Source organism: Oryzias latipes, chromosome 20, assembly GCF_002234675.1.
Source record: "Oryzias latipes chromosome 20, ASM223467v1".
Taxonomy (NCBI): domain Eukaryota; kingdom Metazoa; phylum Chordata; class Actinopteri; order Beloniformes; family Adrianichthyidae; genus Oryzias; species Oryzias latipes.
This window is the reverse complement of record NC_019878.2, coordinates 13,906,887-14,028,782: the sequence shown is the minus strand read 5'-3', so window position 1 is coordinate 14,028,782 and position 121,896 is coordinate 13,906,887. Positions and strand designations below refer to the sequence as shown.

The 121,896-nt window shown below is 38.3% G+C and overlaps 2 protein-coding genes and 1 long non-coding RNA gene across 3 annotated transcripts; 2 read left to right on the top strand and 1 right to left on the bottom strand.

Moving 5' to 3' along the window:
* Window positions 1-7,097: 7,097 nt before the first annotated feature.
* On the bottom strand, window positions 7,098-40,737 carry LOC105356674 (trichohyalin-like). The gene is made up of 9 exons (XM_023950398.1): window positions 40,548-40,737; window positions 40,212-40,442; window positions 38,668-38,736; window positions 38,434-38,510; window positions 38,084-38,225; window positions 35,496-35,733; window positions 30,462-30,546; window positions 10,918-11,020; window positions 7,098-7,893 (listed from the first exon to the last, which is right to left on the bottom strand). Exons 1-9 carry the CDS (start codon window positions 40,719-40,721, stop codon window positions 7,657-7,659), a joined length of 1,356 nt encoding a protein of 451 aa, XP_023806166.1. The 5' UTR covers window positions 40,722-40,737; the 3' UTR covers window positions 7,098-7,656.
* Window positions 40,738-43,037: 2,300 nt separating this feature from the next.
* LOC111946687 lies at window positions 43,038-45,215 on the top strand. Its single transcript, XR_002872424.1, has 5 exons — window positions 43,038-43,121; window positions 43,282-43,425; window positions 43,516-43,689; window positions 43,804-43,925; window positions 44,389-45,215. It is a non-coding gene; the product is annotated as an uncharacterized LOC111946687 (long non-coding RNA).
* A 59,166-nt stretch (window positions 45,216-104,381) lies between these two features.
* On the top strand, window positions 104,382-112,113 carry pex2 (peroxisomal biogenesis factor 2). Its single transcript, XM_004081224.3, has 2 exons — window positions 104,382-104,493; window positions 110,556-112,113. The coding sequence occupies exons 1-2, from the start codon at window positions 104,490-104,492 to the stop codon at window positions 111,512-111,514; spliced, it is 963 nt and encodes a 320-aa protein (XP_004081272.1). The 5' UTR covers window positions 104,382-104,489; the 3' UTR covers window positions 111,515-112,113.
* The last annotated feature ends 9,783 nt before the right edge of the window (window positions 112,114-121,896 follow it).

The window sequence follows — 121,896 nt, the reverse complement described above, 5'->3', positions numbered from 1 at the left end:
GCTACCGCACTTTCCATCCTCGTTTTCCGTGTAACATTGACTGCCATTTTTCCCCCTCCTCTTCTGACTTCGTTATCCACTAATATGGTTCTTCTCATTCTCTGAGCTCAGTGCCATTTATTTTGTTGAGACACAGTTGACTCGTCAAGCAAGAACAGATATTAATAAGAGTACAATTTCTAATCAAAATCTGATCAACAGACCCATGAATTTAGTTCTGCCATGCTGTCACGGTACAATGCCATTTCTCCCTTGGTGAGAAAACAAAAACTAGAAGAAAAAAAAGGGTATGTATTCATAGGGTCATATTGAGGATTTTGGTTTTTCTTTTTATATTGATGTCTCATCGACTTAAATACTTTTTTAAGTTTAGTATTTATTGATTGCATCTTTTTAAGGTTTTATAAATTTCTCCTTTCAAGAATGCATTTGCAACGAAAATAAGCGGTCTTATCATGTGCTTATTTTGAAGAATCATTTCATAAATTCTGAAGCTTGGCGTGATATAACTTAAAAAAACATGAGAAATGAATAGTTTTATGAAAATACTAAGACTCCCGCTAACCAAGGGCAACCTATGGTCTAACACTTCTGATGTGGCTAACATGTAGCTTGTTTCAAACCAGTTCTAGAGTTACTGTGAATACAGTTAAGTTAGTCAGTCTGATTGACTAACAGGTTTATCTCTGACTCCTTTGTCTCCCTTATGCTACAGTCACAAATACAACTGCCACAGTGCGATGGGGGAGCATCAGCAGAATCTTCAGGATTAGCTGTCACCGCCTGATTTTTTTTGGAAGTTGTTGATGTGGTCATGAATGTAGACGGAGGCCATCAGACGTCAGGCAGGGATAACGCCATTATGGCCTATACTTATTATTAAAGCTTTCTACCTTCCTCGAAGGCACAAAGCGCTTTACAGTCACAAACCAATTCACATATACATTCACAGACTGATGGCGGCTCCGCAACCAAACACTAGCGCCAACCTTCCTCCAGAGGCAATGAGGGGTTCAGTATCTTGCCCAAAGACACTTCGACACATGGGTGGGAATCAAACCTGCAATATTTCCTATCAGAGGTCTACTGCCCCACCGCTGCACCATGGCCACCCAGTCAGATCGCCGGCAGGTGGCAGCTCTGATTGGACTATGTGTGAATGTCTCCAGGACAGCGGCAGTCAGCCGCCCCGTAGCCCGGGGGTATTTAAATGTGTCATACATTATAATTTTTAGACAACATGCCTGCCAAGAAACCAATCAATGGCAAAGCCCCAGTACCCAAAACGTAGGTCTAAGCAGTCCAACCACAGCAGGACCTACCTGGATCCTCAGTTTGACGTAATCACTGTGCCCATCTCAACAAAATAGAGTACTGTGAATTTCCAATGGTTCCAATAGAACCCAGACTGATGAATTTAGTACTTGTAAACCCTGTTTACTTACTTTGTAGTGTCTATGTTGTTTTAAACACTAGGAGCCTCAGATAGATAGATAAATTGAGTGATAATCACTTGTAACCCTGCGATTGATGAAACGTCTTTCTGACAGACAAACTTGAAATCAGAGTCCATCTTCTGCTACGCAGAGCACATTCAGACTCTTCAGAAACCCAGACGACTCCAACAACCGGAGGAATCCAAAAACAAAACAAATTGCCTATATTCATTAAAGCAGCTGTTATGTGCGTCTGAGAGTCGACTCAGATACCTGTCAGTGCGCGTTTGTGTCATGGCGGCGCGCAACACAAAGCTTGCTTATGTGTGTGTGGCTGTCAGGTGAGATTGCAGCATTTGCACTATGATGTGTCACACCTGATTACAGATACACGTTTTCTCTTTCTCTCCCTCATGTGCTCCGCAAACGGGGGGGTGGGGGGGGTGCGTGTGCGTGACAGGCAGACGTCAGGTGGGGTTTTGGCGGCTGATGACAGCGCCACGACCTCCGATGACGCCCTCCATTTTGTCACTGGCGAATCACGCAGATTACCCCCAGCGCCATCTTCTTACTCTGTATGCTAATGAAACAGAAAGCGGGAGTAATGAGAAAAGAGTGACAGATGAAAAGGAGGAGGAGTTGAAGGGAAGGGTGTACAGTATGAAAGGATACATGGGAGATGCAGAGATTGAGCCAAAGGCTTTGAACGCTTGCAGCAGTAAGGAAAATTTGAAACAAACATGGTGTTTGTCTGTGAATGCACACAGTGGGAGGGGCTCTTTTGATAGAAAATGTAAGGAGCAAGGTAGTGGTAGGCCTACTGAGCCTGAGGAATATTATGAGTGCAATGAATTCAAGATGTGAGATGGAATAGGGGATGCAGGTCATAAAGACAGCCGTATTTCATGCAGGGACACCGACTGGTCAGTGATGCTCATTGTTTGAGGCATGTGGGTTTTTACTGTTATAGTGACTGTGTGTGAAGGGATTTTGTGCTAAGGCTGTGGGTGCCAAGCTACATTTACACCACCCTTGGCAACTCGCTTTTAAGTGACCACTTTCAATAAAAATTCTATGTAATTGCAAATACATACGTTTTTCAGGATACCGCAAACAAAACTCTACGTTCATGTGTCTCGTTTTTGGGCTCTACGTACAAAACATGTATCCACTGAATGCACTTTCAAAGTTAAACTAGTTTTTTTTTTTTTTTATTTAATTCACAGAGATGAAAATTGACCGTTTGAAATTTGATCATGGAAGAGAAATGAATATTTGCGGTTTGAGTTGTATGATGCCAAGTCGTACATCTATCAGAATAGAGCTGTGAGAAAAATAACCTGGAGCAAGATTTGTGAGACTTACAGAGATTCAACATTTCACACCAAGCCTCTTCCAACTGTAGGTGGCAGACATGCGCTACTCAGCAGTAGCAAAAGGAAAAGAAGTCGAATCCCATCCCTGCTTGTCCAGTGTGAACACCGTATGCTAAACACACATTCAGGAATGCGCCTCACATGCCTGGTGTGGACGTAGCATCAAACCCAATCCAGCCTGCTCCAACCCTTGTGCTATCGTAGGCACTTTACCTTTGGGATTTGGGTCATCCAGACCCACTAGACAGTGCACTGAACCTTTTTTCTTCAATGATTTGTGAACCTCACTGGTGTTCATGGATTACATGAAATCTTTTCACCTTTATCCACCTTTGTCATGGGAGGGAGAACACGTCAATGTAAGGTGGGGTCATCTAAGATAGCCAAAGGGTTATTACAGAGGTGGTGAGAGATGTCATTAGCTAAAAAGTCATTATTTCTATAACACAGAGCATGATGACTCTTTTCGATGTCTTTCTCTGCTTTTCTCTCTCTCTAACCTACTGTTTTCCACAATATTCACACCTCCCTTTACTTATTTTTTTGTATATTTATACCCCCTGATTCCTCCTCTGTTCTACCATTCAAAGGATTTCCTTTATTTGGAGCAGCTGTCCCTTTCAAGGTTGAGGAAAATGGCGGTGTGCCTGCGTGAGTGTGCGTGAAAAAGGAGTGATATTCATTCAAGGTCCCGGAGAAGGAGGTGATGGTGACTCACCTTCGGCCCTCAAACCACACACACACCTTGCGCTCCTTCTTTTCGTTTTCTGCCTTTGATGTACGTTTGAGTCCATGGCTAATCAGGTAGCATCAGGCCTAGTCCTCATTTCCCCTTCACACCGGCCCCATTAGTGAGCTAGCTTTCTGGAGTGGGCCGATAAGGACAATATGCTCTCCTCTGGCACTCTCTCTTTCATATATACCCTAAATCTCACACTACTCTCTCATTCTTTCCTTTCTCCCATCATTCCCTCGCCAGCATCTCCCCATTTCTCCATCTATCATTTTGCCTGTCACAGACTTCTCTCACCTTTAACTTTCCTCTCATCCCATCACCTCTTCCTAAATGTCCCATTACTCCTCCTCCTTCTCTTACTTTCTCTCCTGCTTTTCTGATGAAACCGCTCTCTACTCTCTAAATCACACGCTAAACCTTCGTCTCTTCAGTCCTTTGTCAGTCTCCCTCCACATCCATCTGCTTGCCTTCTCATTCCCAAACGTATTTCCCAATCCCCCATCAACATTCTTTCAGTCTCTTCCCTCATGTATCCCTCTTTCGCTGCCTCTTTTCCTCTTTCCCTGTAGTCCTCAGCCCTTTTGCTTCTTCAAATTGCCTCATAATCTTGTGCTCCCACATGGTTTCCCACTGTCTTAAACAGGACCCGTTTCTATTCGTTTTGTGTTAACGCAGTCTGTAACTCTGGGGAAAAACTTTTTTGGGGAGAAACTGAACATATGATTAACTCGTTCTTATGAGATGAAAATACAGAGAAAAGTGGTCCATCGTAAGCATTCGACAAATCAAATTTTAAAAACCCACAGTCAGAAATAAACACATATGATCAGGAGTTGCGTCTATGTCTAAATAGAAATCATATTAAGTCTTTAATTATTAAAAACAAAAATGGCACTGAAAAATGTTCTATTGAGCAATATTTACCAGGCACTTACTTATGAGCTGAGCAAAATGTGTTTTTCTTGTATTTCAATTCATTTCAAAGTATTTAGAATCCTGTCTGCTTGATGATAGAAAATTACTTTTGAGTTTCATAAGTGAAAATGAATATGAATCATCCTGACCAATGTGCATCCATCCAAAATACAGATCATTCTGTGCATGAACAAAACATCTTAACAGGACATATTGGAGGCAACATTTAAAGTGTGTTACTATTCTTATGAAAATACATCTGCATTGATTCCACTTTGAAACAACAGACCCACTCCGAGGAAATCTTGTTTTTTGTGTTTTAACATGTTCTTGTGATATTTCTCTTATAATAGAGGAAAACTATAAAGAACATTTGGCTTAAATTGCATTTACAAGTATTTCTTTATTCAAATCATTCTGAATCAAGAACAGACAATAAATGCAAGATCTTGTTTTGAATCCAAATGTATAAAAATGCTATTCTCAGCAAAATTTTATGGAATTATGGGTCAAAAATCTGACTAAACAGACTGAAAAATGGCTGCAACAGGTATTTCATAGTAATGTCTTCTGCCCTACAGTCATTTCTATCATTTATAAAATTGTTTTGAGAGAATGTTAAAGTAAAGTGTGAATTTCACAGTAGGTTTACTCAAAATACAACTGTTCCTTATATAGTAAACCTGACTGACTGAATCACTTAAGTGTTAGCTCATGGGAATACTGACAACTGCCATGAACATTTTTCTATTAAAAAAAATGTAACTCATGAACTCCTTAAATTAGGAATATGTTCCCATCTGAAGCATAGGGCTGAAACAATTGTTTATGAATGTTACTGTAATAAATTAATTTTCTGCATACAAAATTGAATGTCCATTTGTCAACAGCGTTTGAAATGAACTGAGACTTTCTGTATAATTACACAGACAGATCCACAAAGTCGCTCAAATCTGAGTTGGTCATATACCAAATCGCTTGAACATAAGCACCCCAATTATTTATGAAATGAAATAAAACAAAATAATTCCTCGTAAAGGCAGTAATGAGTGCTGTGATGATCAACAACTTTTTGTCCATGTCTTTCTTTGCATCTTGTGGTGAGGGACCCACACTGCTCACAAACAGCCCATTGCTAATTTGGGAATAAAAAAAATACTGACTTGCAATATTCCACTGGTTTACCACAGATTTCCAAAGGACCACACATTTCGGAGCAGAGTACCACACACGCTCATTTGATGAAATTAGGTTAGGAAGGAGAATGTTCTTTGCTTTCTTTCTGTCAGAGAGGAGCTCAGGGTGTGGAAATTAGGGGCCTGCATGTGCTTCTGTGTGTGTGCGTGTGTGTGGGTGTGTGTGTGTGTGTAAATGTGTATGTTTGTGTGTGCGGGGGGGAGGCTGACTAATCCCCTTGCAGAGCTGAAACGAGTTAAAAACACATCAAAGGGAAGCTTAACCTCTGTGAAACCTCACCGGGTTTTCAAGAACAACAAATGATCATTCCCCTCATTGTTTCCAGGGGGACTCTTTTCACCAGTGCGCTGCTGACTTTTCCCTCAGTGCTGAGAGTTTTCAAAAAAGCCTGTGGTTTCATTTTTAATGACTGTGCCATTTGTGCAAATGTGTGTGTTTGCTGAGGAATATAGATGCATGGAAGTGTGAGTAGATGCACGCGTGTTTGCACATGAAAAAAAGGGTATTTTTGAATGTGACATGGCAAATGAGGAAAACCAAGCTAACAAGAATGTGCAGCTTTGCTCTAAATCATTAAAATGTGCTACATCCTGACTGGCTGTGCAACAGCTGTGTACCTACAAAACCAATGAAGGATAAAAACGGGGTTTGGAAGATAAGTGGAGGTAAAAATAACAGGAGAAAAAAGTAAGATAAAGAGATCGATTGTGGTCTGAGACCCAGTTTTCCCATTTACACAGCATGACAGCAATATTTCTTTTCTCAGTTTAGATCCTTGCAAGCTTCTTTCTTGTGTGATTTATGCCACTGTTCCTTATATAGTAAATCTGGGATATTATTATATTAAAAGAGACACATTCATTTTTAGAATAGAATACTTTTTGTTTTCAAAATCTAATTGTTCTTTATTACAGCTGTTAAAGTATTGAAAAGACTTACAGCGCTGGGGTTGGTGGACAAGCAAGCAACTCTAGCCATATATATATATATAAAAAACGCCCCTCTCACCCTCCGCGGGTGGTTTGTCCTCCAAGCTCGGGTCCTCTACCAGAGGCCTGGGAGCTTTAGGGTCCTGCGCAGTATCTTAGCTGTTCCTAGCACTGCGCTTTTCTGGACTGAGAGGTCTGAGGTCTTTCCAGGTATCTGTTGTAGCCACTCCACAGGCACCACTGTCACCTTCACTTTCCAGGCTTTCTCCAGTTCTTCTCTGAGTCCCTGGTATTATATATATATATATATATATATATATATACATCATTCATCTAACAGGAACAATTCATCTACACTGCTGGACACATTTGCTCCTTAAGAAAATTTGCATTCAGTCACTAGTCATGTGAAGGTCATTTCCAGCATGCATTGCTTTTGGATGTCACACGTTGTGACTGAACGCGTCATCGCCCTGTTGAATTTGCATGACGTCACATGAGATGGAACAACTGGTAAACAAAACAATAAACAACCAGACTTTGGTTGATTTATTTTGCTTAAACACTCAAAGGTTTTCTAACATTTAAATGAGGATTTTTTTTATACGTTTGTGACATTAAAGACTGCTCCTTATGTCATTCTTTTTGACATTATTTTGGTATTGAAGCCACTTCAACCAGCTGGCAGAGCATTTTGTATGAAATCTATACATTTTTCTTGGAATAAATGTCTTGATAAATGTTGGATATTCTAGGATGCACCCCCCCTCCCCAGGCAAAAACAAACATAGACAAAACAGAACCATGGGACTTGAGTTTGACCTGCAGGACATCAACATAATTCTGAGTGTGTTCCCTAGTGACGAGCTGAGAGTTGAAAAGTCATGACCGGTCAAAGTCTTCACGGGCTTCATTTGGCCAGCTGCCTGCTCGTCCTCCGTGACCACACACCTTCTAAAGAGGAGGACACGGCACACTTCTTAGTCAGACTACTCCAGAGCGCTTCACCTAAAGCCTCACCTGATTTGTGTCCGCCACGTCCACTTAGCTTGATTTGAGTTTGAATCTCATCTGCGTCTCCTGCCTGCTGGCTTGCTGTTCAGAAGATGAGGAAGGCCAAGGGTGGAGGAAAAGGAGGCGGAGATAAGAGGAAATTGGGTACTGAGGGAGACTGGGAGGTGGATGGACGAGCAGTGCTGGGAGGCGGGTGGAAGTGAAAGCTCTTGTTCCACTTGTCTGCGCATGGACCTCTCCTCCTCTAGCTGCCTACGCAAATGCTTATTTTCCCTGCAGAGGATGTTTAACTAAAGACGGAAAGAAGGGGGAAAAAAGTCAGGGAGACATATGCACATCGGGAAACATAAGGAAATGTATATTTAAAAGTTTGATACTAGGAAAATTTCAAATAGAGCAAAAAGTGTTTAGGAAGAGTTGTAAAAATCTTTAAGCACCTCAGTTCCTTTTTTGTATTCACCATGTGCAAGTTCATTCAAAGTAGCATAAATGAAGAAAGTGAACAGTTATCATTTTCACCAAACAGCCAACTCTATTATGCACCCAATGCACTTTTCACAGTCACTACCATGTATGTGAAAACAGAAAAGGCAATTGGGAAATTGTGAGAGGATTTCTGGAGTGTATTGTGTTCACAGCTTGAAATGGTTGCATGTTCATGCCATGGAGGAAATTTCTACATAAAAACAACCAATTTGAACGATCATTAGAGGTCGATTTGATACAAAATCATCCGTGACACAAAACAAATCACGCATCGTCACAACATGATTGGGCTCCCTGAAACACAATTACAGAGTAGTTAAATTGAGGGTGTTTGGGTTTTTTTCTAACAAGGACGATTGGGTAAAAGCAGAAAAGAGTATAAGTTCAGAGGCAGTTATAAGCATAAAAGAGAATTTGGTGATTATATTTTTTTCAAAAAAGGTGCTTCTCAGAAGATAGTAATAGGTGGATAAAAGAGTATTTTATGTTTAAAATGATGTATATTTAGCTATTGGAAGATAAAGACAAGAATAAGAAAGAGGGCGGAAAGTCAAAGAGACAAGCTGGGTAGTGACAGCTGCACTCAGTCACATCTGTTTTGAGTATGTGTGTGTGAGCGGCTACAGAATAATTCCACATTGACATGTCTGGCCATATGTGTCTGTATAACTGCGTGTGCATGTGGAGAGAAAGTAGGAGGGAGAAAAGTATAAACGGAGATGAGACAGACACATTTCCAGATGCTTCCGCTAACATTACCCATCCAGACACCATACATGCACTCAGACGCACACATGAAAACACACAATAAATCAAAGCAAATGTAATACATCTGATGACTAAAAATAGTCAAGGTTTTAAAGACCCACTCCATCGAAAATCGTGTTTTTGGTGTTTTTAACATGTTCTTGTGGCATTTTTCTCATGTTGGAGGACACATACAAAAGAAATTAAGATTAAAATTGAATTCCTGAATATTTCTACATTCAAAACATTTTGAATCAGAAGCAGATGAAAAAAAATGCCATTTGCAGCAACACTGAAAACGACAGTATTTTTTTTTTTTTTCATTTTTGACTAAAAACTGCATAACGATAATTAAAAGACCACTGGAAATGCTTTTAAAGTAGATCAAAAGATGATTGGGGTGGAACTTTAATTCTTAATGATCCAAAAACAAACCTTCTCAGTATGTCCCAACTGTTGCAAGTTGCTGAAGGAGTACTTACAGTCTACACCAAGCAAACATCTTACAGTGTGTTAATTTTACGTTACGCCAACAGCAATAGAACTTCTAGATGAAAAACACAGACTCTGACATTTATAATTAACTGCATATTCCAGGGGACCTGTTTAATTTTCCTCGTCTTTGGTGGCTCTTGATACTTTTCTAATTGCAAGAGAGGGGGGTGAAATTAAAAATCACAGCTTGTCTCCTCAGCCTTCACATACAACATGTGAGCTGCTGTGCATACTTTGTTTGAAAGGAAAGGATTTGGAGGATGTGTGAAAGGGACGGTCGTCAGTGTTTCAACCAAAAGGACATTAGAAAAGCTCCTTTTCTGTGCAGATGATTGAAATTAGCCAGAAACAGAGACAGCAAAGGAAATTTAAGCAAGAGTATTTCTTTACATGCAGAGAAGATAAGCTGCAGGAGGTGCTTTTGAAACATTTGAAATTCTTGCACAACTTCTAATGAAAGCCTTTTTTTCCCCTTTTCATTTCATTGAATTTTGCGTCACACATCAAAAGTTTGTCTGAAATTATTTTGGCAGGTGGGTGGAAATCATGCATGATGCATTCGTAGGAGAGACTAGCAGCTCGTGTGTGATGGGTAAATAAGACTGAGACAAAGAGACACTGATCTGATTTATCACACGCTGCCTTGCACCTTAATACTCCTCATTCAGGGATATTTGCGTATGCATCTGTGAAGGCCTGCATGTGTTGCACGCAGGAGAAACACCAGTGGACAGCGGTGACAAGTCTTTTCCCTTCTAGCCTGCTTGTGTGTGAGCAGATTGTTGGATCGATGTGTGTAATGATTCACACTGGAGATTAAGAAGTGCTTTTACACACCTGACCTGTTAAAGAAGACCCCTCTCTTTCTCCCTGCCAGACGCTTCCTCTGTTTTTGCGCTCCTCTGTCTCAAACCTACAACTAATGTCAACATTAAAACTTCAACGAGCACCATCTTTCCTCGCGGCCCGTCAATCACCGGGCCACTCCACAAACTAACAAAAGTGGGGTGAGCCATTCCCCAGGCCCCGGAGGCCTTTTGGAGAACTGAGGGGGCTGAGGAGTACTTTTGATTTGTCTCTCCTTTGGTGATTTGTTGACTCTTGTGAAGTTCAACACAGTAAAAAATGTCAGCATTTCCAGAGAAAATTCCTCTGTGTTTTTTCCCCCACATTGTTTTATCACAGCGGGCCATTTCCCTATGCTGTCATGGAGACATCAGCGCGGCTGTATTGATATACATCTTTCTCTGAGTTTCATGAAAGTGAAATCATTTACCAGTGGAAAGAAACGTCACCGCTTCTTCCCGATACGATTTGTCCCCCCTCCTCCTCCTCCCCCCCGCCTCATCCGGCTGCAGTTTTCACTTTTATCGTAGGAAGAGGAAATGGATGTCTGTGTGTGCTTCTGTGTAAGTGTGCTTGTGTGTTTGAAGTTGGACGCATGAAAGCTTCCTCTTCTGTGTGAGCTCAACAGCAGGTGGGCCGGTGTGTGGGTTTGGGTTTGTATCTGTCGGGTAGAAGGACTGTCAGACTGTGTGTGTGTGTGTGTACGTGCGTGTTTTATGTATGTGCGTGCATGTTCTTACTTGTTGATTTAGCATACTGATGGCCTCCAGGTTGCTTTGCAGTCTGGAATGCATGTCCTTGGTTTTGTTGAGGCTTTGAATGACAATACTCCTCTTTTCAGTGCTGTAAGACAAATGCAAGCATACACACAAACACTCATATCTAAGGAAGTATACAAAAAAAAAAAATGCAAATTTTTTTTAAGACATCAATGTCTAAAACCAGAGTTGGGGGAAAAAGCTGAAAAACTTCACTTTCAAAAAGCTGCAGACTGAGACTATTTAATGTCTAGTTTAGCTTAAGAGAAAATGGTAAGTTTACAATTGCATTTACCTATTTTTAACAGTAAATTTGAGATATTGTCTCAGTCAAATGCCCTAGGAAATCAAGAGCATAAAAAGATGGCATGCATCATCTTCATTTTAACCATCTTCATTATAACTTATTACTAAACTCAAAGATGGGTGAGCAAATGGGTTCCAGAAATCATTAAATCATATAAGAAAGTGCATCTAAAACAAGAAAAAAACATGCAAGCGTAGACAGGGAACATTAAGAGTACAAGAAGCCATTTAAGATTTTAACTGTTTATTAAAACTGTTTTGGGAAATGACAAACAAATGTTAGGGTCTCGTATCTTCAGACCCAGGGCTGACTAAGGAATGACTATTAAATTAACGACGGTGGATAATGGTGCTCTGTGCGAGCCGAAGAGCTCACTGCCCCCGCTTTACGCTCTTTCTTTCATGCCCCAATGAACCTGTCCAGTTAGCATTCTGAAAAAACCTTCTAAATACTTTATTGAAGACTTCTTAGCCCATTAAAGTACCACTGTACCTTCCCTATGTTAATTTTCTTGTAAAAGAGCAAGCTGGGATTTTCTATCAGAGCAGGGGTTTGGAAGACAGTCCCGTTTTGCTTCACTTGAGAAGATGCCTGCGCTCATTGAAACGCTAATAAATGGCATTATGGTTTCTGAAGATATGGTGGGGGAGCTAAGACACGCATGGGCGTAAACTTTTGGCCTTATTAGCCACAACTTAAAAAATTTATAAAGAAAAAAAACACTGGGGAGATGCTATGTGAACTGACACTTTGTTGTAAAAAGTTTACAAAATTGGCTAAAAACTATATAAATTATAAAATTTCAAAGCTGAAAAAAAAACAAAGTTTAAACTTTGGCCTCTTGTTTTAACTTCATAAAAACAAATCTAAAATTGTGACATGGCTTCTTAACTTATTGGTAATAGAATATAATCAGTGTGACAGTATATACGACTTCAATCCTACACAATTTTTTTCAATCTATCATTTGTTAAAATATAACTTGATTCTTGTAAGATATATTGTCTGCCTTGTTCTGGGTTGTACTAAAAAACAACAAATATCTCTATGGATTAACAAAGTATAATTAAATTGAGTATTTTTACTCATTCCACAAGTTTTGTCTTGTCAAATTTTGACTTTTTTCTTATATAATTATCTGTTTTTTTATTTTTTATGGTGGTCCTAATACTCTGTCATAGAATTCAACAGAAGAAAAAGAAACTAAAAGTATTACAATTCCAAACATATACCAACTGACAGCCTGCGGTCTGAATGACTGTCAAAGCAACTAATTTAGCTGTGCATAGGCAAGCACTTTTTTAAAGAAGCCTCATTTCCTGAAAATTACATTTACAAACTGGAGATAACTGCAAATGACCCTTGCAAATATTTTAATTTCACACCATAATGATGATACAAAGAACATTAATGAGAGAAATGCTGAAGTTTCCTTTGATCTCTTAAACTGTAAGTGGCCTTTATAAGCCGACTGCCGTGAGTTTCCTCCCCTACCGTAAAGAAACCAACAGCGCAGGCCCAAATTTGAAGCACAAGCCGCCTCTGAAAAAATCCAAACCGCTGTTTCTCCAGGATGATTTAAGCTCTTTTCTAGATGGTAATGTGGTCTTCAGCAGATCATGAATCATCACCACTGCTGAGACAACTGTGTGAGATTTATGAACTCGATGTGCGGGAGCAGCGAAGTACTGGGTGCTTGGCGTGATGCCTGTGTAAACATATGTTCCCCTGTTTACACGCAAACACGGATGAGTGCAATTAGCAGCCTAACCCAATCAGTGTGTATAATTACAGTCATTAGTGTCAAAGCCAAGCGGCCATGCTCTCTAAATCAGGCAATAAACTACAGGCTTTTCCCTTTTTGCTCCAGTCTCACTCATCTTTCTTATTTACTGCTCTCATTTAGCTGTAAATTTTATGCAAGACTTGCGTCTCCTCCTCTCACACAGTCTCCCTCTCTCTGTCACTTTAGTTCTGTGGTTTTGTACAAATCCTCTGCTGTGATCAGTGGCTGCTCTTAATTGAAAGCACATCGTTAGTGGTGCAACTGATAAAGCCTGATGTTTTATGAGCGCTTCCCCAGACGGATTATGTCATTGAGCAAGTGTTGCCAAAAGCAAACAACAAACTCTTTCAGTATTCCAGTTTTTTCTTTGATACATTTTTATAGAAATAGTCTATATTAAAGGTAAAATGTAAGCATTTTTCTATAAAGTGGAAAAGGTTGTTTAGTTATAGTACCTCATTCAGTTTTTTCTTCTATCATTACTGTATTTCTCATATAGACATTGTAATACTAATAATGATTAGTAGTTCTTAAAATTCTTAGCCAATATTTTAACAGGTTTCCTTCTATTTTTTCAAGAGAAAAATCTCTAAATTTATATATTAATCTTTTATTTATTTATTTGGAAAGTTAAAAATAAACAAGCACATACCCTTTAATAAAAAAAATGACATATTGAGCTTCTAAGCCATTCACACTCATATCCAAACCACAGAGGAGTTTCACTGATGATAATCTGACAAGTACAGATTGACAGGAAGATGAAACATCTGTTCTGCGGAAAACCCATTTACTGCCACATCTTCCTAGTCACATATCTACGGACATTTTTTTTAACCACTGTTTTCTGAGTTTACAAATATAATAAATAATAAACATTTTTTCAAAATGTAGATCAAGATGAGAAAGTAAAATGATCAAGTTGTGTCACCACACATTCATACAAACCTTTAAAATAAAAGAACTGTCATGTTTTTGATGTGTTTGAAAAAATTGAATCAATTCTTAAAAAAAAAAAACTATTTCCTCATGCTGCACAGGTGTAAAACAAATATTTTGGCAATTGCATATTCAATTTGTAATTTATCCTTTCTATATTGATTGCTATTTTAGATTTTGCAACATCCAAGGAGCACTTTAAATAGTGATTTATTTCTTAAATTTGTTGAATTCGATTTTTTGATTCTGTGCTAAACAAATTGGTTTAGACCATAAGATTTCAAACACTTTTTCCAGACTTTTTTGCAGGTGAAAAAAAAAAAAACACTTAATAAGAAGAAATGTGTAAGTAAAAACAAAAAAAAAAAGAAGAAATCTCTTTAGGACAGCCACAGATGAAATCAAAATTTACAGACAGCTGTCAGCTGCTAAGATATCCCCTTTGCCACTAGTAATGAAATTTACACACAGAATGTAAATGCCTGCCATGCAAATATTATACTCTGTTTCCTTATGGATGATTGAATTTAATATATATGGCTTTTTGGGTCTGTGTGTGTGTGGAAGTGATGTATAATAATGAAATGAATTAAGAATCTCCACAATAAAGAGAAAAGAGGAAACAGAGAGAATGATAGGGAGACACTAAAGAAGATGCTTTCATTCCCTGTTTTTATCTTGTTCTATGTTATTATATTCGCTCAATCAAAACCGCTCTTATGCGTACAGCTACTGTATATGAACTGCCTCTCTGCCTCTGCCCCACTCTCTTGCTCAATTGCAATTATGAGCGAAAGACAAAGAAAAACGATTCATCTTCCTGTCGCGGCCCCTTAATGATATCATTAAAATGACTGACAGCTTTAAAAAGCTTTGGGAACCTCACCCAGTCAAAACAAATCTGATCCGTTTTGGAAACAGAGTCTGGTGGTTCGTTAGGGGAGGGAGGGAGGGAAGGGAGGGAAGGAGTCGGTGGGGGATGCAACATAAGAAGGTGTATGTGTGTAAAATAGGGCGAGGTGTTTAATGAAGGGGGGGTCCGCACTGATGGTACACGGAGTCCTTCTGAAGCCAGTTGCCCGCACAAGCAGCCTTTCCCCCTGCAGTCACACCCTCCTTTCTCACTTCCATCCGATACCCAATCCCATCTGTGCCACATTCATTTTCGTGGCCTTAATGAACATAATAAATATATCTCCCCTCTATTGATGAATGCTATTTGACAGCTATGGGGGTGGCAAGCAGGAGAGGATAGGCAGTTGATTGGAGTGTAATCACCGTTAAAGGCACAGCATGAATAACGTATTCAGATTGAGAGAGACACAAAACACACACACACACACACACTTGTGCACAAGAATGCACAGGTGGCCTAGGCCCATAGGGTGTTTCATTCACAAGTTGGTTCTCCTGCTGTTTTTATCATCATGAGCTTTGTTCAGATTAGATTGCGTGTAAAGCAGTGAAACATGTCAGGGGACGCCTTTGTAGGATATGAATGGCAAACTTTGATCAACTGATGAGTTCACACTAATGCGCACACCTATATCTCTCTTGGTCCCTAATAATCCCTACCACACACTTACACAAGCTTGGATCTGGACCTGGGCAACACTATAAAGCAAAATTGCAACCTCAAAGTCCCCACATCAATCATCCTTTGATCCACTGTAAATGGATTTTTAATTATGATGACGCCGTTTTTAGGCCAGGACATAGTTTCTCCAAAGCGGCAGGAGTTCGTCACATGTTTGCCTGAGTTGTGAACATGACCACTGGCGCCTTGTTTCCCATCATTCCTTTGTTTACACTCTCTCCTGCTAGCTTACAGCCCCTCACAATCCCAAACATCCCAAAAAAAATGGCGAGACCTATCGGAGGTATCCAGCCATACAACTTTGAGCCAGATTCCAGCTTGGACGAGGAAAACCAAGACGTATACTGATCTAGTTGTCTGTCAGTGAATGCATTAGAATTGAGCCAAGCGGGGAGCTTGTGGCCTGCGTCACTGCTACAGGTTTCTTCCAACGGCATTTTTAATCTGTTCCTGATTATTTTTAATATAGAAATACTCATAAATGCAGTTTTAATCTTAATTTCCTTTATATATGTCCTGTATCATGAAAAAAATGCCACAAGAACATGTTAAAAACACTAAAAACCGGATTTTCCTTGGAGTATGTCTTTAAACATACTTTTTCTCTTTTCCGATCGTACTTTTCCACTCTGAACTTCTTCACCTTGAAGCGTTCCGCATCTCCCTCTTTCTGATCCACCAGTCTTTTCACTTCCGCCTTAAACGTGTCATTAGCCTCCTGAAGACGGCTGACAAAAGGAGGAAGATGCAGACGCACACTTCAAGAGAGAAATATACATAGAGAGGCAAACACCTATTACCATCAAGAGCCTCTTGTTAACACGGCAGACAAAATATTCTGCCACACAGCTGCGCTGGTGCACGTCTTTCCTGAACAGCCTTTTACTAGCAGTTCACACATTGTCTGCAAACAATCAGAGCGTACAGCAATAAAGTTCTTTAACTACAATTTTGGTTATTTATTCTAGAGAGCTTTAACTGTTTAGCCACTACCGTAAATTTTTGCCGGTGTTATAATTTCCCAATATATCAGACAGATATCCCATTATTCACAGTTTTTAGTGTTTTGGGCTGTTTGGGCATTGAGATTTTCATCTGAATTGCTGAAAGTAAAAAAATAAAAATAAAAAAACGGTTACGTCTTAACACAATTTTGAAATCTATAGCATATTTTTTCTGGATTTCAACAGCTTGTTTTTCAAGAAAAATTATTTAAGAGAAAGTTAAAAAAATAATAATCTACATTTAGAAAATTGTCCAACCACTTTCAGCTATTGACTATGACCCCTGATGGATAATATAGTAAAACTGAATATTTTAAAAGCCGTAATCATAACCTGTTTTTTTTTTCTTTTTAATTAATGAGATTGGATTTACCACCTTGATTGTGACCACCATGACCCCAGCCCTAACCATAGCACAATTTTCTTTTTCAACCTTGGAATTAGCTAAGATTTCTGAATAATAATAAAAAGAAAAGAAATAGCTAAAACTGGCAACATACTTTGGATCTTGTGAAATACTTAGAAGAAAAACAGCTTAAACAGAAGATCAAGTCAAAAACATGTTCCTACATGTTCAGACATCCAAATGTTGACATTTGGCTCACCCTCATGCCAAAGTTTTGCGCTGTGCGACTGCATTTCCTTGAGTTTTAATTTAGTGTCCCTTAAACCGCACAAGACAGTCATGCAATGTCCATAAAGGAAAAATATTTTTTATGACTACTTAGAAGTAAAAAAATAACTGTTAATACTTTGGTGTTCCTAAGTTTACACATTTTCCTCAGTTTAATGGCAAGATTTGGACTACCCCAAATGTAATAAAAGACTTTATTTAAACAGATCTTTTCAGATGCGAGTTATGCACGTTTTATATTGAGGGCAAATGTAGCATAATTGGAGATAAAGAAAACTAAAACATTAGATATAAGTGGAGCTGTAGTCACTGGGAAGAAAAGAAAATCAGGAAATAAATGTCACAATCGAGATACAATAGAAACATTATGAGAAATTGGGGAAATGAAGAATAATGGGGGATGAAAGACATGACATTTGCAGACACAGGTATAAATAGCAAAGTGAGCTTTTAGCAGGAGAGAAGGGAAGACGCAGAGAAGGGGGGAGTGCTGCAATAGACGAGGATAAGATTGGAGAAAAGGAAAAATGGGTGTGAAAACCGCGGCCGGATGGCCTTGGCCAAACTGCTGACTTTTTCATTTTGCTTATCAGTCAGGACCTTTCCAAGCCTAAACTCCGGGGACCCTGGCATATTACCCTTATCGCCATAGAAACACCTTGATATACCATCCCATCTTCCCACAAAGATTTGGACAAACATGGGAAAAGTTTCCAACATGCAGGCCATAATTTTGGTCCATAAAATGCCAAATGATTAACCTGAAATGTCAAAATATCAACTGCTGCTGTGAGATGAATATATATGGCTGTGGAAATCTGGAAAACACAGCATGGTTTAATCATAAAAAGAGATATGAGTAACAGGATTATGCTACATGTGATCAGTATTTTCAGAAAAAAATAAGGCTTTACTTTGGTATTAAGTCATTTTTGCAGCTTTTTTAGCATTTGTTTTTTTACCTTATGCACATTGGGAGTTTGATGGCGCAGCTTATTATCATTTTATTAGTCTAAGTGCCTAACAAACACCTGAAATCCCTACAGAACTGAAAAAAGGGGCATTACAGTTGGGGAGCAGATGTTAAACCAAAAAAGAAGGGGCTGAAATAATTTCCTCATGTAAGGTGGAACCTGGGACTGTGGACAAAATATAAACGCAACATCCAGAATGCAGCATTGATGTGTTGGACTGAGGTGTGGCTGCAAGACCATTTGTTTCCGTTTTCTGTCCAGTTTTCAGCCTACATGGGTGGACAAAATGTAACATGTGGTGTCAAAAAGGAGAAGGGATGACTGTGTTTGAGAACATCAGATAATGACATGTAACTGTGAAAGAATAAATCTGTAGATCAGCATCCGGGATGAGTATCTAACAGAAGCAGAATGTTCAAATGAAACAACAGAGTGTGCTCAGTCAGAGGCTCCTTCAGCTGCACCACAGCACAGAAGATCATTTCAACCTGCAACAAATACAAAGACGTAACTTTTAAAAAACAGATCTAAACACATAAAAATTTCAAATTTGATTAAGTATTTCAGAAGTGTAAGCAACTTTTTTTTCTGAAGACAAATAATTCTTGGTTAGACAATTTTTCTTACCCATTTGGCATTATGGATTTTTTTTTTTGCTTATTTATTTATTTTTTCATATTTTAAGAAATTTTTACTTATTTTTAGGGTAGCTGTTTTTACAGACCAACTATTGTCAAGATTTTACTGTATTTAAAAAAAAGAAATATTATTATGACACCTTATATTACATTGTAACTAAGAAAGAACCCTATCTTACATGAAGTGGTGCAATAACATCACATTAAAATGATTTGATTTTAAAGAACAAACTAATTTAGAGCACCAATGCTTATCATATTTGTCAGCAGGGATATAAATATTTGAATTCTGTTTGTCATTTCTTTTCTTTTTGTCACATGCGCTGACATGTCTTATTCAAATAGTTATATGGAGATTTCAGTGTCAGGAACATCGCTACACAAACACAGCAACTCACACCTTTCAGAAGCTCAAACAGCAAAAACCTAACGAGAGAAAAAAAAAAGACACTAATAAGACATGCACAACCACAGGCATGAGCACATGCACACACTGCCAGAATCTGTGGCATGCTGTAATGACAGTAATTACCTGTGGTCTCACATTAACATCTCCCTCCTGACTGTCTGACTGGCTCGGCTGGTGTAGGGGTGTAAATCGCGGCGCAAGTTTGATGTTGTGATTAGGACTAAATTACACATCATCACCCTGTTTCCACTAGTGTCAGGAGAAGCAGCGAAAGGGTGTGTGACGAAGAGGGGGCGAGTATGAGAGACAGACAGAAGGACATTTAGAGAAAAAGGGAACAGGACAAGGAGGCTCAACTGCAGGAGGGGGGGAGGAAGAGGAGAGAGCTAGCATACCTGCTTAACATTTAGATTGGTTTTGTTGCACAAATATTTTAGTAGATGATGGGGGGCTAAAAGGGGCAACAAAATGCATTTATAACCACATTTGGGGGTACTACTGGTCCTTTCAGCTTTATGCAACTGAAAAATGAGTCGACTACTGCAATGCTGCAGAAGGATTTGGAATCTTTACAGCTTCTGAACCAGCATTTATCATTTAGATTTATTTTATCAACGTACGGCTGATCTGTCCAGTCCACAACCCACACGTGTCACCATGAACCAATACAAGGTGGACTTTCAAAACTCATTTACTACTTTTTACATATTTTTTTAAATAAAAAAACTAATAATCATTACAATGTTTAAAGACCCACTCCAAAAAAAACTGTGGTTTTCTTATTTTTTTTTATTTCTGTCGCAAGAAAAAGTGTAAACAAAGGGATCATGGGAACTGTAGGGAGAATTACCTGCAAACAACTAAAAATTTCTGATGATCTACTGACGCTCTGCAAGAACTATGCCCAAGAAAAAGACGTTTTTTTGGGCTAAGAACGGCATATTGATTACTAAAACACACTGGGATTGCTTTGAAAACAGATCAAAAGATGAATGGAGTGAGACTTTAAGCAAAAATGTAAAAAAGAAAACAAAAGGTTTTATCTTTCTGTTTCCCAATGAGCTGTATATATGTACACAACGTATTCGGACTATATGTCGCTCCGAGTACAAGTCGCAGCTGCCAAAAATATGTTATATAAGTTGCGTTAAAGTATAAGTTACACTTTGGGGGAAAAAAATGCTGGAACAAGAACGGATATTTAATCGTGATAGGCAAATTATAATAACAAAATGGATAACAATAATAGACTGAACATCTGCAAGCTTCACTACTGTTACATTTTGATGCTTATTGAACACAACATAAAAAAAAATGTATTCAGATAACAATATCACAAAGAACACACTAACAAGTCAACTAAACTGTTTATATCACTTCAAATCACTGAATTCATTGAATTTCTTTATCCTCCTTTCGATTTGGAACACTTTCGCCAAGCCTTGCATAAGACTGAGCGCTGCTTCTTCTTCTTTTCCATTGCTGTCAGTCGCCAGTACTGATACACACACCTACAGTGCCTTTTAGCAGTTGTAGCTATATTTTTTAAGTCACATATAAGTCGCACCTGAGTATAAGTCGCACTCCTAGCCAAACTATGCAAAAATATGACCTACATTCAAAAAAGTACGGTGGATGTAAAAATAATAAAACAGTTTGCTAGTATAACATGCTATGAAAAAAGGTATTATTTTACCAAAATTGAGAAAATGGACAATAGCCATGTTACAAAAAACTAAACGTGGGACGTTTGTGATATAAAAGTGGGGAATAAAATCTGTATAAAGTCATGTAGTGATTCTGCTTGTTGTGTCTCCCCATCATCAAAGCACTAAAGCTGAATTCAAGACACTACTCTGTTCCACTCAGCTCATCAGAGCACATCCTCTGATCAAATTAATGAACACATTTATTGTTAAACACATTTTTATAAAACTTTCATTCATTCTGTCTAATTAAAAGACCCAACAGGCCTGAAATAACTTAAATATGCATACTTATCAGTCACAAGGTCTGAATTAAAGATCTTTTTGTGCACGGGGATGTGCGCTGCGTGTGTGCATGATTGAAAAAAATGTATGCGGCTTTCGAAGCAGGCCTTCTCACTCTATGGTTAATGGTGGTAATCATGGCGTGACCCAACATTAAGACAGCGTGCGTGTGTTTGTGTGTGTCCTCACTCTCCCTAATGGTGACGATGATGACATGTTCTCCATTAGACTAGTCAGTGGGCCACAGCAGATCTAGCATATTAATGATGCTGATGATGGCTTCTTTAATTACCTTCGTCTGCTGCAGCATAGCCTGACTCCTTTACTCGATTCCTTTCATCACGCTCTTTCCTACGCATGCTGCTGGGTTGTTTATCAGTGGCTCCCATTACTAAAATCCCCTATCTGGCATCTGGTGTGCATGAACACAGACACATTATCAGCCTTGCTTTTTTGACCAGTTATATGCTTGGTGAAGTCCCTCATCCACTTAAAATTGTATCTGCACAGATGTGAGGTGTACACAGTACTGTTACATCTACCTTTAACTTTTTAATTTTTGCATATCATTTAAAAAATGTTAGTTTTAATGTTAGTTTCATGGAGCCTAACACTGACAACTAGTATTAAATTACAGTTAAATGACATTACTGGGCTGTAGTATTAGGTGCATCTGAAACCTGATTTCTTTGAGAAATCTGGTTACAAGAGGAATCGCTATACCTGTTTAACCCTTGTACTATCTTAGATGACCCCACCCTTACATTGACGTGTTCTTCCTACCATGACAAAGGTGGATAAAGGTGGAAAGATTTCATGTAATCCATGGACACCAGTGAAGATCACAAACCATTGAAGAAAAAAGGTTCAGAGCACTGTCTAGTGGGTCGAGATGACCCAACTCCCAATGTTAAAGTGCCTAGGATAGCACAAGGGTTACAAAACATCCACTACCTGACAGGCACATCATTCAACATTTTAACTTATGTTGATCTATTATAAAAACGTTTTCAGTGGTCTTTTAATCATGATTATGCCTTTTTTAGTCAAAAAAATAACAGCAAAAAAGGGTTGTTTTTAGGACATAGTTTCTGCAGAGCAGCAGTAGAAATTCATCTCAGAGTGATGTGTGGGACAACAGACACAGAGTAAGCCCGCTCCTACTTCCCATCATTTATCTGTTTATATGTTCTCTCCCTAATTTACACCCCCTCACATCCTCAACCTAACATTACCGGTGTAACAAAAATGGGGAGCAACATCGGAGGTATCCAGCCGTACAGTTTCGGACCAGATGCCGGCTCAGACAAGGACAACAAAGACGCACATGAATCTTTTTATCTGAAAGTGGATGCATCTGAGTGGAGCGGAGAAGGAAGCTTGTGGCTTGCCAATAACATGTTTAAAAAAACAAAAATTTTATTTAATCGGAGTGGGTTTTTAATGCAAATTTGCTCGTCGATTAAATTCCTCTAATTCTAACATTAAGATGGGCATCCAGCACTGGATAAAGTGTGGCGACAAATACTGTTGCATACAACTACCTTAGCCTGGCGTATATATGTTTATGTTTTTTGGTCATGAAAAAATGGTTGTAACAATATTTTTGTCAGAAATATATATATTTATATTGATTTAAAAAAAGTATTTGTTTTTATTTTAAGTGCTGTGAGGATCTTGCTCTTCATAATGTTGTGATTCTGCAAGAGTTAGCACAAACACTTCAGATCACAAACAGGTATCTACCAAACAGATTTCTCTTTATGTGCACATTTATTTACCTTTAAATGTTGCAAATGAAAAAATATTTAAACTTGAAAGGATTTTTAAGTATTTTTTTCTATATGATTGACTTACAAAAACTAAGGATACTTTCTGTCAACCATTATAAAGATTCAATTCATAATATGACAAGAAGGTCCCATTTACTTCTGCATGTCCTGGATCTACAGCAGAAGCAAAGTGTGTTTGAAAGAGAATATAAGCAAGAGATAGAAGGAAAATCCAGTACACAGGCAACACAAGGAAACACGCTTTGTTTGGCCTCCTGGCTGTCCATTCCATCTCTCAAATGAATTAAAGAACTGTAGCTTAATGAGCCATGCGGGATGGTGATGCCGCACACAAGCACGCGTCGAACAAATTCAAAGTCCATTCCATGGTTTAACAGCCAGACAATTGAAGCACTTCTCTTTATTCATCTAAACAAATGAGCCTTATTTGTCTGTCCTCATTTCATCATCATCAAACCTGCATGTGTGTGTGTTTCTGAGCATGTAAGTGTAGTGATCTAGACAAGGTCATTTTAAGCTAATTAGACCAGGTTGGATGTTTTATTAGATTATTTTAGGACCAAAAAAAGCCCTATAACTTTTTAAGAAAGAAAAAAAAAAAAAAATTAAAATTGTAAATTTTTGCACATTAAAATACACATTACAAATAAGTCCAATTAGACAAATTAATCCATTTATTTCACTATTTATTTTATTTCACTATTAAAGGCTGGAGATGCTGGAGAAATAAACTCCTAAATTCTAAAAGAATATCTTCTCAACCACAATTTTACTTTAAAATAAGTCTAACACAATGAAAATAATTGGGTCAGTTAAGAAAAATTTAACAATTAAAAAGTATAAGAAACAAAACTGCTGTGCATTGTAACACCATTAATTACATATACTAAACAAACCTGGCCTGCAATGACCTCAATTTCTGAGTCCAACTGGCATTTGTGGCAAAAGTTTGTATTCCATCTTTCATAATGAGTAAAGAAAACAAATTCAAAATTCTAATTCAAAAGGCGCATTTAGAGATAAATGTGTGCAACGAAAAGCACAAATGATCATTAAAGTGTTGCAAACAGAGTTTGAGCTTTTCATCTGGCAGTGAAAAAAAAAAACAACTTATGGAAGTTTTTTGAAATATTTTTTTCTTAAAGATTTTAACCAGAAACCAGCCTCTCTTTTTAATCAGTTGGCAGGCACCACACTGATTTGCAGGGATTAAAATGTTCCCTGATATTGTATTTTCAAATATTACAAAGCACTAAAGTCCCCCGTGAACATTTTAATGGGGTAAAAAACATTTTGGGTGAACTAAAACCAAATTTTAGACAAATTAGGAAAAAAAAAAACTCTAATAAACTTTTCCGAAAACTTTTTTTTCCAATTCTCATTAAGTCAGTTTGAAATCTTTGACTCTGCTAAAAGAAGTTGAGGTAAACACATTAATGACTGTGATTGTGTGAGTTTGTGTGACACTGAGAAATAGGAAGGAGAAGGGCCTGATATGATCAGTCACAACACATGCCTCATGTTTACTATGACTTTTATTTGAACTGGACTCACGCAGAGGAACAGGATTGACTGAAATCCATGTATGCGTCCGTCTGACTGTCTGTGTGTCCGTGCTGAGCGGCATGCAAACAAGCACAAAGCTGACCGTCGAGATAAAACTCCAAGCGTCTTTGGACCAGGAAAGAGCTAACGCCCCCCAAAAGAGCGGCATAAAAAGTATGCCACACACAAACCAAGCAACCACTGCACATATAAAGACATAGACACAGAGGAGACAGAGCTATCCGAGGTTCAGCTTCTGTGCACCAAAGCAATTTGTAATATAGATTTCCTCTACAGGCCACCGTAGTGTACCATTTACCATTTAAAATCCTTTGATTTTTTTTCACTGGTGGATAATTCGTCTCTAGTGAGTCAATACCAGAGATTGGGACTCTAATGAAGGAGTTATAGCCACAATGGTCATCACACTTTTAAACACACTCTGAAGTCAAATTCTTTGAAAAGCTCATCTCATGTTGACATGATGGAGGCAGCTCCAATGTATGGAGTAGGTTAATTGTACAGGAGTCATCCCGCCGTCAACAAAGAAGTTAGTTATTCCCATCTTTACATTTTTTTTAATGCACCGTATTTATCGCACTATAGTGAGCACCAGATTATAAAGTGCAACATCTAGTTTCAAACTTATGTCATATGTAAGGCGCACCGAACTATAAAGCAGATTAAGCAAGACAAAAGAGTTAGAGAAACAGTGTATACTCTTTGTTGGTAATGTCAGGGGTCAAACGTTTCCTGTAAGTCTTCTCAAGGTTTTCACAAACTGTTGCTGGTATTTTGGCGCATTCCTCCATGCAGATCACCTCTGGAGCAGTGATGTTTTGGGCCTGTCGCTGGGCAACACAGAATTTCTACTCCAGAATTTCAACTCCAAGATTTTCTATGAGATTGAGATCTGGAGGCTCCTTGAGTGTGTGTGTGGGATCGTTGTGACGCTGTAAGACCCAGCCATGTTTCATCTTCAATGCCCTTGCTGACGGAGGGAGGTTTTCACTCAAAATCTGATGATGCATGGCCCCATTTATTCTTTCCTTTAAACAGTCAGTCGTCCTGGTCCTTTTGCTGAAAGACGGCCACAAAGCATGATGTTTCCACCCCCATGCTTTACAGTACGTGTGGTGTTCTTTGGATCCAACTCAGCATTCTTTCTCCTCCTTACCAAAAAGTTCTATTTTGGTTTCATCTGCCCATAGGACATTCTCCCAATCATATTCTGGATCATCCAACTGCTCTCTAGCAAACTTTAGACGGGCCTGCACATTTATTGGTTTTAGCAGGAGGACACATCTGGCACTCCAGGACTTGAGTCCCTGGCGGCGTAGTGTGTCACTGATTGTAGCCTTTGTTACTGTAGCCCCAGCTCTCTGCAGGTCATTCACAAAGTCCTCCTATGTGGTTCTGGGATTTTTGCTCACTGTTCTTGTGATTATTTTGACCCTACGGGGGGAAATCTTGCGGGGTGCCCCTGATGAAGGTGGTCAGTGGTCTTGTATGTCTTCCATTTCCCAATAATTGCTCCCACAGTTGATTTCTCCTCATCAACCTGCTTACCTACTGTAGATTCAGTCTTCCAAGGCTGGTGCAGGTCAACAATTTAGTTTCCGGTGTCCTCAGACAGCTCTTTGGTCTTGGTCATGGTCGAGTTTGGAGTGTGACTGTTTGAGGTTGTGGACAGGTGTCTTTTTTATAGATAAAAAGTTCAAACAGGTGCCATTAATACAGGTAATGAGTGGAGGACAGAGGATCCTCTCACAGAGGAAGTTACTGGTTTGTGAGAGCCAGAAATCTTGCTTGTTTTTTAGGTGACCAAATACTTTTTTCCACCATAATTTACAAATAAATTCTTTAAAAATCAGACAATGTGATTTTCTGGATTTTTTTTTTTTCATTTTATCTTTCATAATTGAGGTATACTTATAGATAAAATTACAGGCCTCTCATCTTTTCAAGTGGGAGACCCTGCTCAATTGGTGGCCGAGTAAATACTTTGTTGCCCGCAGTAAGGCATTATGGAATATTGGGGTGCACAGTTGTTTTTTGATAAATATCAAGCCTTGTAAGTGTGCATTTTGTGGGGAAAATATGGTAGCCCTTGTTATGCATTTTGTTGTAACAAGGGTCCAAGATGTCATCAGAGAGTAGATATGTATAAAGACCTTAACCATTTGACAGTTTTTTTCTAAATTTGTTTATGTTGTTCAACACTGTTTGTTTTCAGTTTTTTTGTTTGTTCTTGATGATTATTTCAACAACAGCAGCAATACTAAATTTAGAACTGCACTATTTAGCCGATGCTCATGTTTGACTCTATTTCACAAGGGGTTTATGCATCTTTTGTGCAGTAACGTGTTCCCTAATAAGGGTGGAGCTTCAGTGGAGTCCCTTCCCACAGCTTTTGCCTTGCTTACTGGAATAATCAAACTAATACAAGTTCTCTGGCTGCTGGACGATCATGACTATCAAAGTTTGCTTGAGGTTGTCCGCCATCCAGCTGCTTCTCAATATCATCTTGAGTGGCAGCCCTTACATTACAATTATCGATATTTTGTGTGTTTTCACACATGTGAACAATGTCAAACACAGGGATTTTGCCTTTACTTTTATGATAAAAGTTTATAATTATTAAAAGCCACAGATTGCACACACTGCTGTTCTGAGATTGATCATTTTAATCGGGCATTCCACTTTGATGGTCCACGCTGCGGCCTCTCTTCGTGTCTCAGATGGGTCTTTATCGTGTGGAGTAACCCATATCTTGTTTCTGTGTGGCCCTGTGATGACTGGCATCCTGCTGGGGTGTACCTGCTTTCACACTCAGTAAGAATGAAGAAAGCAACCTTTCTAAGGCTCTGAACAGAGGCGGCTTGAGTGTGTTTTAAAAACGAATAGATGGATGATCTTTAATGCTTTATGCGGCACGTTTGGCATGAGAGACTCTGTCGTGCCATGCAACATTTCTGATCAGAGAAGACAGAGAATAGAAGGCCAGCCACAGTGCAAAGACTGAGATGAAAGGTTTTTTTCAACAGTCGTGAAATAGTTCAAGAACTATTTTTGAGCTCTGGCCCAACAGCTGACTGACAATCAACTGGCTTTAGAAGGTTTCTCTGCCAGCCCTGAGCAACCAAAATCATCAAACCCAGGTGCTCTAAACATAATGTGAGAAACTGAAGCAGAAAAGATGAGTAAAGAGAAAGACGGGGAAATGGGAATGAGAAAAAAAACGAAATGAAGAGTGGTGAAACCGAACAAGAAAGGGGAAGAAACAAAGGCCTCAGAAAAATAAAGGGAAAGAAATTAACACAAAATGGAAAATTAAGATCTGAGAGACTCTCACAGATCAATGAAGCTTAAGATAGAATTCAAAGTTATTTTAGGTGTAAGTGAACATCACTCGCTCATTCGGATTTTACCCTTAATTATCCATTCTGTCTTTGTACAGCAGCGGCTCAGTGCTGAAAACTGCGCTCCCATGAGATTCCCTTCCCCTCCAAGCCAGAACATTAGGGAATATCAAGGAATATTACACACAGGAATTAATGCTCAAAATCACCTTTCTAGGTTTAGGTTCCTCTCACAACCCTCCCTCTCTTAGACAAGATAATCCAGGCTCTAGCACCGGATATATGCCACTAATCATCCAAAAGGTTTGGGGGGGGGGGGGTATGGAGGATGGGAAGGAAAGGTAAGAAAGACCTTGGGGGAAAAGGAATGAGAGAAGAGAGATTATCAGCATTCATGTTTATGCTATACAGTAAACTTGCTCCGATCATTTGACCCAAAATGAGTCAGGTCAGCAGCTAAAAGACAAACATCAATAAACTTACTGGTGGGGGGATATGATAATTACATATAAAGAGAGGTTTGTTACTCAAATTATTTACAAGCGCTTGTGTTTGCATGCTTTCTCTCTCTGCCTCGAGTTACTGAGCAACAGCCTGGCAGAGATATTCGCTGAGCTCTGCCACCTGTTTCTCCAGCCATTCAGCACAGAACTGTATACCAACAAAAATGCCCTTGTTTTATTTCTAAATAAAAACTACAAAAAAAGTACATCTTGGTGCCACTAAGCAGGAATTCATCTATCCTCCCAAAAAGTCAAATGTAACAAAATGATATGAATTCCATTAGTGTTCCTAAAAACAAACACGGGCGTGTCACTCAGCTATTAAGTGTTAAAATAGGCCCATAAGAGTGAGAGTATATTTGCGTGTGGGTGTGTGTGGCAGCCAAGCTAAGGGAATGTGAAGGGGATCAATATGGAGGGGTCTATTTCTGCCACGCAACTGTGTGCCTGTGTGTGCTCTGGTCCATTTGTGTCTATGAGCGTGTGTGCGAGCGAGCCTGTGCGTGCCGGCTGCCCTGGCTACAGGAGAATCGATACGACAAATGATTACCATTTCCACAAACCTCCCTCCACAGCGTCGCTTCGACCGCTCTTGAGCCTCAACACCCCCACCCGCTCTCCACACGCACACGGAAACCAAAACAAACCGCGCCACCCTTGACCCACACTGTACCTTGTAAGCTGAAATAAGAATAAGAAATTACACTTTTACTAATAGCGAAGCAAAATTAGTTACACCTTTTAAAGGTCGAAGTTTTCTGCACATGAACCACAACTAACATTTAATGGATATTAAAGTAAAAAAGGAAAAACGGACTAGTAGTCACCATATAAGTATATGTAAGATAAAAACACACAAATATAAACACTTTTTTTTTCATCTTTCAATGGAAGTTTTCAGAAAGATATGCTGATGAAAACTGACTAATGACCAAACTAGACATATCATTTCAAATGAGTTCATTTCTCTTCAAATCAAAAACATTTATACAGTGTGGAAAATATAGAAAACCAGTCCTGAATTAAACTCCAACAGTGAAAGTAGGCTGCTCACCAAATCACTGACTAAATGTCTGAGCAGCAAATTTAAAGCTAATTTTAATACAGCAAGTCAGTGCCTGCGAAAGCTTAAGCACAACCAGACAGCCAAAACAAAAAAGAAAGAAAAGACTTGATAGATTGCTCCATGGAGACAGCATATGATAGGAAGAACAGAGTGGGAGAGGGAAAGGGTAGAAAGAGAGGAGGCATCCTGTGGAGAAAGGGGGGGATTTCCCACAGCACAGATGGAAGCCATTAGTACCGTGTTGTTGCTTAAAAACCTTTCATGTCTTTGCACTTATTAGATAATACTGGGTTAACAGTAAACAGCATGTTTCGGCAAATGGATCTAATATGCAGACACAGCGATTGTTTTACCACGTAGTACCTAAAACTGGCTTAAATGTCATAAAATGTAATAATTCAGAATGTAGCCTATAAAGTCGCCATACTGAGTTTTAAATTGTCGGTTGACGACGAGTATGTTCCATAGCTCAATTTAACCAAGAAACTCCCTGAGATGGAGACTTGCAGTGAGGTCATGTTGAAGCCAAAGCCACAACCACAACTATGTGTGCACAAACAGGCGCACATAAACACACACACACACACACACACACATACGGGTGGGTGAAACATGCTTGCTGATGTCATCACCACAGCTTTGGTAACACACAAGGATCAAGCAGGGGTCTCCCCTACGAACTCTGAACTCCATCACCTTCAATCTATTGTCTCTCCATATATTTTCTCCATATACTTGATAGTAAATACAAAGTATTGAATGCAATCAAATAAAAAGAATAATTACTGACTTAAAAGTGAAGGTGATTATGGCTGCTCTGTTCCACACATGTTCAGCAAAAAAAAAAAAAAAAGACCTTCTGTGCACAGCACATAAAAGGTCTAAATGTTTTTGATTACTGAGCTTATCCAGGGGAGCATGGGAACCAGGGTGGGAGAGGGTGTTTCTTTCCCCTCTTTTCCTCTTCTACCTTCTTACCTTATTTTCTCCTCCGCTAGCTTCCCCTCATTTAGGCACCCCTCCATCCGCCTCGCCTCTTCTGCACCAACTGCCAACTCCTCCACTGAGCAGGAGACAGGGAGAGACAACAGAGGAAGAAAAGTGTGAGATGAAGAGCAACAGTTCACTGCAGGCACACTTGCTTAAAATTCATTTGAATTCAAATGGTCATCTGGCAGACCAAAAAATAAATAAAAAATAGCCACATAATATCATAATATAATATAATAATAATAAACATGTTTGCTATACAGAAATAATCACGAGAACAAACATGAAAAAATATATCACAACCTCCAGCAAGCCCACCCCCCAATTAGGATTGATTCACAGAGTTTGCCTAAACAGAAATGATTATTGATTCTCAAAAAGTACAGTGGAAAAACATGAGTCACTTTGGAATCCAAAAATAAATAAAAAAAGCTCTTCCCCACAGGAGAGCTGAGCGACTTTCTGAAGCAGAGAGAGGAGGAACGGACACGTTTTACTGCTTCCACTTGAACACGGAAGCAGTTGTTCTGCAGAGACAAAAGAGGGGCTCCCCGCTTTGGTCAATAGATGGCACTCTTTACCTTGAGCGAGCTACTTGAGCCTCTGACTGCAGCCCTTCAATCACGTTCCCTTCTAAGCCGTCTCCTCCATCTTCATGCAATAAAACTCCATTGTCCTACACCAAGTAATTTAGCACATTGAGTGGATACATAAACCACGACTCAAGCTTTTTGGTTAGGTTTGGTTTGCCGGACCTTTATGGTTTCAATTAAAATTTTAAGATTTGCTACCTTCTCTTTTTCTTCTTCCTCCATGCACTGTTTTGAGTCAGTGTTTCTTCAAACCTCCTAAAACCTTTTCACAAAATTCCTTACTCATTGAATATAGCATAAACCGTCAGCCATCGGTGGCCAGGGCTAGTGAAGATTGAGAGGGTGGGCACACTGAATATGGAGAGGGTGTGTGTGTGTGTGTTAAATACTTACAGGACAAACCTTCACTATGTGTATTTGACCGAGCAAAATAGAAAAAGAGAAAATGTTAAGTGCATTTTTGTTACCCTTTTAAAGCTACACGCTAGCACTGTGTTTTTATCGAAAAGACCAAAATAAATAAATAAAAACACTCAGCTAGAACCATTAAAATAACAATGAAAGTTAAAGAAAATAAAATCTACATTTAACAGATGCAATAACCTAAGCTTTTGCACCATCAAAACTGTTTAAAAACTAAAGCCTTAGGAAAATTGAAGCTGCAGCTGGATTTCCTAAATATTTTATGATGCACAAACACTTTTGCTTGTGTGTCTGTGTGCATGTGCAAGTTTCAAACCTTGGCTATTGCACTGCACCTCAAGGTGAAAGTTTGCTATGAATCTCAATAATCAATAAAGCAGAGATGTGAAAACTTGAGATTGGGATCAAATTCATATTCAGGGCATTAGTCTTGGGGTGACCTCAGTGACACCTCCCACCAGTGGAGGCCACACAGAGAGCAATTAGTTGCATGGAACAATCGTTTACACAAACTATTCTCTAAAAGACGTACACACTGAAAAATTGAGACAGGCAACGTGCAGCATGGCTTTTTTATTTTCTAGAAATAAATCTGTAAAGAGGAAAAGTTGAATATGAGTCAAACAGCACAAAAACAAAGGGCTTACTTGTATAGTCTATTGAGTCTTAATCCTGTAAACATTTTGTGTATACATCTGTCCAAAAGATCCAAGAAATTGTAATTTTGTCATTGTCAGTCCCTAAGTAATTTCTCAGTCTTTTATTCTGACCTCAAAATCTAAAGAGTTATATAAAGCCATAATCTAATTCTGTCTCCATCTATCCTCCTCAACAACTTCGTAGGCCTTCAAAGCCCATCGTGCAGTTTATAATCACAGATTTGCGGTCAGATTACCCTGCTCTCACTGCTAGCCTTTAACATGAGAAGGAAGAAAACCTTGCTAACCCTGAATCAGTGGTTGAGGCTGGGCCGGGCCCTGCCTGGTCCTCATAAAAGCTTCATAAGGCTTCATGTGAGCTTCCTTTGGCTTTGTTGGAGGATTCGTAGCCGGCTAAGGTGCTCCCAAGAGATGTCCCAAAGCCTCCCAAGACTCTTTCACTCTCTTTCTGAAGTTTCATAGGCTTGCAACACTGCTTTTGGGTATAAGCCAAAAGGTGCAGGCGCACAAATACACCTCAAGAAATAAAAAAGAAACACTAATATGCACACAACAGTGACTTGCAAAGGCCAACACACATACACACACACACACAAGGATTCCTAAACTCACACACACTTATACCCCAACGCACTCCCCTCTTGCTCTCTCCTCTCTGCTTTATTTACAATCCTTTGGCAGCGGTACAAGGGCCCGGGGCTATAACACACGGCACCTAATGCTCAAACTGCCAGGTAATCTCATGTCTGACATCCCCCTTTGATAGAAACTGATCAATAGACTCTTGTAAAGGAGTCATTTTCTCTGATGTTTCTACCAACCACTTCTCCCTATCTCTAACTCTCTCTTTTTCTCCGTCTCTTCCCCCCTTCTCCTTTATTAGCCATACATTTATAATTCATATTTCAGCCGAGTTGAGTTAGCCTTGCAAGACAAGGCAGGGGGGGGGGGGGGGGGGGGGGGGCAGCTTCTTTGTGTAATAAAGAACAATAGTGGTAAAATGATGGGGAGAAATGCCAGTGTTTGCTGCTGGTTCCGGTGAACAACAGTTTTGGGGATCGATAGAGTGTGAAATGGGATTATAGCTAGTAATAGAGGTGAATTGGAGGAGAGAGGCCTGTGCACATGTGTGTCCTGGAATCCAGAATGGATATCAACGCACACACACAAGCACAAGCACAGCCCTGCACAGATATGCATGCACACACACGAGCATCACGGACACGCTCACATAATGACTTCATCATCTTTAGGCAGATGCACACATGCATCACAGAGGGGTGGTAATATCACATTTCTGTTTTTGTGGGAGTTAGGAAATAAAAATATAGTTTATGTTTATGCTGGTGTTCCATTTCTACCAGAAGACCTTACAACACCTTTTATTACTTATCAAAGATGAGACTATAATATATATCTGGCTCTTAAATATATTTTAACCAGCCATCCCCACCTGAATGTCACAAGGTTCTTGAATGCATGAAGAGCTCAATCTTTGCCTGTTCATTTTCATTTGTTTGTCTACAGGCTGGACACGATGCCCACTACTGTGCAGCATGAACTCTGCCCAAAGCATACCCTAAGAGCACTAAGTGACTGACAGACAGAGCCATCCACCATATTTAAGTCATTGTTTTTTGTCTTTTTTTAATCACTCCCTTTTTCAGACACTCCTTGGCCCATTCTGACAGCATATGATTGACTCCAGCTGTCTTCAAACACTTCAACCTCATCCATTTGACACTTACCTGTCTTCCAAACTTCTTTCTTTTTGTCCTTTCATCTGACTTCAGATACCTTTTTAATGTTATAACCATCAAATCGACCTGTGTCTATGTAAACACACTGACTCAAAAAGTCACTTCATGACAAGTCATCAGCTGGTATCAAAATAATGCTTTTAGTCGCCTATTTAATATCAAGGATTACACTTCATGCTGCAAGTTACTTTCATGTATTACTTCCCATAGTACTGTATTTTCCGTACTAAAAGGTACACTTTATTTACTTATTAGCCTTATAACCTGAAACACCTTTTACAATGGTGGACCAAAATTGTTGGTACCCCTCAGTTAAAGAAAGAAAGAAAGTCCACAATGCTCACTGAAATGACTTGAAACGTTCAAAAGTAACAATAAATTAAAATGTATTGAAATTTAAATAATCAAAATCAGCCATTCATTTTGAGTTGTTGATTAACAGAATTATTTAAAAAAAAAACATTGAAATAGGGCTGGACAAAAATGTTTTTGTTTAATCCATCCTCTAACAAGTTGTTTTTTAAGTCCACTTCAATCTAGACCTGATCTTCAATTATCAATTAAGTCATCCTCCCACAATATATACATTAATAACATAAAAAAGTCACAACAAGGATTCATGTTATTACAAAGGCTCTTTGTTCAAGACAGTAATTTCTCCAGCTCACTCCACAGGCAGTTTATTCAGACCACTGCTATATCCAGGTAAACAATGTCCCCTTTGTCATAATAACGCATTTTTATTCTTCTTAAGTCATTACAATAGGCTCTGCATTGGTGGGTTGTATTTTCTGAAGGCAAAAGCTGAATAATGTGTGGTTTTGTGTGAGAGTAGAGTTGAGGGAATGTGTTTTGATCGCAGACAAAGGCCAGGCTACACAGCGTTGTCCTTCTGTCTCTATCTTGTTAATGAGCAATGTTCACTGAGCAAGCCAGCCACTGTCTGCCATGGAAAGAGACCTCAGATTCATCTCTCTGTGGACAATAGGTGATTGTGTGCTTGTGTGTTTTGTACCTTGGAGAACCGGTGTGTATGTGCAAATTAAAGCAGTGGGAGTTGGAAGAACTGACTGTGAGCGTGCGTTTGTGAGGTGTTTGCCTGGCGTGACCACAGATATGTACGTTAATTCTTAATGAGACATTTCTGTTCCCAGAGAGACCTAACCATCACCATCCCTGCTCTGACACACCACTACAAAGGCCATCATCGAACACACACACACACACCCACTCACACACATAAACCAGATCATTACCATACAGCTAACGCCATGGACCATTAAATCAAGCTACATTGTGTTGTGAATGAACGTTGCATGCAGACAGCTAGCAAGTGAATCACTACGCTCCTGTACTTTAAGCGAACTGATAAAGCTAACATCAGCATGACTGATTTTTGCCATGAAAGACATGGCGTCCAAGCTGCATCTAGCATTGTTCCTCTGATGGACGAAAACGTTCCCTTAAACGTTGCAGCAGAGACCAACAAGAGCCAGTAAGAAAGACTAAAACAGTAAGAAACAACATATAAATAAGTGCAAAGAAATGTAAAATGCTCAATTATTGATTTTACCTGCGGATAGCTACCTGCCATCTGGTGCTGGTTTTGTAGCACAAGAAGCTGTTGCTTCAGCTGTTCATAATAGATTCTTAGAGTCTGGATTTCTTTGATAGCATTCCTCATTTTTTCCTCAGTCCTGCAAAACTCCTCATGATGTTTCCGTGTCTCTCTCCTTTGTAGATCCAACTCCACACTCCTTCTTGCAGACTCTTGTTTGGCTTGCGTTAGTTGTTTCTCTGCTTGACTGAATAGTTTCCTGTGTACCTGTAGAATGAGTAAAGCCCAAAACAGAGGAAGGAAGAGTGTTATTCTTCTGAAACTAATTCACATAAACTGTCTTTGCAAAGCTCTTTAAGATGCAACAGACACTTTTAGCTGTTTTCAAATGCTTTGAAAACAGTCAAAGCATTTCTTGACCAAAATCAAATTTATTTATTTATTTCTTTGAAGCGGCACCACTGTTATTGTCAAAGGCTTAACAAAAAATTTACATTCACCTTGAGGAGAAGGCGATGTGCTCACAGGTACATTTGAAAGACTGCTTGAATTGTTTGCCAGAGGCACTGCGTATAATATTATTTCTGTTAGATTGTTTGAAAAGTATTTTAAATATTGGAAACTTTTGAAAATAATGGAACCACAGATGAATTCAACATTCCAACAATTCTAAAAATAAATAAATAGATAAAGTCCCACTCTCTGTCGCACACCTAGGTGTGCAAAATTTGTACTCCCCATTTGACCCATACCCTGGGGGACCGCTGAGCTGCAGACACAGCCGCACTCGGGAACCATTTGGTGGCTTAACCCCCCAATCCAACCCCTTAATGCTGAGTGTCAAGGCCACAAGGCCACTGACCACTGGGCTGATGAACAATGTGGACTTTTTGAGAATACAGCTTGAACATCTGTGGCCTTTCAGTTATATTTCCTACAACTTTATTCCATACGTGAATTATTTTGTGCCAATTTAATACTTTATTCAGAAAAATAAAAGATTTTGATGCGTGAAATCTATTATTCTTTGCATTTTGCCTCAGCGTTACTTAGAAGTCAAGCACTCCCAATTGCCCAGAGTGAATATGCATGACTAAGCATTCATGTAAATCATTAACTCTTGTATAATTATGAGCATTTGCATAATGATCACTATTAATAATGTGCAAATGCATAATGCATGTGATTAATGTAGATGTAGCTGTCAACATATATGTCTCTTCATGACTCATTAAGTGGTATTCCACATGGAAGATGGTTACAAGTGTGAACCGGACCAGACAGCGAGACAAATCTTTCCTCCAACCGACCACATTTGGGTTGAAGCGGCTTTTTTGAGCTCAATTTTTTTATAAGCACATGTGAAAAACCTTGATGAAGACCACATGTAACGCACACATTGCTGCGTAAAATGAAATATTACCACAACCACCAAGACTACAGTCACACATGCTCACTGCCAATATGTCCAAGTCTGCCAGTGACATTGGCACTTTGCCAGGCTGCAGTCACCACTTTGAGTAATTTGAATATTTAGTGTCCCATTGAGCTGCTAATTGGAGTCAATTTTACCAGCCTTGGCACTGTTTGGTGCTTTAATTAATGGCAGGGCAATTTGTTTCTGCCAAGCAATCATGGGACAATCATAAGAGGGACTTGTGCGTGATGCCTGTAGCTGTGGCAAAGTGCTCTTTGAGAGCTTGAGCATGATCTCTTACAAATATTCCGAACATGCAAAGATAACATTTACTAACAGTGTCGTTCATCTCACTGGAAAGATTTAAATTCACATCTAATTCTGCTCCCAGTGACAATTTGAATTCAGAAAACATACAGAAAGAGTACATAACACAAAGTCCATCTTCTGTATAGAGGAATAAAAACAAACTGCCTCTTGTGTTGCTAAGCATTACTGTCAGTGATAGTCATAATAAATATTTTGAACTGCCTCTTTGTGTAGACATTACTTTACATACCAGTGCAAAAAAGAGTTTATGCTTTTATCAAAACATCAAAGGCTAATAATACTTGCAAGAAAAAACCCATAATCAGTTGCGAGATTTCAGTTTTGTGCTTGTTGTTGCGACTTCCAGTCTACAGTAATCAGCAGGATTTATAAGAAGAGAGTAAAACATATTGGTACAGGCAATTTTAAAGAATTTCATGTGTTTTGGGTCATTGCAAGTTGAAAACTTAGCTAAACATTTAAAAACTAGATGAAAAGATAGCTAACACAAAAAGTAAACATTTAACTTTATTCAAAAGATGTTCTGATGTTAAAAAGCAAGGAGATGTTGCTAAACTCAAGTGTAACTAACTATATTCAAATATTTTGCCTGCTGATTCATCACTTACTGAGTTTTTGCAAACATCAAAATCCCCCAAAAATCACAAGTGATGTTGAGACACTAACTGTTCCTGTAACTCCACCAGAAACAGAAGAAATGTTGGCTGAAAACAAAACTATATCTTTATTTTCTTAGTAGCCAGGTGAATAATTGACTAGCATTTTTCCAGAATGAACATACAGCAAGTTTGTCCCAAAAATAAAGGATATCAAATAAAACGCTCTGCAAGCTAAGGATGCGGTAAGGTAAAATGTGCAGGACAACTTTACCTTTTTGTTTTCATCCAGCATAAATTTTAAATGTCCCAATTCCTCTTTTAAACGTCTCACTTTCTTTTCTATCTGACTGCAGTTATTCTTGGGTTTATGGGATTGAGAAAGGGACTGCTGGAGATCCTCTTTCTCCTGTGTTCTGCAAAGAAGAGAAGAAACATTTGTGTTAATTAATATATCCTCAGAAATTATAAAATGTAGAGATAAAGACCAAATATTTTCCACACTTTCTACTACTGGAAATAGGGAATTGTTAAACAGGATAGAATAGAGGCAGATAAAGACGTGAGGGAAGAAACAAGGACAGACGTGGAACAGATTCAAAGTTTTATTCACACCGTTATTACCGTCTCCAAAGCTCTAACTTCCTCTCAAGAATAGCCTTTTCAGTCCGCGCAAGGCATTCATCTTTGTTAGTACAGCACTGCAGCACACAAAATAAAGATATTTTTGTTTGGTTTGTGTAATTTGATGAAATATTAAATTTCCTTTTAATGCATGCTACAGCTTTTTTACTGAGAACTTAAAGAACCTTTTTTCAACATTTTAGATGCATGTGATACGTTTCACTTGACCCTTACCTCCTGCTGTTGCTGACGGAGCTTTGTCCGATGAAGATACTCCTTTTCAGAACAATCCACCATCACTTTCTGTGTAAACGCAGATTTTTAAGGTTAACAAAAAAGAAGATTTTGAATAGTTCACTCAAATATTAATCGAACTTTGTGTAATTAAATTTAAAGATGAAGCCATGAGTTATGTGGCAAAACAAATATTTGTTATCCACTGCATTTCATTAGATTATGGGAATTACGTTAGACCAATAAATGGCAAGATATATTAAAGAAAAAGTTGATTATGCTTTGGTCTCATTTGTGTATTGATCCGCACAAAAAAGTACGTTCCTATAATGTGCCAGAAAGTTGACAAACAACAATCAAATACGTTCAAAATGAGCAATGATGGTATTTAATGAAAGTAAAATTAGCATTAGAGCAAAAACATATAAATTCTCATATAATTTCATACCATAATGTAATTTAAAGACTTTTGAAAAATGTATTGTTTTTACTCAAATGGCACCATTCTGCCTATGTTCATTGTTCAAGATGATAAACTATATCATTGCCTGCAATCTTCATATGTTAGGCGCTGGCCTTTATGTTGGAAAATTATATCATTAACTCCAAAGTAGTTGTTTCTGCAGGAAAGGTAAAACATTGAAATGTCCTTTAGTAAAAATACAAATGGAATAGAAATTAGATTAAAACAATTAAAATATTTATTGCATAAAAAATTGCATTAAATATACATTTAATAAATGTTTACTTTAATTCTATTGAAGTTTAAAATGAAAAAAAAAATGTTTGATATCCTAGCAAAGAGAAAATGAAGGTATAACTGATTTTAGGGTTAGCTGAGCCCAACAGTGACAAGAGGTAGTGAGTAAGAGGAATCTGAAGCTCCATAAGAACTCCTAACCTCTTGATAGGCGCGTCACAATCAAAGTCATTACCCAGTGTAATAAAGGGCCTGAGATACAGCCATTCTTCAACAGCCTAACTCTTTTATAACCAACAGATTAAAGTTGATTGGATTAAAATGACATTCTGCCCGTCTGACCTTGGCGGCAGCAGTTAAGTTCATCCAAATTAAATTTCTCCATAATAAAGATGATTCATTTGTTGCCGACATAGTAAATATAAAACAGAAAGATTAAGGAAAAACGAGCGTGTGCTCACTCAGTTGCGAAGAGTCTGGGTGTGCATGCAAAAAAAATAAAAATAAATAAAACTTGTTCATATTAATCATTTAATTTAAATGCACTGCTATCTAGCACAACAGTAGTTTATGAGGATTTGCTTCCATGTCTTAAAGAGATTTCAGTACAAAACTGCCACCAGTATTTACTTTTGTTGCCTCCTGAGGAGCTTTAAAGAGTTTCATGTCACAAACTACTTTTTATTAAAATACTTATAAAAGGGGGAAAAAAAGTCCTCTATTTTAAACTTTAAAAATGCAAAGCTTACAAAGATTAAAATAAAGAAGTGGCCTAGGAATGTGTTTGTTCTCTTTGGAGTCTTCTTTTCTCCTATGGTTCATGAAAAAACATCCTTGCCCCCACCTGCTGTTTGAGTGAGTCCATCTGGTTATGCAATGCTCCAACATGGCTCCTCAAACGCTCCACTTCTTGCTGACTCTCTCTCAGTAAACTCTGATTGGCTTGGAGCTCATCTGTCAGCTGGTCAAGAGCTTCTGATGTGCTCTCCCAATGATTTACCTTTTCTTCATATCGTTGTTGCATTTCAGTTAATTCTTCCTTTACAGAAAAACTTGTTAACTCAGACTCTTGTAGCTACAAATAAGATGCATTAAGAAACATTTAGACCACAGGTAGACAGAACTATAAGATAAAGCTGTTTAATATTAATAATGATGAAGAAAATGAACTATAATGCACCTTTTGCCGTAAATGTTGGAGCTCATTCTCCTTAATTTTGACCTGCCTTTGTACTTGAAACACTTTTGCTATTGCAGTGGTGTATTTTTGTTTATAGATTTCCAAAGTTTCCTTTTGTTCCTGGATTTTGGATGTGGCTTCTCTCAGCTGCTGATGAATACAGTCCATCTCCATTTCTTAACCTCCCCGCAACCTAAAAGCAACACAGTAAAACAAATGTCACCAACAAGAATCTTCATTTTTTTGTTCTTATTTACAAGTTCATAATGTTATTTTGACAAAACTTTATAATGGATTTTAAAAGATTTTAACATTTTAATGATAGTATAACTCTTTTTGGCCTCTCAAGTCATCAAATCATGCTGAGCTGCCCTTTTTCTTGAAAGTCTGCAAAAATCTTAAATGGGAAACTGCTAAGTTATGAGGTTCAACTTGAAAAAAAAATATTTTTTTGCTCCCCAAAAAAGTAGGTTTACATTTCCTCAAATTTGTTTTTCTTCTTTTCTAGTTTGGTTAATTCTGTTTAACCAGAAAAACATTTGACCTTTTTTACTCCCAAATGTTTTTACATTGTAAGCTGATTTGTAGGATGGGATTTCATGGCTCTTAGAAACCACTTTAAGTTACAAGCAGTAGGACAAGGGTTAAATAAGAAATTAACATGATTGGTTGAATAACTTAAAGGGAAAACCAAATAACAGACAAATATATTTTCTCGATTCCAAATTGGTAACTTCCACCAAAGCAAACAGAAAAAGAAAAGAAAAAACCTCTTTGCGTTTCTCTAAAATTTAGTTTGGACTTCTTGCATTGTGGGTAATCCTACACAGCAAAATCTGCAGTGTTGATTTGTGTTGAATTTTCCAGTGTTAAATATTTCGAGTTGATTAGTGTTGATCTTAGTGTTGTTTTGAGCACATCCAGTGTTAAAACAGATTTGGGGGCGGAGCTTTGTGCTGCAACGGCTGACGGAGTTATTTCAAACTCTGTTGGCGGTTTTTTCTCGGAGAGCGGAGGAGGAAAGTCGTCTGCTACATTCATTTCAAAAGGGTAAGAACAAATATATAAATGTCTTCACTATTATAAACATAAAGCATGTTTGTAATGCGATAGATATTAGTTAGCTTCGATACATTTATTGCTCTTAATGTTAAGTAACGCGCTATTTTTCTTTAGCTAGTTTTTCAGTGTTACATGGCGACCCACTCCAATTAAAATCGCCTTTTTTTTGAGTATTTTTAACATATTTTGTAGCATTTCTCTGATGATATTGGAAATTAAATAATGTAATATGTAAAACTGTGTTTCTTAGTATTTCTTATTGTAATTGTAGCAGACAAAAATGCGCCGTTCGGAAAAAAAAAACTCAAATATGTGACGCAGTTACTAAAATGCGCGACCCGGTCTCTCCGCTCTGCCCCCCTCATGCGTTTACCGTCAGACGAATAGATCGATGAACGTCTTTGTCTCGTCTGCGCTAGAATCTGTATCTAAACTGTACGCATAACGCAGTGTCGGTAGTGTTACCGGTTTCCAGCCCAAAGTAATCTGAAAACCGCCAAACTCTTCTATGTCCTCGGGGTGGGGGCGCTGCGTACGCTGACACAAGCACACACACGCCCACCCCACACACAGTTCTGCTCCCGAACTTTCATTCATTTTCTTAACCCAATTTTGGACAGGCGGGGCGGGGCGGGGCGGCAAACCCCCAACAACAGGTTGTATGACAGAGCCCGGGTCCGTTAAGCGCCGTCTCTGCCTGTTGCGTCTCCAGTTTAAAAAGGATAGCGGCACTCCAGCGGCCATACAGCCTGACTTAGGCCGGTACGGTATTTTCATGAGAAACCCCCCCCCCCCGCTGAACCGACCCTAAAACCGCCAAAAACGCCCCCAACATAGTTAAAAGACAACTGAGCGCTGTCACAAAAAGGATCCGAAATATAGTAGTAGTAGTGGGACTTTAAACATCTAATGTTATAACTATGGTACAAGGTTGGACTTTTTCTCAATTACAGGTGTGAATAAATCAAAAGCACATTTTTAAATTGAAAATGATTTGAGCATTAATAAGAAAAGTAACTTCTGCTTCGCGCCATAATTATCTAAAGATGGGGGAGGAGGACGAGAATGGACATTCATTGGAGGCTTGACAGGGGCGCGTTTTGGAAAACGTTTTGAGACAAAAAATACACAGTAATTTTATGACCTTTTTGCTACTTATTTATTATAAAATACTTAAATGTCGCAGGATGGGTGAGATTCTGTGTGTGCATGTGCGTCAGTTAAATAGAAAATCACTCCAGACACGTTTTTGATCAAGTAATAGTTGTTTTATGAAAGAAAGCTAGGAAAAGTTGATTTTGCTTATTAGACATTTTTAAAAGTATTACTGATATGAATTGTGTTCATTAGAACAAAAATGTTTATCTATGCTTCAACTTGTCAAAGAGCAAATTAATTCTGTGAAACTAAAGTACTGTTTTTTTCCTTAAAAGTTTCTGTTAACTGCCACTATGCTGCTATAATACATCCAATTACAGTCAGGATTTACCTATGCAGATCTCATCTGTGAAGGTGAGCAGGCATTCTGTATAATTAAATATTTACATCATTAGGTCTTTGTTAAAATGCAAGGAAGCTGGGAATATTTGATCAAATGTAATGACATTTTTTTATTACTGCCGATGTTATTACTTTTTTTCTTTCTTTCGTTCATGCCAATTTTTTCTTCCAGTAAAAAACAAGTTTGGACTTCCGGATGGAACTGAGCTTCACATTTTTGACGTCTCTGACACAGCAGTGGAGGAAGATGTTCTTCTTGAACTTATAGAAAGCAAACCTGACCTGTGTCTGACTGTTTGTGACAGCATATCAGAAAGTAAGTTTCAGTAACTTTTTGAATGATTTCACATAACTTATCATTAGCTCTTGTACAAATTTTTACATTTTTTCCCTTTCTCTCCCATAGAACATTCATGTCCATCCACCCTCCCTGAAGAACAGTCAGTCACTTTAAGTGTGACCGACTTCTTTAGAGAGCTAAGCAAAAAAATCATTGAGGAGGCCAAACACCTGACACGGACAAATGAATTGTTTCAACTTTTGAAAGCTGCTGAAAAATTAGCAGAGAATGATGAGACCAGTAAGCATTACATTGTCTATAGATATGATAGTATACACTGTATTATCTCTGTGTTCAGAGTGGATAATAATAATTTCTTCCCAAATTCTCTGTTATTTTTTTATATTTTGATAGACTGGGACAGTGATATGGCTTCACTGCTGCTCCTTCTTCATCTGTTGCCACCCACAGCAGGACGAAAGAGGATTAAAATAAGCCCCAATGATGCTGTGCCTAAAATGGTGCACTTTCATAAGGTATGTGTTTTACAATATTTACAAACTGGGAGTGAAAACAAAACCACAGGTAGGTGTAGGCACAAATGTGTTCATATTTTTTATTTTAAGTTGTGCAAAATATTAATTTGTGCACACTTTTGTGTTTCAGCATACATTTCTAATTGACAGTTATCTAACCAAATATTCCTCCATTAAACCATCTGTCCCCTCATCCACCTGTCTTCTGGATCTTCTAACACCAGCTAACTTTGTCTTCCTCCACTGTATCCATAAACCTCCTCTTTGGTCTTTTTCAAGACCTCTGGCAGCTCTAGACTCAGCATCCTTTTACCAATATACTCATTGTCTCTCCCCTGGACATGTCTGAGCTATCTCAGTCTGGCCTGAATTCTCTAAATTGGAGATAATGTTTGCACCCAAGAACTAACTATCATGTCCTAAAATATCTATTTATTTTGAAATCTTTGTCAATCTTTTTCAGTCATGTTGCAGCATTGGTGAACACCTGCAACAACGTGAAGGCAAACAACCTTGCCATTGGCAGAACCCAGAACAAAATTGAGACCAACATCGTTGTGGACAAACAGCTCATTCCCTGCCAAGCCACTAGTTCACTGGGCGCGTTTGATGAACTGTTTAAATCCCACTATGTTTTCAACTTGTCCTATGAGGAATCCCTGGTCCAGCTCTACACTTTTGTTCAAACAACCATCTTTAACATTGATGTCACAACAACAGACGAGTCTCCGAGAGTTCGTGAGTTGCGTGCTAAACTGCTCAACTAGCTTAAAAATGTTTAAGTGTTTCATTTGTCAGGCTGTTCATGTGACCTGTAAGTCTTTGACAATCCATTTAAGACTTGACCATAGTTTTTATCCAAGCACCAGGTTTAAGTTGCTTTGTGCACAGGGTTGTTGTAGGCGTCAGTTTTCAACTTATTCTGGTTTCAAAAAGCATTTGGAAACTGTTCACGTTACAGAGTGGTAATTCAGCAAACTTGGAACCATTTGAGGCTTCTTTCAATGACACAACAGAAGTAAATTCGGCAGATGAAACTCTGAGGTCACATTTCAATGAGCATTTATGAGCGTACAAAGTGTTTGTTAGTAATGAAAATGATTTCATTAAAGCAGACAGTCTTGCCATTCACAGGCCATTCAACTTACAAAGTGCCTACAGTGAAGACGACAGCATTTATATTGTACCTCTGTCTTTGTTGTAATGATGGTCAAGTTTACCTTGTGCTCAAAATGTTATTGTGCTTGGAGGATTTCTTACTCTTAATAAAGAGTTTAAAGCTTTCTCAAATGTCATAATATTTCTTTCACATCGTAAAATATTTTTACACTTGGTGTTTTCTCAGGCGGCTGCACCTACAACGCAGCTAGGGATAGGTAGGAAAAGATGATTGTGTATCTGCTTCTACTTCTGTATAATCAAAGAAAGCCACGCTTCAACTGATCGTCGGTTGTTTGTATGTATATATTGACATAAACATATTTACAACATTAAGGAAACAAACCTTTTATGTTTTGTATTTGACTACTTATAAAAGTAAACTTAACGTAAGATAAAACTAGTCTTTTAAAGGCACTAAAGTACAGGAAAAAAACTTATCATGGGAATCAACTCAGAATAAGAGTTAATTTTTGACACAATTTAGTGTTAAAAAAACACTGTTGAAGTGTCAAAAATAACACTAAGAATGTCAGTAATGTAACACTATTGCAGAGTTAAAATAGTAACACTTTATAAAGTGTAATTTTAACACTGGGCTGGTGAGGATTATATAAACACTCGCAAAGTGTTAAAATTGACACTATGGGAGTTAAATTAACACTGCTGATTTTGCTGTGTACATTACAAAATCAAGAGCAAACGAACATACAATGAAAGAGAATGCATTTCAGCGTTTAGTACTTCATCACCACACGTGTCTAAAAATTCAGAAAAAATAGAGGTCTCCCAAAAAAAGACTGTCATGATTGGTGCTGTACCAAAGTAACCTCTGTCGTAATGACAGGGAAACCAAGGAAGTGAAACCAGCCTTAATCCTGGCGTTACACTTGGAATCCTACCACAGCTCACCTCTCGAGGGGAGAGGTTCAGAAAGTTAAACCCGCTCTAACACTCATCTCGAGTTCATCCACGTTAATCCAGTTGTAATCTGGATCAGAACATGAGGGTTTACAACTAATGACAGCCAACTAGTTAGTTTTCAGTGGTTCACTCCAGCTTGGTTTAACCATGGATTAACTGGGTCTATCTAGGACTAAGACTGGATAGAGGGTAGAATGACTGAGAAACTTGCTCATGCAAAGAAAAAAAAGACAAAAGAGAAGAGTCATCAACAGGGATTCTCTTCTTTAGAGTAAAAAACTGAACCAGTTGTTGAACGGCACTAAACCACTGACTCAATGCGTACATTCTTGATTAAATGTTTGGGAACACATCAGTTAATAGCTGTATTAATTACCTTGTGGCTGTATAGCTCTGATCTAAGACACTTAGAACATTGTATGGTTTCTCTTGTCAAAAGCTCACAATTGTGCTACCACTCATGATTCATTTACAAACTATATCTGTTACTAGATTAAATACCTCATAATGAGGCTTAATGCAGACACTGTGGCTTTCTTGTGACCATAATTAGAAGCTTGTGCTTTGGGGAAAACAAACAACTCTCATTAAACATGATGGGAAACACATTTGACTCCACTGACCTGAGGAACCTCATTTGGCCTGTCAGTTAAGTGTTCATGGCAGCCACATGACAACCCAGATGACCCTTCCTCAATAATAACTTTATTGTCTGATATATTATCTAAAGCCTCTTTCTTTCCCCATCTGAATTCATGTTCAGATCCAATTACATGTGAAAGGTTAACAAACACAGAGGTCATTTTGTCTTGTTTAGTTCCCCAGATGACGTGATTGGAGATATATGTAAACTGACAACTTAAAAATAAAGTTTGTAAATTTTATGTCAGTTGTGTAAGTGCATCAGATATTTTTCAACTGTTGAGTGCGTTGGCACAGTGGATGTTTTTGTTCCTTGGGGTCCATTTTCGGACTGCATTTGAGTTTTATGACCTCCAACCCTTTTAAATTTACCCTGCCCTGTGTTTGGCTGAGCTCAGAGCTGTTCTGCTCCAGTCATCTGTGACACAGGGTGTTGGTTCCCATCCAACTTCTTTAGCTTTGTGAGTCTGAAACAACACGCTCCCAAAACGTCTAACCTGGCAACTTCCAAGTCAGAGTTCAACTGATCTAAAGATTTCACAAGAGATATTACCTGCTGGGGGGGGGGGGGGGGGGGGGGGGGCAAAGTTGAACAAAGAATCCTCTCTACTTCCTTTCTGTTCTCCCTTTTCAGTAACTGAAAAATATATAGAACTGCTCGTGTAGCTGCTGTTTCTCTTTATCCTTTTGGTCCTTTAGACGTTTGAAGCCTGTGACCTTTTTGCCTAACTGACAGTTTTCTTCCTCTTGCGCTCTGTCCGTGTGCTCTATGTGTCTGACCTCTTCCACCATTGCTGCACCCTAAGCAAAACACAACAGACCCTAAAAAATAGAAAAATAATACTTTATGCATACTATAAATATGCAAAAAAAAATAACAGAGACGAATTGGAATGAGGGCCAGCGGGGAAGATCTATGCACAGAGAATGCTCATTGTTGGATTTTTCTTCACTTAAACTCCCATGAAGCTTTTTCTACAAAATACCACACTTTTGTCTACTTTTTCCTACTTTGGTGAGGCTGCTGAGTTTTGGCAACAGTAAAATACTGCTATTTGGTTCTTGCACTTTCTTCAAGCAGATGTGTGCAAATGTGTGGGTGTAAAGTCAGGTATTGTTGGTTTAAAAAAAAAAAAAAGACCATAAAGGTGTGCACTCAACCCAACTTCAAAATAAAGAGGTAGAAAAGCAAAGACCAAAACAAGTTCAAACCACCTCTAGAAATACCTTGAAAGAAACAATGGCCCTAAGACAAATTCGAAACACAAAAAAGAGAAACATGCCTCTCAATTCAAGCTGTTTTTCTTGGAACAAAAAAGTTCTGATCCAAGCCAACACAACATAAAAACAGTTATTTTCTCAGGAAAATCTCAAACGACATTATTATTCCCAGCTATGTGTCACTCAAAATGATTTAAACAAGCCACCACACCTGTTTCTGTGCATCTCTGTTTTTATCCAGCTGTCTTTATGTCATATCTTAGCTGTTACCTTTCAAAAACATAAACTTTCATGAAATAAAAACAGAAAAAAATGATTACTAAAGTTGTCATTTGAGAATGTAGTCCCACTTGTGATTATTTAGACCAATATTTAGTTATTTTGCTTCCATCTTTTCTGTTTTTCACAAATGTATACATTAAGGAGTGGACCAGGTGATCTTTTTTTTTAAAGACAGAGTTAATCAGGTCCAAAACTGTACAGTTGGATAGCTCCAATATTGCTCGCCATTGTTGTTGCACCGGTTATGTTAGGTTGGGGGTGTGAGGGGCTGTAAGCTAGCAGGAGAGCATGTAAACAGCTGGTTGATAGTAAATGAGGGTAGGCGTACAGTACTCCACACTAAAAGTCCCACCCACAACTCAGAGGAGAAATTCTTATGACAGTGAGTTGCTGCTCTCCAGAAACTATGTCCTAGAAAATGACACAGATATTGGCTAAAAACAAAATAATCATAACAAAAAATACCACTACGATGATGATTAGAGTGGGACTTTAAATACATTTTTCTTGACCACATAAAAAGTGTAACAGCCTCCAGTCTAATTCAGTGTAAATGATATTGATATTCGTTCATTCATTCATATTAGACGTATTTATGTGCAAGTTGGGAAGGGCTGGTGCGTGCATCTACTCTTTCACATACAATATTGCATGGCAACTGTTTGATATTGCTCGTTTCCTAGGTGACCTCTCATAATTACCCACGTCAGCGGTTGTTTGTGTTTGTGTGTACATGTCTGTACATGCTTTTATGAAGATTTGATTTCTTGTCTTTTCCTGTTTTTCTGTGGCAATATTTTGGACTGCATAACTGTGTGTTAAGAGACTATAACCCTTTTCAGGATATTTACTTTTTTCAGTTCAGTAAAAATAACTACGTTTGTGTTTCAAGCCAACCTGGTCTCTGAGTTATCTGACGGATGCTAGAAATGTTTTTTTCTTTTTCTTTAATTTTTTTTTTTTTTTTTTTATGAATTTGTTTATTTGATACATTGACTGTTTAGTGAATGGCGTAAATGGTATATACTCATATAGCGCTTCACAACCTTCTTAGAAGGCCAACAGCACTTACTGATAGCACCAAACATTTTTAAAACTGTAGGATATATATCTAACACAAAAGTTCATCTCAAAAGCTTATCTCATATCAGAATAAATACGCCATTTACAGTCAACTGTGGCCAAACCTTCCTCTATTCCCCCTCCTCTTGTCTGTCCTTCATGATCTAGGGATTGTTTTGAGCAGACTCGAGGGCTCATTTGTAACTGTCCAGAGGAATTGATGAAGTTAACTTGGCTCTTTGACCTTTAACCTGTGGGTGTCAGCTGCCAGGCTTGCTGTATACACTAAACCTGAGATACAGCAAAGGGAAGAAGAAAACTTTGCAAATTTACAACCACACATTTAGTTAAATCTCATGTGGGTGTATAAACAACAAAGACACAGAGCCACACGGACACACACACACATACATTCTGTAATCTGGGTCAGGTTTACATTCTATACACATCAGATTAGTTAAAAGAAATATTATCAACATGCTCTATTTTCTTTCCCACATGATTGCCAACAAAAACATAGCCATCAACTATATGTAAAAGTACTGTCAACTGACCAGACCTTTCATTGCTTTGACAAAATTGCATATCACGCAACCAAACCAAGAGCAATAAATAAATAAATAAATAAAAACACAACAAAAAAATCACAGTGTTCCAGCCAAATATATATAAATAAAATCTTTCTTTGAGCATATGTGTGTGTGTGTGAATTCCCAATGTGAGCAAATGATAGGCAGGATAGATGCTGATAAACACCAGAGGATGTCGTGTCAAAACAGACAACTTGTCAAAACGACACACTAACTAGGTCAATCACAAAGTTTAAGCAGAAACTTTGGAGTGGAGCTTTGGTTTATGCATATCTGTGGATTGATGTCTGTGTGTGTGTGTGTGTGTGTGTGAGTGTGTGATAAGCTCCTCAACGAATCTGCGGGAGGGGACCTCCAATATCGAAGGTATTTTTAAATCAATGAGCTCTTAAGTGTATCTCAGTCTCAATGCGTTCACACATAACACGCACACACAACACTCGGCATACACAGGATCCCTACTGACAGGCTATGACAAGATAAAGAGACGGGGAAAAAAAGTACGGGGGGAGGGCAGGACGATGAGAAAATAATATTTGAACAGTAGAAAAAGGAGAATAGAAATCAGGAAGATCAAGATGAGCAAACTGGAGAGAAAATTTCAATCAACTATTAGCATTGTAATCATTGTCCTTAGAACCAATGTCTGTCTATGCCCAACAATGGAAGCTTAGGCACTGGACTCAATTCAGTGTTTACTTTGTGTGTCTTTATTTTTTTAGTTCTGTTTCATTTCATTCAGATAAATTCTGTTTTCTATTGTAAAATATCCTGTTAAAATTATTATTTTTTTAAAATATTTTTTGCATCAAAACCAAACCTAAGACCACACATCTTTAAAGCCTTCAAAAAGCCTGGGGCGGAAGTTTAGCTCAGGAGGTAGAGCAGGTTGTCCAAGAAGCGAAGGGTTGACGGATTGATCCCCGTTCTACCCAGCCATCCGTCTTCCCCGAGCGCGGCCAGTCTGCAGCTCACCGCTCCTCCCATGGGATGGGTCTAAATGCAGAGAATTTCCCCAATGAGGGATAGATAAAGTATCAATTATTATTATTATTAAAAACACTAAGGACTCTATGATAGAATACCGCTGCATGTAGGACACAAGTTAGTAAAGCAATGTTTTTTTTTTTTGACCAAATAATGCTGTCCATTTTAGTTAATAACCAACGGCTGCTGAACACAAACATTTAAGTAGGACAGGGTGGGAGAGCACATTAAAGATGACTTAGAACATGGTGACAGTATTTGTTCAGCTGCACTAATGTTAGGACATTTAGAGCTGCAGATAGAAATACTTGCCCCAAAGTACACGGTTTAATTTACATTCAAGAGGGTGCAGGCACACTCGCTCTCCTCTGAACACACCTACTGCTACCACAAGCCGCACAACGATGGAATAAAGTGTGCATGCAAAGCTGGAACTGTGTGTGGGTCCATGTGTGGGTGCATGAGAGAGACCTTGTAATAGATCAGAGAGAAACCAGCTTCGGCACAAAAAGCAGGGCCAGATGTGGAGCAGAAATCAGATCCCCGGACAAGTGTAATGGCCCATCTGTTGACTTTACCAATCAAAGCACAAAACACATAATCATGCACATACATGGACACACATGCATGCGTTTATTTATGTACAGATGTGCAGCACAGGTAATTGAAAACCTCATTTGTAAAGATCCATTTTGGTTACCATCATAGTTTAAAAACATATAGCACAAGTATTTGTGAGAATAAACTGCTTCAGTCCTGCAAACCATATATGAATTTAAATGCACTTTTTTTGAAGTGGATTATTAATTAAGAAAAAGTATTTTCATGATGGCCAGTTTGCTAAAATGAGATGTAATAATCTATGGTCTTTTATAAGTGCACTCTATGAACAAAAAGTATTGAAATAAAATCCTTATTAACAACTAACAAAATACCGACCTTAACCTTCCAGTATGAATGAATACTCTTGGAGTAGAGGTTCAGCAACTGAAAAGACTGAATATTTCTTGCTTCTTCCAGTATTAACAAATCTAAACCCTAGAAATGATTGTCCATTACAGTAATACGGTTACCTAATGTTTATTATTTAAAAAAAAAGTATTTTGAGCAAATTTACATTAACTTTAGTGGTTTTACTTACCGCACATACCAGGTTATATATCTACAAGCACACAAGGATACTCTTTGTTCAAAAGCTAAGTGCCTTCAATGATTCTGATAGTGTCCCTGTGGCTAACATTCAAGCACAAACTATGTTTATATAAATTTATAATTCAAACTCTGAATAAAAAATACAAGTACCTTGAGATGTTCCTGCTGCAGATGCTTCAGTTTTTCTCTAGACTGGTTCAGCTAGTCCTGAATCCTCTATCTTTACTCTGCTTGTTTTTAGACCAGTATTTTCCAGCACGTATTCCCTTATTTATAACTGCAAGAGGTGTCCATACATGAAAAGACTAAAAAGACAGCAGTTGTAGAAAGAAAAGTGGAGGTCAGACACATGGAGAAGATATAAATGACCAATAACATCTACATCAACAAGACAACTTGGAGGCCATGGCAGACTTTAAAGACGTTTGTTTTGACGTCGTCTCCATAGCAGTGAAAGAGAGCATCATAAAAGCTTTGTGTAAGGGTAGAGAATCCTACAGTTACTGCTTTAAGTCTTGACTATCAAGACATTAACTTTATAGGGGGGATTTTTTTAACTAAGTTGGGACAGTCAGGAATGTTTACCATCAGGCGACACAAAAATAGGCTTTTCTAAAAAGGTCAGCATTAAAAAAAAAGTCATGAGCTGTCTTCTAAAGAGTTGTGTATGTAAAAGCAAAGGTGAGAATAAAGAAGTCATGAGCTAAATAAATTCAAATTTTATAAACATTTTTTACTTTCTGTCCTTACATAGAAGTACATGCAAACTCTGCAACAACACAGGTCCTGTTTAATTTGTTAATGGGTAAATAACTAGCAATCAGGTGCACTTTCTGGCCACTTTTGAACCATCTTGGGCCCACCTGGCCTTGCTGACTGGGTGGAGAGAGGGAAGTCTGGTCATCTTTGCTTAGGCTGCTGCCCCTGCGGCCCGGTCCCAGATGAACGTAACAAGGTGGATGGATAGATGGAAGTTGTTAATCCAAATGAATCGACCTATACCTTTATAAAACTCTTTCAAATTTAAATAAATCAATAATTTCGATACTGGAAACTACTATTTGGATTGAGGCAAGGTAGGTTTTATTTTCCTACAACAGGGGTGTCAAACTCATCAGCATATAGTGGTTGTCCTCAAAGGGCCAAATATAAGTTATACATGTACCGTAACTACATGTAATGAAAAATAAATGTAACTACTCCTTAATGTTAATTAACTCATTATTTATTTATTATACATTTTTAAAGTGACAATTACAGTTGCATAGAAAACATGTTTGCTTGTCAGTCTAGCATAAATCCTTTTAAACTTTGTCTGTTTATTAATACCCACATAACTCCTTTAATGAAAGATCAAACTGTCCAAGTTAATAAAAAAATAATATAAAACTGAGCTAGAAAGAACATGTATTACACATGTAACATTTTTTCTGCATACACACATAAGACCTGCTAACATTGAATAATTAAAGCAACTACACATAAATAATATGTAATCAACGAAATAATTTTTTTATTTTAAGAAATTTGGCACCACATTTGACCCCCGGGCCTAGACTTTGACACACGTGCCCTACAACATAAAAAGACCAAGCACCATCACAGTGGAAAACACTGATTGCACCAAAAATGATCAAGCCATTATTACAGTCCAATGTGTGGAAACACTTTGAATTTTGCAAAGACACATGACCATATAGAGGGGTAGAATGTTCCGCTTGTATTATTTTGATGGGGAAAAACAACATTGGGCTGAACTTTATAAAACTAAAATGTGAATGGATTTGACAATAATTCTTGTTCGTACAAATATTTAATTTACACTTGATTATCCTGCAAGAAATACAAGGTATCTTGAAAACTTCACCTGAACTGTTCAGTACCCAGATATTTATCTCTGAGTCACACTGGTCGAATTTTTGGCTAAAGATGTCCTGAATTGATTTTAGGTTAGTGAATCGGTTCAAATTGGATCGTTCAAAATGAACCAATATTGACAATGAATCATGACAAATTATGAAATGAATCCAATTGTTGTTCAAATGAATTGTTACACCTCTAATTGAAATGCGTGTAAGGCTGCAGCCGACATGAATCCACAAACTAAGGGGTATCACAGGGTCGTAACAAGGAGATCCACATTATAAAGATCACATCTACCTGTAAATACCTCAATAAATAAGTAATTATGCTAGAAGAAGAAAGCTAAAGTCTTAAATATGAGACAACATTTGACAACTTTTTTCAGCTCAATTGTGTTTCATTTAGGTAGCTGACAGACATCCATGCTGCCATAACACCAGCAGTAGATGAAGGACTTAGTTTGGTAAAGGACACAGTAAATGAGTTAATTTAAGCCTAAGACACTACACTGCCACCTGCCACTCTAATAAACCTTGGAGGGGGTTACAGAAGCAGTAGAAGAAAAACAGATGCAGGCCAAGAATAATAAGTAAAGGAAAGAAAGGACAATGAAAGAAAGTTAAAGGCCATTCCGTTTATCATACGTATGATCCTTTAAAGTACACATTCATTACCACTAAAAAGAGTGAAGCTGGACAAGAGCAAAACAGAAAAAAAGGTGTAAAAAACATTATAAGAAAAAAGGAATAGTCATATATTAGGAAATTGCAAAATAAATAAACACAGTCTCTGTCTAAGTTGTCTCAGCTTGAATAGTTTGGTGATATTCACAGAAAGATGGACAGAACAGTGTACCCTCTGTGGTGCTAAGATGGTAACAATGAGTTATTAAAAATGGAGAGAAGGCAGGAGAGGGAGGTTGCAGGAGGAGGGGAAGGATAGATGATTAACTGTGAGGGAAGTAAAAAATGAGGAGAATTCCCTATTGTACCACACTGGATTTGATTTAGAGAACACTACCCAATTCTGTTCCTTATTTAAGAACTCCCAGCCAGCCATTGTGTGTTCATGTGTGATAAAGAGCATGTGGGCTTCTATTTTGCAGTGTGGCCAGCCTTTCATTATACGTTGCCCAGCACTGGGCCCTCTATTGAGTGTGCATCTTCTTCACAACTAATTTTTGTCATCAAGGAGTCTTGTGAGGCTCTATAGCTTGTATACATGGCTATAAATAATTAATATTGGGGTAAATTAATCTGTAATGTAAGGGAAAAAAAGCATAGATAGGAATATAATGTAAAGGTGTTGATCCTTCATTCATGTTTTGGTTTGTTTGTTTGGTTTAGGTTTTCTGCTGCCACTGTCGATTGTAAGTTTGGCACATAGTCTTGTTACAGATCTAAAGACAATTCTAAACATAAAAAGTCTGCCAGCAAGAATCATTACATCTTAAATATATTCTCTCTCTCCGCTGACAAAAGATAATAATAAGACACTAACAAGTTAAGAGAGGACAAGTCTAACAATAAAAATCCATCTTGGTTTTTTATACAATACAATTTCTCCAATTTAATTTACTATAACAACTTAACAACTATAAATAAAATAAGAAAGAATCTTTGAGTCAGATTGTGTTATAGAACTATGGTATTCATTTTAAAAGAGGAGTGTCCATTCATATTGTTCTAGTATGCCTTAGAATTCATTAAACATGTCTTTCCAAAAAGATCCAGAGTCTTACCAAATAGAGCTGGCAGACATGCTGGAAGTAACTTCAAATAAAAGGCTTTTTAGTGTCTTCCAACATTTACAGGTACATTATTCTCCAGCTCTTTTCTTCAGAAATATGTTCAGTCTTCTTGATTGACCTTCACTATGTCACTGAATTAAAACATTCATAACCATAACAATAAAAGAGAAAAAAAAACGTGCCTTGCCATTGAAGGAAATAATTGTATGCCTAATTTAAATGTCAATCCATTTTGATTTAAGTTGAGTTCAGTTTATTTAAGTCAAGCCAATTTAAAGTAAAAATAATCAATTATTCGAATTAATCAATAAAATAACTTATATAAGGACAGAAGGAAAAGCAGTATAGTAATCAGGATGTCTTGTTCTTACATCTTGTACAGTTATTCTTCTAAAGTATGACAAAAACAATGTAAAAACAATAAAACAACTGGCTGGTGATAAAAATCATGAAAACTAAGAGATCTTTTCATTTTACTTGACAAGGATCTAACTGCTAAAGAAAGGGAGACTGAGGAATGAGTGCAGAGTATTGCCCATTGTCCTGTAGACCTTAAGAAATAACCTTCTTTGCACAATTTACTCCAAATAGAGAGATAGGCTGTTTTTTTATTATTATTCTAACCACTCAGTCTTTTATTCCACTTTCCATTTACTCCTTTTCTCTCAATATGAACATTGTACTTGGCCTAATTTTGGGTCTATTAATATAAAGAGTCATCTTTTCAGTCTATGTTTAACCCTTCAACACCTGAACTGTCGCAGACGACACCTAAATTCCACACACTCCGACATATTTTAAATCTTTAATAATTACCGTGAATCAACTGACTTTGATGCAGAGAAAATAGGCTTGTCATGTGGGCTTTGCACCAATATGTAACACTTTAGGAACGCAATTGAATTTACGTTATATGTCAACACTTGAAGAGTTAAGGTAGTCGAGTTGGTAGTTAAGACTGACTGGTCCTTCAAGAAAAAATAAAAGTGGCCAATATATAATTTTCTTAAAAAGCCAAAAAACTTTGAAGCTCCAAAAAAAGAGTCATGGGAAAATCTAAAAACAAACATAGATTTGGCATTTTCTGAGTTTTTTATACAATGAACAGAATGAATTAGATTTAAGTGATGGAAAAAAAAATAAGTGCACCAGGAAGTTGATTTAGATTCACCCAAGGCTTATGCAACGCTTCCTAAAAGAGTAAATGTTAGGTCTGATCTTAGAAGTTTAATTTCTTTTCCAGTTTCTTTAATGTACGCTAACTGGAAGTTCTTTCCAGAAGGAGGGAGCTCAGTTTATAAGGGTGTTGAAGAATGTTTTTGTAATTTAAACTTGTGCAGTTTCTGTGTAGTGACGTGGTCTACACCAATCTTTTTTTTAATGTCATAGACCACCTATGTAAAGCACTACATTTTACAGACGTTGGGGAAAGTTTCTGTACTTAGCTTGCACATATTGCACAAGTACCTTATGTGTCTGCCTGTAAGTCTCATGGATTACTGACAGCATCTTGAGTTCTAACAACTTTTGCAGCATTGGTAGTTTGCCCAACACTTTTTTGCTTGTTTTGACACATTTTTAGCATGACTGCGTTTGACCCATAAGATCACTATTGTCTATTTTATGGCCCAGTACTAATGACACACAGACCACCACTAGTTTGTGGCCAACCGGTTGGAGACCCATGGTCTACAGCATGAATAGAACACATTTTTGACAAGAGTGGTCAAAATGTTGTACTTCTTTGATGTTTTACTGTTAAAATAAAATTCTCTTCAACTACTTTCCATTCATCTCTGCCATCTGTACTTGCAGTTACAGGTCACACCTAGCGACTTTTCCATTGCAGCAACAGTTCAGGGTCCAGCCTGGACAGAATGCCATTCATAAGATTAATAAACACAATCTTGGTAAAAGCTTATGCTTTCGACCATCATGTGCCAGTTCAAACTTTATTCAGTTTATTTATTCAATGAAAGCAATGAACAGTTTCAACAACAAGATTTTAAATCACTTGTAACAAGTTTTTAATATCAATGTATGGTTTCTCATTCTTTATTATTCTCTGTGTTAATAGCAGTGTGGGAAATCTGACAAACTTCTAAAAAAGTGAAACACCTACTAAATAGGCAACGGTTCCTAAATTTAGCTCCTAGACATTCAACTAAAACTCAAAGAAAATAACCAGTCAACCACAAAACCACAGGTTAATAGAGCCAGTATATAATGAAAGAATATTAATGGGAATGTTCTCCTTGTTGATGTGTTTTTAAGTTTATTCAACATCAAGTTTGCAGTGTAGATGTTTTTTTGCATGTTTGGCAAGTATAGTGCATGAATTGTGATCAGATTCCTCCATCCAACCATCTCCTTTTGCTTATTCAGGGCAGGGCTGTGGGGGAAGCAGTCCAAGCAGAGATGCCCAGAACTTCCTTTCCACATAAAACTTCCTGCAGTTATACTTCCAAGTACCACAAGACACTCCCGGCCAGCCAAGAAAGGTAGTTCCTTCATTGCATCCCAGATCTTCACTGGGCCTATTCTCAATGGGACATCGCCAGAAAACCTCCCTAGACAGTCATCACAGAGGGATGCCCAAGGCCACCTCAACTAGCTTCTCTTTAGGCAGAGGAGCAGTGGCTCTATTCCTTGCTCCTCTTAAGTGACGAAGCTCCTTAGCCTACCTCTAAGGGAGCCAGCCACCCTTATTTAAGCTGCTTGTGTCAGAGATCTTATCTTTCAGTCATGATTCAAAGCTTCTGGCCATGGATCAAGGCAAGTACCATTAAATGTAGTCTCACTAATGCACATATAGGGTCCGTCACATGGAGGTTTGTTAAGGACTAACAAAAGGCACTGTGTACTGATTCACATAATTTTTTAAAGCATTTTTTTTAACCCTTATGCTATCCTAGGCACTTTAACGTTGGGAGTTGGGTCATCTAGACCCACTAGACAGTGAGTTGAACCTTTACTCTTCAATGATTTGTGAACCTCATTGGTGTCCATGGATTACATTAAATCTTTCCGACTTTATCCACCTTTGTCATGGTAGGGAGAACACGTCAATGTAAGGGTGGGGTCATCTAAGATAGCACCATGGTTACAGCAGATTTCAGATGTAATTTAATGATTAAAAGAAAATAACACGTCTTGTGCCCCACTAGTGGTTTCTTTTTACATTTAAGTCACCAGTGTCAACTTGTGCTAAAACGACTTTGTACTTTGGATCTCTTCTAAATTGTCTGACAATATTTGAATGTAGATGCTGTGGTTGAGACCTGATCACACAACTCCTTTAATTAACCAGTTTATCAAAGAACCTGGTGTCACTGCAAGTTCAAGACAATATTTTATTTAAGTAAAAAAAATGTAACATTGCTAATGTATAGCAACGATTACCCACAATGGACGCGTTCTGCTGCAATACTGAATTAAAATACTCTTTTTTATAGAAATTCAACAAGTTTTAGTGGGACTATTGGGAAATAAAATAAGTTTTCACAAAACCAAGACAGAAACGTGTGATTTTAAGTACTTTAGCATAAAGTTTATCATATTATACAGGTTGGCAGAAGTTTATCTCCTTTATGTTAATCACACTATAGTGCAAGAGGGATTTTAAATGAAACATTAATGTAACGTTGGAGAGCACGTCTTCACCAACTTTTAAAAATTATCACTGTTAATTCAAAATAGAATTAAAGTTAATTGGACATCTTGAAGTCAATTTTCTTCCTTTTATATCTATTTTCCATTCCTACCTCATCTTATTCAGTGTTTCTAACATCAAGTTTAACTACACCCGACCCAGATATATTTCTAAGTTACTTTTAATGGCACAAACTCCCCTTTTTAATGAATAAAAAACTTTTACTGAATAATAAGGAAGAAAAAAGCTAATTCCACTATATCTGAGGTGTACAAATAAAATATTATTCAGTGTTAGTAAAATAAATCCTACTTTGAATCCAGGAGGATAATATATGCATAGAACGTAACCTTTGATCAGTTTACTACTTTGTGATATACTGAGTTTTCCATAAATGGGAGCTTCCAGTAAAACACGTGAGTAATTGAAGTTCATCCATCTACTTTATGAGCGCTGTAATGATTTTGTAGTTCAATATTTAAAATGATCAAGTCACAATTCTCAATGCATATAGTTAAAAGTGTGAGGATCTATGACTTTGACTGTTTTTTTTTTTTTTGCTTAGTTTCTTTCTTCTTCAGCCCCACCTACCTTCATGCTTATGTTTCCAAGTCCTTTTCTTATCTGGTTTTACTTTATAAGAAATTCAGCTGCTACTTGTTAATCGTTTTATCTCTTCTTATCTATGTGAATGACACCATCATTTCATTTTCCCAAATCCCCTTTTTGTTTCCTGTCTATGCTGGTTTTCAATCGTGTTGCTTTTTGCTTCGCAAATTACATGTTTTCAGGTAGACAAGCGTGTTACATACTTTGTCTGATTTCCTACATTTTTGACATCCACAACATTCCACTTCCACAAATCCAAAAGTAAGAAAAAGTATATTTGTCTTTTTCTCTAAAAGATGTAGATCATGACATAAATCGCAGCATAAACATTTCTAGAAACGAAAGCTATAGTTTGTATGTATTTACTGTTATGTGTAGAATGCTATGTTGACATTTATTTAATGCCACCCTTTTAATTCAGTCTATTTCACTGTTGTGCTCAAAATCAACGTCTCAATCAAAATCCACAAGCAGAGATCAAGAGTTTTAACAACTTAGTTTTGCTGAAGTATATATTGTATTTTCTGCATTACAAGTCACTCTGGAGTATACGCCGCTGCAGCCTAAAATGGATAATAAAGTAGAAAAAAACCTTTGAATATCTTGCCAACTTTAAAGAACTGTTTTTGTGCGCCCCCTGCTCAAATTACTGCCCTGTTTCTGCTGCATTTTACAGCAATAACATATGTTGATACGTTCATGATATGCAGACTTCTAGTAGAGTTTTTATCTGTATTAATAAGCTTGAAATTTGTAGCACTGATAATAATGATAAATAAATGTCCAGTCCCAGATCCGCATGCAACATCCAATTCTGATAGAGTCTCGATTTCCAATCACTCAATTGGGCCGGGACATCTCTACTCCCAGAGAAACTGTGTGACTTGTGCTCTAAAAAATACTGCATACATTATGGCATCTTTTGTCTTGTTTCCAAATTGGCCACAATAGGAGATTGCTAAAATCATGAGGTCCATAAAAGACTTTTTCCTCAGCGGCAAAGGAACCTTAGCTAGATATAGAGATTAAAAAAAGCAATATTTGTGGGTTTTTTTCTTTAAATAAGTGCTTAAGTATTCAACTTTCATATTAATGGTGCTCCTATTGAGGAAGAAACCTCAATCTGATCAAGTGTCATTACTTTAGCAATCAAAGTTCCACCCTTGAGGTTCTCCTCTTTACTTCTGCCCCCCACCTCATCCTTTCATTCCACTCCAACCTTGTAGCCATCATATGTTTTTGCCACCAAGGCAGAGTAGAAGAAAAAAAGGGAGAGCGCCTTGTGCAAATCCTTGATTGGCCAAAGTCTATCCTGCTTCTGGGATTAAGAATAAAAATGGAACATTTGAGGACAAAGGAAGGGGGAATGAGATGGGAGGAAACAGTGAGAAGGAGAGCTAGTGTGTCAAAGAGAGATGTGAGTTGAAGAGTTATGGGGACAGAAGGAGACGGCGAGAAAGTGAGAGGGTGGCTAATATAATTGAATTAAAAAGATGGAGCGGGGCCATTTCTAAGCAGGTGGGAGTGTGGAGTGAGAAAAAGCGGGTGAGATATTAACTTCTAATAAAAGAGAGATTAGAAAATGGCTATCAGGACTGCTCTGTCTTTACCTGTGGGAACGACGGCCCCCACATAACCTTTCAATGCAATATGCGCACAGATATTGGCCACCGTGCACAAACCATACCATGCACAAAGACATAAAAACACACACATGCGTGCACGTGCCGGTGTCTCTGTGTAAAAGAAGACACGTGAACAATAAATGCAGGAGAATATGGCATTTAAGCATGCACCCCCCCACAAAAAACAACCACTTCTCCTTCAATGATCCAACAGGCAGCAGTCATCAGATAATGAAGATGCAGCTCTTTGGGAAGCTGCAGCCATACAGACAATTAATTAACTAATTGGTCTAATGAGCTTGTTAATGCCATGCTTTTCTTTGGCAGCCCGTGTGAATACATTAACAAGACTAATTCAATTAAACAGGTGCAGCAATCACAGCTGCGTCTCTCGTGAGCAGATGCTCACAAATCCTACAGGTGTTGTGTAGACTCCGTTTGACTCTGATGCCTTTCTCAGACAAACCTTGGCATTCGATCAAAAGTCTAATAATATGTAGATCAAGTGGTGTGTGCTTGTCTATTTGTGTGCTTCCAGTGCTCGTGCCTCAATGGGCCAATGTGCCTTTGAATCAGAAGTACAGCTCACTAAGCTCTACCAGCATTAGTAATCTGTATAATTGAAGGGGTATAAAATAAGTGGGTGGAAAACTAATTGAGGTGTTATAATAGCACAGTTAAATTAGCAAACAGGCTCTTGGGGGGTGGGGGGTGGGGGTTCAGCCAGTAATGTTAGCCAAGGATTCACAGTTTGATTCAGCTAAAATGTTTTCAATATGAGGAGCGATTTTGTCTTAAAAGTGTTACAGCTTTCTTCTGTTGAAGCTATTGATCTGAGGTTTTCATAGCTTCAATTCACAGACACTTAATGGATAAGCAGCAGGGATACATGAGTCGTTTAATGAATAATATTGTAAAGAGAGAACTGTTGTATGCTTTGTAAGTTTTTCAAAAATGTTACACGTTAAAATAATTATCAAGAAATGTTTTTCTCTTCATAACTCTCCTTAAGCCTTACAGTCACAACTGCCCTTATGGCTAGATATGGGTTGTATAGGCAAAAAACTGGCAAACCTGTACAGATAAGGTGTTTGACCGCTGTTTGGTGAGCCTGTGAATGGGCGGAAATGTTCATGCACATTTTTTTTCTATCAGCATGCTGTGAGCGACAGTTCGTAGTAAACACTTATACAACATGCAAGAGTAAGTAGTGGTGAGATAGGTGATACACAGGTTTGTCGTACAAATTTTTATTTTTTTTTTCTACCCACCAAGATCCAACGGATCGCACAAGGGGCCTATAAGTGCTGTTCTTTCCTTGCATGCAGTCTGACTGTAAATGAGGAAAATTTGTGTGGACATACAACTGGCGTCCTACGGGTACTTACACTTTGTATCTTACGTGCACAACCCACTGTGTGTCGCGTTATCAAGAGGTTAGTAAGGGGCCAGTACTTGCACCTCATTGATGGCTGCGTGGTAAGGGCTTCACCGTACGTCATAAATATGTCTAACTTACAAATACTTCACGATACACTTACCACACGCACAATAACTGCACGTTATATATTTTTAAACAATGTCCTTGATGTGGCCGTATGAGCTTCAAAGGAACTGCAGGAGACACCTGTGCTCCCCTTAAGATTTGGCCGCCGCTCCTCTCTACAACCCTTCACGGGCCCGGACAACCCAAAAACTCGAAACACCCGTACGGGTCAACCCATGTGACTGTAACTTTACAAGCTTTAAAAGACAGCTTGATGTTTTTCAATATTGTCATTGGAATGTCAAATTTCCAGAAGCTCCAATAGAGACCCTCTGCTCCTTCACTGGCAGCTGAAAAGTCGAGGTTATTGGTCACCTAAACTGATGACCCCGCTGATTAATTTTCTTCATCTTCCTCTCAACTCCTCCCCCCATCCATAGGTCTGCTTTCTCTCCATCCCCCAGCCCCTTCAGCCACTGCTGAATATTAAATCAGTGCCCCCCTCCACTTTTTTTAATTTCCAGATAACCACTGTTCATTTTTCTCCGTGTGTCATATAACCATGGCATGGTGTCGCAGCCTATATATTAGGGAAGGCTTAAGTGAGTTATTATCACCGTTTTTTTCACCATTTATTACGTGTGTGTCCTACTGAAATGTAAACATGGCTAAATCATTACCTGAATATGTAATGTATGCATGGAGTATATCCGTTTTACAACATCAAATTAGTGTTTCTAGATACACTCCCTGCAAAAAAAAATAAAAATAAAATAAAAGTATTTTCAATTTTCTGAATTGATTTTCTTTTAGCCAACAAGGCTGTATGGATACCCACATAAATGTGTTCACGTTTAGCGAGACAATAGTTAGAAGGTAATCTTTAGGTATTATTTTTTACTGAATCTTCCAGTGATTTAGATTGTTGCAACTGCAGTACCACTGGAAAACATGGCTGCTGTGTACAGATAAAGCCAGGAGGTGCTAAAAGAGGACGAGAAAAACATGGATTATGTGTACATTATATACTGTCAACTGCAAATCAAACCTTTTTTAGTCTATATAATCCTATAAGTCATATCTAAAATCCCTTATCCTTCCATTCAAACCTGGTTTGCTGGTTTGCCTTTAACAATCAACAACACACCTCAAAAAACCAAGAAGACTAGACAGATTTCCATGTACTGGATGCACACCACTAACCTTTTTCTTTCAGCTTGAGTACATTTATATTTACACTTGCATCTTCAACCAACCTTCCTTCACTAAGCTTTGTTCTCATCTTCCAATACCTGCTGCTCTGAGGTTTAAAACATTTCTTCACCGGCACTGCAGTATGCTTCCCTATCATCATATTACTTCACATCACCTTGCTTGCATAGCCTAGAACCTCGCCCCGGAAAGTAGAGGGTGGAAAGTGGGAAGTGATTTAAAAAAATGAGGGCAATAAAAAAAAAAAAAAACAGGGATGAATGGAGAGATGTGATATAAGGTAATATGCTAACCCAATCAACAGCCTGCTGTTTGCCGACAGTATAATCAAAATATCGGCCTAATGTCATTACAGCCATATGAGAAATAATATTGCGTGAAATGATACTGGTGCGTGTGTGCATGCGTGCTGCACACATGAACAGGCTCATGCGTCCAGATGTAGGTGTCATCTACTACCTCTCATAAATACAAAACACGGTACAAAATCTTAGATACAATTATGTCTTCCTTTTACTTATTTATGAAATGAGTTGTAAAAACCATTGATTGTTGTTTACTTTATGTAATAAGTCACAATTATTCTAATATATTAAGAAAATATATAAATTTATTTCTTATTCACACAATGTGGTGCATTGGTTAAGATCGATATTTTCTATGTTATTCATACAAATATTGTGCATTTGTATATTAGCACACATAGATTGTGCATTGGCCCTGACACAAGAGGATATTACTTAGTGTGTGGCTTCCATATCCTGGATGCATGCAGCCACTGATGGCCTCTATTGATGGACACTGGCGTAAAGCCATCACTCAAGTTATGGAGCTTTAATTGAAGACAGCATAAAACGATAAACCAAGAAACATGCATGGCTGAACAGCCCAATGTAAACCATTAATCATAGCATAGGCAAAGACAAGTGGCCGCCACATATACACAGCCACTAACAGACAAGCCTCCTCCTGAACGCACCCACACATCGGCAGTGGCATACTCATATTGCTCTTCAACCTCACACCTCGTATGTGCGTGGGACCCGTGCGTGCACACACACACAATCACACGGGGCATGGCAGAGACAAGAGTCCCAGTCACATATTCTCATGATAGATGACCCATTTAACTTTGATTTCTGAGAGAAATGAGCTTGTCAGCGATACAGGGTTACCGTACAAGCACACCAGTGCGCTCAAGCACATAGACACCCGTTCACAGCGTACACAGATTCTTCACAAAGGCCACATGTATAAACTCACTTTGTGCATTTACATTGTAAGTAAGTCACTGTGATTGAGCCAACTCTCCCTTTTTTTTTTTCTTTTACCCTGCACTTACACACAACCAGAAACTCAAAGCCACTCCTATTTACATGAGTGTGTTTCTAATATGTGTATGATTTGTGATGCGAGCAATCAGAAGTGAAGCGATTTATCAATGGCTGTTTCCACAACACAACTCTACCGGTTCTAAATGCAAATTTGCATACTTGACACAAGAAGGTAAAAATTCAGACATGTATACTTGTAAAATCTGCATATTCAACAGGGAATAGTGTAAAGCTAATGTATAATCAGGTGGCAGGAATAGACAGATAACCCAAATATAAAAATGTGCTCTCACAAACTGAACAATCAACATAAATGAAGTTAAAGAATTGACAGACATGATGGGTTTTTGGCAAGTTGGACTCTGTGTAGCTGTCGATAAAGTCTGGCAAACAAGTGGCTTGTGTTGTCAATATGATTTTGTCATGTGTTGTGCTGCACACAGCTGCATAAGTACATTGATTAATTCATTTTGGCTACGGTGCTCCTCAAATCTCCTTAGAAAGCTAAATCTGGTTTGACTGTTTCATTACCTAACCCACTGTAGCTCATGAAAAGTCCCTTTCAAGCATGTAATTCAGCAGTGCCATCTTATCTACAGCACTAAAATGAGGCTTAAAGAATGTGAGGGTTTAATGTCCCACATGGCCTGGAGAAGATTGTAAAAGAAAAGTTATTTGTAAATTATGCAAGAAATAAATATGAGAGCGATTGATAAAAGTAGAGAAAACATTGTGCAAAAAGAGTGATTGTTAAAGATTTTCTAAATTTGAAAGAGAAAAAAATGATAACATTTTGTATGAAAAATCTAGATTAAAAGTGAATAGAGAGAAAAAACTGACTGTGCATAGAGAACAACTACTTTATTTTCCGGAGTCTGTATTTCAAGTTGCACAGGAGTTTGAAAAGCTGCCCTTTTCTGAACAAATCCCCCAAGCCCAGCGTAATGCTGCCTTCACACGATCAGATTGTCCTCTCTGTTTGTTTTGGATGGTGCTTCTTCTTATGCGTTGCTGTCTGTAGCAAATACTGATACACACACCTACAGTGCCCTCTTGCAGTTGTTAGCAGGTAACAACCGCTAAAGGGCAACCGATTGTTAGTGCGAAAAAGACAAATACATGAACCAAATTTCAATTTTTTTTAAACTGATATAAATCTCCTCTGAGAATAAGTCGCACCACTGGTCAAACTATGTAAAAACTGTCACTAAACTCCAAAAAATACAGAATAAGCTTTTGTTTATTTTAGAATATCTTAGTATTGTTGTTTATTTCCAGGTTTTTGTCCTATTGGGTGTATGACTACAGCAGACTAAAACCCACCTAAACCCCTGTCCAGTGACTTATGAGACAGTGTTGACAGAGAAATTTAAACAGATGGATTGTCCATTAGAATTGAAAAATGCTTTAAAAAGCATGTATGTACGTGCAACACACATACACATGCCCATTCAATGAAGCAGCTGAAGCCCCTCAACACTGCTCTGCCCCCCCATGCTTGGTTTCCCCATCTAATTGCTGCCATTCGTCAGTGAGCCTGTGAGTGTGTGTTCGTCTGATGTACGTTGGGTTTTTGTCCTTACTTTGTGATTCTGACAATGTGCACTTTCTCTAGAAAAAAAAATACAGGGGCTAAAAGACAAAAAAAGGAGAAAGGCAGAAAGACTGTGAGCACATCAACTGATAAATTCGCTGGAAATGATTCAGTAACATGGGACATACAAAGTCCGCCATTGTTTGGTGAGCCAAACGATAGTTTCACATCATTTGTCAAACTTTTCTGTTTTTAATCAAAAACCATAAATACAAATATATATGTGCTAAAGAGAAGATGAAATATGTGGAGCCTTTTGTGAAGCTTTATTTCCGGATAGGTTTAAAAAAAAAAACAAGAGATTTGGAACCTTTTGGTGGCCCTAAAACGCCGTCGTACCTTTAGAATGAGCAGAACCATTTTAAAGTCCAACGCCAATCATTTTTTTTATTATACCGCAGGATTAAAACCTGTGTCGTTTCCTAAGACATGGTTTCTGCAGAGCGGCAGTAGTTAAATAGAAAATCACCTCAGAGTTGTGGGCGGGACTTTTTTTTTCACATTATCCATCTGTTTATGTGCTCTTCAGCTAGCTAACAGCCCTTCATAATCCCAACAATGGCAAGAAATATTGGAGCTATCTAGCCATTCAATTTTGAGCCAGATGCCAGCTCAGACAAAAAAAAAAGAAAATGTATAGGCTATGGATCTAGTTGTCTACAGATGGATACATCAGAACTGAGTGGAGCAGGGAGCTTGTGGCTTCCTTTAGAAACTTATGCATCACACTAACAGGCTTTTCCAACTGATGTTTTTTTTTCTGCTCCTTTTCACAATGATTTGAATAAAGAAATACTCAGAAATGCAATTTTAAGTTTAATATAGTTTATATGTGTCTTCCACCGTGAGAAAATGATAAAATAACACTTTAAAAACTCTAAAAACATGCTTTATATGTGAACTGGTCTTTGAGGGGTATCAATTCAGTCTAATACATTTCTGAAAAGATTAACCTGGACATTCCCAAATACTAAAATGACAAGCAAAGCTGTTAAAATCCAGTGTGTATTTCACTGTCTCTTAGTGCACTAAATAGGAAGGCCCACATTAAAACATTTTTTTTTGGCAAACAGTCATATGTGCATGTGTGCACGCGCGTGTTCAACATGATAATTTGTTAGCTTATGTTGTGAGGGGGGTAAACAGATAAGCAATCCGAGGTCCAATCCTTCATCCTGCTCTGATTATAAATCAGCTGGAGCTCTCAGAAGCAATCAGCAAGAGCAATCTGCAGCCGCCACAGACACCTTATCAATCAGAGGGTACCATCACACTGTCACACACATGCATATACCAGAAGTATACGCTCACATGCTGTCCTGCATTCACATTTGTGCACATCTTCGGACATGGTGGCAGGTATGCTGCAGTTGTAGATCTTTTTGTTTGTGTTATTAAATATTTCCTTTCTTTGTTTCTTGTTTTTTTTCTTTCTTATCTTGTGAAACAGGATCACGACAAGTGAGTTGCAACAAGAGTTTTATCAAGCTAGATGCCTGGCGGCTGAGGAACAGTGTAAAGCGAGACACATCACTCCTAATTACAGTCTGATATTAATAACAGAGAAAAATATTAATCTTGGAGGTAAACACTAAGCCGCTTAAAGGAAAATTGCAAATAAATCAGATTATCTTATAGGAATATCCTGCAAATAGGCCAGGGGGGTAATGAGAAACCTGGGTCCAAGCTCTCTCTCCCTCCTTTTTCCTCTCTATCATTTCCCACTCCCCATTCTCTTGTTGAATTGAAAAAGGCGTGACTGTGTGTATTTGTGTGTATGAGAGTGTGGTTGTGTATTTATAAAGTCGAACTGCAACCCTCCCTGTCAGCCCCCACCCCACTACCAACATCACCCCCCTTTCGTCTCTGCCTTTCTACTGTTGTATTCATTTTTCACCTCCAATTTCATTTTTTCATCAGTCCAGGGGGGCGCCGCCGAGCAGATTCAATTAGGCTCTGTGATTGGGACGCTGGCATTCAGCGGGGTCATAGAAAGGTTAAAGAATTCAGTGGCACAAACATGATTATGGCTCTGAAGCATTTGATCAGAAGCAGGGTTTATCACGGCAAAGTGGAGCTCCTACGTTGCTTGAACTGGGCCCACCAGTTTGGTCTGCGTGTGGTGGGAAGGCTTTTCCAAGTCGAACTGATTCTGCCGCTTAATGATAATAACATACTGAAGCGGCTGAAAGTGCTGCAAGCTTGAAGCAAAACACAGCTAAAGGTAAAATAATGCACATTCATGTGAACACAATCATGTTTAAAATCCCAATGACATGAGAGTGAGACTTTTTTTTTTACGAACAGAAAATGCCTTCTATTTAAATGGTGACAATACCAGCCAATGTACACAATGAAAGAAAATGGCTCAGCTGAAGCAATTCATGAAGTGAAAACAGATGAGATTCTTTTTTTATGTCTTTCAGGACCGGAAACCATTGTTTAGGATAAAAAGAAGTTTGACCGTTAACGATTTGTTTTTGTTTTTATGTGAAATTACGATATTTAATGAGTGCATTTGAAGTTCATTATACTGTTTCATTATGACTTTAATTATAGTCAGGTCAAATTGGCCACCAACCAATGCCTTAATCTGTCAGTCTCTACAGGAGTCTGTGCTCAGGTGGGTTTTGCTGCCGCACCACAAACTATGCAACAGAAGCAAGTATGCATACAGACGCGTATTTTTTTCTTTTTGGGCTTTTTGCTCCCTCTCTTTTTATTGCACACACACACATGTGCACACAGAATCACCAACTTTTGCAGAGTAGCAGAGTAATAAAGGCTACCCTTGCAGAAGAATTAAAGCCAGTCAATGACATTGTCGCCGAGTACACACTAAATCATTTTTATACCCAGATGAAACAGCCAACATAATACCAGCTTGGCACATGTATCCAATATCACCTGGATACTATGAAAACAAACAAAAAAGCAACTAATCAAATATCATATTGAATGTGTCAGACTCATGTCAAAACATGAGATTAATACCAAATATAGGAAATACGGTACAATAAGAGTATGAGACCTTTTTACATTCAGAATGACCAAACAGAGAGCACATTATGAGATATTGGATTGATAACGGGCTTGGATGCTGTTGTTCACTGACTATAATAGAACAATGCTGCTGCTTCTGGGTAAGCAAAGAATGCAATATGATTCTAATGTGTTTTACAGACAAAAGCCTTTCACTGGGGGGAAATTGTGTCAATAAATAAGCAGACTCCCATTTAAAAAGCAAGGGCTATCATAGAGCATAAAACAACAAGCTAATGTGTATTGTTAGTGTTTTGGTGACTATTGAAAATATAATACAGTATGGGTATTTATTTATTCCCTTTCACGTTATGAAATTATAGCTGTTAGGTTATGTCTAACTTACATTAAAAAGTTTTATAGTAGTGCTTAGACCCAAAAAGTTACCAAAGCCACACACACAATTTTTATTCAAAATTGCTACATGCTTACTAGTGTTAAAGGATTTATCTTAAAATAAAATAGTGTTCCCTCTTTTATCAGGGGGCTCACATTCTGAAACTAACTTGCGATAGGTGAAATCTGCAATGTAGGAATATAGATGTTTTCAGGCTGTAAAACCCCTCACTACACACGCTTTTCTCAGACAGATATGAACATTTTTACACTTTCCTGTTTTAAACTCTCAAACTTCAAACCTTTGTAGAAAAATAAGACCAGTTGGAATGAAAACAAAAGATCAGATTTAGGTAAATGTGGGAAACTGAAGGTATTCTATCAATATGTTTGAGTTAATAAGGATTTGTTTTGTAATATTTCTAAAAATGTCCAAGTTTCATTGTGCATTGTAAAGCAGGAAACTGGCTCCTCAACACAGTGTAGTCTGTTGATGTGTTTTATTATGGTTGACTGTGTTTTAGTAGTTAAGGCCTTGCTCTTCCATCACTGTCCCAAAATGGACCAGGTTATTCTCATGTGATTTTTTAAAGATAATTGTAGACCTTTCTGATGATTTCTCAGACATTATCTCTAAAAATATTGGTACAAATTTATTATTAACCATTTTTAGCATATGTGTCCACTCGTGCTTTAAGATGTAGAAAAGTACAGTTATTCTAGAAATGGGAAAGCCATTTTTGCCAAATTGAAATCAAGCTTTTTTTTCATTGGGATTTGTAACATCCATTCATCTTCTACACCTACTTAGTTCTGCTCAGGTTCATGGGGCGGGTGGAGCCTACCCAGATAAGTTAGGCGTCCTAACACCCTGGACAGCTACAAGTCCATTGCAGGTCCACACAGAGACAGATAACCACATAAAATCATGTTCTCAGCGACAGGGCCCAAAAAAAAAAAAAAAAAAAACACACACACAAGAAACGTTAAAATTCTACACAAAAAGGAACCAAGCCAACCTGTTTTTGACATCACTTTTTAAACATATTTTATGTAAATGTGGCACTGGCTTTTTTTCATTTGAGTTCATCAAGTAAGGTTCAAATATTAATTCAGTGCTCAAGATTAGTTTGAAGGGGAGAAAAAGAAAAATCATTTTAATCATTGTACTTTTATTTTGATTTGTGAAGTATTCTCAACAGGAGTGTCAGTCATTAAAGGATGATTTTCACATTTATGTAATTTGGAATAATGGGTTAATGTTTTACAGAAATGCCATTATTTCTTAATGGGTTAATATTTGTGATCTTCCTTTTTTGATAAGTTAAACTTTTGATAGTGACAAGTTTTAGTCAGTACTACATAGATGTGACGATATATGCCATATCTTTTATTTTATGATTGAACCAGCTATATTTTTCCTGCTTTCACCTGGCTTTGCACAGGAGTAGGTTTTTTTACACGCCATTCATATCTTTTTGGGAATGCCTGTCAATCATCTTATCCTTGAGCCGATAACAGTCATCAGGGAGTTTTAAATTTCCCCCTAATATCTGCCTCTTAAGGCACGGAACACTAGCCAGACAGAACCAGTCAATAATGCTGTTTGGTACCTCAGTCCCTTGCCTAATTGACAGGGAAACACTTGAATATGTCCTAGACTTCTCAATTCATGTGGATCCCCACCCCCCCATCAAGAAATCCCCATTTCATACTCAAGAGAGGTATTTACATGCCCCACACCGTGGAGAGCAAACAAGCTCATTTAAAAGTTCACATGCTAATGTGTGACATTTAATCCAAACTTTACACGGGGAAAAGGACACGCTACAATAGATTTTGATTCCTTTCTTGTCTGTGAATCTCATCATCTTTTCAATTCCATATTTATGAGATGAAAAGATGGGACACTTTTGAGGGGAGGGAAAAAGGGAGTTTGTTATTTGGAAATTGGGCTGGTCAGTGATATGCACTTCAAAGTTATATTGGTGTTACATAAATGTTCAATGAATGGACAGTCCATGTTAAAGCTTGTGGAGAAATAACGATAAACGGTTCTTACAAAGCTGCTTTTATGTCCATTTGATAATAACAGCATTTTTAGTAAATCAAATGTACTCATCTGCAGACTTCCAATACTGAGTTGGCGACATTTTGTTTCCCTGATCCAAAGTACAGTCTCCAGGATCAGCTGCAGTGAATTAACGCAGCTAATTTCTGGAGTTGGCCAACCCACAAAATAAAATTCCTAGCATTTGTTTTGTATAATTATATGTACTCTGAAGGCAAAGTCTATACACGCAGCCAATGACAACTTCTGTAGAAATACCACCCTCTTATTCACTTTTTTTGAATCTGCGGAAGACATAGAAAGGGGGAAAACCAAAAAGGCAGCCAAAGAGGCTGCGGTGAGAAGGGTTTGTTAGTTTTTTATGCAAGTGTGTGCTAAGTTATATCTTGAATGGCTGACAGAAGTGTGCACTGCATCTCATTTTCTCATGCAAAATTATGTGTGACCTTGACTTAATGCGGGGACATTCTGATTACATTTTAATTTTTCTTTCCAATTTAAGATCCAAAGTTACTAAATGAACATTTGTCTGTGGAGAAACACATTTGTTTTCTTGAAATTTATGTATGCTTTTCTTTTTTTTTTTTTTTTGTAATGCGCCAAGAAGTGTCTGCTCCTTCTGGCAAAAATCTACCTTCTTTCATCACACTTAATTCATTCAGATGTCCAGCTTTGGAGAGACAGTATGCATACAAAAGGAATGAAATCAAATTACATACCAAAGAAGATGTGGACTATAGTCTACTATAAATCTTAATTAGATTTGAAATGTTTCCATCTTGAAACTTCTCATCAAAATGGATTTCACATGGAGAGATTTTTTTTTTTTAAAAACACCTGAGGTTCTGAAAGAACGCAATCTGCACCATGTTGTAACTGAACAATAAAAAGATGATTTAATTAAACTCAAAAAGAAGGTAACTGAATTGAAAAATGTTTATGGATATATCTGACAAAATGGAAAAAAACAAAAAATCTGCTTATCTCCAAACTAAGAACCCATATCTGGAAAGTAAACATTTTACAACAGTGCAAAACATTGTTTTCACCTTTTTTTTCTCTCCAACTGGCACTATGGCAGGGTGCCAGTTACCATCAGCTGTTGCCACTTGGCAACAACAAAATGCCGCCGTAGAAGCAACCGGGAATTGCAGGAGAGACTAAGGAGACAGAGGTCCTTCAGAGTTTCAAGACTCTTAAAGAGTTTTATATTTTTTTCTTATGATGGTGTTGCATGTCTTCTATGTAGAGTGCTATTGAGGAGCTGACAGGAAGAGGATCGACAAACTGGTGCGGGTATGTGTTCTGGGATGTCCGCTAGAGTCTGTGACTATGGTGGGTGAGAAGACGATGCAACGGAAACTGGAATCTTCATCATCATTCTCTGCATGAGACCATGGGTGCACTGAGGAACTCCTTCAGTCAGAGACTTTAACACCTCACTGCAGGAAGGATCACTTTCACAGGTCTCTCTTCCTGTCAAATATTTGTCTCTACAACGCTTCAGCGCTTCAGAGACACTGGACAATACTTAATTTTTTAGGTGTATTTTTAATGTTATATATCATCTAGCTGATGTTTTTTTTTCTTTTCTTTTTATTCTATTCTATTCCACATCCCATTATGGCCAACTATTTCTGTCATCTTTTATCTAAGCGAACATTGAGTTGGAAAGTTGGCTGGTATGATTCAAGAATTGTGTCGACTCGTGAGCAGTACAGACAATTGTTCCTGACGTTCAAAGAGTGGGGCTCTTTTTGGTTCTCTCCACCCCTTCGTCCTATCTCGAACACACACACACACACTTACGCACACGCAGATCGACCAGAACAGGCCAGGGATGAACACACCCCATCTGATCTGTGCCCCGTTCATTCATTAGACCCATGCTCCCCTCTATTGATTTCAGCTTAAGTAATGAGAAAGCTTATCCAAAAATCTTTAGCATTTGGGCTCCAACTTAAGGGAATCAATGGGGCCATTTCCCATTTTGAACAGCACATACGCAGGGGTTTTATGTATGGTGAACGCGACAAATCCAGATGCTGATAAATCAATAGGCTTTTTTGTCAATAGACAACCATGCTTGCACACACATACATGCATACATGGACACACTTGGCTGATAAATGGTATTTTTGAGGCAATTAAAGTGAGCTGTAAACATATGAAGGCCAATCAATTGGTCAGTGAGGTCTATTATCAAGGCTTTAACACTGATTTAGAAGACTTTATGTGTGGCGCAGTCACTTATGCAGATCAGCAGAAGCCGGTGATCTACACAAACAGCTGCTGTGCTTGCACAATACCTGACACACAACTGTCTGTCATTGATGACACTTTTAAATAACAAGCAAATTAAACTATGGATATTAGTGACCTTAAAAACTTCATTAAAAAAACAGCTAAAAACAAAACGCAAGTAACTGATCTTTAATCTTGGACTTCTGCTGTAAAGCATTGTTACTGTACTGCATAGCTTTTGTGCTTGATTTTTTCAAAAAGAATTCTTAAGAATATTAGTTGTTCCCTAAAAAAGTTCTAGTTATTAAATAAACAAAAATGATTATTCAAACAGTCGCTGCTAAGTTCTGATTGGGAATTTTGGATAGTGTAGCAAACAATTTCTTATAGTTCAGCAAATTATTTTTTCAAATTGAAACTTTGGAATAAACACGTTTGAAAACATTGCAGTCAGCAATTTGATCATTTGTGATTAATCACAAAAAAAGCTATGTATATCTGCTGGGAAATAGTCAAGTATGCACAAATTACAGATACACGAATGCATACGGACATAATTATACAGACGGCTGCCACTTCTTCATCTGCAATACATGTGATACATGTACAAGATATTGTTGTGCAAATTTTGATCTGAAATAGCTTTCTGAAGTCTTTAAGAACAATGAGAATGTCCTGCACTGTGACTTACAGTAGCTGTGGCTACAACAGTAGCGTACCATCAACAAGTATGAATGAGGAGTGAATGAATAATGGACACAATGTAAGGGCTTTGAGTGACTTCAAAAGCGCAGATAAATCCAATCCATTATTATTATTATTATGAGCCAGCAACCAAAGACAATTGAATCGGTTATTTCAAAAGGGGCCCAAGTCCACAATTTTTCAAAATAGAGATATTTTATGTTCTATGGTCTTCAAGGGAAAAGCTATCTGATAAAAGTCCCAAGTCCTTTGTAATGTATTGACTATGCTTGACATTTACAATTCATTAAGTGCAAAATTCCTGGACTTGGGCCTCTCTTGCATGGGTTTTGCTTTATCCCATAGATGACGGCACTAGTTATCCAATATGGCAGTGCCCCTGTTTAATTCAAGGGCCCAAGACCAGAGACTGTAGTTTGCTAGTCCTCTAAAATTATAAAAGTGAGGTGATTCATATTATAGCATTTGTAGGCTATCAACTGGTTCTAAATCTGGGTAAAGTATTAATCATTTGGTATAGCCTCCCTTTAAGCTATGCAATTAAAATCATTTCCTGGAAAAACAAACCTCTTGGACTTTGGTCCCTTTTGAACTAACCGATTCAATTAATGTCAGTAGTCAAAAAAGAAGCAACTTTGATGAAAACAAGGGTCTACAATGTTAAGATTGGATGTGTGAGGGCAGGAAACATGCTAAAGAATGCTTAGATTTGCAAAACCTGAGGTTTGTTTGGCTAAAATATTAATTTGGTCCTGGGCACAGTAATACAAATCAGAATACCAATGGTCTGAAGAGGTTGACTAAGCCACAGTTCTGTAGAACCAGTGTGATTACAAACTACTCCAGAGTGATCCTCCAAACATTTTTACAACAATCAAACTAAATATTTTCTCATTTTTTGGGTTTGGTAAAAATGGCTCTAAATAAACCACTTCTTTTTTACTCTTTCACTTTACTACAGTAAACCTACAAAAAGAGTACATACTTCCATATGCTGTACTGACAAAAAAATAGTGGCATTATTGCTTATATTGTAAAACTAGGGAGATTTCTGGATAGGCAAATAATTGTGTGTTCTTAATATTACAATATGTAAATCGAAATACAACCTAAAATAAATAAGCAACACTACAACACTACAAATTAAATAGAAGGTAAAGCAATGTTAGCTTTAAAGACCCATTCCAATAAAAATCATGGCTTTGATGTTTTTAATATGTTCTTGGAGCATTTTACTGATGATGGAGGATATATTTTGAGGAAGTAAACTTCAAAATTGCATCTCCGACAATTTCTTTATTTAAATCGTGAATAAGGACCATAAGAAGAAATGGCATTTGAAAAAGATTGTATTTGTTACATAGAAATTAGATTGGGTAGACCCTAATCTCCCTGCTCTGCTCTATTCTGATGCATACACTTGTAGATGAACTGATCCACGTATGTCTTTCTTTGCCCCATCCAAGCTGGCATGTGGCTCAAAATTGCACAGCTGGATGTCAACAACATTGTTTGCCATTTTTGCTGAACCGGTAATGCTAGGTTGGGGGGTGTGAGGGACTGTAGGCTAGCGGGAGAGCACGTCAACACATAGCTCAGTTATGGGTGACAGGAAGGGGGGGGGGGGGGGGGGGGGCAGGGGGTTTCTCCACACAGTCCTGTCCACAACTCAGAGGGGGAATTTCTAATGAAGTACTGTCGCTCTGCAGAAACTATGTCCTCAAAAACAACACAGGTCTTTTGACTTTAACTAAAAACAGCATAGTGCTAATTGAGAACACTGGAAACAGTTTCAAAATAGATCCAAAAGATGATTGGACTGAGATTTTAGAAATGCACAATTTCTAACTTAACATTCCAAATTTGCAGGTAACCTCAGAAAAAGTCAAAACAACAAAATGAGAGAGTAAAACATTTGTGCATCCACTTAAATTGGAACACAGATAGTGAGAAGAAGGTTAAGGAGTGATGGGGGCAGAGGATTTTAGAGCAATGGTTACCATGGTGAATCATCTCTGTCAAAACCACCAAGGTCACACAAACTAACCTGGAGTGTTATGGGACTTCTGATTAGCAAACTGAACCTCAAAGACAGGATTTTTGTTTGTCTTTCTTGCCTTATTTTTTTATTGTGTTTGTTTTCAATACTTAACATCTTTTTAGTTTACTTTATCCCTTATTTTACTCTTTTTGTGTATCTTTCATTTTTCTTGCAGGAAAAAAAAATAGTCTCGTTTGGCCTTTATTTCATTTCAGGCTTTTTCATATTTAGATTTGCTAAATGTGCCATTAAGAGAATTGTAGCATTTCAAAATTCATTATATATGACCTGTGCTGTCAGTCGCCTGAACACATTCTGTTCTGAGTTATTATAATTCAGCTGGCCAACACACAGCTATTGTGCTAGTGTGGGGTTAGGGGAGATGCTATAATAAAATATTGAGGGCGAGCAAGGCAGCTGCAGATGCTTGCTGTCATGTGTGAGCGAATGAATGTTATGACAAGCATGTTTAAACATTCATGTGGGGAGGATAGTTTAGGAGGGCTTTTCATTAACACCAATATGTCTTTGCCTCCTTGGTGCAGATACTGCTGGTAGAAGCATGGCAACAACAGGGAGGGGAGGAATTAACATCTCAAGAGGAGGCTGTCAGACGCACGCATCGTGCAAGGTAGAAGCGCTGAGTCCTGTGCAGGAGCGCACACACATTTTACACAGACTGACTTACTCAAACAGATATGAAAACAACTTCCTCCTATTTACTAGGACAGCTGTGTCAAATTTTAACATCATGTTCTGAGTTGATCAAACATCTTATAGAAGGCGTGAGCAACACCTTCAAATACAAAAGACGCAGAGGTGCAAGGGTTTCCCACAATTATAATGACACTGATATAAAAAAATGATTTTTCAAATGGAGAAAGATCTAGAAATGTACACTCCCGTCCATGTTATGTTATCAGGAGATTTGACCTGGTAGCAGAGGAAAATAAAAAAAAAGCACCAACAAAATGTTTATAAGATACTGACAGGGCTAGAAGCGCAAATGCTTTCAGATAAACATTAACGGTTAAATGGATCAACGCCATAACAAACTTTTTTTTTTTCATTGCCATTAAAAGTTCTGAAGTTTGTGATGAGAAAAATGGGATGTGTAGATTAGTAATGCCACAAAACAGCTTGGCATCATCATTTTGTAATGGGAGCAAAAGACATGGAAGCTCACTAAACCTTCCTAAACAAAGTGCAAAATCAATACCTATGCTAATGAGCTCATGAACCTAAAATTGAGCTTAAGGAGTAAAAAGGTACATCACATATTCTTAACATAAGTGGCTCTGACTTGCAAAATGTGTTTGCATAACATGAGCCATAGTTAATGTCATAAGTGGCTTTAAATGCTGCAAGATGCATTGAAAAATATGCATCGTCATCTGTTTTACCTACACCTTGATGTAAACATTTTAAATTAATCTAGTTTTCACCGCTAAGGCAATTCCATTTTGATATTCAGATTTTGCCTGTAAGTGTGCCCAAGCATGCTCTTGCAAGACTGATCTAATCAGTCTTAAATCAGTTAATAAGCCAAGGACACAAAGGAGATGACTCAGCTATTGCCAGCATGAGCTAATATTAGCATTTTACTCTCATTCAAGACCTGTGCTGCACCCACCAGCATCTTGGGTTGTACCCTTGTTCTGTAAAAGTGCTAGCTTAGGACATAAAGTAACACTTTGTAAGGTAGAAAAGTATACTTTCTTAAATTTTTTTACCAAATAATAATTTTTTTATTTATTTATTAAAACTACTTATTTTTTAAATCTTGAAACTCAAGTTGTCTTTTTATAACAAATTAAAACTGTTATTAATAATCTACAGACAAAAGCCAGTGTTTAAAGACCCACTCCATCGTAAATTGAGTTTTGTTTACTTGTGGTATTTTTCTGATGGTGGAGGAAATATATAAAGAAAATTAAACACAAAATTGCATTTCTGAGTAGTTTTTCATTTAAATCGTTGTGAATAAGGAGCTGACAAAAAAAAATGCCATTTGAAAAAGAGCTTAATTGTGACAGGAAGTATCCTGGTCAGGCCACCATTTTTATGAAACCACTTGTAAACATTTAGATCTTTGTTTTCCTCGTCTGAGTCAACATCTGGCTCAAAACTGTAGGACTGGAGCTTTCAGCAACAGGGACGAGAAAGGGGGCGGGGTTGCTCTGCAAAAGCCCTGCCCACAACTTTCTCATAAAGTACTGACACTCAGCAGAGACTGTGTCTGGAAAAACAAAAGTTTTTTTTATTATTGCTAACAATGACATAATGAAAATTGAAAGACCACTGGAAACACTTGAAATAGATCAAAAGATGATCAAAGTGGCTCTTAAAAATTATGATGATGTAAAAAGAAATTGGCAGACACTCTGATTCACAGCTTTTTCCAACTTTTTTAAATGTTGTCCAAGAACTCAATTGTTCAAATTTGCTTTCTCGCTTCATCTGTTTCACTGTTTCACATTTAGTTTTTAAATATTTTTTAAGTTTTTTCTAAGTTTGTTATTTTTTTAAATAATATTTTAAGTTTGTTGGAAAATGTGAAATTGGAAAAGCCTCCAAATATTTCCTGCAATTAGGCCAGTTATAGGATTAGGTGTCTTTTGCTTTAAACGTTCGCAACAAAGCCTGGAAAATGAACCTTAATACACTCTGCTAGAGCCTTCCCTAAAAAGCTCATTAGCCATAACGTAGACAGAGTAACAAATGTTTTTAGATTGTTTAAGTTATTTTTTATTTTATTTTTTTAACAAAGTGTTTAACACATAAAAAAACAAGCACTGTTAAAATAAAGAATAATTACATTCAGACTTACAACAGGATTTTATGCTTTAAATAATGTTTATCTCTAACATTAACTTTATCCATCCCTTTTCTTAATCTCTTATATCCCTTTCGGGGTCACAGGGATGCCGGAGCCAAACCCGGTTATTGTTGGGCAAAGACAGGGACACCCTGAACAGGTCAGTCTTTCACAGGGCCATATAATCACTCCCACACACACTCACACACAGGGACACTTCAGCAAGCATACTTTTTTAACTGTGGGAAGGAAGCTGGGGTGCTTGAAAAAAAAACCCGACGCATTCACAGGGAGAACATGCAAACTCCACACAGAAAGGTCCCAGCCGGGAATTAAACCAGGGTGAGGCGAGAGAGCGCTAACCACTGCACCCCCATGCAGCTCGTAGAACAGAATGCCACAGAAAAGGGTAGAATTGTTTTTTTTTAAGGAAGTAAAACTCTTCTGGAAATAACTATGTGTGTGTTCTTATGCTTCCTCATTGCTTTTAGATTCTAATAAAAACACATCATATTAAAATAAAAAATCTATATCTATAGCTATGACTAAATCTAATTTTCAACTTTGAAATGGCAGTTAAACTTTTTGTGCACGAGTGCTGTAAATGTGAAACAGATTCCCGCCTAGTGTCAATGTCTTCCATGAGCTGAAAAAAAAGATTTTAAAAACCTATAAAGTCTTAATCTGTTGGTTACTAGTAAAGGCTATAACTAAAGTTGAATTAGAAAACTTTGGCCTTATTGGAAAGGTCTGGACTGTATTGGATTATAACAATCATTATGTCTTGGTTCGATGTTCTTGTCGTTTATGCAGTGCCTTGAGGATTAAGGCGTTTTATGACGGCACAAATCTGTGAGACTTCCTGTAAGACAAAAATATATGTTGTCCTTCTAGCTTTACAACACACAGAATGGTCCGGGTATCTACTTTGCCTCTGTCTCATGAGCACCATCAGAACCAAATACAGCTACAGTCAGGATTAAAGTGAATCTTCATTCTCTGTCTTTCAGTTGCACATTTTTTTCCTTTGGTCTTTTATTTTGTGGCTTCCACTCATTTTTAATCATTTCCTAACTCTGTGTTCCTCCTTAAGTCTCCTGCTCTCCTCTCTAAACATCGTCTCCTTCACATTGCCCGGATAATGAGTGTTGGATCCAAATGAAAGGGGAAAATGGCTGGCTCTTAGGAGATGAACACTGACTGAAGGTTTTAAATAAACGGAAAACAAAACAAAAAAAAAAGATTGGGGCCAGATTGTATTTTCAAGGACATAAGCTAATGGAACAGACAGACATTTTTTTTTCAAAAAAATACAATGTTTAAACTACTATATTGTTTAAAAATGGATGGATGGATGGATGGATGGATGGATGGATGGATGGATGGATGGATGGATGGATGGATGGATGGATGGATGGATGGATGGATGGATGGATGGATGGATGGATGGATGGATGGATGGATGGATGGATGGATGGATGGATGGATGGATGGATGGATGGATGGATGGATGGATGGATGGATAGATAGATAGATAGATAGATAGATAGATAGATAGATAGATAGATAGATAGATAGATAGATAGATAGATAGATAGATAGATAGATAGATAGATAGATAGATAGATAGATAGATAGATAGATAGATAGATAGATAGATAGATAGATAGATAGATAGATAGATAGATAGATAGATAGATAGATAGATAGATAGATAGATAGATAGATAGATAGATAGATAGATAGATAGATAGATAGATGGATGGATGGATGGATGGATGGATGGATGGATAGATGGATAGATGGATAGATAGATAGATAGATAGATAGATAGATAGATAGATAGATAGATAGATAGATAGATAGATAGATAGATAGATGCCTACGCAGATCCAGTTAAGAGATAAACTTAGAAAACTTTAAAAAAATGTCTGCGAAAAAAAGTGTTAAACATCTTCAGTGAAGATATAATGTTAAGTGTGAAAAGCTTGTTACCTACCATTAAAAAGCAGAACAATAGATAGATAAAAGCTAATTAGCCAAACATGTTTTCTTAAGTATCTGATATTCTCTCAGGCATACAAATCCACACCCACTTCTACACACAGAGGAGCCCTCTCTGAAGCACTCTATGGGGTTAATTGGATTATCTAGAGCGATTTGCATAACTAATTAAGATCATTGTTAACGCCTAAGCAATATTTATTCAATTAGCGCTGTGTGTATTATGAAGCTGTGCATAGATTTGCGTCTGCTTTGGCAAAAGTTCAAATGAAAATGAAGCAAAGCTAAGTAGGCATGAAGTGAGACCTGTGGGTGCTGTGTGTGTTTAATTCATCATCTATCACACTCACACAGATGCTCACCATCAGGTGCCAGACACCCACCACCAGCACACTAGTATGGTGTAGCTCTAAACCGCCCATTATGATCATTAGAATTCTGATTAGTATAATTAGCATTGGAAACCAAATGAGTTAAGTGGTGCCAGGCAGGGCTGGTCGCTACAGTTGACGTGCATGAAACTGATACTACCCCCTTTCAGGTGGAAAAAGAAGATACTTGTGCCAGCTGATTTTTTATTGATCGCAGCAGGCGATGTATACAAAATTTAACAAGCGACAACAAAAGCCATCCAAAACCTCCTTAAAGCAGCGAGACATGGAAAAAAAAAGGGTTTCAAGTTCGGACATTACTATCACTCAATGACGTCATCAATAGTCACCGGTCATCTATGTTAACGCGCAGTTGCCAGAGCTCAGAAAATATATACCAACATTCATTTCATACCTGTAAAAAGTCATGCAAAAACAAAAACTCATTACTTAGATTTAAATAAAAATGTCTAGGCTTCCAAACACAACCACGTAAAGAAACGTTTTTCATTGGCACCACAAGCGGAAAGTGGATCACTGGCAGAAGGATAGCCAGCCTTAAGCTGCAACAGCTCATCCTTAAAAGAACACTTTTGACCACTACCACAGCTTCAAATGCCCCTAAAATTGGAGCAATGGGGATGAGTCAGAGGGGGAGGGAACCAATTTGGATTCGGCCTAAGTCGCACTTTTAGGAGAATGAAGACATTTACGAAGTCCGCCGTAATACTGTGTTCACACCGAACGTGACGCCTGCGTCAAATTCACCTCCACTACCTCAAATTCAATGCTCAATTCTTGTCCAAAAATGTGTCAAAGTAGATGCTACCGTGGTGTGTGGGAGTAGCTATCATATTGTTTTTAGCCTCACTACTACTGTACATTGAGGCATTTACTGTATACCCCAATGACATTCAGAGATCAAATTTATTTACTTTGAAGAGCCTTAAGCATCTGTAAACATGTCTCTTGGTCTCGTCTCTCAGCATCTGACGGCGTTTTCAGCGGTACTTCCATGTCTCTATAACCCAATTTGACGACTTGCTGTGTTGCAATATTCCAAGAAAGGAAAGAAAAATAACAACAACAATAACAGTACCCTGATGCAAATAAGAAAAATTTAAAGTTCAGGAGGAGAACAATCAGATTCTCCTGTATTTTTGTCTTTGACTGCGCTTCTTCTGAATTGTTGACTGTAGCATATACTTAAACACACACCTACAGTGCTCTCTAGCAGTAATTAGCGATTAAAAAAAACTGCTAAAGGGCAATTAACAAATAAATGAGCCTATGTTTATTTCTAAGAAAAAAAAATCACACATAAGTCGCTTTTGAATTTAACCTGCAACTCTGTCCTAACTTCGCAAAAACCCAACTTATACTCCAAAAAGAACGGTATTTCCTCTGTTTGGGCAACATAGTTAAGTCACACTGACCCTAAAGCTCTGGACGTTAACAGAACAATACTGGACTCACTCCACCAATTGATTTGTTTACATTTGTAAACTCAGATGCTCCCTTCTGTTTGTAATGCTTAGCGTTCGCCAAAACTCGACAGTAAACACCAAAAAAACACTAATCAACAGCAATCTAACTTGTGAGCGAAAACTCACAAACACACAGCTGACCATGCCAAATAACCAGATGGAAAATGAAAGAGAGAGAAAAAGAGAAGGAGTGCTACATTTACTGAAATTAAACATTTTCTCATCAGCCTGAGGGTGCAGCAGGCCCACTAATGTATTATTCATCCCCACTTCACAAAGGAACATTAATCAATTATGAAGATATGAGGATCTTAAAGTATAGAGGGGAGACGAAGAGCGACTCGTTCGTATTAATATGCGGCCGCAATCGTGTGCCCCCCACCCCCAGCCCCCTACACCCTTGGTCCTCAAATCAATATTTTGCAGATTAATTTGGAGTTGTTGTGGTAAGACGGCAGGATGGAAGGAAGCAGGAGTGTGGGAGTAAAGAAAAGTGTCTGTGGTCAGAAATAAGGTGAAGTGTTTTGTTGTTGTTTAAAGATTATGCACGTCGAAATTTATTGTCTTTACGTCTGGTAAAGGCAGGGATCATTTTTGGACCAAAATTTTGGCAGGAAACATCTGTGAATATGGTTTATGCTTCAGGGAATAATTTAAAACATTTTGTTTTTCTCATCCTGAACAATAAATAGCTTTTGTCTGGTGCAAAAATGATCAAAAAAAATGATAAAAACAAATACATATATTATTATTATTCAATTTTAGTCATATTCACAGCGTCCTGCGCTGCTTTTAAATTTTGATCAATAGATTTGATTTTAAAGGTGGTATTATTGTTAGTTCAAAGTTTGCTAAATTCACTACGCTTTCTCAGAGGCTTCAGAGAAAGCTTAACTCCCTCTGCCTCTTTTTCATCCCAATTCTCTTTACTTCCTCCTTTTTTTCCATCTACACCTGCTTTTTCATCTCTTCTGTTGTTTTATGATCGTCATCTTTCATTTTGTGAACCCCCCCAGCTTTGCTTTCACTATTTCTTCTTTTAGTTTAACCCATAAAGTTTCTGTTTCTAATTTCCCCTTTTAGCGTTTGGATCACAATAAAAGAGCACAGCCTTCGATCCTTCAAATTTTGAACTGTGATTACATGTTTACAATGACATTAGCCTAGTATAACTACAGCAAGCACCTGTGCATAAAAGGATGTGCGAAAAATGTCTTACTGTCTCACACCTGATGATTTTGTCTTTACAGCTGCATGTGAGATTATAATTCATGGATGCACATGTATTTCTCCTTCATGTTGTCATTACAGATTAGCTGCAGACAAGACCGTTCGCCCCGCAGGTGCACCAGCTCTCATTACTTTCCAATTCCACTGTTGTCGTCTTAGCCATGTAGTTTTATTATTTGAGAGATTTATTTCTAAAGAAGAAAGGCTTATATTTTCTTCAATAATTATGCCCTGTCTTCAGAGGCAATGTTGCCTTCTTATGAATATTTCCAAATAATTGTTTAAATGAAAAATGCACATTATCTGTTGTTATCACAGCTCAAAAAATAACTTGTTTCCTTGCAAACTGCAGCAAAGAAAAGTGCATTAAAGGAAGAAAATACAAAGAACAGAGCTATAATACCTATATAGATTATGTAAAACCAGTAAGAAATTTATAGGAACTTCTTTAAATGTATGCATAAGATGTAGAAAAGGTCAAACAAAAACAACAAGTTGACTTTATTTTAGCTTTTAATATGTCTGCTATTGTCTCCTTGACAGAGCTTGCAAATTGAGTCAGTGATATGTCTGGAATTTTATACTGGATGCCTTCCAGAGGCAACTAGATAGGGACCTAGAACTAAATCTGGTAGTTGCAAACACAGGGAAGTTTCCTCTTATCCAGAGTTCAGGGGCTTCCAGGTATGAATTAAATGAATTAAAAGATTTGCTTTTCTCCCCACCTAATCTTTTTTGTTGTAATTTTGAACAATTACCATTGAAATCAATAGATAGGTAACCACTAGAGAGGACACTGGTGGTTACCTGATGAATTGCAGCTGGCTATGGCCAGGTGCCATGGTCAGATGCAAAAACCTGTTTTTTTATCTAGAGCACAAAAGCTAAAAAAGCATGCTACTCATATATTTATTGTCTATTTATTTACCAGAAACAATGAGTGGATATAGTTTATCTAGTCTCTTGGCAGTTTCTATAAGAAAAACTTGATATAATGTATCATGCTTTCAGTTTTGAAGTATCAAAAAATATTCACAATATTTAGTTTGTTTATTTATCCAAATTTCCCTCCCCAGTATTAGAAAAAAATGTTGTAGTTTTTTTTATCTGATGCTTAGCATCTGCCTGTCACTTTATTTTCTCCTAACTTAACAGCTTCACATTAAAGACCTACCGTACTCAAATGAAAATCCTGTTTTTGGTGTTTTTAACATGTTCTTAGCTTTTGTCTCATGATGGAAGACATATTTAAATTATATAAAGATTAAAACTGCATTTCTGAGTATTTCTGTTGATTTTGGCTAAAAGTGACAATCATAATCAAAAGTTTTACAACGGATCAAAAGATGAAGTCTTTAGGCTAACCTGAAAATGTGTAGTTTTTAGTTAGAGCACAAATCTGAGGTGGATTTTGTCTTAAGATATTCCTCTTTTTATCCCACATGACAAGGTTTCAAAATAAGAAACTGGCCTGCTTCACAGCTGAATTTAAGATAAAGAAAGTGTTTTTTAGTTCTATGGGAATCACCTATAAAAAGCTCTGCATTTCAGAAGATATTTGTTTGTGTATTTGTTGTGTAGATCTAGCAGTTTAGCAGAAGGAGGATGATGACGAAAGAAAGTTGCTACATGAGTTGAAAATATGATTAAGAGGACAAACTCCGAGTACTTCACATGTAGCTGTAGGGCTCTGCAATTACAAGATCCACTAATTAGCTGCTGTGCAAATGAGTCAATTTGGAGGCACACTAAACAAACAGGAACTGGACAGCACACATAAACAACTAACAAGTGTGGGTTTACCACAAGCACAAACACTCCAGCGTGTTTATTCCTGTAAGTCCGTAAGTAGGTTTGCGAGTGTTTTAACCATAAGCCACAGAAAACAGTAAAACAGCAGTGGGTATAATTTAGTGACACCCTGTAAGGAGGTGTGGGAAGGTCGTAAAAACTCTCCCTTTTAATCCTAGCTGGCGATGCCATATTTGTTACCCAGGGCTGTGAGATATGCTGGTAATTCATCACACACCACGGCTTCCTGTTAAACCTGGCTGCACATGGCGTGTTTGTAGCACAGCTGCCAAAGCAGTATCGTAAAAAAAAAAAAAGGCTTTGCCACTTCTTGAGGCGCCTTCTAAAGCATGCAGCAAATTAATATGCTTTTATCTTGTCATTTATTACTGTGTGGATCTAAGAGAACTGTTTTTGAATGTTTTTTCTTTCTGTCAAGTTCTTTTTTTTAATTCAAGATCCACTTTTAAAAAATTTACACACATTAGCATCGATTTTTATTTTTTTACTAAAACAAAAAAACAACAGTTGTCGGATTAAAAAGGAAAGGTTTTAGCTCAATATAAATTATTTGGAAAAACACGACAAACCTACGAAAGGAACTTCAATAATAATACATAAAGCTGAATATGATAAAATATAATTACAAAAAAATGAAAATGGCAAATACTTGCTGAGCCTAGTGGAATTTGTGCTTGGTGACAGCAAGTAGACTTGATATATGTCTGTCTATTTGTATGCGCATATGTGTGAGTCTGTGTGTTTCCCAGCAGTAAAAATACGATAGCTCAGCCCAGACACCTCTCTGAGTCACAAGTGACAGCTGTCACACACGCGCACACACACACACACAAGATGAGAAAAGAGATGGAAAGAAAAAAGATTCTGCTCATTCCACACATTTTTCCTATTTATCAGCCTCCTGACAAGCACTATTTTGATAAAACTCCACACATTAACTAACATGAAGACAAAACGAAGACATTTTAGATGTCAGAAATGTATGGCACAGATGGAAACGGTTTAAAGAGAGGAGAGCTTCTCTTAACTTCCTAAGGGAGGCAAAGTTTGGTATGCAATGTGTCAACATGCAAATGTATTTATGCCGTTCCAGTGTGCCTGCACGCCTGCATTTCTGCAGCTCATGATTATGCATGTAATAAATGTGTCCATATAACTTACAATACTGTTACATACAATAAGTGGTTGCACTAAACAAATGAGAAGATGTCAAACCAACAAATGAACAAAGGATTCCTTTCTAAAGCCATAAGTATTGCTATGATTACAGTGAGGACCGGCAGAACAGGTTTGAGTGAACATGACTGAAGTGTGTGTGTGTGTGTAACACCGTGCGCTTGTGTGATATTAAAACAGGCTCTCGATTTCTCAAGCTGTCACTCAGGCCTATTAAGCAAGGCTAACAAAATTAGTCATGAATATGCAGTAATAACATGCAAATTGCCGCCACCACCACCCCACCCCACCGTGTGTTGGCGCGGGTGTGTGTGCATATGTGTTTGCCCTCAGGGCCATAGTCATTGGCTCTGTAAACCCAATTCTTTCTACATCATTACAGCAACAAGGCATAATTCCTAAGAGTGATATATAAGGATGTGTGTGCGGTGACAGGCATGCACAAACACATGCGCATTTACCTATGCACAGGACGGAGATCCACAGCACCAGCCTTTTGGAATGAAAAAAAACAAACATAAACAGGGCACGGTTACTGGAGGTTGTTTTTTATTAAAATTAAGACACAAGTTTTGAGGCTGAATACTGAACAGACACCAACATGTAGATTGTCTGTTGCCTCCAACTCCCCAGGGTGATGTTTGACACAGCCTGGGTGCTGCCACAGCAATTAACCTCCCTGTTAATGAAAGGAGTTCTGTCAAGCAGCCAGATGGCACTGGCTGGCATGCTGCCATGCGCACACACACACGCACACACACATTCCTGCTCCACACAGACGCGCAGATGTACAGATTTATTGAAACACACACATTACTGTGTCTCCCCTCCTTTTAAATCTAACTGTTGCTGGCTGACAGCGCCCCTCAATAATTCCTAAGACAACCCCTCCTTCATCTACGCTCCTACCCCCCCCCCCTCCTACAATCCCTTGGCGGCTTCTTCTCTGGCAGCTGCTTATCCCTGTCACAGCACTGCAGATGTCACCACTCACCAGCTGGGGGAACAGCAGGGAAGGAGAAAAGGGGAAAACATTTGAGAAGGTGTATTTTTTTTTTTTTCATTTATATTTTTGACAAAAAAGCAACCAACCGGATGTACAATTACTATTTATAGAATTATGCATGCCTGACTAATCCACTTAGTCAGGAGACTTGCTTTTAAAACAATTGCAACTTTTTAGATTTGTTTGACATAGTTTCCAAAGTCCCTTACTTGGTTCTGAATTTAATACGATTAAAATCAAATATCTATAGCAGGAAGGGCATGTGTGCTACACATGTTCTCAATGAATCTGTTAATAAGCATGGCACTTGGCCAGGGCACATCGCCGTGTGTGTGCCTGTCTGCATGACCATATTAGCAGCCCACCAGGCCAGAGTATTGATCAGTTAGCTTGGCCTAATAGAAGAAGAGGAGCCTAACCTAGGAAAGTCAATACAGAGAAAAAGAGACATATCCTCCTCCTGTCCTCAGAGAGAAATGGCACAGAGGTGAGGAGGGAAAGAAACGTATTGGAGAGGGGGGGGTGGAAAAAAGAGGTGGTAATGTAAATCAAGACTTGTGCTACCACTGCAAAAGAAAAAACAGTAATGGAAGATGCCAGATAGGCCTAGAAAAAGGAGTGGACAGTATTTTTTAAAAAAAACAAGCATCAAGAAAAACAGTAAAGTAAAACAGATAAAACTCAGGTCCCTCGAATCCAAAATATCTCATCGCTTCAGTTGAAGAAGAAAAAAAGTTTTTCTTTTTTTCTTTTCACTGTGGGATAACGCCTCTGTGTGAACTAAGCTAAGTTCCAACCCTTCCCACAAGACAATCAGGATATTCTGTCAAAGCTCCCTTTTTATCCCTAACTAACTCCCAGCATTTGACTGCTTTTGGCAAAGGAAAACAGTACTCAAGTCAACTCAAGTGTAAAAAACTCTGCAGGAGATTATACAGGGGGAAAATAATTAAAATATTGGAAGAGAAGGGAAAAATACAAATTCTGACACACACATCAATACATCAATAGATCAATGTGTGCGTGCACATGCCTATGAGAATCTGTGTGTTCAGTGCATCACTTTGGTTTAAAAATATAAATAAATTTGGAGAAAAACAAAAAAAAAAAACGGGGGAAATGGAAAACTAGATAAAAGACTTAGGTTTTACACGTGCACCAACACACTCATCTGGCTGAGTGATGCTACCCCGGAGGGTGGCTTCAATATGATGTGTTTTATGTTGACGCTAGTGGCAAGAAACTCACACACACTCTCCTGCTGTTTAAAACTGCATTTTAATTCAAGAGTCCTGATTTGCTCATTTTAATTATATTATTGATTGATTTTTACTGTAATTATTATGATTATGCACACAAGCATTTGAAAAGCTTAAGGTGTGAGGCAACTCCCCACTTATCTGACGGCAAACACAGTGAGTGAGAAGCCATCAAGCCTTTCAGCGGCTTTAAAACACACAACGGGCAAAGAAGGGCTGTTCAGACAAACTCAGCGGTGCCACACTCCGCAAGACCACTCATTCCTGCTTGACGGGGTGCTTTAATTGGCTGAACTGTGGGCTGTCAAACTACCGGCTGTTACTTTTGACCATATTTGAATGTGTTTTTTGCTTTCAAATGACAGCTCAGAGGAAATATCAACTGACTCCAAAAATATTCTTGTGCATGGAATCCAATGATTTTTTTGACTATAAATAAAACAATGCCAGCTTGTTCTAATTTGACACTTCAAGGGGAATGCGGCTGTTTAATAACTCTATTAAAACGTTTGATTAAAAACATGAGGGTGTTTAAAATTTACTAAAGAAAAGAGTTTTTTTTTTTTTTCCTATAAAATGTGTATTTTAATAATCAGTAAGTCTCTCCTTCTTTACTGGTGTGTTCAAGTATCCAGCTTTCAGTGGAAAGTGGTACATTTACAGAAAAAATCTTTCTTCAAAAATGTGCGAAATCCAAAATGAAAAATCTGACTCTACAAAAAGGTTTGAGTTAAAAACAGACAAAAAAAACTCTTTAAGGGCCTTACAGCACTGCATGGTGGGAAATATCACACAGGGATTTCCATATTGCCATGGGGACAGTGGTGTTGCAGCGACTCCCTAAGGAGCTCACCTCCCTATAAAGACAGACACACTCCCTGAGGCCAGCTGCTACCTTTCTCTGCAAAGGACTGTGTGTGCATATCTGTGTGTGTATGTCTGGTTCATTGGAGAAATGCTGTGTTGCAGCATGAAGTGCTTTCCATGGAAATAAGCTGACTTTTGGAGGAGCAAAGATCTTGAGTAACTTCTGATATTGAGATGGGTTCAAACTGCAGCTCCACCAATCTCTTCTGGAAGAACAGTTCTAAAATCAAGCACTGAAGGAATAAATGGCATGTTTTAAGGCCAAAAAACAAGTGAAGGAATAATTATTGTCATACATTTGTACCCCTGATTTATGCGAATAAAGTTCACTCGTGTCTGTGTCACTTTCCCTTTGTCATACATTAATGGATTGAAAAGGAAGTTGTTTTTTTTTAGACAGATTCTCTCAGGTGCTGTAAATTGTGATGATATTTGACAGGTCCCAAGAGAAAGATTTTGCGAATGTCACAACTGACTAATTGCACAGAATTAGCATCTTGTTGACAGATCGCCATGACAATGTGAGTTTCAAAATAAAAGAGTTGTAGTTTGCAGACTACAGCCGAGTAAATAAACAACATCGGACAAAAAAATCAAAACTAAAAACCTAAAACGTAATTTACAAAAATGATAAAGATGGAATCTAACTTTGACAACAGTAGCAGCTCTGTAATTAATTAATAAATAAATAAATGTTGGGCTGTGTATGGTGGTGGTGACACAAGTCAATCTTACAGAGGGAAATCAATGGTGACAGCAGTGACTTACAGGTCAACACTTAGCCCTGAGTGAGTAGATTTGTGTTTACTAGCATTTGGCGTCGATTGTGCATAAGTGAGGTCTTGTGTTTGTTCACGTGCAACAATAAAAAAAGAGAAAGAATGCACTATAAAAAGAAAAAAGGAAATAGGTTGTTACAAATGAAAGGTTGAGTTTGTACCATTAAATATATGGAGTAATATTGCATTTATATGAATATTGTAAAATTTAAAGTTGACCACTTTGTGGATTTCATTTATCTATAACAGGTTGTTTTTTTTAGCCTAACTGCAAAAACTCTGTATATTAATTTAAGATTATGTCATTTAAGAACAGGAATAGATTTGCGGTCTGAACCCTTTGGGTACTTTCAGATGGAACGTTTTGGTTTCCAATAGTGTTTAAATTGTTTACTTAATTTGGAAAACATGACAGCTCACCCAAACTGGTGCTAACCAAACAACAGGTAAACCTTGATGTGGTTTAGTGAGAATGTAACTATTCAGCGGATCAAAAGCTTAAAGTGACATCACATCCACCTTATTTTAAAATAAGTGCTCCACAGGACTAGCTTTTGACTACATGGTTGCAGCTCTACTTTTTGAAGTACTTTTTTTTTTGTTTCCTTTGAATTGTCAACTATAATTATCAGAAATCCCACCTAACCTGTGTCCAGCCTACAGGATATATCACACCCACAAACATAGTCATTGTTCAACCTTTACAAGTCAGATAAATAAAGATTTTTTTGTATTTTTTGGGTGTCAAACTAAATGTTCTTTTTTAATTTGTTCTTTAAAAATATTCTACTTGGATTCAAAGAAGGTAAAAGCAAAAGCATCCAGTTTAATGTTTTCTGAAAGTGTGTCTAAGTCCTATTTACATTAGAACACAGCATTTTCTTCTCCTTCATAAAACATTAATATTCCAGTGCAACTGCAATTTTACAATGAGAGGCCCTGGTGATTCTTGAGGTCAGTGGCTAATATAGGTAGGTTGTGTGTACTTGGGAGTGCGGTTGTGCTCATGTTTTTGTGTATGTGTGCCTTATATACCCTTGGGTTAGCAGGAGTTACGACCTGCCTACATTATTAAGGTGAGTAGTAGGCTGTGTTATGTATGCCTAAAAAGGCAGTCAATTCATTACAGATGCAATTCCCTAAGTACATGAATAAGCACATGGCTTTCCCTCTGTCGCTAGCCCTCTGAACTGTAAAGGAGACAAAATATTGGTGTGGTGCAGAGAGCTTTAAATAAATCAGAAACTGGAACAAATTAATAATAAGGAATAAAACAACATTAGCTGATTAAGTATGTATATGGTAGAGTGGCGGCTGTAATTTACAGGAAAGCAGTCTGGGTGTCCGGAATAAGGTCTCATTACGGATCACAGTGTGTGCGGGGAGGGGGTGTCCGTGAGTGTGTGTCATTAGTAATCCTTCACCAGCGGTCTCAGCTTTATGAAAAGGCCTGCAATCTATAATAATGAGCCCTGTGAAGGTTATGACTACCGTAAAACCATTGGTTAGCGGGAGTGCTAACGTATGTATGTCTGTGTTGGGTTTTATTTTTTGAAATATGTGATTTTTTTTGTGTGGTGAGATATAATAATAAAGATGCTGTCAATTCCCCTATTCTAAAAGACTTCATATCTAATTTACTAGCATTGGTTTGGTTAATGTGACAAACAAAGCAGTTTAAAGGAGAGTACGCATTTTTTTACGAAACCAGAGACATGGATCTTTTTTCTAGTTAACAAAAGAGACACAAAGAACATCTATGAACTTCTTCCAAGATCTAACATTTTAACACTAGCTCCGGGTTGATGTTTTTGACAACCATTATTTTTCCACCATTGACTCAATTAACGTAATTCCTGCGGATTCTGAAGTGGAGAGAAGCAGCCTTGCACTCATGTCCTTGCCATCACTTAAGGGGTGGGAGGTGTGAAAGGAGTGGGGGGCTAGGTACGGGGAGGGGGGCCCTATTTATTTATTTATTTATTTTTAATGTATTTTTAATTCGTCAATACTTGTTTTTACATTTTGTTGTGTTTTAATGTAAAGCACTTTGTGTTATATTTTTATATGAAAAGTGCTTTATAAATAAAGTTTGATTTGATTTGATAGGCAACACATAACAGTAATGTATTAACTACGCACTCAACGTAAATCAGTTGATTCTTGTCTTCGCCAATATGCAAAGCCGCTTTTCTCCTCATCAGACTCAGCTGATTCTCATTAATTGCATAAATAGTCAAAGAACGTGTGGTACTAAATCAAAAAGTCTGTCATTTTTTAAGACATATTTTCTGAAGAGCAGCAGTTCATCAGAAATTCGCCTCTCAGTTGTTGCGCGGGACTGTTGGCACAAAACTTACCCTCCACTGATCACTTTGTTTACACCCTCTCCCGCTAGCATACAGGCCCTCACAACCCCAAGCTGTCATTAGCTGTGCAACAAAAATGGCAAGCAATATTGCTACATAGCCGTACAAATTTGAGCCAAATTCCAGCTCAGATGTGAAAAATCCTTTTTTTACCCTTACACGTTAAGTGTTGCCAACAGCATGCCCGCAGAAAGAAATGTGCATTTCGCCCAATGGGCTCACCGAGTGGTCCACGATCTTGATATGCTGTGCGGACAACCTGCGTGCCTCATACCGATATGACCATTTTTCGCCCGCATACAGCCCATATCCACCCATAAAGACAGCTGTGATTAAGGCATAACATGTGCTACCCAAATGTTTGACTTAACATTTTCCACTTTGAAAGAACAAATTAAAATGTAAAAGTGGGTGTAGGGTGCTAGGAAACCATATCAATTTTAAAATCACAATCCTCGCACAAAGCATGTCTTGTGATTCCCAAACTCCCAAAACATTGAATTTACTTAGCTCTAAAATTTACACCCGAATTCTTTCAGTAAAAGTAAAAGTAAAAAGTTAAATATAAATAGTAAGAGGTAAAGAAGGGACATGTCTTTTTCTGGTCCTTACTTTTCTAAAAGAACCAGGAGGTTAAGGCGCACAGTTTAACATGTTTAGATCTCCAGTTCCTGGTCTCTAACATAACCTAACCTGGAACAGGTTAGATTCCCAGCTTAGGTTGCTGTCTTGTTCACTCTAGTAAGAAGTTAAGCTACACTTGTGACACCAAAAGCTCAGAGTTTACCCTGAAGATAAATGTCAAAGCCTCCTCCTTTTTCTTATACAGGGCCCAAGCCAAACACGTCCTCATTTCCCTTAGTTTCTTCTTTTTCTTAAACTAGACCTCCAATTGTGCAATCGTACCCTTATTTCATCCAGTCTTTTCCACTTGAAATAGGTGAATTGATAGCAACAGATGAAGGGAAAATTGCAAAATTAGCACCATTTTTTAATTGGAATTGGTGATGGCTGGAAGGATCCAAAGGTATGTTCTGCTGTGTGAAGGTGAGAGTATTTTAAAGGTGAACTGATGGTTGGCAAATAACTCTTGATCCAAAAGCCTTGAACTGCCTTCCGATGGACTTTAGAAAGTACCAAACTAAATTGCATTGAAAGTATTGTATGGACATTAACAGCATTTGCAGTTCATTTTGTACAAACCTTTAAACTTTATATTTTATTCCCACATTACAACAAATCACTCTTATACAAAACAACAGCTCCTTGTACATCATGAACTCCATAAAACCTGTCGGTCAAACTTCATATAAACTAGCAGTGAAATAATTACTGTAAAGATTAGGGGCCGTGGTTATCCCACTGGATCAGATGAAATGGTTACAGTTCTTTCCTGTCTGATATATTAACAAAGGTTTACAAGGGCAGAGCTTTACATATGTAAGTTTGGCCTTATGGCTGACCTTACAATGCACTTAGTATCCTGTACAGGGAGTAATGCTGAAACCACTCCTACAACCCATTTATTCCAGCTAACGACTGTCAAGCACTCATAAATCAGCATTAGGAACCTCTTTCGCTCTCCCTCTCCTTCATTTAGTCTCCTCTCTCCATTCAACCAATGTGTTTCCTTTCTCCCATTCTTTCCTGTCTTCACTAATATTTACCAAATTTTTTGTCTTACAATTTGCCTTTTAAAAACATTCAATTATTTTCTTTTCTTTCTGATCTTTGTTTTTGTTTTGTTTTGAATTTTCTTTCTGCATTGTCCCTGTCTAGCTTTTTGTCCATGCGCCCCTCATGTGTCCTAATCTCCTTTCATTCGGTTATTGTTTATCACTCCTCCAGTGGCCTTGTTAATTGGGTTTCAGCCCTTGGTTCTGAAAATTTGCTCTCTCGTGGATAGAGATGGTGTCACTGGAACAGCTAACCTGGTATTGGCACCTCTATTGATTTTAATTAAGCTAATTAGTTCATTATTCCAAGGATCAAACAGGGGCATCCATTACTGGATGGGGGGAGTAAAGGGTGCTGGCCATAGATATGCTTGGATTGGGCGATGGTCTGGGTGGGGGGGATAGAGGAGTTAATATGGTAAAGAAGGCGATCAATTATCACTCACAGCAAAGTCATTAACAACAGCATTAGCATAGTCAACCGCGGCAACCCCTTGACCTACCTGGCTCTGTCATTCTCCTTCTCACTCCTCCGTCTCTGTGCTGCAGCGCAGGCAAATACTTAAGTGTGTGTGAAAGAAATGAGGAGAGTGAGTGATAAAGGTCACACGGTGCAGTGAGTGTTTTTAATGCAGACCTGAATTGAGTTTCCACATTCTCTCGCCGACTTCAGCCGAGCAGTCAGGGCTTCACGGGGTCAGCCAGGTTTGCAGCGAATGCTTTTAAGGTAGCCAGATTAATTATGCTCTTCATCATTTATAGCAAATAATTTATATGAATAATGCCACTGGAATTAATTTAACTAAAGTGCTAAGGAAATTAGTACACATTTATTTTTTTCGCTGCTGTCACAGAACTAGATTAAAGGTGATTTTTATTGCGTGAGTGACTGTGAAGCTAAAAACATCGAAATTCTAAATAAATGGATTTTTTATTAATTTTTAAAAAGTGTATCCTATTACATAGTGCTTCTTTGAATGTAGTTTTCTACTTATACAGTATATTTAACAGCTTATATTGTATTTATTATACTAGCCAATTCATATGCTGTCTATGGCTGTATACTGCGCTTTAAAGTAACTAGAAAATATAAATTAAAACCTTTTGTTGACTGAAAATGGGATTTAATAATGAGTTTTCTGACTTATAAATCATACCATTATTATGCATTTGTCATAATTTTTTAACTCATTATTTATCAACTCTGAGTATTTGTTTGGGGCGGCCATGGTGCAGAAGTAGAGGGGTCAACCTCTGATCGGAAGGTTGCAGGTTCAGTTTCTGCCTTGCCCGCTAATGTGTCGAAGTGTCCTTGGGCAAGAGACTGAAACCCCCTCCCCCCAATTGCTCCTAGTTGTTATAGGTTGGCACCAGTGTTCAGTAGTGAAGCCGCCATAAGTGTGTGAATAGGACTGTGACTGTAAAGCCCTTTAGGCTATATAAGTGCTATATATAAGTATACGCCATTCGCCATTAGTTGACCACCACTATATAAAGTCAGAACATCTTGTTTTTTTGTTTGTTTTTGTGGGTTAGAAAGGAAACTAAAGACAGCAAAGACCTTCATTATGGCTGGGACTTCCATAACACTTCAGAAACAAATATACATGAACAACTTGGGGAAGAAATGCAGTGACAGAAAAATACATAGATTTAACAAAACTTAATTTTGCTATTGAGATGTTTTCCTTCTTGTCTGCAAGACAAAGTAAAACCAACCAGAAAAAAAAGAGCAAACTGTTTTGAATTCATAATGTTGTAAGTGACATATAGGGTGAGAAATATTTTATATACCGGTAATAAAAAAGCATGATGATCAGGGATCATGCTCACTCTTTCAATTCAACTTTATCTGTCATTCAAACGACATTGTTGCTAAATTGGTCTGCCTCTAGAGGAAAAAGTGACCATAGACTAATTGCTGCAATAGAAAAGAGAATACAAGCCTTGAATTTCATAATATTATGACCGCAAAATGAACTTGGTTCAGTGTCCATTAGAGTTTAGCCATATAGTGGATCAACAAGACCATACACTACGATTCAATCAGACGTTAGCCGAGCTCTTATTACAGAGCTCATTGCATCGTTTACATGGTGGAACAGTCCATAAGTAGCTCTAAATGCTCCTCATTTGATCGGATTTCACATTACGGGTATCAGAGTAGAAACACACAATTGTCCCTTGACTATCTTAATAGACTGTTGAGAGAGGCAGTCCATTTGTTTGCATTTGTTTACCAATCTAGACCCAGAAAAAAAAGAATAAACAGTAACTGTACACATTTAGCAGGACCTTAATTTAAGATGAGTGAAAATGGATATTCGCTAGCTAAAAAGTGGGCTCACTTGGAATAACAAATGGTTTTGTGCCTTAAAATTGTGTGTCCAAGTAAAAACGTTAAAACTCATTCAACTAAACAACTACCGGTAGTTTGTTGGAGAAATGACATTTGCAGAAGAAGCACAAAAACAAAGTCCATCTGACTTTGGTTATTAATTTTTACATTTTGGCTTGGACAAACTGCAGGACAATGTGCATGATATCAATTTTTTAAACTTTTTTACCCTTTACGCTTATTTTGTGTTTTTTTATGTTAAAATCAATTTCAGAAAAAAATGTATACAGTTCCATTAGAAAATGAACTGCTCTAAATAATAGAACATACGCATCACCGTGTTACTGTACCTTTAACATGTGTAGTGTAGACAGCACACAAAGCTTGCCTTGAGACCTTCTTCATAATACTAGATAAGTACTTCAATTTATAATAGGCCAGAATCACTTTTCTGTGTGCAAAATCCACTCAGAAAAGTGAATATGGATAGAAGCTTGGCCATAAGTGAAATGGAACAATAACGTCAGGTCACTACATTAAGTGCTGATAAAGCATTTAGTCCTACGGTGTGTTGATGCATTCCTGAAAAGTGTTAAAGGTAGAGAGATCTTTTTTTCCACACAGCTCCATAAAGAAAGAATACTAATTTACAATTTTCAGAGGACAATGGTTGAGGTCCCAGCCTTTAAAGATAATTATAGTGGACCTTCTCCTCTTGACTTACTCCTTAATTTATATTCAAGAATGGAATTTTGTAACAAAGAATGCGTTCTTTTTATGCATAACAACAGGAAATGGTTGCATAGCTCAATGCTGTTCTAATTGCTTTTCTCTATTGCCATTACTCTACATGGTGACAAAATTCTGCCCAAACAATGAAGGACTTTATAGAGTGTACTCTGGACTGTATTCATTTCTCATTTTCTGCTTCTAAATTAAATATGTTTACTGTCCTCGTTCATGGTTGAAATTGTATACAAGTTATTTTGTTCTATAGATGTTCTTTATGCTTCATATAAAATCTTAAAGCATTCTATATTCTTAACATGTTGTGGTGGCATTTTACTGATGATGGAGGACATTTATATAGAAAGTTAAGCTTAAAATGGAATTTATTTGAATTTGTTTTTATTCAAACTGTTAATCAGGAGCAATATTGTTCACCATTTTTGTTGCACTGGTAATGTTAGGCCAACAGTCACACCTACAATTCAAGAGGCAGATTTTGTAAAGAATCACTGCCGCTCTGCAGAAACTATGTCCTCTAAAACAACAAAGTTTTTCTTGTTTTGGCATCATAATTTAAATACCAATGAGAATGCTTTTAAATAGCTTGAAAGATGATTTAACTGGGTCCTTAATAAATGTTTTCGGTCACACAGGATGATGATTGATGTAGAGTAAGGATATTTTAATTCATTTCTCTAAAGTCTCTTTTAAATTTCTACCACAAGAAAACTATAAAATATACAGAGGTGGACAAAATTGTTGGTACCCCTCAATTAAAGAAAGAAAGTCCACAATGCTCACTGAAATGACTTGAAACGTTCAAAAGTAACAATAAATTAAAATTTATTGAAAATTAAATAATCAAAATCAGCCATTACTTTTGAATTGTTAATTAACAGATGTATTTAAAAAAACAAACTCATGAAATAGGGCTGGACAAAAATGATGGTACCTCCATAAAAGACTCAGAACTAATTGCCCAGGGGGTCATGATGCTTAAAAACAGCTGTAATGTCCTTTAATTGACATCACAGCTGTTTTTAAGCCCCATAATCAGTCAGTCTGCCTATTTAAAGAGAGACAAATAGTCATGTTGCTGTTTGGTGAAAAGGTGTGTACCACACTGAACACGGACAACAGAAAGCCAAGGAGGGAATTGTCCCAGGACAGAAACACAATTATAGACAAACATCGTAAAGGTAAAGGTTATAAAACCATCTCTAAGCTGCTTGACGTTCCTGTGACGACAGTGGCACACATTATTTAGAAGTTTAAGACCCACGGGACAGTAGCTAACCTCCCTGGACGTGGCCGGAAGAGGAAAATTAATAACAAATTGATGAGACGGATAGTTGGAACTGTATCCAAAGAGCCCAGAACAACCTCGAAAGACATTAAAGGTGAACTCCTAGATCAAGGTACATCAGTGTCAGATCACAACAATCGTCGTTGTTTGAGCCAGAGTGGACTTCATGGGAGACGACCAAGGAGGACACCACTGTTGAAAGGAAATCATAAAAAAGCCAGACTGGAATTTGCAAAAATGCATGTTGACAAGCAACAAAGATTCTGGAAAAATGTCCTTTGGCCAGATGAGACAAAACTGGAGCTTTTTGGTAAGGCACATCAGCTCTATGTTGGTAGACTCAAAAATGAAGCATACAAGGAAAAGAACACTGTCTCTACTGTGAAACATGGAGGAGGCTCAGTTCTGTTTTGGAGCTGCTTTGCTGCATCTGTCACAGGGTGTCTTGAAGTGGTGCAAGGTAAAATGAAATCTTAAGATTATCAAGGCATTCTGGATAGAAATTTGCTGCCTAGTGTCAGAGAGCTTGGTCTCAGTCGCAGGTCATGGGTCTTCCAACAGGACAACGATCCAAAACACACAGGCAAAAAACCCCAAGAATGGCTAAGAGAAAAGCGTTGGACTATTCTGAATGAGCCCAGATCTGAATCCCATTGAACATCTGTGGAAGGAGCTGAAACATGCCCTTTGGAGAAGACATCCTTCAAACCTGAGATAACTGGAGCAGTTTGCTGATGAGGAGTGGGCAAAAATACCTGTGGACAGGTGCAGAAGGCTCATTGACAAATACAAAAACCGTTTCATTGCAGTGATTGCCTCAAAAGGTTGTGCAACAAAACATGAAGTTATAGGTACCATCATTTTTGTCCAGCCCTATTTCATTAGTTTGTTTTTTAAAATAATTCTGTTAATCAACAACTCAAAAGTAATGGCTGCTTTGGATTATTTAATTTTCAATAAATTTTAATTTATTGTTTCTTTTGAATGTTTCAAGTCATTTCAGTTGGCATTGTGGACTTTCTTTCTTTAACACTTGTGCTATCTTAGATGACACCAGATAAATGCTACAGGAACATGTTAAAAACAGAAAAAAACCACAATTTTCAGTTGAGTGGGTCTTAAAAAAATGTCTAAAAGGTAAAAGCTAAAATTAAAGAATAAAAATGTGGAACCTCATCACACAACATTAAACTAACTGTTCCACTGCAAAAAAAAGAATCCGAAGGCTTTAACATCAGAATGCTATTGGCCTTTACATGCTGAATTTGAAGAGGATTTCCCACACTTTTGTCTACAAAAAAAGAGGAAAAGAGAAATATTAATAGAAACATATTTGACCTATTAACAGCCAAAATTAACTAACCAAGACAAAGGAAACTAAATCTGAAAAAAGCCTGACTAAACTAAAACGTGAAGAAGGAAGCTGACAAAACAAACAATAAAGGTGAACAGGACAAACAGCCACAGACGATCAAAACGCAAATCATTTTAAACCAGAAACAATGATAGAGCAGGAGTAAACCAGCTAATGAATAATGAAGGAAAAATCAGTAATCCATAAGTCAGTGTGTGCTTTAAAGACGTGTGATTTTAAACCACACAGTGTCAACACCTGGTCCTACTGTCAAGATCCTCAATCGTCTTCACTTGAGTTCTAACAGACATGGACAAAGACTCTTCTGGGAAAACTGCAAAACCAAAAAAAAAGAAATTTAGAATATTAAACAGGGTCAATAAATAAAAATAAAATGAAATATAGCAAATCTTTTTTGTGTGTAGCTGTTTCTCTGTTTAAGTAACAAATCAAGTCAGCAAAAACTTTTTAAACTTTCATGTAAAAGGTTAAAGATTTTTTTAGGAACTAAACTACGCTTTTCAAAAGTTTAGGTAAAACTTGCAGAGTGTCTACCCAAACATTTGTTGCCTCTAACTGTGGAAAGTTTGCCCATGCAGTAAATTCATCCTTTTTTCAGTTATTTGTCTACAAAATGCATTTCAGTGGTTTGATTTAACTACTTACCAAAAGTAAGTCGTGTGACTTTAAGGTTAGTCCTGAAAAATTAAATCACCTCAATTTTGGTGAGAAAAGGGTTTACTGACCTCCATATTGATGTACAGCTGTTCCTGAGGCATCAAATATGTGGTTTGATTTTTTTTTCTCATTTCTTTGTTTGTTGATGGAAATATTTCCTTACATAGTAACTTAACAAAAAGAATTCTGCAATGTTTTTTAATGAAATTGCTTTAAAATGCATTTGCAAAAAATTTAAGTGACACAGATGTTTTTTTTTTTTTTTTTAATTTCTAGAAACATCTCTGTTCTGCATCTTCTTCATAGAAAGACAAGTGTTGTATTTCCAGTGGACGAGCTTTAAGATTAACTGTCAACATAAACCTTTAGGACTTGGGCGCTCCTGGGTTCTAAATACATAACTTTGTTAAGCAGGCCCTCGGCTGGGGCTGGCTGACCGAAAGCCATCTCTAAAACCTTGTTATTTCCCCTTTGATGCACAGTCCAGCTCACACAGGCTACATTCTTCAGCTAAATGATGTCACATGACAATCCCGATGATTAGAAACCGTTCTTTTTTTAAATATGAGTGTGGATCTGTGTTCCTGATCTCTGCCGCTCAGATGGAAACATAATGCAATTTGCCACCTGTTACAAGTGCTGCGGCTTTATGAAAGCACCGCTTCGTCTGCTACACTGCTTCCTCCTGTCATTTCTTTGACAGGACAGAGGTCATGTTATAACATTTGACTCATGCTGGACAGGATGTGCTTCAGTTTAAAAGTGGATGGGTGATAGCATTAAGGAAATCAGGCGAAACGTAGACACACTGTCGATCTCCTGGGACTGACTTAAGCAAACCTGTGTCATTTAAGAAAAGAAAAAAATAATTGTTTTTTTGTTGTTTTTTTTTTTTTCTTTTTTCCAGTAAGGGTAGCATTGAATGAACAAAACCTAAAAAAAACAGTTTGTTTACTTTTAAAATGAGTGTTGTTGTAATACAATTTGAAGTGCTGCAAGAATTGTCGTTTTTATCAACATGACTTAATCTTCTTATGAATTGAACAGACAGAAAATTCCCATCTGTATGATATTTTAACCACAACTCTGCCATTACAAATAGTGCAACAAATATTTTTCAGCATGATGAAAATATGGGGTTTGGTATTAATGTTAGACCAAAAATTCTTGTTTTTGAAGTATATAAACAAACATGCCAGCAGGACAAAATATTTCAATGTGAATATTATAGCAGAATATCATTAAACATGATTTGAAATCCATGTCATGTCCGACTGAAGTGCATCATTAAACAAGATTACTCACCTGCAAGTATGTTTTGGCTAGCAAGCTATTCTTATTCCTGACTATTAGTTCTATTCTTTAATTAAGTTGTTTTTATATTCCCGAAATAACTTTAAACGCCGTTCATTTGCCGTTTTTTTAAAACTTAAACTGTGTGTCTATAAGTTGTTTACCATCGTTTTCTCTCAAACTTTTGTCGACATCCTTTTACAAATAAAGATTTTTAAAATGACGCACATCCGCTAGTCGTTTGCTTTTGAGTTGGCGCTGCGTGATGTGATTGGCCAATTTTCAACACAGGTTTATCAATCTCAATTTTCTCATGCGCTATTGGTTGGATTCCCGAAAGGGCGGGGTGTAGGCGTGCAACCCGGAAAAACAGTGTGTGGAGTCGTGAGAGGGTACAGTGGCTCTGCATTCTCCATTCCATCAGTTTGAAATGGGTAATTGATCATTCCTTTACGGTTTTTAGAAATTCTAATTCTGAAATGTGTTATTTTAAAAAAATATTGCGGCATAAAAAGCAAGGTATTCGAAACAGGATCGTCTGTTTATCAAACGGCAAAAAACTCGCAAGGCTTGCTTGCCGTCTAGTTTTGTTGCTGTCTCACCGTTGTGTTTAGCTGTGTTTTTCAATTATCTGTCACGAAAAGTGAATTCAATGATGCAACTGAGGTGCAGACTGTTCCATCGAAGGATACCGAGACTGTGTATTCATTATTATTATTATTATTATATAACTATGATTGACGTGTGTAGTGCGTGTTTGTATGTAAAGCTCATAACTCCATTATTTCCCAAAATAATCAACCACACAGATCAAAACCTTCAGCATTAAGATTCAGGTAAAGTTGATCTTATTGATTTTTAGCACTTCTCTCATCCCAATCATCCCTCCTCTCCTCTGCTCTTATCTTTCTCTTGGTTATATCTCGCCTTTCTGACTGTACTATCTGACACACTGCCAAAACTAAATCCCTTATGTGATTATCACATAATTCACAAGCTTTATTATCTATATGAAACACATTTGGGGTTATTGTTATTAAAGATTGATTGGTTTTTGCTTACAAATATATTATGTGAGGAATGTTTTTGTAGTTTTTTATCATTCTCAAATGCATTTTCTCCCCTTTTAAGGCATTTTTTTAACCAGTTGTCGGGTTTATTTATTTAAAAATGTACACATATTAAAAAAAGTAAAACTGTCTAACTTGCTTTTTAATGAATTTACTTGTATTTTTCAAACATAGTATAATTTTTACTGGCTTATTCACTTCTAATCCAATATTATTGCATTTTTACTAATTTGTTTTTTGTTTGTGCAACTTTTTCTAGATAAATTTCTTATTGGTTAACACAGTATCCACTTCAAAAAGGTCATAGTCTCACATAGTTTGTTAGATTATTTTATTAAGTGAAAAATCTGATTATTGTATATCTTATAAATAGGTGTAATGGGTAAATTGCTGTAGAAATTGACGTTTTCTCAAACGAGACAAAAAAAAACTGAGTTCATAGAATATTTCTAAAAGCACTTACTTATCGTAAAAAGTATAAATAGCAATTATTCAATGTTACAATAAACTTCAACCTTGACATTTTTTTATAGGTTTCATAGAAGACGAAGAATGTCCCTTACTTAGTTTGGGTATTCTGGCTGCGCATACATTCCTGGAACTGTATGAAAACCTAATTGTTTCCATTTCCAATTTTCCTATTCTTTTATTGCAAAAAAAAAAAGGTAAAAAAGGAAAGAAATGGCATATTTTATCAGCACAAACTGCTCTCTTTGACCTATTAAAGACAAAAATTTAGCTTTTTTTCTCCATTTATTAGCTGTTCTGCTGCTCTGCTTTTTCCCTCCACATACATTGTGCAGCTCTGCCCTCTAAATGATTTATGACTTTTTAAGTTGTTGTCCGCAAACCCATGTACTTATTACTCATACAGTCTTAGCATACTCAACCTTTGTACTCATGAAATCAATTAATTCTTTTAAATAATTCACCTTCTGAGCAAACCAGATTAAACAGAGCACATTTTTTGTGTTGTCAGACGTGCTGCCCTACGCTGATGTGTAAGTTTCTTTTTTCCTCTTTTCTGCTTGGGCAATAAATTGCTCCGCGCTCTTTGTTGCTTGGAGGAGTCTTGGGTGATTAGAGAAAAGAGGGGAGCCTTGATAAAGCATTAGTGTGTGATGCAAAGACAGCCGGAAGACCCCGCCATGCATCTGCAGCCATTCATTTTTCATAAAAACACACTCATAACAATTAGTCTGTTACCGCCTGGGTAATCCTTGTGTCCCTGTAATGCCTGTGGTCTGCTGTATGACATCACTCTCTTAAAAGTTCCAAATCTGACAATCTCATCTGTTTTCGGAGTGAGGACATTAGCAAGCCTCGGCTAATAGGCCTGCACTCGTTCCTGGCAAAAGACGGGCAATAAATGGAGGGACCGGGGGGAGAAAAAAATTACAAGACTGGAAGTGCTCAATTTTTATCCACTCTTGCTTTTATACAAATTAATTTACATGAAAAAGAGGAGAGATGTAAAGTTGTAATCCAGCAGGCTTTGCCAATGCAAGCCCATATCTTTCTCCAGGAATCACACAAAGCCAAGTGAGCGTTTATGAATTATTTCAGCACTTGCATTATGCTAACAACTATTTCTAAGTGCTTAGGAATTCGAGCACCAAAGCTGGGCTTTTGGCCACCGTCTTCACCTTACGAGCAATGATTGCCCTGCAAGCAGCGACACAGTTTCTCTGCTGCAGAAAAAGTGCATTTCCCCAGAGACTCTTCATCTTCCCTGCATCCCCCAGGTTTCACCCCCCCCCCTCCCTTGCCCTAAACACCCTGATCCTCCCCCAGACACCAAAGCCAAGGTCAAGAAGAAAGAGTGATCTTCCTCTGTGTATAAGGCTATTCCCTGGATGCCTTTACCTCAGCACAGCCAAGCCAAACATGCAGCACCAGTGGCCCCCCACCTTTTTTTTGCGACAGTCAGTCTCAAGGTCAGCTCCCACTGACCTTATCTGTTTTTTCCTTTCTCCCATTTTCCCGTTTTCCTGCTTCACTGTGTCGGTAGACGGCAACTCCCAGCAGGCAGCAGACTGTCTGCTTCTTTGTCTAACCATCTTTTTGTGGAGTTGTTGTCGCTGCACCCCGTTGTGTAGCTTTCAGAGGACCTACCGCACCTGTGGGGCTCCATGCTGGTGCTCCGCGTGTTTTTCTTGCCGCAGTCCTATTCATGGACCCTCGTGTCTTCAAGGAGCGTTGCAGTGGGGTTCTTGTCAGCTTAGAAATTGCAGTTGTTTGTAGCCGTCTTTGTGTCTGCATAATTGTCTGAACAGGATGCCTAACCACGAAGAAGAAACAACACAAAAAGATCTAACGTTAATTTATTATTCCACCTAGACGGGTTCTCTGGGTATTACAAAAGCTAAAATGAATAAATACTTAATTAATCTGTTTTTAAACCCTTATTTAAAGTTTGTGATCTACTTAATGATACACTCTGATGAAAATCCCATTTTTGATGTTTTTAACATGTTCCTTGTAGCATTTTTTTCTGATGATGGAGGACATTTAAAAAAAAAATAAGCTAGCATTGCATTTCAAAATATTTCTTCATTCAGATCATTGTGAATCAGGAGCTGACTAAAAAAATGCCGTTGGAAAAAGCTTGTAGTTGTGACGTAGAAGCTACAATGCGCAGGCATTACATGTTGATGCATCCACTGGCAGACTAATAGATCCATGTACGTCTTTGTTTTCAAATAGCTCCAACATTGTTCGCCATTTTTGTTGCACCAGTTTTGGATTGTCAGGGGCTGTAAGCTAGCGGAAAATGCATGTCACCAGATGGGGGGGCGAGGAGGGGCGGTGTGGGCTTACTCTGCACCAGCAGTCCTGCCCACAGCTCAGAGAGGAATTTCTAATGAACTACTGCTGTCCTGCATAAACTATGTGACAACAGTTTTTTTTTAAATGCCTAAATATGTTATATACATTAATAAAAGACCACTAGGCTGCATGGTGGCGTAGTGGTTAGCGCTCTTGCCTCACAGCAAGAAGGCCCCGGTTCGTGGGTTTTCTCCGTGGACTCCGGCTTCCTCCCACCGTCCAAAAACATGATTCATAGGTTAATTGGTCAACCTTAATTGTCCCTAGGTGTTAATGTGAGAGTGCGTGGGTGTGTGATTGCAGACACTCTACCCTGCGACAGACTGGTGACCTGTCCAGGGTGTCCCCTGCCTTTCGCCCACAAGCCGGGATAGGCTCCGGCAGCCCCGTGACCCCAAAAGGGAATAAACGGTAGAAGATGAATGAAAAGACCACTAGGGACGCTTTGAAAATCGACTAAAAGATGATCAGAGTGGGACTCTAAAAACACTTTGAAAAAGTTCTGCTTCTTTTCTGGTGTTAAACCCTCCTGTTTCCATGTCTGGCCTGCAGCCCACTCACTGCTACCACTTCATACATCCTGGTCTTGACTTTTAACTATTACATAAGGAACATGGATTTCCAGCTGTCCGCGCTAAAAGCTGTGTAAATTCAAATGCTTAATTTTTATAGGCAGCTCTGCATTGACTCATGTGTCTGCTTGTAATATATTTGGCAAGTGCTGCAAGTCTGAAGGGAAGCTGTCAATAGCAATCCCAGCTATTGATATGGCAGTGGGTTGGAGATGTTACTTGGCCCTCGACTCCAGCATCCCTCTGATCCTTCTACATCATAATTACATTAATATTGACAGACCCTTGACAATAGTCACATTACTATTGATAGGTGGTTGTCAATACCATGTTTCCCCAAATAAAACATATTCATTCATAACTTGTAAACTGCTCGATAAAAGGCTTTGAAAAGACTATTGGACCCGGACGGGTTTACTCTCCCAAGAGGACCGCCGCCGCCGCCGCCGCTGCTGCTGCTGCTGTGACGGGGATTTCCTCCACCTGGCAGTGTGTGCCTCTTTGTTTGTGCGTGTGTGCGTGCACGCTTGTCATAGATTATTTTGGCACTGCATTAAAGCTCTGCATAGATCAAAACCCTCCTTCACGTGCATGTATAGTCACACACACACAAGGCACATAATCTCCATATTTTCTCCCATCAAGGAAGAAACTTTTAGATTAGGCTAAACAAACAGAGCCTGTTTACTGGTTAGCAGATACATTCGTTATGTTTTTTATTTTTTATTTTTTTGTTAATCCAAACTCCCTTTCCTGTCACTGCTGAAGTTCTAAACACTAAACATGGCAGGATTTGGAATGCAGCTCAATGAATTTGTCATACCTGCTTACTTCAGCCTGAATTCACTCCTTTTCATTCGTTTGCTCATATTAACTTAGTTGGATGGTGTATCCCTGCTCCTTTCAAACATTTTGAATGCACGGATGGTCCTGTTTACAATACAACCCAAGCTTTGCCGCCAGATGTGGGATGTGTGTGTGTGTGTGTGTGTGTGTGTGTGTGTGTGTGTGTGTGTGTGTGTGTGTGGGTGTGTGTGTGTGTGTGTGTGTGTGTGTGTGTGTGTGTGTGTGTGTTTTTACCTTCGCCTCCTTGAGAAACGTCTTAAGTGACTGTCTTCTCTCACCCTTTCTGTCAAAACTGCCATATTTACCCGTCTGAAATCTTTTTTAAAGGCTTGTGACAAATCCTGTTCGGTGAGACACAAAAGCCACTGTCAAAAGAGGCCTCTCCGTCTCTCTTTCCCGCTCTATCTGAGGCCTCCTTGGTCTTCCTCTTCTTAAGCAGTTCAGTTGAGGAAAGAGTAGATAAAACTGGAGAACTGTGAGCAGTTTGGGAACGTCTGCGGCGCAAAATAGCCCAGACATGACAATGGCGCAATCCCATATGGAGTTGAATTTGAGGGAGAAGAAAATTGTTCCACATCTTGCAAATGTTTATGGTGTACTAGAGACTGTGCCTTTAGCCTAATCCCTGGTGATGTGATTTGTACACACACCCCCTATCTCCAGAGGGAGCAGGCACAGAGAGCCCCTGGGCTTCGTCTCCTGTTCCAGGGTATGTGTGTATGCCTGTGTGTGTGTTTTTTTTGCACATTGCAGAAAGAAGTCTAAGACCCCCTGCTCCTCTGCATGGCGCAGCTCAAAGCTTGAATTTAGGATGGATTTTTCATGTGAAAAGTGATTTCCTTTCCCATGTATAAAGAAAAATAACCCTCCTAACAAGATGTGCTTCACCTCCAGGGCCCCATTCCTCCCAAAGACAGAGCTGTCCTGTAATAGTAGGACTGTGTGCACGTTGTTGGTAACTTAAATAGATCAAATACTATCTTGCCTGTTGATAGCAGTGGCAGGTCATCAGTTTGCTGGGGCTGTTGAGTCATCATGTGTGCCACTTTTGTCTTATCAGCTGCAGGGGTTTAAATCCAGTTTTGTCAGCACTACATTTAGTGGATTCAGTTTGCAACTGTTGTGAAACAGTTTAAAAGTGTTTGTAACGCGCCTTTCTTCATTGATATTCTGCTGCAGGTTTGGAGGAAGCAGCCGCCAGTCCTGATCCTCACATTCCCGTGCTGCGCATCAGTCAACTGGATGCCCTGGAGCTAGACGCGGCCCTCGAGCAGCTGCTGTGGACCCGCTTCTCTCATTGCTTCCAGAACTGCCGGCCCGGTCTACTGACCCCCGTGGAGCCAGAATTAAGAGCCCTTCTTTATCTGCTGCTTTGGCGGTTCACACTGTACTCCAACAGCGCCACTGTGGGCCAGTCTTTACTAAGCCTTCGCTATCACAGAGCAGGGTCCTTGGCTCGGCGCTACAGGCCGCTGTCGCCCAGGCAGAAGTTAGTTCTGGCCGTGCTCGCTGCAGGTCCCCGTTGGCTCCAGGATCGTTCCCATTCCCTGCTACCGCTCGTCGGTTTGGGTTCCAGGGGATCTGTGTTTGAAAGAGATGATGGTTTATTCCAGCAAGGTCTTCGTAAAGCTCTGACGCTCGTCTCCGGTGTTGCAAAGTTTGCAAGTCTCATCAACTTCTTTATTTTCCTAAGAAATGGCCGCCACCCCATCCTATCGGAAAGAATCGCCGGAGCTCAGGCTGTCTTAAGCAAGCCCAACGTGACTAGGGATGTAACTTACCAGTACATGAACCGAGAACTGCTGTGGCACGGCTTTGCAGATTTCCTCATATTTCTGTTACCACTCATGGACACAAGGAAGCTGAAAGCAGCCGTGTCTTCTTTTGTGTTCGGGGAAGAAAGTTCTGACAGGAAAGAAAGCGGAGAAAGACGAGAGTTGTGGAAGGAGTGCGGGCTGTGCGGAGAGTGGCCCACCATGCCTCACACAGTGGGCTGCCAACACGTTTTCTGCTACTACTGCATAAAGAGCCACAGGATCGCTGACGCTCGCCTCACTTGTCCGAAATGTGGTGCTGAGACGAGGCAACCTGAGCCGCTAAACATGAAGGTGCAGTCAGATCGATTAAGCACGTCCTAGCAAACAGGAACTACTCAAGAGACAAATAAAGAAACACAATAATTCATGAAAATGTATTTTTGTATCAAATCATGAATAACGGAGTCAGCTAAATCAGAAGAATCTGATCTTGATGGTTTAAACCAATCCTGGTGTTTGTCTTTTTCTTGAAAAGATTTAGTCGTATATGACTTTATGACGGGATCTTTCTTGACTCTGTCTGTTCTGAGCACACACCGCCCTGCTGTGTTTAATATATGTGTGTGTATATTGACAGTCTTCTGTGCCCTCTGTTTCTCTGGCTGGACTTTGGCTGGAACTATTTGTCTTTGGTGCAGCGGACAGACCGCAGAGAACCTCACAGAGCATATATTTGATGAGTGAATGTGTTGATTTATGCCCCAAATTGGCTTTGTGATGGTGCTCATGTATGTATGTGTGTGTGTGTCTGTGTGTGTTTGTTGAATTGGGAATATTTGTTCTGATGAAAAATGCAGAAAGTCAGCTGAATAAATAATGGAAAGGAATTTCTGATGCCTCTCATCATGGCCATATTAGCATTTGTTGTGTATTTTGTGCCTAAATTGTATTTCAACATCATTAAAATTGATAGAGTGCTACCTCTTGGGTGTTTTATTTAGTTAAGTGGAGGAGAGAGCGATGAGGGAAAGTTATAACAATCAGCACACTTTTCTCTAGACAGGCCCGCTCGTTCTGGCTCCTATTATCCGTTTTCACAGCACCCCAACATGCTAAAGATCAAGGGGGCAGCCGGGGGCTTGGATTGACTCACAACACACTTGACAGCCATCCTCTCGTTTCCCTTGGCCTTTCTCTCTTTTGCTGCCTTTCCATCTCTCCCCTTCTGTAATCTCAAGGGCCCTCGCCCCTATAAGACTGTAGTAAACTGTACCAAAACCCTGGCATCGTCTCCTTCCTTGCAGGCGAATTACTTTCTAATCCCTGTAATGAGTCCAAAGATGCTTATTTATGCTGAAGTTAACCTCCACGAGTGAGCCCAGCCCCGGGGCCAAACTCACCCCAGCTGAGTGAAGCTTTTCCCGGGCTGACAAGAGAAGAGTGGGAGGGATGTGGGGGGGCTCCCACCTCTCCTTCCTGCTCACTTCCCAGCTCTCATCATTGTATTTAATTGCTGATTGCCAAGATGATCAATCGGAAACGCAGGCTTGATGGAGAGCCTATTGCTGGTTGCAGATTTGTTGGCGCATTTGCGCTTAGGTGAGGGTAATGTTTTCGTGGGGTGGAAAGGATAAAGCGTGAAATATTTGTCCTCCTGATCACCGCTGCCAGATCTCCATGGAGGCTTAAATTATTTATCTCACTGGCTATTTGTCCTAGAAATTCAGCAGGTCTTTTATGTCCTTAGATGTCCTTTGTGGCGATGCAAGGCCAAGCTTAATCACTAGAATGCTTTAATGGGCCTATGGAATTACTGAAGGAGGCCCTCAGTGCACTAAAATATAAACATACACCTTGCAGTGGGTGTGTCTATCCTAGATAATGATTAGTTTGACATTATTTAAAGAAAAAAAAAAAGAAAACATGGTGCTCATCAGGGTGAACCTTGGAGGTCCCCTCTCACATCAAGGACATTTTGACTAATGAATCCAACACTAATGCATATAAAACCAGAGACGGGAAGGGCCTGGTTGTCAATATTTTATGCAGTACAACACGTTAATGTGAAGCAAGCCCCATAAAGCGAGATTAAGGAGATGTTTGAGATTAGGGATGCATATATGATCAACTTTAATGCCACTGGGACATGTCATTGTCTTAACGTTCAGACAGATGGAGAATCCAAACCTTTTTGCTGATATTACTCTGGAACTCTAATTGAAGTCCCCCAATCCCAGGAAAAGAGGGGAGATAAAGAAGAAACATTGCATTAAAGTCTGTTAATTGAGTTAGGCCATGGACTGAATTAGTTGGTAGTTGGAGCGGAGCTCTGGACTTAAGGAAGGTAGCTGGGGCTCAGTTAAGCCTATCTGTCTTTGAATCTTTTCTAATTCACGGGCTCCGTGTGGAGAAGAAAAAGAGGAAGAAGCACAGATTCCCAACGGCTATGCAAAGCAATCTGCACATTCACACGCAGCCATTTAGGGAGCAAATTGGCCCTGTGCCCCCTCTGACGATGGTTTTAAGAGAAAGGGAATTAGGGCGGTGAATCCTAACTAGATCTCCTTCTTTGATGAGCCTCTTTATCCGCCTGTCCCTCATCTCCATTTCTTTGATGTGAGGCGTTGATTTTCATGATTAAATAGTTTTTAAAGTAAAAAGCTCTTCTCTTGGCCCTGTAATACGGGGTACTTTACTGTACCTATTGTAGGTTCGTTTGTGTGCGTGCTTGTTGAATGGTCCATCTGTGGTAATCTTTAATTGGAACAGAGCCCCTGGCTTGCAGATAATAAAAAGGATAGTACATGCATATTTTTCTCAAAGAAAGAATGTAATCATTAAAGCTCATGCCTGGCTTTTACCTCTTCATTTGAAATAGCTAGAAGGACACAGAGAGCCCCATGATTCACTAATGAAATTAAAGAGTAAAAACATCTGTGTCTATTCAACAAAATTTCCATTTCTGATCCTGCCGTTAACAGTGTGAGCTTTTATCTGCTTCTCAACAGGTCTGAGAATGACTTTCCTCTTGTAGTGGAGGGATACTTCCAACAATTGACATCGGGGGAATCACATTTTTCTAATGGCAAGACAAAAAAATTGAACAAAAAATCTATTTGTTGACACCTTTAAGGATTTTTGACATCTATATGTCTTTTTGCGGCACCACCGATGCATCAGTGGGAGTTCCAAGAATTTCATATTTCATCTGTTCAGTAAAAGACGTGCCAAAATTCCTCCAAGGTAGTGAAATCCAAGGTGCGCTGGAGTTCAGGGCTGCATCCGCTGCAGGTACCTGTATTATGAGACTCCTTTCAACACCTGCTGGGCTTTGGATACCACCGGGCCCAATTATCGTAGTCTGCCTCTTCTTTTTAACCACCGGTTCACTCTAACAGGTCAGGGGGACAATCAATCACACCTAAAATAAGGAAGTAATTTCCTGAGCTTTTATCATGGTGTTGAGGGTTTGTATGGTTGCGTTTCACACAAAGATGGAGCAGTGCTGCTTTGGGACTGCCTGCAGTTTGACCTTTTCCCTTTTGTGTTCAGAAGACTGGAGATAATTTGAGTTCTTTTTATTTATTTATTTTTATATTACATGTGTGTTCACCCCAATATGTGAAGCCTAGATGAACAAAGACAAGGCCATGAAACTAAAATGTAGGGTGTTGTGTCTTATAAGACCAGTCAACAAAGGTTGTGCTAATCTTTAACTCTAACTAACTAAAAAAAAATCTGTCTTCTGCTTATTAAGAGAACAAAATAGGTTACAGCTGATTAAAAAAAACTTTTTAAAAAGTGTTGCTTATATATAAACTGGCACTTGTACATCACTGACCATTTCTGTCAACTGCAAATTTTACTGTTTTTTTTAAGTCTCATTTCGATCATCTTTTGATCTGTTGGAAAAGGCTTAGCAGTCGTGTTTTATTTACGATTGTGTTATTTTTAGATACAAATTTTAAAAAATCAGCGTCGTTTTCTTGGACATAAATTCTGCAGAGCAGCAGGAGTTTATGTAGAAATTCGCCCCTGAGTTTTGGGCGGGACTGTTGCCGCGGGGTCAGCCCCTCACAGTTCCCGACATCTATCTGTTTACATGCCAGCATAAATGACCAATGTATCAAAATGGCGAGCAATATTGGAGATGTCCAGCTGTACAGTTTTCAGCCAGATACCAGCTGGGACGTAGAAAACAAAGAAGTACATGGATCTAGTCGTCTACAAGCAGATGCCTCGTAACAGAGCACAGCAGAGCAGGGAGCACGTGGCTTGCTGTGGTAGACTGTACATTGCACCTACAAGTTTTCTCAAACTAGATTTTTTCATCTGCTCCTGATTCACAATGATTTTAATTTTAAAATACTCAAAAAAGCTTATATTTCTTCATATATGTCCTCCATCATGAGAAAAATGCACCAAGAACAAGATTAAAACATCAAAAACATTTCTTTTTCCCATTTCAACTGTTTTCTTTCTGAAATAACATGAGAGCTGCTGTGACAAATGAAAAAAAAAAGCAGTGTGTGTTATCAGTATACATTTATTACACTTTTTAACCTTAATAACATACTGAATAAGTCCACTGTACCTGACCCGTCCTTCAATTGGCTGCGCTCAAACAGGAACAGGGAGCGGACAGGGCAGACCTCCAGAGGGCATCATGGGGGATTAAATGCAGGTGTGTTGTGCGCGCCCGCGGCAGCCTCCGCCAAATCCGAGCATTCTTGTGTTTGTGTGCATCTTCCACTCCTTTGCGTGTGTTTAGCTGTCTCGCTCCTTTTCCTACTGATGTCTAGAACAGAGTAAATGGAACATAATCTGCACACATCCCTCCAGATGGCCCGGTGAATTTCCTGTAGCCTAAGGCGCCAGCTGAGCTCTTTGAAAGTTTTGATAACTTCTGCAAATGTGATTGAACTTTTGCTTGTCCAGGAATGTAATTCAGGACATCATGTGCTTATTTCTATTTCCTCTTAAAAAGATGAAAAAGGAGTCATGCACTCTGACTTCTACACGTGGGCACAAACTGGGCACACAATAGTCAAACTCTTATGTCTACTCAATCATTTTCCCTTGCAGACTGTTAGCAACAAAAGATAACATTTTCAAACAAAATTTTAATGGAAAACCTAAGTTCAGTATGCTTTGATGCTCACAATTATTAACTTTTTGTTTAAACAATTTGTATTATCATTTACTTTATGTGATTAGACCAGAAACTAATGAACATAGAAGCCTAATTATGGAATATCAACCTGAAGTTGTCAGTAACTACAAAGTTTTTATTCAGTAGCGTCATTTCAGATATCAATGTTTGACAACAGCTCATCAATCTGAGGATCTTTCTTTTAATTTACTAATAAACAACGCTTTGTTAAATATCACTGCCAATATAGGAAAAGGAGCCTTGTAGAAACAGTTTTTCATAAATAGTAAAAGTTTTGAGAAGAAAGCATTGGGTCGCATGCACATAGCATACATTTTCAATTTGAGAAAAATGACAAAAGGAATTTCTAAATTACATGAGTACACTGCAGTTTGTAATGAGAACAGCTGGCTGAAAAAGCCTAACCATGTTAAATATGAGGCAGCCAGGTAATGACCATGTATTTGTGCATTTCAGCATCTTCCAGTTTTCAGCAGTCTTTTTTCATTTTTCTTTTCCTTATTGTTGGTTGTCATGGATACGTGCACGTGAAAGGTTTTGCTGCGAGTCTCGACTCCTTCAGGAGATCAGTGAACCGCACGTGTCAACCACCATTAACCTGCTCAGTCCAACAAATTCACGGAGACGCACACACGCACGCTCAAGAGAGAACAATAAACACACGGGGAGCGTGCTCATTTCCTTTCTCGCCTCGGCATAAAATACAGTACAAACTGAGACACACTTTCTAAGCACACAAACACCCAGATGTGAGCAGAGCTGCACAATGTCAGAGCTGATAGACTCTTGAGTGAACATGGAGCAGCAACCTGAAAAAAAAAGAACAACTTCAATGTTGTTCTGGAGCTTTACATGAAAAATGGACTGTGTGGTTCTCTCTGAGTTGTGTGTTTTGTTTTTTTCAAACACTTGCAGGAGTTGTGGAAATTATCATCTGTCATGCTTTATTTCAAAGACCCACTCCAATGAAAATTGTTTTTAACAATTACTTTAGGCATTTTTCTCATGATGGAGGACATATTTAAAGCAAATCAAACTTAAAATTGTGTTTCTGAATCCTTTCAAACCGTTGTGACTCAGAAGCAGATGAGAAAATGCTTGTTGCAGTGAATTAGGCGTTACTATCAGCAGGCCACAAGCTCCCAGCTCAGCTCCATTCCAATGCATCCACTTGAGGACAATTAGATCCTTGTAAGTCTTCATTTTTCTTGACTGAGCTGGCATCTGGCTAAAAACTGTACTGACAGCTCCAACTTTGCTCGCCATTTGCGTTGTACTGCTAATGTTAAGTTGAGGTTGCTGCTGCTCTGCAGAAACTTTGTCCTGGAAAATGAAACAAATCTTTTGACTTTGGCTAAAAACAGCATAAGCATGATACAGGAAAAGTTTTTAAAATAGCTCAAAACATAATTGGAGTGGGACTTTAATGCATCCAATATCTGTTGCGACAGTTGAAAATGTAGCTTATGAGGTCAGTTTCAAATTATTTTCTTTCAATAAAAACCACAGCCTCTAAGTTGAGTATTGATAAGCTCTGGAGCACAGTTTACTATGTATTATTTTTGCACAATGTGAACAATCATTTTCTCATTCAAGTATGCATTATGTTGTAATATGACTTTTTTTCGTTACAAATAGCTTTTGTCTATTATTTTTCTTGGGTTTGTCTTTGTTTTTCAAAAACTGGCCTTCCAAGAAAAAGGTCTTGTAAACCTAAAGCCGCCCTTCATTGGCTAGTAATGCATAACAACTAAACACTTTTGAAGAATGAGCATAAATTGGTACCCTAAATTATTTGAAATTCCAACCAAGAAACAACTTGTGCGCATTTTCATCCTTCTCTGTTTTCATCCCGTTCACAAACAAAGCAGGCTGTTTTCTCTGCAGGGCCCCTCACTGATACTCTGGACTGGTTGTCAAGTATTATGTTCACGAGTTCTAGTGTTTGTCTTCTGAGCCAAGCTGCTGGAGTCCACTCTGCCCCATCCACAAAGGCCTTAACATCGTTCGGCAGTCGTATCTCCACTTGTCTATCTAGAGGCCCAGCATGTTTTCCCTCAAAGTCAAATTAAAAAAGGTTTGCCAGAGGAGAGTGCGTATCTGCAATTCAGAACACATTTTTCTATCAGACAGGAGATATATTGCCGACTAAGTATTGTCAGATGTTGGCAAATTCCACATATTTTTCATATCCGGCCCCTGGAACTTGGGGCCGCCTCAAGACTCAAGGCACATCATTGAAAAAAGACTCAGTTTGACCTCAGGAGCGCAGGCAGAAATGAACCAAATATTCATTCTGTTTGGTACGAAAACATTTTCTCTGAACTAAATGCAATATCACCAGCCATAAATCATTTAGGAATTCATTCGAAAATCATTTGAAAGACACATTTGTATGGAGTGGGGGTTCATCAATAAATGTGGCTCCTGTGAAAAGTTTTATTTATGTATTCATGCATTCAGTAGATTCAGTTATTCATGTATTCACTCATTCACAAGGCCCAGTTGGTGGCTACGCTTGTGTGTGTGAGATCTGCTGCAGAGTGGGGCTATGCTGCGGGCTAGTGCTGTTCCCCAGGGGGCTCTCATCTTTTACTGAGCCCTGACAGAGGATGGAGGCTGGGAGAGGGGTCCGCTGCATTAAAAAGCCTTTACCTTGCTCTGATTTATCACCTCTGCCTCACATACATGGAGAAACACACACTCAGACACACAGTCAAATACGCGCTTACCGACCCCACGGCATCTCCCCAGTCCTACGCCGCAGCTCAACTCTTCATACTATCAAGCACACAGGCGTTTTGGATTCATGCGCACTCCCAGTCACACAGACACATTTGCACGCCATCAAACATATACTCGTTCTATCATAAGGCTGCTGCCTCGGAGGAAAAGTGAAGGTGCAAGGCGCCACACTATACCGAAGTGGTGATTTTGCATTTTAATGAAGCCGCGCCTCTCCCACCCCTCACTCAGTTGGTAATTCTGGTGAGTTGCAGGCTAGTTGGCAGTGAGCCATCGGCTACCTCACCACAGGAAGATGGAGTGACGCAATTACAGGACAGCATTTCCCGGTTGCACCACCTGCAAACTGCTGCATTTGAATGCGAGTGCCACCAAACAGGCAAGGGAGGGGAGCAGGGAGAGATGAATATTTGCGTTTGCACTCTGGGATGAAGTTGATTGTCGTTGCGCCACAAATATAACTACATAAAATCCTTGTGGACAGACCTGCAGCACACAGACACACACCCGCGATTGCATGACAACTCCTCACACAAATACAAGAAAATTCTATATCAAGACAACATCTGGAACGGAGACATAGACAAATGTGGGAAATGGGCTCTAGAGAAACCCAACAAAGACACATGCACCTAAGGTTCCAACAGTTAACCGTGGACACAGCTGCACTTTGTCCTTGAAAGGGTCCGGGACTTGATAATCATTTTATTCATTCATTCATTCATATATACATATGGGTGGAATACATTTAGTTTTTCCTGGAGCTATTGCATGTGTCAAATGTGTTAAAAATGGAGTTAAAGAAAAAGTAAATATATTAAAGGAATTTAATCAAAGAAGAAAATAAAAATCCGCTCCAGCAGACAGTAATAAAAGTTGCTGTCTTAGTAATGTTTACCATTATGATCTATAGAAAGTGCACCCAAATCGCTTCTATTTTTTACAATGCAGCATTTTAAACCTAAAAGTGCTAATTTTGTATATATAATTACCATTTTTAAAAAGTAACATGTATATTGACATACTGCTGTCTGTTATTGCTGGAAAATACCATTGTTCTGAAAAAATGTATAACGTGTAAATAGTAAAAAACTTGCTTTAATTTTTTTTGGAAGTTCTTAGTATTTACCTTCTTAAAGTAATCATGTAACTTTTTATGTTCTGAGATGGTAATAAATTGTTTGCATGTTACAAGTCCACAAATTTATAAATTGATTTTTATAGAGGTGGTTTTTATTTTTACACATAGAAAAGCTTTTTGGATTCATATTGCACTTCAGCTGACATTATTTTCCCATCATGCCTAGATGGGTCTGATTGGTGTGAGAGCATGTTCATATGGATTTGTTCTATTTATCAATGTGGGACTCCTTTTATTTTATAAAAGCAGTAACATTTTGTCACTAATCTGCGTCTTTGTGATTTTTTTTTCATGTGTGCTAAATAGAAAGAGGCGAGAGAGGAAGGCTGTTGCAGCTGTTTCCTCCAAAACTGTAATTCATTGTTGGTCATGCTACAATCTAGATTACATCTCCTGCAGCTTAAAAGAGTATTTTCCCATAAACAGCAATCTATAGCTCATAAAAATTTATTCCATCTCAGCATAAACAATCTGCTTGTCCTCTCACCCTTGCATATGTGTGCTTGTGTGTGTATGAATACATTTGTTTGTTTGTATGGCATAAACAATCCCCTATACTCCTGTCAGGAACATAGAGTGATCCATCAGTTTCTTCACAGAAAACCAATTTCACTGGAGATGTTCAGTTTTTCTTAGACACACCACCTATCGTTCCAGAGAGGGGGGGGGGGGGAAGAGAAGGACACAGAAATATACAACATAGAGGGAGATAAAGAAAAGCAAATGGAATGAGGAAGATGTGCTGGAATAAAAAGACAAAATAAGAAAATACTATTCTTGCTGTGTTTAATAGGAAATGCTGTTATTTGCCGTCTCATCAGTTCAATGCAGACTGTAAAAACCACCCATCTGTTGTTCTGCAGTCTTACAGGTCGAAATCAGGTCTGTCATTTACATGCAGGCTAATAGGACTGCACAAAAAGATAAAATGATGTATTTTCCACAAGCTGAAAAGGTGGTTTAAAGACAAATAACCCAAAACCAAAAGGAATTTGTTGCTTTTGACCGTTAAACCTTGAAGTGAGGATTCTTGAGTGAGGAGAAGGCACGCTGTAGAGGCCCAGTTTTGCTTTGTAAAAGCAGCAAGATGACAACATAATTACAGAGTCGTCTCATAACATGCGATTTAACAAACAATGCATGTCATCTCCTCCCGAAGTCCCCATTTCCAGTGTCTTTTGTTTTAATGCGCGCATTTCCAGAAAGGCAGCCCTGCGCGTCTTCACACTCACATGACGGATAAGCCGGCAAGTCCATATGAGAATGTACAGAATGTGGGCACACAAAGATGCAAATACAGAAGTATTGTATTCAGGCAAACAAGAAATGAACAACAGGCTAATGCATCTTGGTAGTAATATGCCTAAGTTGAAACAAGATGAGAAAGGCCTTCATTTTAGAGCAGCCACATTGCCACTAATGACTAGAGGGCCTCCAACTGCCATTTCAGCCTATTATAAGTTGGAGATGGCTCCTCTATGTTTTTAAAGATGAATGCAAATTAAAAAGCATTAGGCTACATTCATTTGCGGTCTTTGGCATATAGGCCACTTTTGGTCTGAGGGCCACTTAAGGCTGCCTTATTTCTTCAAATGACCTTGAAATCAAAGAAAGAGCAAGTTTTAATGATTTAGAGAGCTCTTAAAGACTCAAAAGGAAAAGCAACACAGGCTCTCATTAAAATTCTCATTTAAACATTAAAAA

Coding starts and splice junctions, on each gene's coding strand:
- LOC105356674 (XM_023950398.1), bottom strand. CDS start 40,721: ATGGAGATGGACTGTATTCATCAGCAGCTGAGAGAAGCCACATCCAAA. Junction 38,226..38,433: donor AAGTTAGAGCTTTGGAGACG/GTAATAACGGTG, acceptor TCTTCTTTGCAG/AACACAGGAGAAAGAGGATC. Junction 7,894..10,917: donor TCAGTATGCTAAATCAACAA/GTAAGAACATGC, acceptor TTCCGTCTTTAG/TTAAACATCCTCTGCAGGGA.